Source organism: Melitaea cinxia, chromosome 7 (assembly GCF_905220565.1).
Source record: "Melitaea cinxia chromosome 7, ilMelCinx1.1, whole genome shotgun sequence".
In the NCBI taxonomy this organism is placed as follows: domain Eukaryota; kingdom Metazoa; phylum Arthropoda; class Insecta; order Lepidoptera; family Nymphalidae; genus Melitaea; species Melitaea cinxia.
The window spans coordinates 13,930,492-14,074,670 of NC_059400.1; the positions used below are offsets into that span (position 1 = coordinate 13,930,492).

The 144,179-nt window shown below is 34.2% G+C and overlaps 8 protein-coding genes, 1 long non-coding RNA gene, 2 other non-coding genes and 1 pseudogene across 12 annotated transcripts in view; 7 read left to right on the plus strand and 5 right to left on the minus strand.

The window, feature by feature from the left end:
- Nucleotides 1-13,271: 13,271 nt before the first annotated feature.
- LOC123655023 lies at nt 13,272-14,406 on the minus strand. The gene is made up of 2 exons (XR_006743306.1): nt 14,071-14,406; nt 13,272-13,396 (listed from the first exon to the last, which is right to left on the minus strand). It is a non-coding gene; the product is annotated as an uncharacterized LOC123655023 (long non-coding RNA).
- Nucleotides 14,407-29,450: 15,044 nt separating this feature from the next.
- Nucleotides 29,451-29,523, minus strand: Trnar-ucu. The gene has a single exon. It is a non-coding gene; the product is annotated as a tRNA-Arg (tRNA).
- Nucleotides 29,524-29,650: 127 nt separating this feature from the next.
- Nucleotides 29,651-29,723, minus strand: Trnar-ucu. Its single transcript has one exon. It is a non-coding gene; the product is annotated as a tRNA-Arg (tRNA).
- A 32,376-nt stretch (nt 29,724-62,099) lies between these two features.
- Nucleotides 62,100-63,300, plus strand: LOC123654881 (craniofacial development protein 2-like). The gene is made up of 3 exons (XM_045590741.1): nt 62,100-62,180; nt 62,354-63,097; nt 63,238-63,300. The coding sequence occupies exons 1-3, from the start codon at nt 62,100-62,102 to the stop codon at nt 63,298-63,300; spliced, it is 888 nt and encodes a 295-aa protein (XP_045446697.1).
- A 28-nt stretch (nt 63,301-63,328) lies between these two features.
- LOC123654882 (craniofacial development protein 2-like) lies at nt 63,329-64,592 on the minus strand. The gene is made up of 3 exons (XM_045590742.1): nt 64,512-64,592; nt 63,595-64,338; nt 63,329-63,391 (listed from the first exon to the last, which is right to left on the minus strand). The coding sequence occupies exons 1-3, from the start codon at nt 64,590-64,592 to the stop codon at nt 63,329-63,331; spliced, it is 888 nt and encodes a 295-aa protein (XP_045446698.1).
- Nucleotides 64,593-84,729: 20,137 nt separating this feature from the next.
- LOC123655026 (peptidoglycan recognition protein-like) lies at nt 84,730-86,346 on the plus strand. 2 transcript variants are annotated; one of them, XM_045590873.1, is made up of 5 exons: nt 84,730-84,836; nt 85,003-85,204; nt 85,544-85,662; nt 86,004-86,242; nt 86,275-86,346. In XM_045590873.1, the coding sequence occupies exons 1-4, from the start codon at nt 84,782-84,784 to the stop codon at nt 86,219-86,221; spliced, it is 594 nt and encodes a 197-aa protein (XP_045446829.1). In that variant the 5' UTR covers nt 84,730-84,781; the 3' UTR covers nt 86,222-86,242; nt 86,275-86,346. The 2 variants fall into 2 exon arrangements, with proteins under 2 accessions (XP_045446829.1, XP_045446828.1); XM_045590872.1 differs by having other exon boundaries at nt 86,004-86,346.
- A 4,678-nt stretch (nt 86,347-91,024) lies between these two features.
- LOC123654883 lies at nt 91,025-92,116 on the plus strand (annotated as a pseudogene).
- Nucleotides 92,117-98,497: 6,381 nt separating this feature from the next.
- Nucleotides 98,498-101,140, plus strand: LOC123655027 (peptidoglycan recognition protein-like). The gene is made up of 4 exons (XM_045590874.1): nt 98,498-98,581; nt 99,458-99,659; nt 99,799-99,917; nt 100,819-101,140. The coding sequence occupies exons 1-4, from the start codon at nt 98,527-98,529 to the stop codon at nt 101,016-101,018; spliced, it is 576 nt and encodes a 191-aa protein (XP_045446830.1). The 5' UTR covers nt 98,498-98,526; the 3' UTR covers nt 101,019-101,140.
- Nucleotides 101,141-107,365: 6,225 nt separating this feature from the next.
- LOC123654884 (peptidoglycan recognition protein-like) lies at nt 107,366-109,995 on the plus strand. Its single transcript, XM_045590743.1, has 4 exons — nt 107,366-107,420; nt 107,802-108,003; nt 108,425-108,543; nt 109,436-109,995. Exons 1-4 carry the CDS (start codon nt 107,366-107,368, stop codon nt 109,633-109,635), a joined length of 576 nt encoding a protein of 191 aa, XP_045446699.1. The 3' UTR covers nt 109,636-109,995.
- Nucleotides 109,996-128,118: 18,123 nt separating this feature from the next.
- On the plus strand, nt 128,119-130,937 carry LOC123655397 (peptidoglycan recognition protein-like). Its single transcript, XM_045591211.1, has 4 exons — nt 128,119-128,231; nt 129,472-129,670; nt 129,852-129,970; nt 130,628-130,937. Exons 1-4 carry the CDS (start codon nt 128,165-128,167, stop codon nt 130,858-130,860), a joined length of 618 nt encoding a protein of 205 aa, XP_045447167.1. The 5' UTR covers nt 128,119-128,164; the 3' UTR covers nt 130,861-130,937.
- Nucleotides 130,938-133,801: 2,864 nt separating this feature from the next.
- LOC123655398 (peptidoglycan recognition protein-like) lies at nt 133,802-137,178 on the plus strand. Its single transcript, XM_045591212.1, has 4 exons — nt 133,802-133,945; nt 134,386-134,587; nt 135,457-135,575; nt 136,860-137,178. The coding sequence occupies exons 1-4, from the start codon at nt 133,876-133,878 to the stop codon at nt 137,060-137,062; spliced, it is 594 nt and encodes a 197-aa protein (XP_045447168.1). The 5' UTR covers nt 133,802-133,875; the 3' UTR covers nt 137,063-137,178.
- A 2,351-nt stretch (nt 137,179-139,529) lies between these two features.
- Nucleotides 139,530-144,179, minus strand: part of LOC123654885 — a 6,379-nt gene continuing 1,729 nt past the window's right edge. The window contains exons 3-4 of the mRNA XM_045590744.1: nt 142,081-142,233; nt 139,530-139,905 (exon numbers count right to left, since the gene is read on the minus strand). Of these exons, the coding sequence (XP_045446700.1) occupies nt 139,789-139,905; nt 142,081-142,233 (270 nt within the window). The 3' untranslated portion in view covers nt 139,530-139,788. The remainder of the gene's footprint in view (nt 139,906-142,080; nt 142,234-144,179) is intronic.

Below are 144,179 nucleotides of genomic sequence, written 5' to 3' on the forward strand. Positions count from 1 at the left end.
TGAGCTAAAAGTCCATCAATATCCAATTATAACTCAACTTTAATTATATAATAACAGTCGTGAAAACAATAAGCGGAGATATGACAATGGACTTGTTTTATTAAGGTAGAGAAAGTCGAATATTACTAATTAAGTTCAGGTCAGAGTTTTTATAACGATTCTGTCTTCATAATCAAACATAGACAAAGTCAACACCATTTCTCAAGATTATACTTTTATTTGCTTAAGACATATAAGTCTTTAAAGTTTTATGGTTATGACGAACTTCAACACTATGATTTATTTGTAAAACGAAATAAATTAAATAAATAAATTAAAGAATTAAATTAATTATAAAAATTAAATAATTTATAGGGGTAGTTACGGGTGCAGGGTATTGTCAAATAACATAATCGTGGCAAATTCGTAATGTCACAGTTTGAATGTTTATTTTCAAGATTTTTTTTTGCATAAATTTAATTGCTTGAATCAATATCTGTTTTATTAGAGACGGGAGTTGACCTCGTTGCTCACGTCTGTAGAAATTTACCACCTCGTTCTCGCCTACCCTACACATGTCCTCTGAGTGGAAGCTAAACGAGTGAAAACGCCGATGGCGGTGACAGGTAGCGGTTATGTAACCTATATTAGGATTGATACCACGAACCTATATATATCGTGCGCAAACACCGTGTAATTGTGTTTTGATTATTGTCGTCAGCTAATTAAGTATTATATATGTATGTATGTTAATGTATGTACGTTTGTATTTGTTTATATATGTAGGTATGTATGTATTAATGTATGTATGTATTTGTATAGTATGTATATGAATTTTTTTGTCGTGTATATAATATAACGATTGTCACTAACGTCACCTTTTTTTCCCTCCCTTTTTTTTAACCGATCTAATGCCACCAGGACCTGATAATGGAATCCCAGAGAAATCAAGGGAAACCCTTGAAAATCATAGTAACGTTTAGTGCGTTTGTTAATTTTTTTCGTCTAGTTACGTTGTATTACTTGTCGATATAATTGAAGTCGGTTTTTTTCGTTTGCGAGCAAACACAATTATTTCTTTTCTCCTTTTTTTGCTCTTAATGTAAATTTTACTAATACTAAATTCTGCTCCGTACTTGTCCGCTCTTGTACCTCATAAGGTTGACTGGTAGAGAATGCTTTTAACATTAAGCCCGCCCTTTGTACAATTCTTGTGTTGTGCAATAAAGTAGTAATAAATAAACAAATAAATAAAATAGCATTCATTTTTAATAATGGCTATTATATTTATTCAGAGAGATAGAAATCATATATTTATTTCACTTATAATATCTTATTACAAATTCTAAATCTAAAATAACTATATTTACTTTGAGAATAATTTTAAACTACTATGATAATATTGTTACGAGTATCAAAGGGTTTGCAAACATTAATTTTCAACTGTTATATAGTCAAGTACCCATAAAAATTATATATTCAGATAAATGTATATATCATAATAAACATCTCTAATATTTAATGACCCTATAAACGACTTATAAAAATTTATATATATATCATAAAATACATTTTTGAATAATAATAATTTGATACCGGTTTGCCTCGTTCGTGATATACTGAAAAAAATATTTTTAAATGTGTAAATAAAATCTGTTACATATACGATGTGGCTTTAAAAATACATTATAATAAAATATATAGCATAAAGAAAATAGTAATCGTATAAAAAAAGCAATCACGTGTTATTTATGAGAAAAAATCTCGATTTTCTTGACATCATTTCAACATATCCATTTCAAAGTGCTCACTTTGAATCTAATGTTATAAAATAATGATATCAATTAAATATTATAAAAATTTATTAAGAGACTTAGAGTATCATGCCCACATCGGCGTGAATGAGCGAGCCTCAACATAAACTATTTTTAATCGATGCGAAGTTATCAATATATTGATTCATCACAACAAATTCTTTTTCTTTTTCGAAGAGGTTAAAAACAGAGAGCTACTTTAATGAAGGTCAGCTTACCAACGAAGGAACATATATTTTAATCACACTACTAATACAGTATTTACATTTACATTGAATAAATTAAGTATATTTGCATTGGAATACGTATTTGCTCGCAAACGAAAAAAACCGACTTCAATTACATCGATAAGTAATACAACGTAGGTAGACAAAAAAATAGTCAAGTAAATACGCGTTATCAAAGATTACTCAAAAAGTTGTAATCAGATCTTGATGAAGTTTAAATGTGACCACATGATAAATATCAGCTTTCGATTTGTAAATCATCGAAATTGTAAATCATCAAAATCGGTACTCCCAGTAAAAAGTTATGCGCTAGGTCGACAGACATCTATGATTTGTTATGACATGTCCGTAATTTGTAATCTATAATATATATAAAAGCGAAAGGTCACTCACTCATCACGAAATCTCCGAAACTATAACACCTACAAACTTGAAATTTGGCAGGTAAGCTCCTTATAGGACCTAGACATCCGCTAAGAACGGATTTTACGAAACTCGACCCCTAAGGGGGTAAAACGGGGGTTGGAAGTTTGTATGAAAGTCCTATGTTTTTGAAGTAAGAGACTTGAAATTTAAAATGTATGCCTTATAGATGATGAGAAGGCGTCCAAATAGTGTATCTTTAGAAATCAACTCCCTTTTGGGGTTAAAACGGGGGATGGTAGGTTTACTCACTCATCACGAAATCTCCGAAGCTATAACACCTACAGACTTGAAATTTGGCAGATAGGCTCCTTATAGGACGTAAACATTCGCTAAGAACGGGTTTTACGAAATTCGACCCCTAAGGGGGTAAAATGTTGGTTGCAAGTTTGTATGAAAGTCCTATATTTTTGAAGTAAGAGACTTGAAATTTAAAATGTATGCTCTATAGATGATAAGAAGGCGTCCAAATAATGTATCTTTAGAAATCAACCCCCGTTCGGGGTTAAAACGGGGGATAGTAGGTTGACTCCCTCATCACGAAATCTCCGAAACTATAACAGCTACAAACTTGAAATTTGGCAGGTAGGTTCCTTATAGGGCGTAAACATCCACTAAGAGATGATTTTACGAAACTCGACCCCTAAAGGGATAAAACGGGGGTTGGAAGTTTGTATGAAAGTCCTATGTTTTTGAAGTAAGAGACTTGAAATAAAAAAACAGCTACAAACTTGAAATTTGGCAGGTAGGTTTCTTATAGGGCGTAAACATCCGCTAAGAGATGATTTTACGAAACTGGGGTTGAGTTTCAATCAACCCCCTTTTGGGGTTAAAACGGGGGATGGTAGGTTGACTCACTGATCACGAAATCTCCGAAACTATAACACCTACAAACTTGAAATTTGGCAGGAAGGCTCTTTATAGACGGGCGTAGACATCTGCTAATAACGGATTTTACGAAATTCGACCCCTAAGGGGGTAAAACGGGGGTTGGAAGTTTGTATGAAAGTCCTATGTTTTTGAAGTAAGAGACTTGAAATATAAAATGTACGCTCTTTAGATGGTGAGAAGGTGTCCAAATAATGCATCGTTATCTATATATATAAAAGAGAAAGGTAAATAACTCACGCATCACGAGAACTCAAAAACCGCTGGATGGTCTATCCATCCAGGTTGGACAAAGAAAAAATTTGGCAGGGAGGTAGATTATAGTTAGCAGACGTCCGCTAAGAACGGATTTTACAATATTCCACCGCTAAGGTGGTTTAATTAGGGTTGACAGTTTGTATGAAAGATATAGAGCCTGAAAACAAAACTAAAAATATGGTGTATAGAGAGGTTTTATAAAAATAACTATTAAATTATACTAAACTGTGCCTTTTAAAAAGTTACTCAGTTTGATAAGCATTTCAAGTGACTGAAATAAAAAAAATAATTTGCGTTCACCATCTTAATAGTAATGCATATTTTCATAACCACGTGGACTTAGTCGCGGACAACAGTTAGTGTACTATAAAACAAAGTCCCCAAAAGTGTGTGTGATCGATTCGCTCAAAATCTACAGAACGGATTTTCATGCGGTTTCACCATTGGAGAGAGGGCTCCACTACTGGCAAGAGGAAGGTTTACGGAACGGCTAAGCCGATTTTGATGAGAGTTTCACTGGAAATTTACCGGGAAAACTTTGTGACACACTAACTTCAACGCGGGCGAAGCCGCGGGCACAGCTAGTCTATAATATATATAAACGCGAAAGGTCACTCATCATGAAATCTCCGAAACTATAACACCTACAAACTTGAAATTTGGCAAGTAGGCTCCTTATAAGACGTAGACATCCGCTAAGAACGGATTTTACGAAACTCAACCCCTAAGGGGGTAAAATGGGGGTTGGAAGTTTGTATGAGAGTCCCATGTTTTTGACGTAAGAGACTTGAAATTTAAAATGTATACCTTATAGATGATGAGAAGGTGTCCAAATAATGAATCTTTAGAAATCAACTCCCTTTTGGGGTTAAAACGGGGGATGGTAGGTTTACTCACTCATCACGAAATCTCCGAAACTATAACACCTACAAACTTGAAATTTGGCAGGTAGGCTCTTTATAAGATGTAGGCATCCGCTGAGAACGGATTTTACGAAATTCGACCCCTAAAGGGGTAAAACGGGGGTTAGAAGTTTGTATGAAAGTCCTATGTTTTTGAAGTAAGAGACTTGAATTTTAAAACGTATGCTCTATAGATGGTGAGAAGGTGTCGAAATTATGTTGCTTTAGAAAGCAACTCCCTTTTGGGGTTAAAACGGGGGATGGTAGATTGACTCACTCATCACGAAATCTCCGAAACTATAACAGCTACAAACTTAAAATTTGGCAGGTAGGTTTCTTATAGGGCGTAGACATCCGCTAAGAACTAATTTTACGAAACTCGACCCTTAAGGGGATAAAACAGGGGTTGGAAGTTTGTATGAAAATCCTACGTTTTTGAAGTAAGAGACTTGAAATTTAAAATGTATGCTCTTTAGATGGTGAGAAGGTGACCAAATGATGTATCTTTAGAAATCAACTCTCTTTTGGAGTTAAAACGGGGGATGGTAGGTTGACTCACTCATCCCAAAACCTCCGAAACTATAAGAGCTACAAACTTGAAATTTGGCAGGTAGGTTCCTTATTATAGGGCTTAGACATCTGCTAAGGACTGATTTTATGAAAATCGACCCGTAAGGGGATAAAGCGGGGGTCGGAAGTTTGTATGAAAGTCTTATGTTTTTGAAGTAAGAGACTTGAAATTTAAAATATATGCTCTATAGATGGTGAGGAGGTGTCCAAAAAATGCATCGTAATCTATATATATATAAAAGAGAAAGGTCACTAACTCACTCATCACGAGAACTCAAAAACCGCTGGATGGTCTATCTATCCAGGTTGGACAAAGATAAAATTTGGCAGGGAGGTAGATTATAGTTAGTAGACGTCCGCTAAGAACGGATTTTACGATATTCCACCTCTAAGGGGGTTTAATTGGGGTTGATAGTTTGTATGAAACATATACAGCCTGAAAATAAAACTAAAAATGTGGTGTATACAGAGGTTTTATAAAAATAACTATTAAATTATACTAAATTGTGTCTTTTAAAAAGTTTCTCAGTTTGATAAGCATTTCAAGTGACTGAAATAAAAAAAATAATTTGCGTTAAACATCTTAATAGTAATGCATATCTTCATAACCACGCGGACGTAGTCGCGGGCAACAGTTAGTGTATTATAAAACAAAGTCCCCAAAAGTGTATGTGATCGGTTCGCTCAAAATTACTGAACGGATTTTCATGCGGTTTCACCATTGGAGAGAGGGCTCCACCATTGGCAAGAAGAAGGTTTACGGAACGGCTAAGCCGATTTTGATGAGAGTTTCACTGGAAGTTTGCCGGGAAAACTTTGTGACATACTAATTTCAACGCGGGCGAAGCCGCGGGCACAGCTAGTCTATAATATATATAAAAGCGAAAGGTCACTCACTCATCACGAAATCTCCAAAACTATAACACCTACAAACTTGAAATTTGGCAGGTAGGCTCCTTATAGGACGTAGACATCCGCTAAGAACGGATTTTACGAAACTCGACCCCTAAGGGGGTAAAACGGGGGTTGCAATTTTGTATGAAAGTCCTATGTTTTTGAAGTAAGAGACTTGAAATTTAAAATGTTCGCTCTTTACATGGCGAAAAGGTGTCCAAATAATGTAACTTTAGAAAGCAACTCCCTTTTGGGGTTAAAATGGGGGATGGTAGATTGATTCACTCATCACGAAATCTCCGAAACTATAATAGCCACAAACTTGAAATTTGGCAGATAGGCTCCTTATAAAGCGTAGACATTTGCTAAGAACGGGTTTTACGAAATTTGACCCCTAAAGGGGTAAAACAGGGGTTGAATGTTTGTATGAAAGTCTTATGTTTTTGAAGTAAGATACTTGAAATTTAAAATGTATGCCTTATAGATGATGAGAAGGCGTCCAAATAATGTATCTTTAGAAATCAACTCCTTTTTGGGGTTAAAACGGGAGATGATAGGTTGACTCCCTCATCACGAAACCTCCAAAACTACAACACCTACAAACTTGAAATTTGGCAGGTAGGCTCCTTATAGGACGTAGACATCCGCTAAGAACGAATTTTACGAAACTCGACCCCTAAGGGGGTAAAACGGGGGTTGCAAGTTTGTATGAAAGTCCTATGTTTTTGAAGTAAGACTTGAAATTTAAAATGTTCGCTCTTTACATGGCGAAAAGGTGTCCAAATAATGTAACTTTAGAAAGCAACTCCCTTTTGGGGTTAAAATGGGGGATGGTAGATTGATTCACTCATCACGAAATCTCCGAAACTATAATAGCCACAAACTTGAAATTTGGCAGATAGGCTCCTTATAAAGCGTAGACATTTGCTAAGAACGGGTTTTACGAAATTTGACCCCTAAAGGGGTAAAACGGGGGTTGAATGTTTGTATGAAAGTCTTATGTTTTTGAAGTAAGATACTTGAAATTTAAAATGTATGCCTTATAGATGATGAGAAGGCGTCCAAATAATGTATCTTTAGAAATCAACTCTCTTTTGGGGTTAAAGCGGGGGATGGTAGGTTGACTCCCTCATCACGAAATCTTCGAGACTATAACAGCTATAAGCTTAAAATTTGGCAGCTAGGTTCCTTATAGGGCGTAGACATTTGCTAAGAACAGATTTTACGAAAATCGACCCCTAAAAGGATAAAACGGGGGTCGGATGTTTGTATGAAAGTCTTATGTTTTTGAAGTAAGAGACTTGAAATTTAAAATATATGCTCTATAGATGGTGAGGAAGTGTCCAAATAATGCATCGTAATCTTTATATATAAAAGAGAAAGGTCACTGACTCACTCATCACGAGAACTCAAAAACCGCTGGATGGTCTATCCATCCAGGTTGGACAAAAATAAAATTTGGCAGGGAGGTAAATTATAGTTTTCAGACGTCCGCTAAGAAGGGATTACACGATATTCCTCCGCTAAGGGGGTTTAATTGGATTTGATAGGTTATATGAAACACATACAGCCTAAAAATAAAACTAAAAATGTGGTGTATAGAGAGGTTTTATAAAAATAACTATTAAATTATACCAAATTGTGCCTTTTAAAAAGTTACTCAGCGTGATAAGCATTTCAAGTGACTAAAATAAAAAAAAATATTTTGCGTTAAACATCTTAATAGTAATGCATATCTACATAACCACGCGAACGTAGTCGCGGGCAACAGTTAGTGTATTATAAAAGAAAGTCCCCAAAAGTGTATATGATCGATTCCCTCAAAATCTACTGAACGGATTTTCATGCGGTTTCACCAATGGAGAGAGGACTTCAAGAGGAAGGTTTACGGAATAGTTAAGCCGATTTTGATGAGAGTTTCACTGGAAGTTAGCCGGGAAAACTTTGTGACACACTGATTTCAACGCGGGCGAAGCCGCGGGCACAGCTAGTGAAATATAAAATTAATAAATAAAAAGACACATAATAAATGAAATATTGTTCACCACAGAAAAATACAATATATTAAGATTAGTCTTAGTTTTGTACAATATTAGGCGGCCTTATCGCTAAAACGCGGTCTCTACCAGGTGTGCGGTGTTGCGGAGGTTATTATGACCAGTGAACACAGCAGGCATAGGTGTACGTATAATATATAGAATAATATTATTGTATATTTATAAAATATATAAATCGATACAAATAAAAATGAATGTTGCTATGCGCATAACTCGAGAATGGCTCGACCAATTCGGAAGGTTTTACTAAGAAAAAAAAAATACAATTAACTTTTGACAGAACGAAGCCTGTCCGGGTAGCTAGTAAATAATAAAAATTCTTTGAGCGACTAACAAACTTCTAAATTGATAAACAGATACATTAACTAAGGTAATGTAGGCCTTAATAAGTGAAACAAATGGATGGGTTGTTAAATTTTATTATCATTAAACCAAAATTAAACAAATAATTTTGTAATTTTATTATTTGCGTTCAGAATGACAAGATAAGCTGGTGGTGTAAATGAACTCTATGTATAACTATAAAGTCTGTCTATAGCTATTGTATTTCCATCTATTGTGAGTAATTAAATTATGTTTAAAATATTTTAAACTCCGACACAAAGCGCAGACTATTTCAAGTTCAATTATACATTTATATTGTTGTCTGAGGCTTTGTAATTCATTAAAAAAAAGGTAAAAATATGATTTATGTCGATAAATATAATTGTTTGCGCGCAAACAATACAAAACCGACTTCAATTACATCGAAAAGTAAGACAACATATAGGGACACGAAAAAATAGTCATGTAAATACGCGTTTAAAAATAAATAAATGCATCGTACTCATACGCTCACAGTAGGATGTGAACTCAAGAGTCGGTGGTCAGGAAACACACAACACATTAGTACATAATTGTGTTTGCTCACAAACGAAAAAAAAACCGACATTAATTACATTGACAAGTAGTACAACGTAAGTAGACAAAAAATAGTCAAATACGCGCTATCAAAGATTACTCAAAAAGTAGTCATCATCGACATCGACATAGGCCTCCATATGTTTTGCCCATAGTCACTACGCTGGGCAGGCGGGTCGGTGACTGTAGGGCTGGCTTTGTCGCACTGAAGACGGTGCTGCGCCTCTTCGGCCTGTATATTTCAAAGCCAACAGGATGCCAGCAGCTAGTTGGATGATTATCCCGCCATCGGTCGGCATTTAAGTTCCAAGGTGGTAGTGGATCTGTGTTATCCCTTAGTCGCCTGTCACTATTTATACAATGCTTATTACGATTGTTATGAAGCTTCCGAAATTAGGTGACATTGAAATAAAATGTATACGTAAAAATTTATAGCTAAAATAAGTTATAAGCTATACAAATAAATAAAATTGGAGTGTCTGTTTGTATTATTAAAATACAACTTTTTACTAAACTTTTACTAAATGTATATATTCAATTTTTGTCTGTCTGTTTGTTTGTTTCGGCTAATCTCTGAAACGGCTGAACCGATTTAGACGGGACTTTCACTGGCAGATAGCTGATGTAATAAGGAGTTAGGCTAATTTTATTTAAGAAATTTATTTATTTTATAACTTTGCGATTTTTTTTTAAGATTTATATTAAATTCCACGCCGACGTAGTTGCAGGCAAAGCTAGTCAAAAAAATACTCATAAAGGTGTCATAGATTTCGGAAATAGCTTTTGTAACTAGTTTGCGTTTAATTTAAATCATTAATCTCTTTAAGCCAAGGTTATTAAAATAATATGAACGGAAATATCATACACATATATTAAATTACAGGGATGATTTATTTTACGAGATTTTTATTTTATTATTCGACATAATTTGATCCACCGATTTTATTTAAAAACGGAAAAACATTGTTGTCACTTGTTTCCAAATAATTCTATATTTATAACTATATTATATTACACGTATTTAACTTTTTTATACATAATTTATTTATTTTAGTATAGTGACAACCGTTCTGTACAGAGGTGTGAGAAAACTTGCCATGCGTTCGTGATTATGGTGTAATGATCGATTCACGCCCGTAGTAAATATTTGCATTTATACAATTTGTTAAGTGGATTTAAATCCATGTGAGTTTTGCCATCGTCTATGAGAGAGCACATAAAGCTTTCGGTATGGGTTGTTATTATGTTAGATGCCTACGTCTTGAAGCAATTAAAGCAAATTATCACCCAACCTAAGAAAAAAACAGACAACCAGGGTGGAAACAATTGTTTGTACAAATAAAAATTTTTGCTCTGAGCGGATATCGCACCTGTGATCAACGGCGCTAAGGTTTTTCGCACCTTTACACCAGATCACCTGTCATATAAAAATGAAATTATATTTCATAAACACTATGTTTTAAAAAAAGTAAAATAACAAGTGTGTGTGTGTGTGTGTGTGCAATTCAGACACAGCAGAAGTAAGCTTCTGAAAAGTCGTAGAAAGGTAGGCCGTTGCTATTTGCTCTATAGACGATTTTCACGGCCTCGTGAAAAAGGTCGTAAGCGTCATGCAAAACGCGTCACTTACGCGTTTTGAGCAGTAACTTATTCTGTCTTATTCTCTTTTATATATTTATGTGTTGGTTTTTTTATTACATTATATTAGTTACACTTCAAGAAGTTAAACTTACAGTAAAGTTTGGTTTAAATGTGTCTCCTATTCTTATCCTACTTCTGACATCTAGAAATTACCTTTATCTTGAAGGATTAAATTTTTTTCTATTTCTTTAATTCATCATCATCATCACAGCAGCTTTCGCAGTCCCCTACTGGACATAGGTCTCCACAAGATCACGCCAAAAATGGCGTGAACTCATGTGTTTTGCTCATAGTCACCACGCTGGGCAGGCGGGTTGGTGACCGCAGGGCTGGCTTTGTCGCACCGAAGACGCTGCTGCCCGTCTTCGGCCTGTGTATTTCATTGCCAGTAGTTGGACGGTTTTTCTTTTTAGAGTTTTTTTAATTACAGTTTATTATAGTACCCTTTGTTCACGACTACAGTTTCGCCTTTTTTTCATTTCACGATGACATTTTTTTTTGATAATGTATTTTTTAGAAATTCTCTCAATATATATTCTATTTTTTTGAAATCGACGTAAATATACAAATTGGTATTCTGAATAAAGCCTACAATTTGCTGTTTCACCAGAAATAAATCAAGTTCGGATATAAAGTAGAGCGTGTAAAGAGAATTGCGCTTTCTTTTCGTGACAAATGGTTTTTAATATATTTCTTGATCCGACTTTGTTTATGATTAGAAATGGGCAAGGGAATATTAATTTATAAAATGATGTCACTGGACCATCCAGATATATTGATTAATTTATTCAGGCATTAAAATCATACTGGACATGGACCTCTTTCTATGAGAATTTATGGAGAAGGATTAGAGCTTAATCGACCACGTTGCTTCACTACGGGTTGGCGGATGTATCCTCTACCTACTTCTAAGAACTATAGCTATGACATGTATATGATAACATCAGCTGGGGGCTCACGGTGGGGACTCCTACAAGGACAAACATCCAGAGCGAAAAGAAATATTTGTATAAATACAATTATCCACTCATCAGGACAAGATTTTTAAACAAGGAATTAAAAAAAATATATCGTAATGAAAACGAGGCGAGGAACGAGTTATTATACGTTACTTATTCTCTACTATGAGTAACGATCGCTATCAAGATACGTGTAGCGAGTACATGATAACAACCGGGACCGGCAGTTTAACGTGCTCTTCGAGGCACGGTGGGGAGACCCACAAGGAATGCATAAACACCCAGATCACGGCAAACATCTGTATGGCCAATACAAATGTTTGTCATATGCGGAGATTGAACCCGCAACAGCCACAAAACAGTGCTGTGACCGTTCCGCCATGTCTTAAGAATTTTAAATAAAGTTTAAAAAATAAATAAAACATTGAATATACATGGTGTTCTAGCGAATACATGTTCAGTATGAGCAGCAGCGTTTGTCGCTTAATTGCGCTAGAATTTGGTTTTCCGAAATCTATATAAATGTCTCCATAAAAATGGTTTTGCTCTTGGTTACTTTTTTTAACTAGAAGTCGGTTCACTTACACTTCGGGATTTACTTTGAAATTACTAAGTAGAAAACGGTCCGTGTAGAAGATCTTTTATTTATTTAGTTGTTTACACACGCGATTGTTTATAATAATAGCTATTGATTACTGGTAAATACTGTTTTAACATTATTTTTTTGTTTTGTATACACGTCTATCATAATAGAAATATCACGGGTTCAGATCCCGGTTTAGTGTTGAAGAAGGGCAAGGCATGTACAAATAAGTTTAATGTAATCCACCAAGCATTACTAGAGCGAATTAAGCTCAATATTATTCTCCTATATAACCATGTTTTTGTCTTGTTTATGTAATATTGAAGCAATTATACTAATTACTAGCCTTTACCCGCGGCTTCACTCGCATTAAATTCTACTTTTAGTAAAAAGTACGTTAGTATGTTACTTCTAATATCTCCAAGAATAAGTGTAAAAAGTTTCATGATGATCGGTTTAGTAGTTTTTGCGTTAAAGCGTAGCAAACAAACTTATATTCAAAATCAAAATGAAAATAAAAAACAGCTTTATTCAAATAGCAACAGCTCTATTCAAATAGCAACAGCTTTATTTACATTTATAGTATTAATTAGGGATATTCGATTCTAAATTAAAACATTGGTATTCGTTACTAAACGTCAGATAACATAATACTTCTTTTACACTTAAAGTATCCAAATATTGTCCTTTTTCTTATCTTTGTCATTCAAGTCTTGATGCTTAAATAATTCAGTCGATAGAGCAATTAAATTGGTGCTATTTAGTCACGGGTTCAAGCACGGACTAACACAGTTATGTTTATCAAGTCAGGTTTTTGATATTCAGCTTTCAATCGGAATAAAGGAAAACGCGTGGTTAGGAACTCTAAATGTTTCCGAAAACATTCTTAATCTGCACAAACCTGTCTTCACAAACTCGTATTAGAGTAACTTGGCTGATAATATTAACGATGAATGCCTCACTCTCAACGGCCCCCACTAGGGTTAACTCCTGAGGTGGAGATCCGGAAACACACACAATACACAAGCACAAACACTCAGACCACAGCAAACAAGGCTCTTAAACTTTTCTTTAATACGATCACTACGGCTGAATAGTATATATCAATATGTAATAAATTTATTGAGTATTAGTTAATGAAATAAAAGGGCTTAGATACATATAAAATAAAAAACATTTTTTTTTTATTTAAACTTTTTTATTGTTAGAATAATCAAGTCGCAAATATTTAACACCAACTAATGACAGTCATCCGGCTTTCTGACGTCAAGGAACCAGTTCCGAAATCGACTCCACTCAAACTGTAAGCAAAAAAAAAACAAAAACAAAATTAAGACCTCGTTTTATAGAACCTATTTTGAATGTATGAATTTTAAACAAAGGTAATTGGAATTTTAATATTACCTAATTTTTTATAAAAAAAAAACTTTATCCTAAATTTGTATTATTACTTAGGCGATAGATAAAAGAGCTTTTAAGCAAAGTTTATTTATAATAATTTTGCATACTCATAAAAACTCTTGTAGCACTAAAATTAATCAGTCTAAAACTTTTTCAAATAATGTTACTAGACAGAAAATTTACGTTATTTTTGTGCTCTGTATCGTATAAAATATATTTCAACTATATTTTTCGAGGTTGAGTCAAGATACAAGTTCAAAGCTCGTACGTAATAAAGATGCTTAAGGCAAACTATACAAAGGAAAATATAAAACAGATTAAATACTTTATATGCCATTATTATATATATATGTATATTTGAAGTTATTATTTTGACTTACAAATGTTTTATATAAAGGAGATCAAACGAAATAAGTAAAAGCTTTTTTATGACATTTTTCTGATAATAATTAAAGGTTAACAAAGACTTTGTTAAAAACTAAATTTGAGTAAATATTTAAAATTATTGTAGTATGTATAAACGTACTCAAATAAATTAGATACAGTAAAATAGAAAATAAAAAATTGTACCAACCTGTTAGTGAGTAAAATACGGCAAAACTGAACACAAAATTGTCACAACATTCCAGTTCATTTTTTTGAATTATGCTTTTGTACACTATATGTACTGCTAGAGGACACAGAAGAGTCAGAACTAGTCCTCTTTGAGAGGATGTTCTTCTTGAAGCTCAGCTTCGTCTCGCCCTTGATGAACCTATCAAGGGCCTGTCTTAACACCGAGTGCTTCCTTTCAAATGGGTTTGTATACATTATGGCGGATTGATTGATTTTAATAATTATAATGATGTGCTCGCGTTGAATGCTCGCTACGTTATGTTTGGGGCCGCTTTCAACCGCTGTTAATATAGATGACAAATGACGCGTGCACAGGTCAATAGTGTTGACTACTGACGTCATAGTTTTTTTTGTTCATATACATTTGTTTGTGTCGATCGTAAATCGGTGTCAATTTGTGAATGAGTTTTATTAAATAATGGAAATAAGGTTAAATGACACGGCAAGGAGTTTTACCGATATTTCGACGAAGGAATTTTTAATGAATCGGTCGAAGGTATGTAGCGTAGGTACTTTACCGTTTTTTTATGGTTTTATAGTGCGTAACTGATATATATCAGGTATGTAACAAAAAATTTAATCAATGATTTGTTTTGTTTATGCTTTAGTTAAGAAATGTAGATGTATAGGGAATGATCCGACAATAACAGGTTTTCCAGAGTTAGCTTTAATGTTTACTGCCCTGATTATAATTATTGTGCATCTCGATGTTTAGAAATGCAATCATTATTTTAATTACAACGGTAGGTGTTAGGTTTAAAGACTTTATTTCTCCCTAGCTGTGGCTCGCAGCTTCACCCGCGTTAAATGGAGAGAAAAATAGTCTATAGCTTACCTCGGTAAATGGGATATCCAAGACAAAATTTTTTTTTTTTAATTTGAACCAGTACTTTCTGAGATTAGCGCGGTTAAACGAACAAATTTTTCAGCTTTTTATTATTAGTATAGCTGTATAGATTTGAACGCATGGTCGTGTTTAATAGAAATCGTTTAGTTATTTGATATCTATCTGAAAGTGGGGTAGGTTAGGATAGCCCGGACGCGGTAAACACGGGTTTTCCCATAAATCCCGATTCCTGGGAATTGCGGGATAAAAAGTAGCCTATACGTTGCACCACGACTTCCTCTATCTTCTAGTTAAAGTCATATAAAAATCGGTTCAACCATTCTAAAGATTAGCCCCGACGAACAGAAATAAAGACAAAATTTTTAAAATCTTTTGTTTGTGTTTTAGTATCGTGTGAATAACTGTATGCACTTGGATAAACACAGTTGTTTTCCAATCACAGACAGAACCTTAAATTTTATTTATATGTATATATGTATAGATAAAAAAATAAAGTTCACTTGCAATGAGACAAAATATACTAGGATTTTTACCTCTCATCAATTTTTACCTCTGGAACGCTTAATCGAAACATTTACAATTACTTTGTATGTACGTGGTTCTTTGATTTTGATTTAAAATATTTATGATGCCCGAACTTTTAACATGGTAAATTACTATATAGCTGCACTCCCTCAAATAATATTGTTAAATTACTTGTACTCTGAGATTAGTATTAGATATTTTTTGTGATTGAGGACTTCATACCGTATTTTCTTGTTTATTTGCTGTACCAAGGTGCCAATTTCAAGAAAAATATGTTTATAGTCAGACAAAGATGAATCTATTATTGAAATGTTTACCGTCAACTCGGATCGATTGTGGTGAATTTAATAAAAAGATCGATTAGATCTTAGGAAGAGAAATATAGGTTACTTATTCATCGCGAAAAAGTCTTGAAGGGCTTGAAATAATCTCGTATTTAAGAAAGTTAATATCTGAGATAAAACAATGAAACTTTGTATTTAGACACATGATAAGAAGTACACATATTATTTGCTTATAAGTTCTTAAAATGTTAATGAAATATTGTTAATTTTGAAAAGTAATAATTCTGCATGGGCGAAGTCGGAGACAATAACTAGTTCACGTATAATGCAAGTCATGTAATAAGCAAACATATATCTAGAATAACTTGTACTTAAAAAAAAGGAAAAAAAATATAGTCGAAGTTACATAATCATAAAATGATATTATAATATCACTACATAGTAAAAAAAACCTCAATTTATACAATTATAATTTTAGGGTTATAAAAAATAAACTGTAATTATAATAACCGGTTTCGACAACATGCACCTTTTTTAGTTTTTATTTTAATACAAGTTTTTTTGCACGATGCGTGTGACTCTGCGTATATATATATTTAAACGCAGAGTATACGCAGAGTATACCGGAATGTGGAATGTAAACTCAACAAGAATTGTTCCTATTTTTGGGTCGGTAAATGGTCTATTGGTGAAGAGTTTCGACCAACACTTAAAAACACTTAAGAAACTCTTCGCTCGACTGTTGGATCAAGGCTCGGATTCCAAATGCAGTGTTGCTTGAGACTTTATATTTTTAAATATTTTTGTTTGTCTTTTCTTATAAATATATTAAAAAATCTAATAACATGGAAATATATTGTATAAAAGAACATCAACATATTAAGCTATGACTAATAAGTTGTTAACTCCGCGTGGATCCTTTAGTATTAGAACATAATGAATTTATTTGTTTTGGAATCATAAATTTAGGGCAGTGCTATAAAACTAGATTAAATTAATGACATAGCGCTTCGATTGTATATACGATACGTTAACTATTTATTTTAGTAATTTATACGTATACTAGCTGACCCGGCGAACTTCGTATCGCCTAACACAAACTTTATCGTATGGTATTAAAGTTCAAATTGACTTATAAGTATTATCACAAATCTTTTGTATGGGAGTATAGAAAAGTGTTGTTTTTAGACTTTTTTAGGAAATTTTAATTTTTTTTTTTTAGAATTTTTCTCTCCGTAAGAACCATCCTCGTACTTCAAGGAATATTTAAAAAAAAGAATTAGCGAAATCGGTCCAACCGTTCTCGAGTTTTGCGCTTAGCAACACATTTTGCGATTCATTTTTATATATAAGATTCTGTGTATTTGTTGCTATTGAGAAACTGTCGGTTAACATTTAAAATCATGTAAAAAACATTAGTATTTGAAAATAAATCGAACATTCTCGTTAGCATTATTGAATGTATTATAAATGAGATATATTTTTTAAATCTTTTACGATGCTTGATCTTTTTCATTGGTTCTATATAAATTTTGTGCGTCTCCCCACCGCGCCATGGAGAGCACGTTAAGCGGTCGGACCCGGTTGTTATTATGGGAAAGAGGCCTATACCCAGTAGTGGGATATTACAGGCTGAAGTGACCCCCTAATATAGTCACCTCCTTTCTTCCCGTGGGTGTCGTAAGAGGCGACTAAGGGATAACACAGTTCCACTACCACCTTGGAACTAAAAAGGCCGACTGATGGCGGGATAGCCACCCCAACTGCTGGCTATGAAATACACAGGCCGAAGACGGGCAGCTGCGTCTTTGGTGTAAAAGCCAGCTCCGCGGTTACCAACCCGCCTTCGCAGCGTGGTGACTATGGACAACACACATGAGCTCACGCCATTTTTGGTGCGAACTTGTGGAGGCCTATGTCCAGCAGTGGACCACGGTAGGTATGTGATGATACTGATGATGACCATTTATTTTTATTGTATACTAGCGACTACCTCCAGCTTTGCAAGGGTGCAATACCGATACTAAATATAAAATATAAAATAAATATTTGCAATGTAAGCGCAAAACAATGTGTTTATTTACGACATCACATTAAAAACCTCTAAAACTATCAGTGTTCCTCTATATTATACATATAAACCTTTCTCGGGACCTCACCCTATATACTAAAGAAAACCGCATCAAAATCCGTTGCGTAGTTTTAAAGATCTAAACATACAGACAACGGGAAGCGACTTTGTTTTATACTATGTAATAATGTGAATTTTTTTTGCAATAGTGAATAAAATTGTTTAATTTAAATGTTTAATATACATATTTAAAAGCAAAAGTGTTGAATTTACACACGAATCAGTATAATATATTTCATTACAAGTATGGAAAGGCTGTCATTGCAGAGAGTTCCGACAAATGTCTACCCGAGCCGAGGCGCAGCCGAAGGCAAGGGTTGACAGTCGGAACAAGTTGCAATGACAGTTCCGCACATGTACTGAACGACTATTTTTAATACAGTTGCGAAAAAATGAAGCGATTTAATAAAATTTCTGAAAAATGGCGCCAACCGTAGAATATAAGCAGAGTTTTTTCTTCTTCACCCATTCTGGTAGGCAAAGAGAACTAGGCCCATACAGCCAAGTCTTCAGTAGAAGTTTTTTATTAATATGAAATGAAAATGAAATTTAATGAGATGAAATGAAATGAAACCTAACCAAACTCATTCAATCAAATCATTAAATCTGATATTGAAACAAATTAGTAGCTTCTTTTTATAAATATACGTATTTGCATGAATCATAAAAACTTCTATGAATTTTTTTTAGTAAAAACTTCATGGTTGGTTTTTCTTTTTAATAGACATTATTTTGACAGTTGGGAAAGAGAATGCACGAGTTCGGGAAAGGTAAAAAAAAAGCACGAGTATGTAATAGCCCACATCCCGAACGCTATACGTCCCTGCAATACGCCACTTTTTGAGCAACTGTATTAAAAAACTATTTTTCATTAATTTCTTATTTATTGACGTTCAAACATGACAAACATTTTACGTCAATACGAGGTCAATATTAACTTTTAAATTTAGAAGAGTAGATTTAATACTACTTATATTTGTTACGTAAACGGATAGTAAAACTTTTCATTGTAAGTTTCACAGTTTTTCTGATATACGAGTAGACATTAATTCAAGTTTCGTTTCTTTACGTTTTTGAAATAGATTCTTATCTCTTTCTTTCTTATCTGATTCTTATCTTCTATGTGTGTACATAAATCAATAATACAAAATAAAAGTGTTTTGATATAAATCTTAAACTGTCTACATACTTAATTTCATACCAAACGACCATTTCATGTTTTTCACTTTAAAAAGTTATACCCTCAATAGTAACGGTTACGTTGCTCCTTTTGTTTTCAGCAGAATCTACAAACAAAAGCGGTGACACTCTTTAAAACTAACGAAATTGTCGACTTCGATTTTCATATTGGTTACATTTTTAAATTATTATATTCTTTATTTTTGATAATAACAAACTCGTACTTAGTAGTTAGTTACTAGAAGACTTAATATAATTCTTGGATGTACTAGAAACTTCGAGAGCTTTTTCTGCTTTATTTTTACAGTGTGTGTCCTCTGTATAAGCCTATATTAGGGTCACAGAATTCGAATCTACCTTATAACGTATAGAAGCAAGTCACAGAGAAAGAATGAGTGGATGCGGATGGGAATGTACAGGTTAATTACACAAAATTTAATAAAAATATATAGAAAAAAAATAATCCTGAAATATTACTACATTTTAATGATCACGTTTTGTGTTTTATACGTGCTTCAATACTACATATAATTATAATACTTACGTAATTACAACATCCTATATTTAAACGTTGAATTATAACCAATATCGTTGTCTAGTATGCGAATGCTGCACATTGCTCTCGTACAATTAAAAAATAACTTGTTATTAAAGAATGTATCTGTTCTAGTAAAAAACTTACGTAATATAATCGAGAAATAGATATAATATAAATAGATAATACTATTTGTTTTATTTATTATTGAAAAACATACAGCGTCTTGTATTTTTATGTCCAATTTGTTCATGTGAGCTCTTTCACTATGTGGTGTACAATAGAATATATTTTATTTAACTAAATATGGCTGAGCAGGTCTAGGCGAAAATCTTAAGTAAACAAAGCTATCATTTGAAACACAAAGAAAATGAAAAAAAAAGCAGGCAACAAATCTATTTAAATGGTACCAAATGCTATTTCAAAAGTACGTCATTTTGTTACAATAAAAATCAAAAGTAAAGGCATTGATTTCATTCAAAGAGATCTATTGTTAATTAAACTAAAACTTAATTTGATTGGTTGAAGATTTAGAGATCTACAGCTACTTTTTACTATTCCTGTGGACGAAAATTTTGAGAAAGATGTTCTCTGTTTTATATTTATTTACTTATTTTTTTTCTTACATATTTTTATGTTACATGTATTGTTTCTGGCTGTTCAATAAATAATATTTGTATTGTATTTTATTGTATTGTATTATTTTAAATTATTAAATTTGACAAAAAACTATCCATCCTATAGAAGTAGTGTAGTTTTATACTTACTCTTTAATTCCTTGCTAATAATTATTCTATTCTATGTGTATGTTATTAATTATAAATTATTTTTTAAAACACTAGGACGGTAAATAAGCGTACCGTTCGCTAAAACAATAAACAACCGCTAGATGCCGTCACCGGTAAGGCACAGAAGAAAATATTCTATTCAAAATCTGGAACAGTCCGCCGCGGGTAAGTACTTCGACCTTGCAAAAAAAAATACAGCTAAATAATATGAATCTCAAGTGGTGTTGTATTCCTGTGTTGAGTAAGTCCAGAGCTCCTGGAGAGCGCCGAAGGTAGGGTCGGCGACGCGTTTGCGATGTTTCTGATGTTGCAAGGGTCTATAAGCTACGGTAATCGCTTACCATCAACTGGGACGCATGCTTCTTTGCCGACCTAGTTATATAACAAAGAAAGTTTTCAGAGTTGGAAATCGTAATTAATTAAATATCGTCAGATAGTGTAACGATTATTTATTATTGTATTAAAAATTAAAGATTGAGTAATTATCACATTCAGTGAACTATTTTGAGTCTCTATTAAATTTTTTATCGAATCTTTAATACCTTTGGTACATAACATACCCCGGGCTACTAAAATAATGGCATAAGAAACGAAATTTCTAATTTTTTATGGTAATTGTAATCTATGTAAAATTTGTGTTTCAGTTATTATCATTCATTTATATAAATAGCATCGAGATATTCATAAAGTAATCTTGCAGATAAATGGAAAATGAAACTTAACTCTGCTTGCTTTTTAGAACGGAAATATCCATATTGCATCATAATTATACTTTTAACACCGGGTTTTGACATGTTTATTTTGGCTTATTATATTGTTAAAGAATCGTAATTTTTATTTTAGCAGCAGGAACAATATATTTCAAGAAGGAGTTCGACTAGCATCTGTAAACTTTTCGAGTAAGAAAATGGAAAGTGACGTTATCTACGAAATAAATGTTAATAAATAGTAGGAGGAATGTTTATCTGAACGACATGATGATAACAATTTTTTTTTTTATATTAAGCATACGTTATATTACGTTTATCATCAGCATCCGATACAGGAAAATAGCCATTTCATTACACAGTCAGAGCAAAGTTTTAAACGCAAATGATAATTCAGAATATTACAATACTGATTTATTTTATAAAATAATTGTGTTTGTTCGCAAACACAAAAAAAAAACCGACTTCAAGTACATCGACAAGTATTTTTTTTACATCAGAGTGTGTGAAGCTATCTTCTATAAACTTTTTAACCTTGCCAAGTTTGTTTGTTGTGCGTATGCAATGGGTATATATTTTTTTCTCGAAATAGGAAAGTTTTTCGGTTACTAAATGATTTTATGAGTTATAAAATATTACTGGATTACCAGCTTACCGTAAATAAAAATGTAATTAATTCTAAATATTAGCAAAAAACATATGGCATTACAAAGTTTCCTGGGTCAGCTTATCTTTAATGAAAATTTGGTCCAACGAAGTATTCTCAGATAAAGGACACTAGTCCTCAGAATAGAAACAAATATTTTTACTAATATAAATAGCATTGTTCAGGAATTATCAGGAATATTTATCTTTATATTTTAGTCCATCCAAATTGATTTAATTTAGAAAATACGTTACTTTTAATAATTATTCCTGATTGTTTGAACTTCTATGCATTTTTCCTAAAGAATCAATCATGTACGTTGTTCTGTCTTAACTATGAATATTGAATTCGATTTGGTATAAAAAGCATCTGTTTTATACGATATTCAGTTTTTTTTACATTCTCTTTTACGATATTTGCAGCACGCATACTATCAGTTCTGCGTCAAACGTCATAAGATTACATTAAAAAAGTTTATATTGTCCAATGCGCTAAGGTTAGATTAGAAATAATTTTATATTGTGCTTAAGTTTTCTTAAACTCCCTAAATTTCGCGCATTTTATTTTAATTTTTTTCTCTCATAAAAACCTTCTCCTGATAATAACAAACACAAGAAAAAAAGAATTAGCGAAATCGGTCTAACCGTTCACGCGTGATGGCGTGACCAAGGGAAATAGGGATTAAATTAATATATATAGATTTCACATAACTTACGTCTGCGTTAAGTGTGTAGGAAATTCTTAGTTATGCTACATATAGAATGTAAGAATTTATACTCGTAATTAATTCCCGTCGGTAATAATAATAATTATATTATTTACATAGTATTGCCTTCTTGCACAGAATTTAATAGATTCTTACAACTCAGAATGAACAATTTATGAAGTATAACAATAGTTTATTAAACATTATACATATTTACAATTAACAACTTAAGAACTAAATATTTATCGATAGTTTTGGTATAAATCATGTCCGCGTGGAATCGTGCCAAGAATGCTGGCAGCATTTCCCCGTTGAATCACTATGCCGAATCTCTGGGCAAAAAATTGCACCAGCCCTCTTGTTATTATATTAACAATTCATTAATTGTTGATTGTGAATGTTTTGGCTGGCCGATCGGCTGTAAGAATATCTACTGTATACGATTCCATAGTACACGATCGAGACTAATGCTTACTTATAACACAATAAATTAGTTCCTCATTTAACCTACAGCATCAAAGGTAATAAAGTTGCGGTTTGTATATACGAGGGACGGCTGAAAAGTTCTGAGCCTAGGTTACTTGCAGTCGTGCTATTTACTTATCCGGTGGGTCACTATTTGAACGACATCTACCCACTATATAAGCGAAGTTTCACGTCATTAGCTTCATTACGCTTTGAGTAATTGAACCGTAAACATCACCATGTCTGAGTCATTACTGCACTTAACGAAGTTTGAGCATCGCGCCGTCATCAAATTCCTCTTTAAAAAGGGGAAAACAGCAAAAGAAATTTTTAAAGAAACTTCTAGTGTATACGGAGAATCTGGACCGTCGTCAGCCACGGTTAAACGATGGAAACGGCTATTCCAACAAGGCAGAGAGACTCTGGAAGATGACCCCCGCTCGAGTCGGCCGAACACCGCAGTCACCGATGAAAACATCGAAAAAGTAAAAAAAAATTGTACTGGACGATCGCCGAATAAAATTGTGGCAGATAGCAGAAGAGCTTGGCTTTAGTAAGGAATGAGTTGGAGATATTATGCACAATCATTTGCATATGAATAAAGTCAGTGCGCGTTGAGTGCCAAAAATGCTCACGCCACTTGACAAGCAGCGGTGCGTTGAAACTTCTGAAGAGTTTTTAGACTTGTGCAAGGATAATTTGGAAGAAATTTGCACTCGTATTGTCACCGTTCATGAAACGTGGATCCGACAATATGACCCAGAATCAAAACAGGAGTCAGGAGGATGCAGTGGAGAAAGAAGGGGGAAAGACCGCCGAAAAAGTTCAAGGTGGAAAAATCGGCTTCCAAACTCATGGCCACCATTTTTTGGGATTGCGAAGGAGTTTTGCTCTTAGATTACCTTCCAAAAAAAACTACAATGAATGCAGAGTATTATGCTGGGCTTTTAAAAAAAGTTCGCGAAGCCATTGTCGAAAAAAGAAGAGGTAAAATCAGCAAAGGAATTTTGTTTTTGCAAGACAACGCGTCGGTTCACACGGCGCGCATTGCGAGGCAAGCCTTGCGAGAAACTGGCTTCGATGAAGTAAATCACCCTCCCTATAGTCCAGATCTGGCACCTAGCGATTATTTTTTATTAAAAAATTTGAAAAAAGACTTACGGGGACGAAGATTTGGGGATGATGAAGAGATGAAGGTTGCCGTTAATGAACATTTTCTAGCCAAAGACGCGGGTTACCTTTTATCAGGGATACAAGCCCTCTATAAAAGATGTCAAAGATGCATTGAAGTCCAGGGGGACTATATTGAAAAATAAATTTTATTTAGATTTTTATCTAGACTCTTAATGCCCTAGGCTCAGAACTTTTCAGCCGCCCCTCGTACTTCACATTTACAAAATTCTATATTTAAATTCCTTGGCAGAAACATTGAAGACTAAGCGACACACACTGTTTGATTTGGACTAACTGTAAACTATTCCTTAGATGCTTTGTAAGTTAACTCACGGACCTTGGAGTAGAAGCATAAAAGGTTTTTAAAAGTATTGATTCCACGCTTTTTTGCCTTCGTTAGTGACAAGACGGCTGGTGCATTTTTTTCTCAGAAAATTGCTATTGCGAAATGCCGCCAGCATCTTGTCTCCATACCACGAGGACATGATTTATACCGCTTATCAGTAAGTATTTAGCTCTTAAGTAGCGCATTGGAAATATGTACAATAATGTAAAATTTCGAAATAAACACATATTAAATAAAATATAGATGACAGATGAACATTTTTTTTAGAATTGCATGACAGCTTAATCTAACTATCTTTAACTATACTACTACAAAATGAGAAGAAAAATGTACCTTTGTCCTTCCTTTTCTATGTCGTACATCTACAAACCATTACTCGTGTATACTATGGTTGGCTTTTAGTGTTTTTTTAGCATTAAAATAACCTTTTATAGAATTACAAAAAGGAATTCAACGAAAAGTAGGCATTCCTATGACTTGAAAGACAATTATCAATTATATATATATATATATATATATATACCCTACCATATTTACAATATTTATGTTATTATTTTTTTATTTATTTCATATTTACACAACATATTCAAGTAAATAGTAATAAAAAAGGAACAATTCGTTTCTAGGTGTAATTAGAAAGTAATTACTAAGCATGATCTCTACTTCTCCTAGCTAAGATATTATACTTTTCGTAGGTTCTTGGTCTCGAAATAAAGACGAAATTGCGTATATAAAAACAAAAGCATTTAAAATACGTTTCTACGACGTTTAAACTTAGAACTATATTATCTTATGAATAAAATATTTACTCAACTATAAAAACAAAAGAACTAACATTTAAAGCCTTTACTTCAGGTGGGACAATTATGCAAAACAGAATTCCTTACAATCACAATATATCCTCTCAATTTTTCTAATCTCATCACCACAGAGTACATTATTATGTCCAAACCGTAGATTAGTAATTTGACATAACATTAACGTTAACCGGCCAAAAGTGTGTCGTTATAGTTAAATGTATTGTGTGTCAGATGGTGCAATGCATTTTTTTGTCTTAACTATCGATTTAAGGAAAAATATTACACATGAGATATATACCATTAACGCCAGTTGATGCAACTCACCCTAAGAGCACATCTGTAGCATACATTTGTTACCTCTGTGGATAATGCAGCAAGTTCAAACTTAAAAAAGATTACGAAACTAGCATACGAGTGTAGTGTTTATCTTTATTTATTTTATTTATAAAATCTTAAGCAATTTAAATCGTCCTTTGCAAATTTTAAGACTACTTCAATAAATTATTTATGGTTAATGTATAACCGATTTGGAATGTAGATTCTTCTAACGAGAATTGGAAAGACTATGCCGTTTTAAAAAAATCCATTAGTCATTATAAATAACCGTTAAGCCCACACATCATTAACTTATAATTTAAGTATAATTAACAAGGATACAGTCACGGTCGTATGTTTCTATGCATATTTAGTCACGTTGCCTATCCAAGGGCTGGATGGTCAGGGCGAAGCCCATAATTAAATGATAACCCACTTCTGCTTATCGCACACATTGTATACGTAGGTACATTACAAAATTCAGCCTCGTTCGAATTAAAATCTGCTATTATCTCTTGTTTATAAACATATATCCCACGTGACTCAGCTGTTTGAGTTTTGATATAGCTTAGGTATTCATTAGAGGTGTAATTCTGTTTTCTTTATGAAGCAGTGTCAGAATGGTGTTACCAGTGTCACATCCTATTGGTGGTCGTTGAGTTTGAGGAGTTTCTCTAAAGTTTCTTCACATCAATAGTAAAAAAATAATAACAGTTAAGCTTCCATACAGTTCATACAAAAGTAAATTTTGCAAAACTACAATAGAACAAAAAAAATGATCTGTCATGAGTGACTCGGAATCTATTCATGCATAATCAAAAATAGCGGAAGATTTTTTGCGATTTTGATATTTCAGCAAATTTCTCCGTATATTACAAAAATATTGTAACAAAACAACAAAATACAGTACAACAGAATTATAAATGTTGTATTGTTGTTACGAGACAAACGATTCAATAGCGTTGAAGAGTTCATTGTGTTAATTATAGTCGTTGAGAAAATATTCTTTAACGATTTTTTAATTTCATGAATCTTGATTGTAGAGATATACGTGATACACAATAAAAAATAGTAATCATATACAAAAAAACACATCAAAGGAGACAAACAAAAACAATTATTTTATTACTTGATGCAAAGGTTTTTTCAAATAATATATTGTTTTACGCATCCCTGATAGGAATCGACTCCACGACCTTTGGATTAGAAGTCCAACGCGCTGTCCCCTGCGCGACAGGGACTACAAACTTAGATACTGAATTTACAGAATAGGATAAAATCAAATAACAATAGCAGTTGTGCACTAAAGTATATGTTGAGTTCGCAATTTTTTTGAGTATGTTCCAATAAAATTTAATGTTATATCAATCATAGCTACGACACTTGGCTAATATTGTATATTTGTGTATGGTATAATAATTTACTTTTCATTTTATTACTACAAGAAGTATTGTATAGCAGAAAAGTAACAGTTAATAAAATTACACCCATGCGACGGTAGCGAAACATTTACGCCACATATTTTGGCTAATTTAACAGGTTGCTCGTAAAAATGACAAATGTTCATAAATATAATTTCGGGAAAGTATATTATCCGCTGTTCGATAACAGTTGGTAGCGCATTTACTTTTACAGCCTTTATTTATTCAGGGAGGCTTATGAAAATTGTTTCATAAAGAGGTTCTATTTTCGTCTGTTTTTACAAGGATTATATTTGTTTAAATAAAGCGCAGCCTCTGTAATCCATCCTACTCATGTAGCTATCTGTTACTGCCATTTTATAGTATATAAATATATATATGATAAAAATACAATTAATATATAAATAATATATGAGCCTTATATAGCTCATATACTTGAACTTGTATAACACTTTTACAAATAATACCAAGTTTATATGATGAAATAGCTCAATGTGGTGCTTTTTTTTTAAAAAATAACGTTACAATTGCTCATGTTCTCTTCATATTTACCACAGTGACACTAAATGATCAATACAAGTTTTCTTCAAGCCCTTTTATTATGTTTGAACGTGACAGCACTAACAGATAAGAGCAATGATTGCGATGAGAGCGAGCAAGAATAATTCATGCTACAACCCTTTACCGTTATTTATAACCAAATAGAAAGATGGTATACTGAGAACATATTTGATTTTAATCACAAAATATTGAATAAATTGAACTAAATGAGTTTTATCGTCGATAAATAAAATACTTCTCATATGCTTCTGAGGCTTAAAGATTATATCACGAATGCTAGTATCAATCGATCAAAGTTTGACTGAAAGTTGCCTTTGAGTACCGTCGTGCGGTCACACGGACCGCTGCGGTTTTCAAAACTGATAGGTTGCACTGTTTCTGGCCTCCCCCCATCCCTAGCCTCTCAGCCTTAGATTTCAGTAGCATCTACATCGAAACGGGTAGTAGTTGTGACGTAGCGTGTACTTTACCTAAGTAATTTGGGCTTAAAGTCGAACAGCGGTCACACAATAGCGAAACTATCAAAGAAGTTTGATTAATGCTAATAGAACCTTTTGCTACATAACTGGGACTGTGCAAATGTGGCGTTGACGAGGGTTCATCATCCTATATCCTTTTCAACTGTCCCAAGCTCCTTTATCCCTTATATGATGTCCTTTCCTCCAAAACCCCACGTCCTGTAAACACTGAATGTAAATATTGATATTGAAAATAATAAAATCAAATTGTAAATATATTTTGTGATTGTTCTAACATAATATTGATTTAAATAGATTACTAGCAATAGTTGTGCGTTTACATTGTAAATAATGTTTGTGTTGTTTTAGGTTATGGGCTAAAAAATACCTACTATTTCTACCGTTTTAAAATCCTATTGAGGTTGTAATTTTAACCGCACGTATCAATCGCCTTCGTATCTTTTCCATTCTACATGACATTGCCAAAATTAGTCGTCCGATCATAGCACCGTCGGAAGCCATTAATGTAATGAATGAATGTATTACGACTGAGAGCAACAGCTTAGAGTTCAAGTATGTAAGTAGAGCATACAATAATTTGATATTTATTTTATTTATTTAATTACAATTTGATTTTTTACAAATAAAATTAAAATTTTTAAATATTACGGTGATCACAGCTGACAAACACATGCTTTTTTATTATTTGCAATTCAAACACAAATTATTGAAACTACTTACACATACATACTTAACTACGTTATATCGAACTTTTTATTGATTGATAATTCCTAGAAATCACAAAATGTATCACAAAATAATATTAAACATATTCTATTAAAACACATATAAAATAAATCAAAATTAGATGGCCTTTTTATCTAATTTACAACGAAAATCCAGCTAAAACCACAGATATACAGATTTGAAGACAAAATTATTCACCGTATAACAAATATACTTTTGATAATGTTATTGAATCAAATGTAGGATTCAGTTATTTTCTATGTTTTTAATTTGTGTATTTTGTTATTGAAATAACGTTAAAAGTTTGAGTTTCTGATTACTGACCCAATAACAGATAATAAATCTCAAAGTCGAGTTTCCTATTAAATTTGTTTGAGGTAAACAAAGATATTACAAACATACGTTGTCAAACATCTCTAATTTCTGTGATGCTTGTATAATATATGTTTTTCTTTTAAATTTCTCCCTTCAATTTTTCATTCATTTCTTAGAAAAATAAAAAAACAAATTTTTGTACAATATACGAACATGATTTCTGACACCCATTTTTAATCAGATTTAAACTTCTTAAATTAAAACAAAAAAATATAGTTTTTCATTATATAAAAATTTGTCTACATAACATAAAGTTTTCAAAAAGAAAACAAACAAAACAATTATTTTACCACTTGGTAAAAAGATTTTTGACTAAGCTACAGTTTAGCGCATCCCTGGTGGGGATCGAACCCACGACCTTTGGATTAGAAGTCCAACGCGCTATCCTCTGCACCACAGGGACTATAATTCTTCATTAAATAAAAATGTGTCTACATAACAATAAATTTTGCAAGAAAGAAAAAAAAAACAAACAAAACAATTATTTTATCACTTAGTGCAAAGCTTTTTGACTAAGCTATTGTTTTACGCATCCCTGGTGGGGATCGAACCCACGACCTTTGGATTAGAAGTCCAACGCGCTATCCTCTGCGCCACAGGGACTTCTTTAAATAATGTAAATTAACAAACGGTTTCATAGATACGGGTTAGAGTCGGGTCGAAGACGGGCAGCAGCGTCTTCGGTGCGACAAAGCCAGCCCTGCTGTCACCAATCCGCTTGCCCAGCGTGGTGACTATAGGGAAAACTTGTGGAGGCCTATGTTCAGCAGTGGACTGTATTACGCTGAAGTGATTATGATGATGAACTGTGTCAAATTTCGAGGTAAGAAGTATCCTAATCCTATCTTAAAGTATAAGGAATAAATATAAAATATTAAAAATACAGTTACAGTTTAAATGTAAATACAATAACTTGAAACTCGGAATGCACATTTTGATGGCTTTTTTTTTAATCAAAAGCTCTTGCTTGTCACGTGGTGCCGTTTAAATTTGATCAAGATCTGATGAATAGTTTGTGAATTATCCCTAACAATACGTGTTTAATTCATTATTTTGTTGACTGCATACGTTTTATTACTTGTCGATGTAAATTGACGTCGTTTTTTTTTCGTATGTGAAGCGACACAATTATTTATATAAATTACACATATTTAATTGGAAAACAGGTCTAGGTAGTAAACAGAGACATACATAAAAGCGGTATGAGTATGTCCTAAAAAAGAACCGATTTAATCTCCGACACGACACACTTAATACCCGCCGTAACTCGTTTATTGACGTCAAAGCACTTTTTATGTAGGGAGTTATAATATATAATATGAAGCCTAGAAACCGTTTACTTTTTTGTACGCATAATTTCGAGAGTCTTCAGTTTCATGAAGCCTTGGGACTACGAAAAACTAGAGTATTATTTAAATTATTGTTCCATGCATAAGTGTGATTGCTCGCAAACGAAAAAAAAATTGACTTCAATTACATCGACAATTAATTAAAATAATTAAAAAAGAATAATAATAAAATATCTTCCAATATACCAGAAAAGTGTGACCATAAGACGAGGTGATTCTTCGAAATGTACGTCTAGCTTTCGATTCACGAAGTTTTAAGCTACACCTGTTACTTCAGTTCACCTAAAGATGTCCGTTTATTATTTGATAAATGAAATAGCTACAACGTTCAAATATTCAATAAGTGATTGTTATTTTTTGTATTGAGTCAGTTTATAAAATGTATCGATGACGTTTCCTTACTAGCTGTTAAATTTCTGGCAGAATAATAAAAAAGAAATCTTGACTTTAATAGGCGATACAAAAATAAATCTAAAACAATGCCATAGCACCCATTACATATTATTTACAAATTTTAAGCTACTCACGATCGTTTAAACTACGCCTTTCTTTTAAATACTAGCATCTTCTAATGTTATAAAATATGAACTACCTGTGTTAATAATAACGGCAGAACATAAATCACAACAAAAAAACATTTAACTTCAACATTGGCTATAAGGGCATAATAATAATTAATCAAAATCCAGTTTAAGCTAAGATCGTATTTCAAACATAATTCGTATAAAAAATAACCTTTTAAAATAATTAACTTGAGTGGAACTTAGACACGTGATATTTGCAGGAATTTAATAAATGGATATTACGTAGTTAGCATTTTTTTAGGATTTAAAAGTACCATTCGGAAATACCTTTTTAAAGTGACGTCAATGAAAAAAAATACTAGTTATTAGAATAATGATAATTAGCATGTTAGTCGCAGTATAAGTTTCCTATGTTCCACTACTATTGCAAACGACATGACCATAGTCGCCTGTTTTATGTTTTAAGTTAGTGATCATGAATTTTGCCTTCCTATGATTCTCTTGGACAAGGTTTCGATTTTATGTATTATTTTTATATGCACTAAGCTAGACTAAAGCCGTCTGTCCCTTGCTAACACTTAATTCGCCACGCTTCTTTTTGTTACTTGGGTGGATCATTTCCCTAGGCAATCTCTGAGGACCTAGCAGCATGGCAACATAGACCAGAGACAAATTGTTATAATATTATATTATTTATAGAACGAATACAAGAAACTGATCCGCTCGATCAAATCTAAAGCCGTTGACTTTACTCGATCTTTGGTTACCACTTCACTAGAATGGTTATGGTTATATCTTTAGTCTGTTAGACGGATTAAATAGAATACTCTCTAAACGATATAAGCCGATAGAATAAAATGAGAATTACTTAATGAGTATGTACTATGTAAGTATGGATACCCGGAGAAGATTAATCGGGATAGTCATTACAACAATCTATCAAATAACGTTACGGATACATATTGCAGGTAGTCGTCGGCGCAGATGTTGAGCGTTGACCTTCAATTTTACTACTTGCAAAAATTTATGGACGTACAGATATTTAATGAGTACAAAATATTTTTACATTGTATGTATTACAATTTTGTACTGAATAAACTATTCGCCGATACAAGTGGCCATGAACCTTGACTGTATGCGTGTTATCAGTATAGAATGATGATGAATGACTTTATTATGTTCTTGTATAATATGTATAGACATATTATATCATAACGTAATAAAATAAAGTTTTGAAAATAATAATAATATAATACCAACCATCATTATAATATATTTTAATTAACAACAACAAGTGTATAAATTTTAAGTAAAATAATTTTAACAATGAGAACGTACGATTAATTTCATGTATAATTTAGATTTAAATTTTTAACGAAATTTAAATTTAAAATATAAAACGATTATGTTAATAAAGTTTTTTTCAATTAAGAGCTTAAATTAATCAGTACATTTTATTAACAGTACTTTTTCGTACTTAATGTTATGTTTTTTTCTTGTAATAAATTTTTATTATCAGTAACGGATTATATTGTACTTCAGGATTTTTTTTTCATTAAACTATAAAGATAAATACTATTTTTACGATTAGTATTTTATCCGTGAGTCACTAGAGTGACAAAACATTAAGACAATGTACGGACTACTGGTCGAACTAATGTAATATATAATAGAATATAGATTGTGTTTAAGGATCTATATATTGGGCCATATACTAATATTTACTTATGATGACTTTTGGCTAATAATACATTACTTCCAGGCAACTCAAGTATAGGAAGTATAAACTTAACGTCAATACCGGGTAGATAGTGAAGTAGTTATATATTAAATAAATATCTAATAACATACGCACACGGTCGTCTGTCCCTATGGTATGCAACTCAATGCTTGTGTTATGGTAATAGCCGGCTGATATAGCTATTTTTTGATAAAGATACATAGAAATATAGCATATTTAAATATATAAATACAAATATTACACCCAGACTTAGGCGGGAATTGAACCTGCAACTCGCGGAGCAGAAAGCAGGGCCACTACAAACTGCGCCAACAAGCTAGTCAAACATTTTTCACAAATATACTAAACTTACACGTAAACATCTACATCTAATATTTATACATGCATATATAACATACAACCTTATTATAAAGTAACAAATATTAATTTGATATCTTCTCATTATAACTATAGGTAAAACAATTCCTCTTATAAGGCATAGTAAGTAAAATACAAATAAAATTATTGCGTATCAAACTGCAGTAAATATAAAAATACTTAATAAATACATAAGTATTCTACGTTATCTTGTTCATTTTAAATAACAACAAATATGTAAAGATTTGGCCAAAGCCAGTACAATATAAATATAGTGATCATTGGAAGTGAAGAAGTAATGCAATATAACCCAAGTGTATGTGTAAAAACCTTCGACATAAAAAAGAAAAAGTCTGAAAAGTATTTTTAACCCACTTCAAAGAAGGAGGCGGTTTCTCAATTCGACTGTATAAATATTTATGTGTGTGTTCGCGGATAACCTCGTCGTTTACGAATCGTTGTTTTTTTGTTGGAAATTTTGTTGATTCTTTTTTTTTGTTGGAAAGAAGATATCCTAAGGGTGGTATCTTGATAAGGAAACCAGGATCTGATGATGAAATCCCACAGAAATCGAGGGGAACCTTTGAAAATCGTAGAGGCAACCAGTGCGTTTGTTAATTTTTTTTGTCTAATCACGTTGCAGGTTTTACTTTTCGATGTAATTGAAGTCGATTTTATTCGTTTGCTAGCAAACACAATTATAAATTTATTAATAGAAAAACAAACATAAACAAAAGTCATAGCGTTCGGGAATCATTAAATGAACTATACATACGTCCTTGTATTTCATTTGCAACATCGCTTTTTTCGGTCAGAGGGTAAAAATAACAAGCAATTATAGGACTCATTCCTACATTTAACATTTTACGTCATACAAAAAATGTAAGAAGAATACATACATTCACTTTTTTTTCTTTCTTCTACTTTCAATATCTAATAGTACTTTATAAGCACAAACAAAGCAACAATTAGAATACACTGATCTAAGGAAGTAACGGAAATATTGTCATGATATTATTGGTCATGATATTATTTACTAGATTACATAGTTTCAACCATGTTAAGTTAATAATCATTAACCAACGTTCCATCTCTATGCCTAAGATTTGCTTGATACTTAACCTTCCATAGTAAAAAATAACTTTATCAAGCAAAATAATTTTTTATATTATAAATCTTGAATTAACTTAAATTATTAAACATTCGTGTCAATTTTATAACTTTAGTATTCATAGCAGAAATAAAAACAACTACAAAAACACATTTTGACGAGCTCGTTAGCGCAGTTTGTAGTAGCCCTACTTTCTGCTCCCCGGGTTGCGGGTTCGATTCCCACCTGAGTTTGGGTGTAATATTTGTATTTATTGCACACACACAGGCCGAAGACAGGTACTAGATCGTTCAATAAGTCCCGAGACTAACCTGGAAAGGGCGCATATATTAAAAACTCTTTTAATTTTTAAAAAGTACTGGCTATCGATACAAGAATATGTGTCAAATTTTTAAAAATGGAACAATAAAATAATTGATTTTGAAACATTTAAGTGACGCTACGGTTGTAATTTCGATACAATGGAAAAAAACGAGTTTCGCGTGTTGATAAAACTTTGTTTTTTAATGGGAAAAAATACCGTTGAAGCACAGCAATGGCTTATAAAATGTTATGCAGGATCAGCTCCCTCTAAAGCAACCATTTGTCGGTGGTATGCCGACTTCAAACGCGGTCGCATGGACACCAATGATGGGGAACGCTCAGGTCGTCCAAATGAAGCAGTGACTCAACAAAATATTAACCAAGTCCTCAAAATCGTATTGGAAGATCGGAAGGTAAAAGTGCGAGAGATAGCCGAGATAGTGAAGATTTCAGCTGGTAGTGTTTTCACTATTTTACATAAAAATTTGGCCATGAAAAAGCTTTTTTCTAAGTGGGTGCCGCGTTTGCTTACAACTAATCAAAAGGAACAACGTATCAATGATTCAGAGCGATGTTTGGCGCTGATGAATCATAATAAAAAGGATTTTTTACATCGATATGTAATAATGGATGAAACCTGGATATACCATTTCACTCCGGAATCCAATCGGCAGGCAGCGGAGTGGAGAGCGGCTGGTGAAAGCCGCCCGAAGCGTCCAAAGACTCAGAAATCGGCCGTTAAGGTTATGGCGTCTATATTTTGGGATGCGCATGGAATACTTTTCATCGACTACCTTGAAAAGGGGCAAAATATAAATAGTGACTATTACATGTGCTTATTGGAGCGATTGAAGTACGAAATTGCGGATAAACGGCCTCACATGAACAAAAAAAAGTGGTGTTTCACCAGGACAACGCGCCTTGTCACAAGTCCGTGAAAACGATGGCCAAAATTAACGAATTGGGCTTCGAATTGCTTCCTCATCCCCCTTATTCGCCAGACTTGGCCCCCAGCGATTACTGGCTGTTTGCAGACCTCAAAAAAATGCTTCAGGGTAAGAAATTTGACTCAAATAGTGAAGTTATCGCAGCAACGGAGGCTTATTTTGAAGCCAAAGACAAATCGTTCTAAACACATGGGATAGAAAAGTTAGAAAAGCGTTGGAGGGACTGTATCGCTCTTGGAGGAGACTATGTTGATGAATAAAAATTAATTTTATAAAAAAGACCTTATCTAAGATTTTTATTTTTGTGTTACCCACATTGGAGCGGTCAATTTTTGATATGATATTCAAAAATGTTTAAAAAAGCCCTTTTTTTAGTACTTAGTCTCGGGACTTATTGAACCACGTGTTAGCAACGTCTTCGGTGTGACAAAGCCAGCCCTGCGGTCACCAACCCGCCTGCCCAGAGTGTTGACTATGGGCAAAACACATGAGTTCCCTCCAGTTTTGGCGCGAACTTGTGGAGACCTATGTCCTATATATATGTATTATATTTATATGTTTATATATGTATGTAATATTTCTATGTACATTTATAAAAAAAAAAAGTATTCAACTATATCAGACGGCTGTTACCTATAACACAAGCATTGATTTGCTTAGCGCAGCAACAGACAACCGTAATTGTATGTTATAATATTAAAAAGAAAAAAAAGGATAACATTTTTAATATTTAATAGTGGAACGCATTTAAGCTAATTTATAGTAACAATGAAACAAAGAACGATATAGATAAGCAGACGTAATAGAAAGGCAGCTAACTAAAACGCAATACCAAGTTGTTCTTTAAATTTTAAATTTCCAGCAGATAAATAACTATGTGTTGAATAATATCTTGTGGGACAACGAAACGTAGATTAATTTAATGAATTACTAAACAACGTTCATTTATGACAACAAGAGAGTAATGCAATAATGTCGTCCTGAATGACGCACGCGCTGTTAATTGAAAATGTTTATCATTGTTGAAAGTATTCATGTGCGAGTTGATAATTAGCTTGTTTTATGTACCTACATATGACTTTGCGAGCACGGTAGCATGGTTTCCTCTTTTTTGCATCATTCTGTATTATTTTTTGGCCATTTTTTTGTTACCTACATATAAATCATCCATAACCGTGTTGATGGGATATGTACATAACATTTTGGTTTCTTTTTAAATAATTGTTTAATTCCTGTATTCGGGATTTAAGTAGTTCATATACAAAAAAAAAGTTCATATATAAATTCATAAATCTTTTACTTACTTTTTCATATTATATATCAAACTAGTTGATCCGGTGAACTTTTTACCATTTTTTTTTGTGAACAATTCATTTCTCAAAACTTTTCATTAATTTTCTTTTACAATAAAATATATTCAATTTGGCGCAGTCTTTCGCAACTTATAAAAATATTTTGACAATCATCAAATCATCAAAACATCATAACATCGGAAAATTCGAAGAGTGAAACTTAATTACCACCTAACTTTTAATTCAGTAATCAAATTTATAAATCGATTCTAAGAAAGTTATTGCCAACAGCTGTGAGTTGATTTAAGTAAATATTTAGGTTTAAATATTATTTATTCTCATAAACGCAATTACATCACTTACATGCGAATACAATTAAAATAAAATAAAAAACAATTAACAGACATTTGTTTTCGTATTTACATTTTTAATGGAGAAAATAACACACAAATTATTAAACATAAACCAACAAGATACCCCGGATCAATAAAAAAAAAAAACATCCCAACTATTTGAAAACCACTATTATTCCATTCCACATACTCAGGCAGATATTTTTGTAATAATATAATGAGACAGTCGCGTTATGAATATATCGATCTAGTCAATATTTTAGATGTCGGAGGGTATCTTGTTATAAAGACGCGCACCGTCATAATTATGTTATAGCGGTTTGATCGAACTTGGTACGAAAAACAATGACACTCGCGTGTTGAGTGCAAGGGCGCCCAAATTTTTTGCTGGTATTAAATTGTAGTTCGGTATGGACATTTTTATTTAAAGGTTCTACGTAACACTACTACTTAGTGCGACGATCCTTTCGGCTTGTATTACTGCTTCACATATGGGGCCTTGTCACGCCAGTTCCCTTGGGTTTACGGAATTGCCCACAGGATATGATGCATACTCTTTTGCAGAACTTTTATTATGGAGCCGATGTCGTTAGTGGGAAGTATCAACGTTGTAAGTTTGTCGATTATGTTTTTTCTCATTAATATTCTTGGAGCGAAACTTTTGAAAAATAATTGTTACAGTACGTAATTCCTTCTCAGTGTGTTTTGCAAGCCCTCTCACCTTAGGAACTAGTGACACTGTAGTAACGAGTAACTTTAATACTTTGTCTTTAGAGACAATAAAAACTACACAAGTCTCACCCTCTTATAGTTCTTATTGTGATTTATTAAATAAATTATTATTCTGAGCTAAGCGTGTTCAGTGTTTTTTTTTATATATTTCTATAATCAAAAATGAAATCACAGTCCGACATCCTTCTAAAACGAAATGGTTAAATTCTTTAAGGTTTAATATATATGCAATTGGCACTAAACATGCACTTCGTAATAACGCATTGTACTAGTATTAATCTTTCTTTAAGGAAATTTTGGCAGGTAATTATGTTCCTTATGTACAAAAAAAGTTAACCTACATCCTATTTCTATCAATCATACAGACAAAACTTTTCATAAGAACAAAAAGTTAGAAATTCGTATAATACATATACTGTGCACACAATATGGTATTATATCAAAAAATTCGTTGAAAAATAAAGATAAACACATTTCGATATTGAAAATTTCTTATAGTAAAAGAAGGAAATGGAAAAACTTTTAACCCTCCATGTTAAATAACGTTGACCTCAAGACTTTGAAGACCTTTTTTATCCCGAATAAATGAACTGAATAATGCTGATAAGTCTAAAGTTATAAACTTTAGATTCCATTTTATTGAAACTAACTTGTCATCGACTGTGCTGGTGTAAAAGTGACGTACGATCTAACAAAAGCAGGAGGTTCTCATTTCGAGTGTATTTTTTATGCTTGTTAATTAGCTGTGTGGCTACGGCATTAAAGAATATAGCCACTCCCTAAGGCGTAAGAGGCGAATAACTGATAACACAGTTCCACTACCACCGTGAAACTTATAAGGCCGACCGATGCCGATGGCGGGATAACTGTCCAACTGCTGGCTTTGAAATACACAGGCGATAATACTTCGGTACGACAAAGCCAGCCGCGCAGTTACCAACCCGCCTGCCCAGCGTGGCGACTATGGGCAACACACAATATGAGTTCACGCCATTTTTAACGCGATCTTGTGGAGGCCTATATCCAGCAGTGGACTGCAATAGGCTGAAATGATGAATGATGAGTTAGCTTCTTGCTGGGTTTAAAGATTATTGTTATTGAAGGCTGGTACTTGTCATGTGGTTTTCCATTTAAATTTGATCAAAATCTGGAAAGTACTTTTTGAGTTATCGCTAATGATGCGTATTTAACCGACTGTTTTATCGATTTCCGACGCTGTATTATTTGTCGATGTAATTAAAGTCAGCTTTTTTTCGTTTGCGAGCAAATAAAGTTATTTATACATACCCATGTACATTAAAGTTAATACAAATATTTGTCTTGAAATGTATTAATTTCTCACTTACCATTACGGTTTAAAACATTCATGTCATGTTAAATTATCTATTTCTAAGAAGGAAAAGTCAAAAAGTCACACCAACAAAACACTATACCTTGTACTAGTAATTACTATGATAATGGAAAAACAACCTTAGGATTTGTAACGATTCGGTCGATTGTGCGATTACTTTCAATATCAAACAAAGTGACAAGTTCCAAGGACCGTGGGTAAAAATTCAAACGATGCTATTATAGTTTGAATATTTTAAAGGCGTCCTAACGTCTAAGAATAAATCTTACTATAGGTGCTGTTTTTTACTTAGCCACAAACAAAGCGCAATAACCAATTACATTTTGGAGCTTACTCCATTTTCATATAGTGTCCGGTATGAAAAAAATATGAGTAGTAAAATGTACTGAATGAATGACCTGGATACGTTTTTATTAGCGCCGCCTGGAATCTAATAGAGTTCCGATAAATGGCGCTACGACGTTTTCTAATAACGCCGATAGATGGCGTTATTTGATTCGTCTATTGACCATTTGATATGGTATTAGTCTTTTTTTTTTAGATTGGGCTTACGACTATTTTTTAACCTATTTAGACAGTCGGACTGAAGGAGTAACCTCCAGTTCGGAGCTGACACTCACACTTTTTTTAAACTCTTTGATGAAAATATTTCCGAGAAAAATCTTAAAATATCCACAAATATTGTGATAGCAATCTCGGGTACAGGCTTACAATATTTTGATATGAATATATTATATGAAGCTTTTACGACTTATAAAATCAATTAAATAAATTTTCAAAAATGTAACCTCTCATATGAGTTGTACCGCCTGGAGCTTCAAATGTAATAATGCAATAATTATATCACGTCACACGATAAGGAATAAAATAAGATAAGATTTTTAAAATATGAAAGAAGAGATATGATTTTATTTATTTATACGAGTATTACTTAAAGTCCAGCCCTAGTAGATTTAAGACACTAGAATAGCTTATTATGCATAAAATAATTAATGACAATTTAATTCAACGTAAATTTATTCGATATTCAACGTGATAGGATGATAAATTAAACTATAATTTGTAATTAAACTTCTAAAGTCAATTCAAAGATTTCATATTTTAATATGCCATTGATACCGATTTCTTATCTGACGTCATTGAGATAAAATTCAATTTTGAATAATTCATTAACTGGCTCTTATTCAAACGTGAAATTAATCATTATTTAGAAATAAATATATTTTATTAGAAATTTTCGTTAACTTGATATCACTACATAGTTTAAAACCAAGTCGCTTTCTCTGTCCCTATGTATGCTTAAATCTTTAAAACTACACAGCGAATTTTGATGCGGTAGATAGAGTGATTAAAGAGAAAGGTTTATATGTATTCTACATGCATAATATAGTAGAGGAATACTGGTAGTTTTTGCAACCGTGCGAAGCCGGGGCGGGTCGCTAATTTTACAATAGAAATTATGATTGTACAGCAAACGTCTCCCAAAAAGCGAAAGGAACTTTGTTCCGACCGGGGGTCAATAGTCACGCCTTTTTTTATACACTAAAGGTCTAGTCAACCGCTTACTTGCCTGATGAATAGCGGAGAAGCGGTCTAGCAGGGTACTAGCTTTGAAAAGATTTTTTTCACCATACACACGCGGATGTTTGTTCTTAACGGCAGTGTTGAAGCGCCCGGCTGAAATAGATTTTTTTACATAATATATAAATAACAAATAGATTAATAAATGTGTATTCTAAGAAGGAAAAGTCAAAAAGTCACACCAACAAAACACTATACCTTGTACTAGTAATTACTATGATAATGGAAAAACAACTTTAGGATTTGTAACGATTCGATCGATTGTGCGATTTCTTTCAATATCAAACAAAGTGACAAGTTCCAAGGACCGTGGGTAAAAATTCAAAGGATGCTATTGTTTGAATATTTTAAGTGCGTCCTAACGTCTAAGAATATCTTACTATAGGTGCTGTTCTATACTTAGCCACAAACAAAGCGCAATAACCAATTACATTTTGGAGCTTAATCCATTTTCATATAGTGTCCGGTATGAAAAAAATATGACTAGTAAAATGTACTGAACGAATGACCTGGATATGTTTTCATTAGCGCCACCTGGAACCTAATAGAGTTCCGATAGATGGCGTTACGACGTTTTCTAATAACGCCGATAGATGGCGCTACGACGTTTTCTAATAACGCCGATAGATGGCGGTATTTGATTCGTTTATTTACTATTTGATATGGTATTAATCTTTTTTTTAGATTGGGCTTACGACTTTTTACCTATTTAGACAGTCGGTCTGAAGGAATAAACTCCAGTTCGGAGCTGACACTCACACTTTTTTTAAGCTCTTTGTTGAAAATATTTCCGAGAAAAATGTTAAAATATACACAAATATTGTGATAGCAATCTCGGGCACAGGCTTACTATATTTTGATATGAATATATTGTATGTATGTATATTTAACCGAGGTAGGGCACAGCAGGAATTTCCTGCTCAAAATATGGAGCAGCCCGACTGGGGTAGTACCTCGACCTTATAGAAGATCACAGCAAAATAATACTGTTTTTAAGCAGTATTGTGTTCCTGTTGGTGAGTAAGGTGACCAGAGCTCCTGGGGGGATTGGGGATTGGGTCGGCAACGCGCTTGCGATGCTTCTGGTGTTGCAGGTGTCTATAAGCTACGGTACTCGCTTACCATCAGGTGAGCCGTACGTTTGTTTGCCGACCTAGTGACATAAAAAAAAAAAAAAATGAATCTTTTACGCCTTATAAAATCAATTAAATAAATTTTCAAAAATGTAACCTCTCATATGAGTTGTACCGCCTGGAGCTTCAAAAGTATTAATGCAATAATTATATCACGTCACACGATAAGGAAAAAAATAAGAGAAGATTTTTAAAAGATGAAAGAACAGATATGATTTTTTTTTTTTTTGAATATCATATCAAAAATGTTTAGAATTCCTAATGTGTGGGTACACAAAAATAAAATCGTGCAGATATGATTTTATTTATTTATACGAGTATTACTTAAAGTCCAGCCCTAGTAGATTTAAGACACTAGAATAGCTTATTATGCATAAAATAATTAATGACAATTTAATTCAACGTAAATTTATTCGATATTAACGTGATAGGATGATAAATTAAACTATAATTTGTAATTAAACTTCTAAAGTCAATTCAAAGATTTCATATTTTAATATGCCATTGATACCGGTTTCTTATCTGACGTCATTGAGATAAAATTCAATTTTGAATAATCCATTAACTGTCTCTTATTCAAACGTGAAATTAATCATTATTTAGAAATAAATATATTTTATTAGAAATTTTTGTTAACTTGATATCACTAAATAGTAAAATTCAAAGTCGCTTTCTCTGTCTCCTGTATGCTCAAATCTTTAAAACTACACAACGGATTTTGATGCGGTAGATAGAGTGATTGAAGAGGAAGGTTTATATGTATTCTACATGGATAATATAGTAAAGGAATACTGTTAGTTTTTGCAACCGTGCGAAGCTGGGGCGGGTCGCTAGTTTTACAATAGAAATTATGATTGTACAGCAAACGTCTACCAAAAAGCGAAAGGAACTTTGTTCCGACCGGGGGTCAATAGTCACGCCGTTTTTTTTTTTATACACTAAAGGTCTAGTCAACCGCTTACTTGCCCGATGAAAAGCGGAGAAGCGGTCTAGGAGTGTACTAGCTTTGAAAAGATTTTTTTTCACCATACACACGCGGTCGTTTGTTCTTAATGCCAGTGTTGAAGCGCCCGGCTGAAATAAATTTTTGACATAATATATAAATAACAAATAGATTAATAAATGTATATTACTTACTTAATATTATATATTGTATTTACTTATACTTATATTAGTCGTACTACGCTGCTACCATTGGAGCGAGACGTGAAGACTACGAAGTTATTCCATAGCACTGGTATATCATGAATGTGCTGTTCTAATTGTCAGGCAGTTGTCCATCATGCACTCAATAGTTCGGAAGTACAAAGGTTTGATATATAATCCACCTCAAAGACGCAACAAAAGTAGAGTATGTATAATTCGGCCACATAATACATCTCTTGATAAACAGCAATTTTATATCATTTAGTACTCACCTCTACAAAAATGCAAATAAAGCAAAAAACATTTTCCGCCTTAAAACAATGGAATGTAAAAAAGTTATTCGCAGCTGGCTTCTGCCATTTGATTTTGTTGAGACTGAAAATTTACTTCATTGTAATATTATTAAAATTACCGATTCTACTAACACACACACACGCGCACACACACACACACACACACATAGATATTAATGATAATGAGCACACGCGCACACATTCTATTTATTTCCCCCTTAAAGAAAGACAATATCGTTTAAATACGGTTTTATAATATTTCTCAAATAGATTTACACCTGTTCTGTACATAGATGTATGCTATGTTTTCTATGGCTTGTATTGTTCCGTGGAAGTAAATCTAAGGAATAATATTATAGTGTTAAAGATGATATTTCCTTGAAGCGCTAATCTCAAAAACCACTGGTTCAGGTTGTTGGATAGTTCATTATCAAAGGAAGGCTATAAGTCATACAATGTTTCAGTACATTATTTTTCTCAAATTAACGCGAGTGAAACCGTGGGGAGCAGCTACTCTGAGAAATAATATGGTTACGAAGTTATTAAGCATAATGTCTTTATTCCATTCAAATTTTTATGTTTCAAATAAACGCTTCACACTCAACTGTCCCTGAAGGATTTGCTCTTGTATCAGGGGTCCGAAAATACATACACAATTACAAACGCCCTGATCACGGCAAACGTCTGTATGCCATGTGCGGGGATCGAACCCGCAACCACCAGCGCAATAGCCATAAACCAGTACTGTGTACTTGTATTACTGTTTTATATTACTGCTTTATATAGAGCAATATTACTCGTATTATCAATTGCTATTCGATAATTTTGTGAAAAAAGCGAACAAACGAATGTATTGTATCGATAACTTGTTCAACAGATTTTTCCGAACTTATGAGTGACTTACTTGGAAAAGACGGATTCAAGGTAAAATGTGACTTAATTAGCATATAATAAGATATATAATATATGTCTTCATAGTTTTCAACTGCAAAACGTCGAATCAATAATCAGTCAAATATTTTAGTTACCACAAAATCAACAATAACTATAATTGTATTGATAAAGATTAAAATGGCCTTGAAATTATATTATACAAATGAATCTCCCCTCGTGCGCAACTTCTGCTACCCTGCCACCATTATTATTCTAAAGTTAAAACGAAATTTCAACTTTTCTTGCATCAAATACTAACTAAACCGCTAGTTTTCATACTCTGCATACATTTCATATTTAAATATGGAAAAAACCTATATCTACTCTTTGCTCATGTGTCACATATAACCTCACCAATTATGGTAAGTAATATTTTAAAATAATACTGTTTTATGAGACTGTATTTTTAAAGGCGATAAAATAAACCATGGATGTTTTTGTAGCTAACCTAAACTGAATCAGCGTGTAAGCATGCTATTGTCGGGAAAAACTTTCCTCTCCACTTATGAAAAGGATTGAATCCATCACGCTGCTGAAGTTAGAAAAGTAATTGCTCTAACTCGAGTAACGGAGTAACGATCACTACCTATTATGTTTCTACACGTCGGTTATATCAACCGGTTCTGAAAGCTAACGTATGTATTCTTTTAGACCCGCTGAGTAGGTAGGTAAGGACGAACAAATATTTGTACAAAGTGGCCTTGAATGGGTATCGAACCGTCAAGGGAACCGTCGCCGTTAAGACCTTACATTACATCTTCTAAAGTTTAGAAGACAACTAGTCTATAATCTAGATCTAGAATCTAGACTAGTTGTCACTGTTAGTTACGCACTCATTTTGCTAATAAAATTTTCTGTTCATTAATTTTTGCTTTGATTGAAATCACTTAACACACTACATTGTTTATTAAAAACTTGACGTTTGTGAGATCAGCAAGGTCGTGTCGCGACATCTCTCTCATTGTTTTCCAATTAATAAAAAAATATGAATTATAATATGTATAAATTAAATCCACTCCGTTAGTTTTATTTTCATATTTGAATAGAATTATTATGATTATTTTGTTAGAATATAAATCTATTGAAAAACGTAGAATTACATAATCTATAATCTATAATCTATAATAATATATATAAACGCGAAAGGTCATTCATCACGAAATCTCCGAAACTATAACACCTACAAACTTGAAATTTGGCAAGTAGGCTCCTTATAGGACGTAGACATCCGCTAAGAACGGATTTTACGAAACTCAACCCCTAAGGGGGTAAAATGGGGGTTGGAAGTTTGTATGAAAGTCCCATGTTTTTGACGTAAGAGACTTGAAATTTAAAATGTAAGCTCTATAGATAGATGGTGAAAAGGTGTCCAAATAATGAATCTTTAGAAATCAACTCCCTTTTGGGATTAAAACGGGGGATGGTAGGTTTACTCACTCATCACGAAATCTCCGAAACTATAACACCTACAAACTTGAAATTTAGCAGATAGGCTTCTTATAGGGCGTAGACATTCGCTAAGAACGGGTTTTACAAAACTCGACCCCTAAGGGGGTAAAACGGGGTTCGGAAGTTTGTATGAACGTCCTATGTTTTTGAAGTAAGAGACTTGAAATTTAAAATGTATGCTCTATAGATGGTGAGAAGGTGTCCAAATAATGTATATTTAGAAATCAACTCCCTTTTGGGGTTAAAACGGGGGATGGTAGGTTGATTCACTCATCACGAAATCTCCGAAACTATAATACCTACAAACTTGAAATTTGGCAGGTACGTTTCTTATAGGGCGTATACATTTGCTAAGAACGAATTTTATGAAACTCTACCCCTAAGGGGATAAAACGGGGGTTGGAAGTTTGTATGAAAGTCCTATGTTTTTGGAGGAAGAGACTTGAAATTTAAAATGTATGCTCTATAGATAGTGAGAAGGTGTTCAAATAATGTATCTTTAGAAATCAACCCCCTTTTGGGGTTAAAATGGGGTATGGTAGGTTGACTCACTCATCACGAAATCTCTGAAACTATAACAGCTACAAACTTGAAATTTTGCAGATAGGTTCCTTATAGGGCGTAAACATTCACTGAGAACGGATTTTACGAAACTCGATCCATAAGGGGATAAAACGGGGGTTGGAAGTTTATATGAAAGTCATATGTTATTAAGGTAAGAGACTAGAAATTTAAAATGTATGTTCTATAGATGGCGAGGAAGTGTCCAAATAATACATCGTAATCTATATATATAAAAGAGAAAGGTCACTGATTGACATCACGAGAACTCAAAAACCGTTGGATGGTCCATCTATCCAAGATGGACAAAGATGAAATTTGGCAGGGAGGTAGATTATAGTTAGTAGACGTCTGCTAAGAACGGATTTTGCGATATTCCATCGCTAAGGGGGTTTAATTGGGGTTGATAGTTTGTATGAAACATATACAGTAGCAACAAGTTCGCTTGATAGGTTATTCATACTGCAGCATGAAAATAAAACTAAAAATGTGGTGTATAGAGAGGTTTTATAAAAATAACTATTTAATTATACTAAATTGTGCCTTTGAAAAAGTTACTCAGAGTGATAAGCATTTCAAGTGACTGAAATAAAAAAATAATTTGCGTTAAGCATCTTAATAGTAATGCATATCTTCATAACCACGCGGACGTAGTCGCGGGCAAAAGTTAGTGTATTATAAAACAAAGTTCCCAAAAGCGTATGTGACCGATTCCCTCAAAATCTACTTAACGGATTTTCATGCGGTTTCACAAACGGAGAAAGGGCTCCAAGAGGAAGGTTTACGGAACGGCAAAGCCGATTTTGATGAGAGTTTCACTGGAAGTTTGCCGGGAAAACTTTGTGACAAACTGATTTCAACGCGGGCGAAGCCGCGGGCACAGCTAGTAATATATATAAAAGCGAAAGGTCATTCATCACGAAATCTCCGAAACTATAACACCTAGAAACTTGAAATTTGGCAGGTAGGTTCCTTATAGAGCGTCGGCATCCGCTAAGAACGGATTTTACGAAACTCGACCCCTAAGGGGGTAAAACGGGGGTTGGAAGTTTGTACGAAAGTACTATGTTTTAGAAGTAAGAGACTTGAAACTTAAAATGTATACTCTATAGATGGTGAGAAGGCGTTCAAATAATGTATCTTTAGAAATCAACTCCCTTTTGGGGTTAAAACCGGGGGATGGTAGGTTGACTCCCTCATCACGATATCTCCGAAACTATAAGAGCTACAACTTTGCTATTTGGCAGGTTGGTTCTTTTTGGGTGTAGACATCCGCTAAGAAAGGATTTTACGAAATCTGACCCCTAGGGGGGTAAAACGGGGGTTGGAAATTTGTATGAAAGTCCTATGTTTTTGAAGTAAGCTACTTGAAATTTAAAATGTATACTCTATAGATGGTGAAGAGGTATCCAAATAATGTACCTTTAGAAATAAATTCTCTTTTGGGGTTAAAACGGGGGGTGGTAGATTGACTCATTCATCACGAAATCTCCGAAACTATAACAGCTACAAATTTGATATTTGACAGGTAGGTTCCTTATAAGGCGTAGACATCTACTAAGAACTGATTTTACGAAACTCGACCCTTAAAGGGGTAAACGGGGGTTGGAAGTTTGTATGAAAGTCCTATGTTTTTGAAGTAAGAGACTTGAAATTTAAAATGTATGCTCTATAGATAGTGAGGAGGTGTCCAAACAATGTATCTTTAGAAATCAACTCCCTTTTGGGGTTAAAACGGGGGATGGTAGATTGACTCATTCATCACGAAATCTCCGAAACTATAATAGCTACAAATTTGACATTTGATAGGTAGGTTCCTTATAGAGCGTAAACATCCGCTAAGAACAAATTTTACGAAACTCGACCCCTAAGGGGATAAAACGGGGTTGGAAGTTTGTATAAAAGTCCTATGTTTTTGAAGTAAGAGACTTGAAATTTAAAGTGTATGCTCTATAGATGGTGAGGAGGTGTCCAAATAATGTATATTTAGAAATCAATTCCTTTTTGGGGTTAAAACGGGGGTTCGTAGGTTGACTCACTGATCACGAAATCTCCAAAACTATAACACCTACAAACTTGAAATTTAGCAGGTAGGCTCCTTATAGGTCGTAGACATCCGCTAAGAACGGATTTTACGAAACTCGACCCCTAAGGAGATAAAACGGGGTTTGGAAATTTGTATGAAAGTTCTATGTTTTTGAAGTAAGAGACTTGAAATTTAAAATATATGATCTATAGATGGTGAGGAGGTGTCCAAATAATGCATCGTAATCTATATATATATATATAAAAGAGAAAGGTCACTGACTCACTCATCACGAGAACCCAAAAACAGCTGGAGGGTCCATCCATCTAGGATGGATAAAGATGAAATTTGGCAGGGAGGTAGATTATAGTAAGTAGATAATAGTAGTAGAGTAGAGAGATTTTGCGATATTCCACCGCTAAGGGGGTTTAATTGGGGTTGATAGTTTGTATGAAATATATACAGCAGATATATAATTACGTCGATAGGTTATTTATACTGCAGCCTGAAAATAAAACTAAAAATGTGGTGTATAGAGAGGTTTTATAAAAACAAGTATTAAATTATACTAAATTGTGCCTTTTAAAAAGTTACTCAGTGTGATAAGCATTTCAAGTGACTGAAATAAAAAAAATGCGTTAAAAATCTTAATAGTAATGCATATCTTCATAACCACGCGGATGTAGTCGCGGGCAACAGTTAGTGTATTATAAAACAAAGTCCCCAAATGTGTATATGATCGATTTCCTCAAAATCTACTGAACGGATTTTCATGCGGTTCACGAGGAAGGTTTACGGAACGGCTAAGCCGATTATAATGAGAGTTTAAATAGAGGTAGAGTGGAAATAGAGGTGACGTAACGTATGTTTGGGTCAGTAATAATTGTTTTGCTCGCAAACGAAGAAAAAAAAACTGATTTCAATGACATCGACAAATAATACGACGTAGGTAGAAAAATAGTCATGTTATCAAATATTACTCAAAAAGTATTCATCATAATATCTCGACCAAAAAAAAGATCACGTAACAAGCATCAGCTTTCAAATAAAATAAGAATTATCAAAATCGGCACACCCAGTAAAAAGTTATCGAGTATAATATATTGAAGGTCGACGAAAAATGGTCAAGTAAATACGCATTTTTAGACATAATTCAAAAAGACTGGTCAGATCTTGACTAAATTTAAATCGACGCAACAAGCACCCACCTTTCAGATTTCCTCCTTTCCACCTCCACCTTTCATTAAAAAAAAAGTAAAAAGTTCTGAGGTAACATACATAAAAAATACAGTCGAATTGAGAACCTTGCTGTCTCTCAGGGAAAACTTTGTCAAACTGTAGTACATTTTAAATTGTGAAATCTATATATTAATACGTGAAGCAAAAACTTTGTACCCCATTTTACGAAAATTGCACGGATGGAGGAGTATGAAATTTCGCACACTCATATCATCATCATAGTTTATATAGAGGAGTGCAGAAAGGTATTTTATTTAAATTATGCATAAAAAATACATTAAATTAACAAATACGAAAAATACATTAATAAATCTTTATTACTCTAATGTTTATTATTATAGAAGTATAGTCTTTAATAACAAAACTTTAATAATGTTCAAATTTATAATTTAAATTAAATATGGTCGAATTTTGACCACCGGGCGACCACTACTGTGTATAAATAAATATTTGCTGTAATTAAAACTTACGAAACAGCTATAACGATTGTGGATATTTCTATAGACTTTCTGAATCTTCCATCTTTTAGTACCTAAATTATTTTTATAGAATTTTCTAAATATTTTTTATTGATTAAAAAAAAGTAAAATTGTTTTTGTTACTAATTTGTGTTTATAAAAACACCAGTGATTTTTTTAATAAGTAACAAGAAAAATCTAATCAAAAATGGTTTCATAATTATTGAAAAAACAAAAGTGTTATACCAATCCCCAGTCAATTCTATGCCAAATGTTAAAGGTTATATTAAAAGAGTTTATATTGTCCAAAGCGCTAAGGTTAGATTTATAATTTTATATGGTGGTTAAGTATACTTAAATTTTCTAATTTTCCGCGCGATTTTCTAAGATAAGCCTTTGTACTTTGTCAAAATCTTCTTTCTTTGAATTATTTCTGTTTTTTGTGTACAATAAAGTGTATTATTATAACGTACTCTTTTAACTCTCGCAAGAACGTAAGGATATAAACAATACTTTAGTACGCATTAATTCCAAGTTAGAAAAACTCACGTGTTCGCACGTGTGCATTCTGTGTCTCCTTTTTAACCTCCGACGATGACCTGTTGGTCATTGGTATCATACTTATTTTCTTTGATAAAATTATAAATTATTTTAGTTTAAAAAAATTTGCAATAACTCTTTATCAATTTATAATGTTCATTAAAATGTTAAGATTTACTGTTTTCCTTTGTTATTTAATATCATCATCATCTGGATGGTGATGATGGTGATGATGGTGATGATGGTGATGATGGTGATGATGGTAATGATGGTGATTATGATGATGATGATGATGATAATGGTGATGATGGTGATGATGGTAATGATGGTGATTATGATGATGATGATGATGATGATGATAATGATGATGATGATGATGATGATGATGATGACGTATGCTATAGGCAGGTACGTTTCATGTTCACGTCCTTACCACATCCTAATGGATTTGTGTATGCTAACATTCTACTAAAACTTCCTTAGCTTTCTATAATAATGTAATGAAAAGACAAATAATGCGTGTTTTGTTGCATACCTACTACAACTATGTTATTTATATATAATGATATGATCTTCAATTATTTCACATATAACTAAATGTAGATATATAATTCTGTTTATAATAGTTTGAAATAGATTCGAAATATATTTCGAGATCATTTTCTAAAGAGGGAACTCCTTGATAGTGTTGGGGACTTAATGAATAGTACAAGGAAATTCGTACACAAAACGGAAATAATAATATTCTGTCTCTTACTATATTTTCTTTATTATCAAATACATAGTATGTATGTATGTCTAAACAATTTAAACTTACTTATCTCATATTCTTTTGTATTTTTGACACTTCCAGAAATACAACCTGTTCTTGGTTTTGAAAATTGAATAAGACTGATAAGAAAAAAACATAGACTGCCGTCTGAAGCATTTTTAACGTTATATTAGGCCGTCATAGTAGGCAACCACTTAAGACAAATCGGCTATAATAGAAGATTAAATGACCTATGTTTTGGTACTTGTTTGGACCTAAGTTTTTTTTTTTTGTAATGGCGCAACTATCCGGATTTCACCCTAGTGTATAGTAAACGTTTACAATTTTTCATTAATTAGATTTGATTTAACGTTCTATTAATAACAAAATGTAATAATCGCATTATTATAACTCGAAATGACTCAGAAATGTTTGAAATATTTATGGTGAATATTCTGTAGAAATCAAGATAATATTTTCAAAGACTTAGTTTAGAAACATAACGTTTATTTTTGCGGATTATATTTTAAAACTCAGGATTCCTCCTTACGATTTCTTAATACTTTGTATTTAAAATTAAAAATTAAGTTACGATTATACATATATCGAGTATCGAAACTGAAAATTTTCTATTTTTTTATTGCATGAAAAAACTAGTTTTTATGTATATTTTCAAAAAGAAAAAAAAAGAGAAAATGCTATAAAATACACATAAAATCACATTTTTCATGAGTTTATAGTCATTATGGATATTTAACAAATCATTCAGCGTAAAAAATGTAAAGTGCCTTTTTCAATTTCGATATTATGCGTAGGGACAGTCGATATTATACAGGATACGTTTTAATTTGTTCGTATTTTCATATTACCTATAATTCTAATTCATGTTTTTGAATATGTAAAAAAAAAAAAACGTTTGGATCAAAATATACTACCGATGTAGTAAATGTTCTCTCTCATTACGCTTAACAAAAAACAGCGTAAGTTAACATTACGTATTGTTTATTATTTTATTTACACGATTAAGGAAAACCGACATAATATGCTCGAATACGTTACGTAAATTTATGATCATCTTAGCTTCTATTTAAAATGTTTCATAAACTATATTCTTGTTACGTTTGTCGGCGATCTCGTCATCTCCGGGAATTATTAACCCGGGACGATCGGGGGTGTACCCTATCCCATTTTCCTATAAAATACAAAGCAAGCTCGTAACTCGCTTATCATTCATTTGAAGCACACATGTTAGCACATTTGTTCTGTTGTTCACAATTGTATTTTAAATTCGTTTAAAACATGTATGTAGTAAGTTTTGTCTTAATGTTCGTTTTAATAAATTCACTGCGAGCTACACCAGGTAAGGTTTTTGCTTATATTGTTCTATATATCTAAATAGTGGTAAATGCGCCATGTAGGCCTAAACACCGGCAGTCGCGATTTCATATATCAATAAAACAAAAAAAATAACTTTTATTGGAATTTTTGAATCTTTTTCGAACTCTACTCGGTGACCACGGATGATCGTCCGGACGTTAGTCACATTAACTTCCAAATGACATTAGCGAATTATACTTTCTCTTGGGGCTATATATTTATTTCTAGGTATTTATCTAGGACGTAGCAATGACATATTTTAAACGTACGAAATTAATAAAATAACTAAAATAAATAAATAAATATCTACTCAATACACACACGGTCGTCTGTTCCTAAAGTAAGCAACTCAATGCTTGTGTTATAGGTAAGAGCCGACTGGTAAAGCTACATTTTTTTTTTCGATAAACATACTTATAAATAATACATATATAAATATATAAATAAATATTTATGTTACACCCATTACAAAATATCTTTGATTTTCTTTAATATTATTAGTATAATTATAATATCCAAATAAATACTATTATTTAGCATGATTTGCGTTTGAAGGTTATATATATAATACATAATATTCTGTATTAAATATGAATTTTATTAGGAACTAGCTGTGCCTCGCGTTTCATCCGCGTTAATGTGACGACAAACTTTCCAAGCCAAACTTTATAATGCAACTTACACGGGCGCAATACGGCGTCGTTTCATTTGATTTAACATTATCTCCTAAATTATGCAACTAAATTAAATTCTATAAAAGATAAAATTTATCTTCGTAAAATTGCCTAGTTGACTAAATATTTTTTATTTGTAAAGATTCATATACCTGGCTAATAACAATGCAATAAAATTATCTTTTATTTTTTGTGATTATTAATTCGTTGCAGTTTATTGAAAGTAAGTATGATATCTTTTAAGATTACCATTCAAATAAAGAACAACTTTGTTTCAAAAGAAATACTTGTGATGAATAACTTACTTATTTGACTAAGGATTTATATCATGTCGATGAAACCACCTTCGCAAATATTGCAATATTTTATAACACACTAGCTGATCTGACGAACTTCGTATCACCTTATTTTTTTCTGAAATATAATAATAACATAATATATCAAAATAAAATATAGCCTATCTTTTAAGTTGGATCAAATTGCACACGGTGTGCAAATTTGACTAAAATCGGTTAAGTAGTTTAGGAGTCCATTGTGGACAAACATTGTGACACGAGATTTATATATATTAAGATATGATGACAGTCAAAAGGTAATAATGAACATTAAAAATAGACATATGCAATCGCGCACATTTTTTAGAGCTTTTAATTGCAACCAACATTGTCATAAGTGCATCATTTTTAACCGACTTCCACAAAAGGAGGAGGTTCTCAATTCGACTGTATTTTTTTTTTTTATGTATGTTAGATCAGAACTTTTGACTGGGTGGAGCGATTTCGATAAATTTTCTTTTAATCGAAAGGTGGTGTGTGCCAATTGGTCCCATTTAAATTTATTTGAGATCTAACAACTACTTTTTGAGCTATATCTAATAATGCGTTTTTACTTGACGCTTTTTTCGTCAACCTACGTTGTATTATACCGCATAACTTTCTACTGGATGTACCGATTTTGATAATTCTTTTTTTGTTGGAAAGAAGATATCCCAAGATTAGTATCATGATAAGGAAACCAGGATCTGATGATGGGATCCCAGAGAAATTAATGGAAATTCTTGAAAATCCGCAATAACTTTTTACTGGGTGTACCGATTTTGATAATTCTTTTTTTGTTGGAAAGAAGGATATCCTTAGTTTAGTACCATGATAAGGAAACTAGGATCTGATGATGGGATCCCAGAGAAATCGAGGGAACTTCGTGAAAATCCGCAATAACTTTTTACTGGGTGTACCGATTTCAATAATTTTTAATTTAATCGAAAGCTGATGTTTGTCGTGTGGTCACATATAAATTTTATTGAGATCTGATAACTATTTTTTGAGTAATCTTTGATAACGCGCAGTTACTTGACTATTTTTTCGTCGATCTACGTTATATTACTCGTCGATGTAATTGAAGTCGGTTTTTTTTTTCGTTTGCGAGCAAACACAATTATTAGGTTTACGCAGCTCCCGCAACGGACGCTCGTTAGGAAGCTTCAGTACTTTTTTGATTTCTGATAATAAAAAATATAAATAAGATATATAAATACTTTAATTAATTTAAAACATTATGAAATGTTTATAGAAGTGATATTTTACAGTACAGTAGAGAGATATTATATAAAAGAAACGTCAACTTATGCTGGGGTTGGTAGGAATTATGAAAAGTAGTCACATACATTTAATAACTCCAACGCCACAAAATTCATTTAATGATAATAGTCACTAGTTGACAGAGGTCGTCCTGTACAATTTCCGTAGATAGTAATTTAAAGAATTTTACAACTGTCGAGAAAACTCGTCCAATATACCTTAACGTTGGATAACCTTTTTCTATTGGTTATGCAATAAAAACACCTTGAACTACAATACGATACGAGAAGATAATAGTGATAAAATACGAATCAGAAATCCGTTGAAGCATTGACAGTTTTACTTCTTGTAATTTATTTTAGATTATTTTGCAAATCATTATAATCACTTCAGCCTATGGTATTCCACTGCTGTATGGAAACATAACAATAGCTTTAAATCTTTTATTTATATATTATAATGTAATAACATAGCAGACACACATATATATATTTATATATTAATCAAATTCACGAGTGTCATCTTATGTCTACAGTTTCAGAATGTGACGTAGTGGCATTTACACTATGGAGCGGTTCAGCATCAAAACGTAACATAGAACTGAACCAACCCGTGAATCAAGTTGTTGTTCAGCACACAGTCACAAACGAATGTTTCTCTGATGCTGATTGTGAGAGAATCGCAAAAGGAATCAGAGCATACCAAATGAAGGAACTTAAATATGATGACATCGGGCTATCGTAAGTGTGATAATGTTATACTAACTTCTGCTCGTCTGTATACAAATCTTCTCTGCATACTAAAACTTACTGCAATATAATTTATTTATGAATACGAGTATTATATACTAATTTAGAAAGAGTTGCATTTTGTCTACCATTTTACTTCTTGAATAAGTAAATAATAATTTTTTTTGAGGTTCTCAATTCGATTGTATTTTTTTGTGTATGTTACTTCAGATCTTTTGAAAGATTGTGCGTGTCATTTTGTCCCATTTAAATTTATTACAGATCTAATCTACTTTTCAGTTACTTTTGATAATGCGACGTTACGACGTTTTTAATAAAGCGACGAATCGAAACTCGCCCAAGACCCGAATCCACGAACATTCTAGAAAAATGACGTCATGGACCAAATTGTCGAGAAACGAGAGGTGCCCGGCCGAGTATAATTGGTATAGTTTGTTTATAAACATACACTTTGAGTCAGCTCGGTTGGCACGTAGGCGCCGACTCGTGCCGATTTGTGTCCGCGTGTCAAACGCCGCAGGTCGCATACCGAGCCCGCTAGTTCGGCACGTAGCCCCCGGCCCCAATCGAGTCATTCGTTGATCGGATTGCGAATGCTCAGCGGCACAGGACGGTCTGGCGGCTGCCGGCCCGGCGGTATAGTAAGCAGTATATAAAAAAATATTTCATATTTATGCGCGTTAGTTTTCTGCTCTCTATTTTACTTCTGAACAAGCATAAATATGCTAGTAAAATGAGCTCGCGCGCGAGGAAACATCGCAATATATACCCGCAAAGCTCATCTCCATACAAAATGCCGAAAAGTGGTGGGGATGGCGGTTTTTCGGCCAGTCGTTCTGCGCCCTCCGACCTGAGTACAAGTGAAGAAAAATGCAAAACTGAGAAACGACTCGCGCTTGACCATTCGAGTGTATGACGTAATGACAAAGGCATCACTAATGCTGCTCTACGACCTCGCTCTATTGAGCACAAGTTTGATTCACGACGAAACGTAAGGGCTCTCGCTCGCGTCCGTTCTTCGGATCTGTACCCGAACGCTGGATATATACAGCGTTCGTATTCAAACGATATAAAAATGGGACCCCAACAAAATTATCCAACTCGATTGATACTCGGACTCGAAATCGAATCATTATTCATTGAGCGCATCGCAAACGCATAGCGGTCCGTTCCTCGGATCTCGAACATTCTAGAAAAATGACGTCATAGGGCAAATTGTCGAGAAACGAGAGGTGCCCGACCGAGTGTAATCATTATCGGTGTCTTTTTTAACCTACAAACCGAGCTCGCAAGACATTGATGCCAAAGTGAGCTATTCATTGATCTCATCGTAAACGTCAGGTGGCCCAGAGCGGCCGACCAAGTATTTTTACCAAAATGAGCCATTCATTGATCTCATCGCAAACGCCAGGTGGCCCAGGCCGGCCGACCAAGTAACGAGTATAAATTACAAGTATATATATAATATATACAGGGTTATTTGTAAAACACCAGCATCCTTGCAGGACAAGATAGCTAACATCATAAGTAACAACATTTGTTCTACGACTTTTGATAATTTATTAGATTTTATTTTCATACAAAAAAAAATATTAATTTAATTTTCCGTTTGAATGTTATAAACTCTACGCGCATCCCAAATATTAGGTAAACAGTTACTACTTGCGGGTGTGAATGCGAGGGGGGAAGGAAGGGCCGGAGCGGCGCTAGCGCCCTTGAACTTGAACTATTTCGCTAGCCGAAGCAGTCGGCGCGGCGACTTTGATGCGCCCGCGTCATATGATTTTGTGTGCCACTCGTATTTCTTTTACTCGTATCGATCGATGTATTGTATCTGTACTAAAGTTATTTTATAACCATGGCGTACCGCTATTCTAATGTCGAACACGGAAATGGTGAGGATGCTGGCTAGGTGTGATGACAATGTATCGGAAGCCTGTCGGCAATATGCAGCTAGGTATCTGAACTTACCTACACCGAGCCGTAAGACAATGTTACCGGTCGATGGATTGGATATTACACCAATGGACTTTTATTTATGGGGACACATTAAAACAATGGTGTGATCGCGAAATTACGAGCGGTGACATGCTCATTGACAAAATAATTTGTGCGTTCAATCAAATTAAAACTAATTCGGAAGTGTTAGTACGTGTTAGTGAACAGCTGATTTTTAGGTGTGGTCTGTGTGTTGGTTGTGATGGTGACTATTTTGAACGCTATCTATGCGATGTAGAGGTAATAGGAATTTATTTTGTAAATATTATTTTATTGACAATTATTTTTTATATTTGAATTATTGTAAACACGCTAATTCCACTTTTTAAATACGCCTGCATTACACAATGAAAAGTGAATTATACCTAGCTACCAATATTGAATATTAAATTGGTTTAATTAAACTTAGTAAACGTTAAAGAATAATAATTAGCTACGTTAATAATTTTCACATATTTTGGATTTTCAGAATTCAGATAGCTAATCTACATACACATCCGTGTTGCTCTTTGTACATACACATTTACCTAGTCACTGCGACATACATACTGTGATACTGCCTACAAACCCACCAAGCAATTTATATTATTAACTAGAATTATTTTATTAACTAGAATTATCGGGCAGAGTAAGTGTTATTTATTATTATTATTAGCAGTGCAAGCGCGCGCGAGCGTCGCGTCGTCCTTTCGACAATGAATGAATCAATGAAACATAGACTTACAAATGTCAGGACAGTACAATAAAAACTTGAAAAATCATTTTAAATTAATGTATTGAGTTATGTCAAAAGTCGTAGAACAAATGTTGTTGTACATAATATAAGCTATCTTGTCCTGCGAGGATGCTGGTGTTTTACAAGTAACCCTGTATATATAAAAAAAAAATCATATTTATGCGCGTTGTTCCGAAGCTCTTCATTTTACTTCTGAACAAGCATAAATATGCTAGTAAAATGAGCTCGCGCGCGAGGAAACATCGCAATATATACCCGCCGAGCTCATCTCCATATAAAACGCTGAAAAGTGGTAGGGATTTTGTTTTTTTACTCAGTCGTTCTGCGACCTTCGACTCGGTTACAAGTGAAGAAAAATTCAATACTGAGAAACGACTCGCGATCGACCATTCGATCCTATGACGTACCGGCGCTAGGTGAAGCGGCCGCGGCGTACTCGCGACGCTGGGTGAAGCGGGCGGCGGGGTAGGTGATAATGAGACTCTAGGTGAAGCGGGCGGCGGGGTAATACTACATTTCAAGTTGTAAGCGATAATGCGGCGCCGGATGAAACGGGCGGCGGGGTACGATGACAAATTTGGTAAATAAATAACGTCTATAATGGTCAATAAAAAACTAGACCACAAGTGGCCACGCGTCGTAATTACCGACCCCATCGTCCCGCTTCATCGACCGTCTCGTTTCTTATCTCGAATACTCATCCTTTTCTTATCTCGAGCGCATTTCTAAGCGTACAGGTAATCTTATTGTATTAGGTAAACGAATTAATTTCATTTCAAAGACAATGATAATTTAAACGTCTCGCAGATTAGTTGCAAGAGTTGCAAAAATTGATCCCTCACCACCGAATCCATTATGCAGTCGAGTCAAGTGTGCGCCTTGGTAGAAGCGTACAAGCGTAACGCTGCATGTTATTAGTCTCATCATCTGTGAACTGACGGTGGGCAAACTAGTATATGGCTCGATGACAGCCATCGATCTGCCGCTCGGAGACGTCGATCCCAAGTACATGTTCAAGAAGACAAAACGCCAATACCTCACGACGATCGTGTTTAACATCCTCGAATCTCTGCTGCAGAACCTCGAAATGTTGTTTGGCCTGGTGCCCGATGAACGCGCCGTGCTCGGGTGGAAACTGGAAGGGGTCGTGTACAAAAGGAATATGACGCCACTCTCTTCACAGTCAGACGACTTATGCTGCGTCGAATACCACAAAAAGTTTAGCCCTCCTCAAGGAGTAGCGTCACGAGTCGCGCCAACGTCCTGGCCACGTTCAACGAGGGGTTCGCCGCGAACCAATTCGAGGGCGTTCCGCTAATGTGGTCGTACAGTCTGAAGAACAATGTTTTGATGACGGCGCAACGTGTGTACGACCACACCTGCATTGAATGGTTCTGCGTTCTGCTACTACGAGGAATGGATCCAAGATTACGAACCCTTTTTGCGGTGATGGTATTATTATATAAAAATATAGTTTTATTGTTTGATTACGTGGTTAATTTTTCCCATGTGCATGCATTTACAGAAAAAAATACTATATAGTGCCATCTAGCAGAAAAGTGGAAAAACTAAATCAATCGGCCCGCCAAACCATTAGCTACATAGCTAGTCCAGTCGCGCCATCTAGTGCTGCGCCATTTAACGGAACGAGTGTCAAATCGATTGCTGTTCGAACTCACACCTTTGGGAGCCGCCGCGGCGCTACCGACTACGATTCGCCCTTTTCTTTATAAATAACTTATATAAATAAAAAAATATCTACAAGATTACAAAAAATAAACATTTTCGCCCTGTCCCACCACACTCTACTTTGTTCTCGTAAAAAGCAAACTAAAACTCGACATATTCCTAGTGTTTTTTTAAAAGTATTACAATCGTGGTTGTTTGTGGTTTAAACCACCGCGCCGTTTCAATGCAAGTTGGCCTGGCGGGTATAACTAGCAAGATTATTTCCTAAAAGACGTGGGGAATCGAACCCGCTACCGTCGTCGGCGCGCCTGGCTACTAATCGTATTTGTTACCGCTGCGCCTACGCGGTCCGTCGTGACCTCGTGATAATAGATTAGGCGCCGCTGTCACGTCATCCGTTGTTTATATTAAGAGAAGGAGCTAATAATTACCGCTCTATCTGAGCGTAATTAGCGAACTGCAGATAGCCTCGTAGTCTCTTATCGCTTCAATTTTATTGTACATTTGAATTACATAATAAAACGAGGTTTATTGTTATTATATATTTATTATCAAATTATACAAGTTAACAGTCATTTGTAAGGCTATATAAATATAATTATGTAGAATAAATAAAAACTTTATTAATGTAAAACGTTACTGGTACTTTGCAAGTAAGAGTTTCGTAGTAAGAAATAAGAGGTCGTAGCCCGTTGGCTACATTACATTTGGAGCAGAGACTCGGTGACGGTTTCGTCAAAGACGGTCGACTTGCGAAGTAATGCAAATCGTTCCTTTTCGAATAGCTCGCCGTAGCCGGGGTGCCTCAGGTTACACTTGCTCCTCCTAGTCTGCACGTTTACGATATTCTTGAGCAGGACACGGACGAGAGTGTACCGCCCCACAATCGCGACGACCTCGTGCTCCGAAACGGGAGGCAAGGCGAGAGGGGCGGAGGCGGCGGTGGAGAACGGAACGCGTCTGAAGAGTCGAACCGAGGGTACGAAGCGATGGCGATGCGCTCGCATGTCGTACCACTCTGGGCCGTAAATCTGCTTCAGAGTGTACAGGGTGAAACGCAGATGCGGGTCCAGATGGGACCGTAGTTTGTTTCTCAAAAAGTGATAGAAGCAATAAAAGAAATGCTCGTAGTAGACGCGATGGGTCGTGTGCGACAGAGTGCGATGAATGTCGCGGATGCGAATTTCGGTAGTCGGTGACCCGGTGCGGTACGGAAGCAGATCGCGAAGCTCGGCGTAGTAACCAATCAGTCCGAGGGGTCTCCTCAGTTGATCATCCGTGACGTCAATAGGTAGCGCGGGGTCGACGTCGTTGCGACCTCGGAGAGGGTACATGCGCAGTCCTGGGCAGATGCGCACAGAATCGCGGCAAAAGTGGCATTGGATTTGTTCTTTTTCTCTGAATAAATGTATACCTACTCGCAAGCAATACTTGCATTTCATCCTACAAGATTTACGTCTAGAAAATAATTCTGCGTCGCGGGCAGAAAACTAACGCGCATAAAAATGAAATATTTTTTTTTATATATTACTTACTATGCCACCGGTGCGGGGGTCGGCCGTCCTTGGTCGCCTGGTGGTTGCGATGCAACCAATACATGGCTCAGTTTGGATTTAATGTAACAATCGGGCGGACCCAGGCGTGCCGGTTTGAAAAAAAACACCAACAAGACAAATTATACTCGGCCGGGCACCTCTCGTTTCTCGACAATTTGCCCTATGGCGTCATTTTTCTAGAATGTGCGATATACCACGTCGTTTGCTCGTCGCGAGCGCACCATGTCACCGAGCTTTGGCCCGCGAGTCTGCAAGAGTTGGCGAGTCCGTGCCAGTTTTGTCCTCTTTCGTCCCCCTTTCCTCTGACTCCCTGTCCTCCTTCTTTCGCTACCTTTACTCCCGAGTCCTAGCCACTCCGGTTTTCCTGCTAAATGTGGTTTTTGAAGTCAGATGGCAATTGATCAATGTAAAAATCACTCTCAGCGGTTCTCTATAAGTAAGAGACAAAAAAAGATGAATGCGGAAAGTGTTTCATCGTTAAACATAAGTGAGCAAGAGCTACCGTGTCAAGTACGAGCATGGCTAAGAACGCTAGTACCCAGATGGAAATTCCGCTTTGCAACGTGGAATATTGGCTCTCTAACTAGACGATGTAGCGAACTCGCAGACGTACTATATAAGTAAGAGAAAACAAAATGATGAATACGGCTAGAGCGTTGTCGTTAACCGACGCACAGGCACATCGCCCTACGCATGTGATAAGTGAGCTAGTTCCCAGACGGAAACTCCGCTTTGCAACGTGGAATATTGGCTCTCTAACTAGACGATGTATGGAACTCGCAGACGTACTCATGAGACGTCGGATCCAATGCGCTTTCCTTCAGGAAACACGCTGGAAGGGCGACGAGTCATATGACATCGGGCAGGGCTACCAGCTTGTATACACCGGGTCATCCACAGGGAGAAACGGTGTCGCGGTAGTACTTTGTGAAGAGCTTCGGAAGAATTTACTAGAAGTTGATCATCGCTGTGACCGATTAATGCGGGTTCGAGTACAAATTGAGGGAGTTACTACCAACCTGATCTGTGCTTATGCGCCTCAAGCTGGCTGTAGTGCGGCCGAAAAGAAATCCTTCTGGGAGCAGTTTGAAGACTTATTACGCGCTGTACCGACGACTGAAGGGATAATTGTTGGAGGGGACTTCAACGGTCACGTGGGCAGGTCGGCTGAGATATACAAGGGTGTTCATGGTGGCTTTGGTTATGGTCGTCGCAATGTGGAGGGCCAAAAGATCCTAAGAACCTGTAGTTCGTTTGATCTGGCCATCGTGAACACTTTCTTCGCAAAGAATACTCAACAACTTATCACGTATAAAAGTGGATCCCACTCAACTCAAATTGACTATCTGCTGATCAGAAGGTGTCATATCGGCAAGGTAACAAACTGTAAAGTCATTCCAGGAGAAAGCCTGACGCCCCAACATCGTCTTCTTGTCATGGACTTAACGGACGTAGGGCACAGCATAATATTTCCTGCTCAAAATGTGGAGCAGCCCGACTGGAAAAGTACCTCGACCATACAGGAAGGAGGTCACAGCTAAATAAAACTGATGGGGTCGACAACGCTCTTGCGATGGTTTTGATGTTGCAGACGTCTATAAGATACAGTAATCGCTTTCCATCAGGCAAGCCATACACTTGTTTCCCGATGTAGTTGAAAAAAAAATTTTTTTAATATATATCTAGGTCGACAAACAAGCGTACGGGTCACCTGCTAGTGAACGATTCTTATAGCCTTTAGAAGTCTGCAACACAAGAAGCATCGCAAGTGCGTTACCGACCATATTCCCAATCCCCTCCCCCCCCCAGGAGCCTTACTCACCATCAGGAACACAACACTCCTTGAAATCAGTTTTATTTAGCTGTGACCTCCTTCCTGTATGGTCGAGGTACTTTTCCAGTCGGGCTGCTCCACATTTTGAGCAGGAAATATTCTGCTGTGCCCTACGTCCGTTAAGTCCATGACAAGAAGACGATGTTGGGGCGTCAGGCTTTCTCCTAGAATGACTTTACAGTTTGTTACCTTGCCGATATGACACCTTCTGATCAGCAGATAGTCAATTTGAGTTGAGTGGGATCCACTTTTATACGTGATAAGTTGTTGAGTATTCTTTGCGAAGAAAGTGTTCACGATGGCCAGATCAAACGAACTACAGGTTCTTAGGATCTTTTGGCCCCCCACATTGCGACGACCATAACCAAAGCCACCATGAACACCCTTGTATATCTCAGCCGACCTGCCCACGTGACCGTTGAAGTCCCCTCCAACAATTATCCCTTCAGTCGTCGGTACAGCGCGTAATAAGTCTTCAAACTGCTCCCAGAAGGATTTCTTTTCGGCCGCACTACAGCCAGCTTGAGGCGCATAAGCACAGATCAGGTTGGTAGTAACTCCCTCAATTAGTACTCGTACCCGCATTAATCGGTCACAGCGATGATCAACTTCTAGTAAATTCTTCCGAAGCTCTTCACAAAGTACTACCGCGACACCGTTTCTCCCTGTGGATGACCCGGTGTATACAAGCTGGTAGCCCTGCCCGATGTCATATGACTCGTTGCCCTTCCAGCGTGTTTCCTGAAGGAAAGCGCATTGGATCCGACGTCTCATGAGTACGTCTGCGAGTTCCATACATCGTCTAGTTAGAGAGCCAATATTCCACGTTGCAAAGCGGAGTTTCCGTCTGGGAACTAGCTCACTTATCACATGCGTAGGGCGATGTGCCTGTGCGTCGGTTAACGATAACGCCCTAGCCGTATTCATCATTTTGTTTTCTCTTACTTATATAGTACGTCTGCGAGTTCGCTACATCGTCTAGTTAGAGAGCCAATATTCCACGTTGCAAAGCGGAATTTCCATCTGGGTACTAGCGTTCTTAGCCATGCTCGTACTTGACACGGTAGCTCTTGCTCACTTATGTTTAACGATGAAACACTTTCCGCATTCATCTTTTTTTGTCTTTTACTTATAGAGAACCGCTGATAGTGATTTTTACATTGATCAATTGCCATCTGACTTCAAAAACCACATTTAGCAGGAAAACCGGAGTGGCTAGGACTCGGGAGTAAAGCTAGCGAAAGAAGGAGGACAGGGAGTCAGAGGAAAGGGGGACGAAAGAGGACAAAACTGGCACGGACTCGCCAACTCTTGCAGACTCGCGGGCCAAAGCTCGGTGACATGGTGCGCTCGCGACGAGCAAACGACGTGGTATATCGCACATTCTAGAAAAATGATGCCATAGGGCAAACTGTCGAGAAACGAGAGGTGCCCGGCCGAGTATAATTTGTCTTGTTGGTGTTTTTTTTCAAACCGGCACGCCTGGGTCCGCCCGATTGTTACATTGAATCCAAACTGAGCCATGTATTGGTTGCTTCGCAACCACCAGGCGACCGAGGACGGCCGACCCCCGTGCCATTGGTATAGTAAGTAGTATATAACAAAAATAATTCATGTTTATGCTGAGACAACGAGAGGGTCGATGAAACGGGACGATGGGGTCGGTAATTACGACGCGTGGCCACTTGTGGTCTAGTTTTTTATTGACCATTATAGACGTTATTAATTTACCAAATTTGTCATCGTACCCCGCCGCCCGTTTCATCCGGCGCCGCATTATCGCTTACAACGTGCAATGTAGTATTACCCCGCTGCCCGCTTCACCTAGAGTCTCATTATCACCTACCCCGCCGCCCGCTTCACCCAGCGTCGCGAGTACGCCGCGACCGCTTCACCTAGCGCCGGTTACGTCATAGGATCGAATGGTCAATCGCGAGTCGTTTCTCAGTATTGAATTTTTCTTCACTTGTAACCGAGTCGAAGGTCGCAGAACGACTGAGTAAAAAAACAAAATCCCTACCACTTTTCAGCGTTTTATATGGAGATGAGCTCGGCGGGTATATATTGCGATATTTCCTCGCGCGCGAGCTCATTTTACTAGCATATTTATGCTTGTTCAGAAGTAAAATGAAGAGCTTCGGAACAACGCGCATAAATATGTTTTTTTTTTTAATATATATATATTATACAGGATGGCCGATCACTTGACGTCATAAAAAAAAATTTAGGTCCGGTATGTTGTGGGGTATCCGAATCACCCCCATGTATGTTACGCGATTTTTTGTAGTTTAGGAGTTATGAATTTTTTTCGATTTTATGAGAAATTTCGACTTGACCATCTTAAAAAATTTCTAAAAAAAAAAGCAAAAATTGTTTTAGAGTTTTATTTTTTGCAACTGAATTCGCATAAGTTATACTTTTATGCATAAAATAATCAGCTTCGTCGCTTTGATGAAAGTTATGAAAATGTTGGTCTAAAGTCAAAAATCTACGTTCCGTGAATTAGGACTTAAATTTTCAACTTTAAATTAAAAATCTAAACAGGTGACCTTATGATTTCTTAGTTAGTCTTAAAAATGCGCCAGACTCTCAGCTTTTATAATAATAAAAAAAAAGCCGTACTTAATATGGAAAATTTGGCTAAAATCGGTCTTCAAAGACAGCAAGATGGAGAATTCTTAAAATTAGCCTATTGATTAAAAATTTTTTTTATCATTCCTAAGGCTAATTAATGATTAGAAAATGCTGAAAACCTATTTTGTTGGTTGGATAAGAAAAGTTTTAGGCTTTTAAGTAAGAACGAGATCATAATGTTAAAATCATTTAATATTCTTAAAATTTATAATTAATGTTCAACGTGCCAGTTCCAGAAACAATACACATTCTACACCGTCGTAAAAAACGGCAAATTTTACCTGCAATAACAATGGGCTGAAAGAATAAGAAACTATATTGCTATCTCCCTCACTCTCGGTGGCAAAGAGGCCGATCGCAACCGATCAAAGCTAGTTCGTTAGTTACTGATTTCAGTTGTGCTCACATTGTGTTTACTGCTACTTGTGTCACCATTCGTTATTTCATTGCTGCTGAAGGTGGCCACGTTGAACATTTATTATAAATTTTAAAAATATTAAATGATTTTAACATTATGATCTCGTTCTTACTTAAAAGCCTAAAACTTTTCCTATCTAACCAACAAAATAGGTTTCCAGCATTTTCTAATCATTAATTAGCCTTAGGAATGATAAAAAAATTTTTTCAATCAATAGGCTAATTTTAAGAATTCTCCACCTTGCTGTCTTTGAAGACCGATTTGAGCCAAATTTTCCATATTAAGTACGGCTTTTTTATTATTATTATGAAAGCTGAGAGTCTGGCGCATTTTTAAGACTAACTAAGAAATCATAAAGTCACATGTTTAGATTTTTAATTTAAAGTTGAAAATTTAAGTCCTAATTCACGGAACGTAGATTTTTGACTTTAGACCAACATTTTCATTACTTTCATCAAAGCGACGAAGCTGATTATTTTATGCATAAAAGTATAACTTATGCGAATTAAGTTGCAAAAAATAAAACTCTAAAAAAATTTTTGCTTTTTCTTTTAGAAATTTTTTAAGATGGTCAAGTCGAAATTTCTCATAAAATCGAAAAAAATTCATAACTCCTAAACTACAAAAAATCGCGTAACATACATGGGGGTGATTCGGATACCCCACAACATACCGGACCTAAATTTTTTTTTATGACGTCAAGTGATCGGCCACCCTGTATATATACTTGTAATTTATACTCGTTACTTGGTCGGCCGGCCTGGGCCACCTGGCGTTTGCGATGAGATCAATGAATGGCTCATTTTGGTAAAAATACTTGGTCGGCCGCTCTGGGCCACCTGACGTTTACGATGAGATCAATGAATAGCTCACTTTGGCATCAATATCTTGCGAGCTCAGTTTGTAGGTTAAAAAAGACATCGATAATGATTACACTCGGTCGGGCACCTCTCGTTTCTCGACAATTTGCCCTATGACGTCATTTTTCTAGAATGTTCGTGGATTCGGGTCTTGGGCTAGTTTCGATTCGTCGCTGTATCAAAAACGTCGTAACGTCGCATTATTAAAAATAACTCGAAAGGTAGGTTAGATCTGTACTTAATAAATTGAAATAGGACCAAATGACACGCACAATCTTTCAAACCTCCTCTTTTTTGGAAGTCGGTTAAAAAATTATTTGTTATCTATTATATATACATTATATATATGTATATAATGTATTATATATATATATATATATATATAATGTATTTTTTTTGACATTCGTAAAGTGTGTAGTCCACTTTGTGGTGAAATAAATATTTTCATTTTAATTTTCATAACAGTTCATTTACTTATTTCGGAAGTAGCGGTAAAGTTGTGTGATCTTTTTATCCACAATAATTATCACAACCGTTAATCGTTTTAATAACACTTTATTAACCGACTTCCAAAAAAGGAGGAGGTTCTCAATTCGACTGTATTTTTTTTAATGTATGTAAATCAGAACTTTTGACCGTGTGGACCGATTTCGACAAATTTCTTTTTAATCGACAGGTGATGTGTGTCAATTGGTCCAGTTTAAATTTATTTGAGATGTAACAACTACTTTTCGAGCTACATCTAATAATGCGTTTTTACTTGACGCTTTTTTCGTCGACCTACGTTGTATTATACCGCATAACTTTCTACTGGATGTACCGATTTTGATAATTCTTTTTTTGTTGGAAAGGGGATATCCTTAGTTTGGTACCGTGATAAGGAAACCAGGATCTGATGATGGAATCCCAGAGAAATCGAGGGAAACTCTTGAAAATCCGCAATAACTTTTTATTGGGTGTACCGATTTTAATAATTTTTAATTTAATCGAAAGCTGATGTTTGTCATGTGGTCACATATAAATTTTATTGAGATCTGATAAATACTTTTTGAGTAATCTTTGATACCGCGTAATTACTTGACTATTTTTTCGTCCATCTACGTTGTATTACTCGTCGATATAATTGAAGTCGTTTTTTTTTTCGTTTGCGAGCAAACACAATTATTCATTGATGGTAGTCAGAATCGTTACAAATAAGTTTATGAATCCAGTCATAAATTTATAGCCTATCTCCATTAGTAAAAAGAAACCCGGACATATTTTTATATTCTTATCGCTAAGATATCGCTTCTTAGCAATAATACTGCTTGGCGCTACTACTTCATGATAGGTATTTGTCACTCTTATATTTTGTTTGGTTTACAATCATATCACATTATATCATATCATATTAAACAATTTGTTATTACTGTGGCAATGATATAAAATAATAATTAATCATCGATAAAAATAATCGTTTAATTATTTAATTACTCGAAAATAAAAATATACATTGATTCCAATTTTTTATTAACGAGATAAGGGGAAAAACATTTTTTGTTTACGATATTAATGTTTAATACTTAATAAAAATGTTAACGACTTTATAAATAGTTCGATTGACAGTATTACGATAAGATATTATATACATTTGTTTTAGAATATCGATAAAACTCTACATTAGTTCCTGTTCTATTTCTAGCAGTTATCTAATCGCTGCTTTAAGCTAAAGATCTTGCAATGAATGGTTTCTTATCACACAATCTATTTATATTACTATTATGTAAAAACTATATGATTAATAAATGGATGTAAAATTAACTTATATTCGAGACTACATTGATTTGATTGTTTAGCGATAAAGCCCAATATTTACGAGTACGTTTGCTAAATTATAATGAGTTCATTCGGACGTGCCTTTCACTAAATTGCCGACTTGTAAAAGATATACAGTTGCACTGTGCAAGTGTCTGTACAGTAAAAAAATGTTGACATAAAATTGTTGTATTCAAACGAATTTCTTCTAAAATGTTCTTCTTAAATAAACTTAAAAAGTCACTAACTGAATAGCTTTCAAAACTAAATCATGAAGAGAACATACACACATAGACGAACACATACACACACACACACACGTTTTTTCTCTCTTGTGATTGAATTAAGTTAAGTTTTAATCCAACAACGGTTTCATATTATGTAAACGTTTTTCTAAATAAATTATTTTTATTTTATTTTTTTATTACTTTATAAAACTTGCGCGGTTTACCTTTCACCCAGAAAGAGACAAAGCATAGGAAAAAATATTTATCATAATACATCAATCGTTATTATTGATTACATTTTATAACTAAGGTTTTATAGCAGTAAAGCCGCAGCTAATCATTTGATTGCTATCACATTAACGCCGAGTTGCACGAAACAAAATTAAAATTTAAGTAGAAATTAAACTAATTTAATCACAACAATTTCATACAATTCTTGCGATTAAATTAGTTTAATCACTACTTAAATTTTAATTTCTTTTCGTGCAACTCGGCGTAAGCTCCTTATTGTTGTACAGTTTAATTTGATTTTAATCATTACTCGCTTCAGGTACTTTACTTTTTGTATCATTTTGTTTACAATTTTAACTTGTCATAACAATATGTTCGTATGTGTTATCATTTACAGCTAATCGTACCCTACGGTTTCATTTTTACAATTCAGCGGCTCAGGCCAATCCAGTTTATCGCCTCATAAATAAAGGAAAATTGGCAAAAGAAGCGTATGTATTAGGGATGTGAAATTTCCGAAAAAACGATTACTTAATACATAATCAATTATTTTATTTGACAATTTTCATATAATATTCTATAACACCAACAATACACATTTCGGCTGACCTTTTTTTTTAAAGTATAAATCTATTTTTTTATATTCCTATTACGTATGCTCGGCTTGCGCTGCTTCTTATGCTCGACTTAAGCTGCCCTTCGCAGAAGGCAGAAAAACTTTGGGCCTAGGGTTAAGACGCCTATGAATATATGTGCAGGTTAAGCTTTAAGGCCAACTAATGAAACAGACTTACTCGTGTAGATGAAAAGCGCAGCCTGTAATTGATACATTAAACTTTTTGGATACATGATAGGATAGTTATCCTATCAAGTATCCTGTTATAACTAACTTTTACCTAGCATTATATTGCAAGTTTTGAAAACTTTGCTTAACGTAATATGTATTTCAAACCGCTTGCCTTACGGACAATAGCAGGATAACACGTTAATATAAAATTTCGATTCAAAATGTATGTAAGCTTCCTCAAACGAAGTGTGAAATCATTTTTTATTTAATTTTCAGACAAAGTACCGACACCTCAAGCGTTACAAAACGCTCAAGACTTCCTAAATTGTGCTGTCTACAAGAAACATCTACATATGAATTATAGTCTAGTTGGTCACCAACAACTTTCTTCAACTTTGAGCCCAGGCGCTTCTTTACAGAACATCATCAAAAGCTGGCCTCATTGGATAAGCGATGTCAGTAAACTTTAAAATATTTACACAACGTGCATGGTGAAGCGACGAGGTTTCAATTAGGTTAATATTACTAATGTGTAAAGATTTTAAAACGTTAAAAATTGTTTACCATACAGTAAAAACGGTACTCAGCACTTATTTCTTCTTAGCTCACTAATATTGAAAAAAAAAATAACCTGTTTATATCTAAGATTAAATAAAATAAAAAATATTTCTGATTGTTTCATTGATTCATACTGACGGATTTCATATGTTCGAGAGAGGCAAATCAAAAAAACAATTATTTTCAAAAATGAATGTGTTCTTAAAAATATAGTCAACGATACTTTTTAATGAAACGTTTCAATTAAAATTGAGTATAGTACTATTTATTTATTTATTAATATAAAAATGTTTGTTTCCAATAAATTACAAAAATAAAGCTTCTAGTTTTAAAATATATGTATGTATATGCTCTGATCCTTCTCCTACATGGGGAAAGAGGCCTATGCCCAGTAGTGGCATATTACAGGCTGAAGCGTAAAACTATATGTTTCTCACTCTTATGTAACGTAGTGTGAATTTTTAACCAACTTCAAAAGGCTTTCAATTCTGTTGATATTTTTTTAAAAGTAGCCATTACGCTGATTACGTTAAAATTTCTAATTCAATTTATGTGATTCTTTATTTGGTCGATGTGGAATAGTTGCCATTTGGTCAAAATTATTGATTTATTTTGGCTCAGAAGTTTTTATTTTATGAGCATTTTTGTTGACTTGGACGATGTAATTTTTCTGTGTATTACCGCATAATTTTTTACTGGGTAACTTTTTACCGATTGTCTTAATTTCTTTTTTTAATTGAAAACTGGTCACATTTAAATTTAATCGAGATTCTAAAATATTGCATAGGTATTTACTTGAAATAAATTTGACAATTTTTTCGTCTACCAACGTTGTAATTAAAGTCGAGTTTTTTTCGTTTGCGAGCAAACACAGTTTTAGTATGCTAGAACTTTCCACTGTAGTAATATATATGTATCTTATAAAAACAATATTTGAAATTAATTACCATTTATTCTAATATTGTATACAAGTCTTAATTAGTCTAAAAAAACAAGCAAACGGACTGCAATTTATCTATGTATACAAGTAACTAAGTTATGTGTACTACATAAATAAAAATTTAAAAATAAATCCGACTAGGTATGCGTTTACGTGTGTGATCTGAATTTTTCATAATCATGTCGCAATATTATGTGAAAAAAATTTTTTGGACTGTATGGCATTATATTTGTCATTGTTTGAATGTTTGCGATTTTGTTATATATTTCCGACCTTCTTATAAATGAAGTTTTAAAAATAAATAAATAAAATAACTTTATTTTTATAACAAATTCAAAAGAATCTTAAACAGTACATTTACGTGTATTATTATTATTATTTCAACTGACTAAAACGTTATTTGACTTCTTATCCACTTTTGGTTATTAATTATCATTACAAAAGAAAAAAAAAAATAACAAATAATAAAACCAAAAAAATATATTTTGATTATCAATCAAATTGTAGTGATGCTGTTCTACAAGAAAGTCAACGAGTCTCTCTTGAAGAATTACAGACCGATCTCATTTACACACAGTTACTACAGTACAAAAATCATTTAACAAAAAAAAAATATAGCCTTATTCTTTGTTAAATATCCTCCTCCCAGTTATGACCCCTTTCCCTCCTTGCATTGCAATGACAATATATTACAACTACCCATCTCCGGAAGTACAACGGAAATCTATAAGAAATATTTCTGCCTTAACGCAAACTCAAGACTAAGTGTTTATGTTAAAATATTTAAAACGAATTTCTTGTTTGGTGTTCATTTGAAAATAAATATAACCGACACATAGAGACAATGTTTTATTATTAGAAATATGTAAAAAAATACAGAAACTTGTTATTTTTTTGTTTAGTTTAAATTCTTCCGCTTGAATAATGTAGACATAACAAGTGTTCAAAGTTGGTTTAAATATCGAGGCATTTTTTGTGTCCTTAAATTATTCTCAAATACAGGTTCTGTATAAGTTACTAAGATAACATATCATTATTATTATTATTATATAAGCCTTTTTTTCATATCCATGACTTCATGTATATATATAGAAACTATGTCTGTAACTGTCATGGCCCCTTTCGGGTATAGGCCTCCTCCAATTGTCCCCATTTTTGCCTGTCGTTAGCTGTTTTCATCCAGTCCCTTCCTGCCAATCGAATTATGTCGTCTATCCAGCGGGCTTTTGGTCTGCCTCTTTGTCTTATGCCTCCCGGGCCTGTCCATTTTGTTACCCATTTAGGCCATCTTTCTTCAGAAAAACGAGCGATGTGTCCTGCCCATTTCCACTTCAAGCGCTGCGCGTGTTCTGATGCGTCTATCACTTTGGTTTTTAGTCTGATTTTTTTACAGTTGACTTTGTCGATGGTCTTGATGCCAAGGATGCTCCTCTCCATAGCCCGTTGGCAGGTACGTATTTTCGACAGGGTACTTTTGTTAAAGATCCACCATATCATTACATATTATAAAAAAGTTTTTCCAGCTGTTTGTATGCTTAGAGATTATTATTATTAGTAATTGAAGAATCGCACGTTTTACTGAAATTAAGTAAAATTGTTTTGTAATATCCGCCAACCTGTATTGGAGCAGCGTGGTGGATTAAGCTCTGATTCTTCTACCTAGCTATAAATATTTGCTTGTTTTAGACTTATCCTTGTAAATTCATGATAAAAAATCTAAAACAATGTTTATATAACTAATAAAGTCTACTGACCGATTTTTTTTTAAATAATTTCTGACCTAATTAGTAATAGTTAGATAGGCTATTATACTTTTATTTCGGAATAAGGACCAAAACTTTAAAAAAATATTGTAACCGACTTTAAAAAACGAAACTGTTCTCAATTCGACCGTATTTTTTATGTGCTATTATTATCTCGTAACTTTTTACTGGGTGTACCAATTTTATTGATTCTTTTTTTTTTAATCGAAATCTGTGGTCTATATTATGTAGTGGTATCTTTAATGATGCGTATTTACTTAACTATATTTTCGTCTACCTCCGTTGTAATACTCGTTCATAAAATTAAAGTTATTTAATTATTTATATTTTAAATTTAAATAAAAATGTTTTTAATATCTTTTATATAATTTAAGGATTTTTTTATTAAGTCATTTACCCATGTCTACGAGCATATATGGTATGGCGCAGACGACTGGCTACTCGCAATTAACCAACATTAATTTTATATCATAACACCGAATTAAAATAAAATTCATATTCAAAAATATTTAATTTTTATACAAATCGTATTTTCGATTTATTTAAATAATTAACTATTAAAAGGTAATAATAACAAAGGCTCGAGAAATTTTGTGCGAAGTAGAATTCCTTTCCGAGAAAAACAATTTACGAAAATTTTATTTAACACAACAAGCTTTTGAAGTTCAAACCAATTATAAACGACACAAAAGATGTATTATGCAATTACTTGTAAATAAATTATATATATATATATAAAACTATATTCATAGTCATTCCTAGACTTTGTTACTTTTGATGATATAAACCAGCTGCTCTCTGCTGTAATTACGTATGAAATTAGACAAAACTTATTAAATAAGCTACAACTTCGCCACAAGGAATGGTTTGAAACATTTTTATAATAATAATAAAAACAAATATTATATTATACGTATCTGTTATATATTAAACTGGTGGAATGATAACCACGTGTGTGTATAATTTTACAAAAATAAATTAATTTTAAACACATTGTTGCACGATTAATTATTATCAAGGGTATTCGTTTCATAGCTATACGTGTATTGATAAATGTGCCTCTATATAACTTGGTGTTATGAGTAACTTTGGTAACACAAAGTTCGTTTATTATTATAAGATCCAAGGAGCTCGTTTGTTGGAAGATAGTCTGAACAATACATAGTAGAGAAGATACTATCTTATATTACATATTTTGTAGACACATATACATGTATATGTTGTATTAATAAAGTTAAATGTAACATATTGTTTTGTCAAAGGCATCACATTCTTCACATTCTTCCATGCCACATTCCAAGCCATCGAGAAACTCCCAAAACAACTTCAAGAACTTACTGGTTCTTATGGCTTTTAAAAATGTAACACGTATGTTTACTTAGCTCGTATGTTTAAACTTTTACTCACATAATTATTTAAGTACCTGGGTGACCGAGCTAAGCTCGGTATTTTTAGTAAATCGTGAAGGATTAGTAGTAGAAGAGAGAGTTAAAATGATTCGCTGCCGGTTTGGATGAAGTCTTTTTTAACCGACTTCAAAAAAGGAGGAGGTTACTCAATTCGGCTAAAGGAAACTCAATATATATATATCGCACCTTCGGTGCAACAAAGTCACAATTCAGGACACTTTTTTGTTATGTCTAATAATAAGACTTTTTGATAATCTATACATAAAATGGTAGGTAAGTCAAAACTGTACATTGAATATTTTTTTAAAAGAATACTTGGGGTGTGATCTACAATCGATACCGAAGCCAAAAATATAGTTTTTATAATTTTTGTCAGTTTGTCTGTTTGTCTGTCTGTATGTCCGGATCAACTCAAAAAGTACTGCATGGATTTACTTCAAATTTGGCACGAATATTATTAAGAAGTCGGGTCAACATATAGACTACAAATTATCACGCTATCACCTACGGGAACGAGCAGTGATCTAACGACGCATATTTGAATGTTATTATTATGTTAATAACCATGTCATAAGCTAGCTTCATACTATAAATAAAGACATTCTGTAGTATATTTAGTATCAGCATTGCACCCGTGCGAAGCCGGGGCGGGTCGCTAGTTTAATATAAGATTTTTAAAGTATAGCAAAAAAAGTAAACTATTAATTTTATAAAGATTTCAAACCTACCATAAATAGTAATCCAGAAATGAGGAAGTAAAAGCGAAAAAAAAAAATTGAAAGTCCTCTCCTGTTGCACCGAAGGTGCGATATATATCACTACATAGTTTTAAACAAAGTCGCTTTCTCTGTCCCTATGTCCCTATGTCCCTATGTATGATTAAATCTTTAAAACTACGCAACGGATTTTGATGCGGTTTTTTTAAATAGATAGAGTGATTAAAGAGGAAGGTTTATATGTATAATAACATCCATTAAATAGTGGAGAAATACTGTTATTTTTGAGGTTTCTAATGTGATGTCGTAAATAATTACATTTTTTCTGCTTACATTGGAAACGCAGCCTGAACCCTACGAGATTTATCAAAATAATGTACTAAGTACACATTGAGAAGTACAGAAAACTCCGCTATGGTATATGTCTATCTCTTATGGATATCCCACAATAACATTTTTTGTCATTTACTTTTTACGACAAATAATGGCTAATTTTTAATGCGATTTTAACCATACAGCATTAATCTTAATCTAATTAAATACTTTAAATACATTGTTGATTTAATATAGATCTATATGGCCCTTTATAGCATATGATTTAAATGAATATTTTTGAAGATGTTATAGATTTAAAAATTAATAATAATACTAATAATACGTAGCGTTTGCGGCAGTTCCGGCTGGCTTTTACTCTAAAGTTAACGCGTGCGGGCCACGGGCAGTAATGAATAAATCAAAACTACTGGATCGATTTTAATCATTTTTCAGTGAATGACATAGGCTATAATTATATTTTATACCCGTGCAAAGCCGGAGGGGGTCGCTAGTATATATATATATTTTAATGTATGTTCAGGGATAACTTCGTCGTTTATGAAAAGATTTTGATAATTCTTTTTTTGGTGGAAAGGAGATATCCCTGGTGTGGTAGCATGATAAGGAAACCAGGATCTGATGATGGGATCCTAGAGAAATCGAGAGAAACTCTCAAAAATCCGCATAACTTTACATTAACTACATAATACTTAACATGCTACTGGGTGTACTGATTTTGATGATTTTTAACTTAATCGAAAGCCGATGTTTATCATGTGGTCATATTTCATCGAGATCTGATTACAACTTTTGGAGTAATCTTTGATAATGTGTATTTCTTGACTATTTTTTCGTATACCTACGTTGTATTATTTGTCGATATAATTGAAGTTGGTTTTTTTTTCGTTTGCCTGCAAACACAATTATTAATAGCTAATTAACGCAAAATAAAAATAAAAAATAACGATAAATTAAAAATTGATACAAAATACACAATTACAACGCTTCAGCCTGTAATATCCCACTACTGGGCATAGGCCTCTTTCCCCATGTAGGAGAAGGATCAGAGCTTAATCCACCACGCTGCTCCAATGCGGGTTGGCGGATATATTCCCTACTAAGCGAGTAACGATCGCTATCAGGTGTACATGATAACAACCGGGGCCGACGGTTTAACGTGCTCTCCGAGGCACGGTGGGGAGACCCACAAGGACTACACAAACACCCAGACCACGGCAAACACCTATATGGCCAATACAAATGTTTGTCACGTGCGGGGATCGAACCCGCAACCGCCAACGCAACAGGTACAATCCATGGCGTAACCGTTGCCCCAACGCGTGTCAACCACAATTACAAGATTGAGAGTAATTGCGTCTCAAAAACTGACAGGCGCTCCAACAAATCGTGTTTTTCTTAAAATCACATTTAAATACGAATTACTTATTTATAAAATATGAATAATATTTTTTTTACCGACAATAATAAAAAATATACATAAATATAAAAAATCAAAAATAAAAAATAATTAAAAAATAATAATGATAAAATATGAATAATATTTTTCGATTTTACCGACATAATAATAAAAAATAAGAACAGCCTATTTAAATAAAAAATAACGAATGCAATTAGAAAAAGAAAAAGAAAAAATAATTGATCAGGGACATGGGGATTTGAACCATGATCTTCTCGGTTGATCCCGCCCGACCGATTTCCCACCGAGCTATTGCAACTAAATTGACAAACGCAAAATTTCCCTTCGCATTCTAACGATATTTTTTTCACTCCCTAAAAACAGGGATAAAACGACATTTTCTGAAAATGAATCCTAGCTAGATAGATTTATCTCCCCCGAAACTCCCTATATACTAAATTTTATGAAAATCGTTGGAGCCGTTTCCGAGATCCAGATTCTATATATATATATATATATACAAGAATTGCTCGTTTAATAGTATAAGATATCACAATAGAAATATTAACAGAAATCTGTTTAATATGACTGTGAAATAATCTTGACAGCGCGATTCAACAGACGGCATAACGCCATTTATTAGTAAACTAGCTGACCCGGCGAACTTCGTATCGCCTAACACAAACTTTATCGTATGGTATTAAAGTTCAAATTGACTTTTAAGTATTATCACAAATCTTTTGTATGGGAGTATAGAAAAGTGTTGTTTTTAGACTTTTTCAGGAAATTTAATTTTTTTTGTTTTTTAGAATTTTTCTCTCCGTAAGAACCATCCTCGTACTTCAAGGAACATTTTAAAAAAAGAATTAGCGAAATCGGTCCAACCGTTCTCGAGTTTTGCGCTTAGCAACACATTTTGCGATTCATTTTTATATATAAAGAAAGATGAAGGAACTAAATACATTAGCCTTAAACTTGGACGCACAACGCCATCTATAAGTAGATAGTAAATTAAGGAACTGAATACATTAGTCTTTATATCAAATCAATAATAATCTTTTATTCAATGGCAACGTATAATATTTTTTTAAATATTAATTCGATACAATGTAATGTTGTAATGATATAGGTGTTAAAACAGTTTTATGTTTAAACAATAGATAGTATAATAACATAATTATTATATTATTTACCATATACAGCAGCTTTATAAAACTATCATACACTATCAAAATTATTATCAAGTAACTGCTAGACAAAATTAATTTAAAAGTATCATTTCGAGTTCTATTGTTATTCCGTAGTTGTAATCATATTTGCAAAACTAAACTCCATGAAGACACAAATAAAAGTTTTTTTTTTTCTATGAATCTATGTTACACAGGTACCTACTTATTTATTTACTTCCAATTTAGAAGACAATGGCGTGTATGTATTTTCAAAATCAGAGGTGTTGATAAAAACTTCTAGCGTAATCGCTTATTGTATGTTAATACTAAAAATTTCTATGCTAAACTGTAGCGTACATTACTTATTTTCTTAACCGACTTCCAAAAAAGAAGAACGATCTCAATTCGACTGTATTTTTTACCTCAGAACTGGGTGGACCGATTTTGATGATTTTTTTTAATCAAAAGGTGGCGCACGTCACTTTGTCCTATTTAAATTTAATTAAGGTTTAACAAGTACGTTTCAAGTTACATCTAATGATACGTATTTTCTTATATAATATACTTAACTATTTATTCGTCGCCCTACGTTGTATTATAACGTAACCTTTCACTGAGTATACCGATTATGATGATTCTTATTTTAATCGAAAGCTAATGCTTGTTTTGTAGTCCTATTGAAAGGTAATCGAGATCTGATTACTAATTTTTGAGTAATCTTTGATAAAGCGTATTTCATTAACTATTTTTTTTCTACTTATTTACGTTGTATTAATTGTCGATGTAATTGAAATCGGTTTTTTTTCTTTTGCGAACACAATTAAATTTGGTCGATATATTCTCCGCATTATCCGATTAACATAAAAAGTAAACGTCCGTCTTCACCCTCGCGGTTTAGCATTTTTCAATCGACTTCCAAGAAAGGAGGAGGTTCCTAATTCGACTGGATTTTTTTTCATGTATGTTACTTCAGAACCTTTGACTGGGTGGGCCGATTTCGACAATTTTTTTTTTAAATCAAAAGGTGGTGTGTGTAATATGGTCCCACTTAAATTTATTTGAGATCTAACAACTACTTTACGAGCTACGACTATTTTTTAGGTAGACACCTACGTTTTATTACTTGATGTAATTGAAGTCGGTTTTTTTCATTTGCTATCAAATACATAATAAATATATAACATTCTCAATTTATGATGTTCTTACATTATAACGCCTGATCATTTTTTAACGAATAGTTTTAGATTCTTAAAATTGCCAATAATATTTAAAAGGTAGGTTGTAAACATATAAATTACTACTTTTTTTTTTTAATTATGTGATATATCCACAGGCTTATTATGCCCGTGATTTTGTTATACCATATATTGTTATTATTATTTTTTAACATGCATCGGTACTTCACCGCAACTTAGAATCCAGAAGCCTTAATAACTAGTCTTAAAATTTCAAATTTCTAAAAGTCGACGCGAGTCCACTGACCAAGACTATTCTACATATTGCTTATTTTATATTATTATATACTAATTATTTTTATTATATTTACACTTATTTGCTAACTACAATATATGTACACTTATTTTCTACCTACAATATATGTACACTTATTTGCTACTTACAATGTACACTTAACCTATGTTATTGTTAGTAGTTAGGTACTTTTTTTTGTGGTTAGGAATTCGCGCGTCTTAACCATTCATGAGGCGCAGGGCCAGACCTATGAGGACGTCATCGTCCTCCAGACAAATACAAGGAGGCTCAAGATCCACGACAGCGTTTCGCACGCTGTAGTCGCGGTGACTAGACATACCAACACCTGTGTCTATTACACCGACGACCGTGACGACGCAATTGGTCGCTTTGTGGCGAGGGCAGCGGAGATGACGGACAAGAAAATCCTTGAGCATAGTCTCAAGATGGCCATTCACCATAGAGATGCTGCCGTCATTGAGAATGTGCTCAAAATGTTGAAAAATGTAGAGGTGTGAAGACATCATTGTATTGTAAGTATAAATTATGCGTAGATAAAAGTGTAAAGTAAGTAATATAAATAATAAAATTGAATGTAATAGTATAGGAATAGAATAATGTAATTGTAATGATAAGGCTTTATATATTTACTTAATAAGATAGGATTAGTCATATAGTATATTAATAAAAATTAAAAAAAAGAAAATTACTACTTTTTAACATCGTCAATCTAGATTTTATATTATACGATTTCTTTAATTTTTATGTTTCTACATTAAGTTTATTTGTTTTACAAGTGTGTCACTACCGTATTAATATTATCATATCAAATTAAATGCACTTATCGCAATTAGATTAATAACGATTAACTATGCTTTGATTATAATTTTTATTTTTTATAACGGGAATGAAATTGCAAAATACAATAATTGACAGTTATTATTTGTTTCAATTTGATGAAAAAATCAAATTAAATCTTTTTCTTACCGGCAGCTGTATATCATCATATATATAGATAGGTATTTAAAAAAAAAACTTTAGTTTGATATAAAAAAAAAAAACAGGAATATACGTCATGAAGGTGATAATAAATAAATTATAACTTGTTTACACCTGGCTTCTAAGTAGTTGCGGCCGAATAGCTTCAGCACTTGCAGTATGGATGTGATGCGAATAATATTTCATTCAAACAAGAAGTGAATAGCATTTTTTTTGACAATTAATTAAATCATTTTAATTAAAGGTATTTGCGGGCAATTTTTGACTGCCACCCTGTGTCAATGTATTTGCCTATTCATAAAGTTTTGTATAAATTAGAATAGTATAGCTAAAGCAAACACATGCCAAAAATTAAAATTTTTAGAACCAAAATTACCATATAGCCGGGAAAGAAACTTATTTTCATATTAAAATATTATACACGTATTAAAATAATAAAATGGTAACCATAAAAATAATACTAATCATTACATTCCGCACATTCACATTTTCATTTACATTTCGCTTCCCGCTGTCTATATGCTTAGATCTTTAAAACTTCGCTACGGATTTTGATGCTGTTTTCTTTAGTAAATAGAGCGATTCTAGAGGAAGATTTATATAATACTATTAAACGAGCAATTTTTGTATATATATAATCTGAATCTCGGAAACGGCTTCAACAATTTTCATGAAATTTAGTATGCAGAGGATTTCGGGGACGAAAAATCGATCTATCTAGGATTCATTTATAGAAAATGTCCTTTTATCCCTGTTTTTAAGCAATGAAAAAATGGCTACAATATCGTTAGAATATGAAGGTAAATTTTGCACATGTCAATAAAGTTGTAATAGCTCAGGTGGGAAATCAGCTGGTCGGAAAGACTGAAAAGACCACGGTTCAAATCGTCATGTCTTCAGATCGATTTTTTTTCCTTTGTTTTCTAATTGCAGAATTGCGTTTTTATCTAATTCTAGTTCATATTTTTCATTATTATGTCGGTAAAATCGAAAAATATTATTCATATTTTATCAATATGTAATTCGTATTTAAATATGATTTCTAAAAAACACGATTTATTTAAAAATACCGAGCTAAACTCGGTCACCCAGGTACTATGTATAATACATGCATAATATATTAGAGGAGGTAATTATATAATTAAAAAAATATAAGAATATATTACTTGTTGTTTTTATTATTACTTAGCTTACTAAAAACTTTTATAGTGTCTTATTTTCAATATATTAAAATTTGTATTTATTATTGTATTCTGGACCTAAGTCCTATATTACAAACGGGTAATTTATTAATATAGGTAGAGATAAGAATTGCCTTTTCCAGCATTGGTTATCAACCCCACAGTGCATACAGTGTCATATAATAAATTTATTGGTATTTTTCTGCTTCCAAGCAAATCTTTAAAAACTTCGTAACAGTATCTATTTATTTATTTATTTGTACAAAAATCCACAGCTACATTTTATGTTTCTTAAAGCAATACAGATCATCCAAACAAAAGCCAATTTCGGATTTTACATTATTTAAGTTACACAGTTAAGGTAGACAAAGTTGAGTTGAGGTAGTAAAACAAAGTTACAATAAAAATTAGAAATATATAAAATGTAAAATATCCATGGTCAATAATGCGTAGATGTGTATGTGTAATTTTGTGAGTGTGTATGCCTGTGTATTTGTATTTGTATCGTATAGAAAAATGTCACCAGATTATTACAGCCTCTATACAAATAAATAAAACTGGAGTGTCTGTTCTTAATATTAAAATAAGCGCTTTTTACTAAATGCATGTGGATGAATACACGGTACATATACCATAATAACATTTTTTACAATTTTTGTCTGTCTGTCTTTCTGTTTGAATCTTTGTTCCGGCTAGTCTCTAAAACGGCTGAACTGATTTTGACGGAACTTTCACTGACAGATAGCTGATATAATAAGGAGCAACTTAGATTAATTTTATTTTAAAAATGTATTTATTTTATAACTCTGCGAACTAACAATAACTTTTTTCCTCATTATTGTAATCAAATTAAAAAAAGTACCGCAAGTAGATAATTTGTTTTTTAGATAAAAGGTAATTTGAATTTAGTTTCGACGACCTTTATCGATACCAGGGGACTTTTGATAAATTATATCTATAACATATAGCTGCCCATAAACCTTTTGAATTTAGATTAATTTTTTTATTAGGTTTGTGTACATAATTAAAAAAAAAACATTTAAGATACATGGGCTTCCCCTATTTATCTTTCGATAAAGCCTCTTAATCTGTTGATATGTCAATATGTGCATAGACTTGTTATAAATAATTATATTAACGACATATCATAACTAACTATTGCCCTCGATTTCACTCGCGCAGAAATTATATCTATTTGTAAATATCTAATTGATATATAACAATAATTTAGGACCTCTTTATTTTTAAACTACAGTTATCGACACAGAGTTAACGTGTGCTAGAATTATGTGAGATGTGAATGAGACTGTTCGCTGAGCTTAATTCCAATCGTGCTTCATAGAACAGTCATGCTAGAAACATGTGATAACACACAACTTCGTTGTGTCTATTCCACTCATTTTTCGTTAATTTCAGTAATACGATTTTGACTCTTATTTTAAAATCAAGAAATGCCCTAAACGCTAGAATACTTATTTATTTAATGTGCAATAAAAATTTCACGCTTCCAAAATTTCTATTTTGGATGTGACAGGAAAAATTTTAAGATATATTGATGTGAAATTTCCGTTAAGACTGGCACATCTACTTAATTATTATTTATAATCAGTATTTATTATTTCAAAATCATTCGAAAAATAATGGTTTATTACAAAGAGACGCATTTTCAAATAAATATTTATGTATATCTGATTAAAAGCCTTACGATAAAGTTTCATGCCTCTACATCCAGAAATTACGTACTTCCACAATAACTTGTATAGGACTTGTCAACCTCTCTTACATCTCAGATGTAAAATTTCAAGAAGTTCTGAAACAGGTTTATTACAGCATATAATTTTATTAAGAAAATTCTCATTTAGAAGTACTTTTTAAAAATACGAAAATAATCGCAGAACTATTTTAAGTATATTAGCGTTTTTTTCTTAATTATTGTTACACGCTTCAGCCAGTAATATCCCAAAGAAGGATCAGAGATTAATCAACCAAGCTGCTCCAATAAGTGTTGGCGGATATATTTCCTACTATGAATAACGATCCCTATAAGGTGTACCTACATGATAACAACCGGGACCAACGGCTTAACGTGCTCACCGAGGCACTGTGGGGAGACCCACAAGGACGGCACAAACGGTCACGGTGTTACACATTTGGTGTATATTACTTTTTTAGGAATTATCATCATGATTACATATTTATAAAATACGCTATCTATCTATGTCTTTTAGAGCAAGCTTTCTTTAAGTTATCAAAATTAATATTGTAATGAGAGCTAAGATAACATGAGCTATCTTTGTATTACTGATAGCATTTGATAAGGTAAGGGTTTATATTGTAGCAGATTCTGTTATAAATATCAATAACAAAGTACTCACGACACAGCAACCAGTTCTTTAAGAAAGATTTGAGCACTATGATTTCAAAATTAATATTCGTGTGTCTCGCGGTACAGTTAGCTTTTGTAACCGGTAAGTACATTTATAATACCTATTGTAATAACAGCCGTGGCTAATCAAACATAATTTTGTATGTTCGGTTAACTATCCCACCCATGCCATAGAAAAATTGTTATATATTGGTTGAAATTATTGAATTTTAGTAGTTTATAATTAAAAGTTTTTTTTATATTTTCAGCCTGTCCTCCCATTGTTAGTAGAGATGATTGGGGTGGATATGATCCGTTTCAGGACCAGAAGTTCCCAGGTCCAGTAAACATAGTAATAATTCAACACACGGCCACTTCAAGATGTACCACGGACTCGGCATGTAGAATTATGATACGTAGTATCGAAGACTATCACGTCGATGTCTTAAACTACAATAGCATTGGAATGAAGTAAGTGTCTTGTTGTTTGATAGTTGATGCATTACATGTGCATATCCGGAAAATAACTGACCTATAAAAAATAATAAAGTAACTCGGTAAACATTAATTTTTATAAATTAAAATCTCTAAATGTGTTGTTGAGCGCAAAATTTGAGCACGGCTGGAAAGTTTGGCCATTTTTTGGCCAAGTTTTCTAATACGTGTATAACGTTATTTCAACTACGCAAGGTGGACAGCTCGCTATATACTATAATGTTTTACTTTATAATAAATAATTATTATATGTATTTGTTAATGATAGTTCATTAGCTTCGTATGAGTTAACATACTCGTATTTATTATTTTCAGTTTCATGATTGGTGGAAATGGTAAAATTTACGAAGGTGCTGGCTGGGAACAAATAGGGACCCACACCCATGGATTTAACGATAGATCGATCAGTATATCATTCATCGGAAACTACGAGCGTAAGTTAAACTAGTTATTTTTTTTTCTTTCGTGTTTTTATTAACAGAAATGTTTTCTATATCGACTTGAGATAAAACTAAGAATGTCCCTTAAGTTTATTTTCTTTTGAATATAACTAAGGCCTTCCACTAATTCATTATTATTTGTGTAACCATTGCTCAAGTATAAGTGTATCACGTGTCTGTAATATAGGTATTTTTATGTTAGTTTTTTAAAGTTATTACAGATATTTTTAAAACTCAAGTGACAATTCATGTCAGTTTTATATTCGTCAAAGAAATACAATGATCTAATGCAATAGAGAAGATTTTGTTTTACCTTTGTCTATATATATTTTTAGATGACCAGCCAACTGATGCTCAGCTCAAAGCAGCGCAGGAACTAATTAAATGCGGAGTACAACAAAACCGTCTTACGTCCAACTATCATCTAGTTGGCCACAGACAACTCATTGCAACTGCCAGCCCCGGCAGAAACCTCTACAGAATAATACGCGGATGGCCCAATTTTTTAGCCAATCCTTCGATTATTAAGAATTTTGAATTTATGCAACTCTAGATGTCACGATCATTCAGTATGAGATTTTGTAGTTTATCTTTTGTAATTAATACTCGTATTATGATTTCTAAAACCTCTACTTACTTCAATAAGAATCCAAATATATTTTATTCCAAAAAACTATATTTTCCGTTTATTATTTTCAACCTTATAACAAATGTAAACCATGTTTTTGATTTTATTTCACATGCGCAAATTTAACGCAAATTAAGAAAAAAAAGTTTGTAGTCCAAAATTTCGTTTTTTCTTTTCTTAATAGCCTCAGAAACTCATCATCTTTAACGTTACTACTCAATCTTACGACAATTTGAAGAATTCTATAAGTGAATAATTTTTTGAATATCATATCAAAAATTGACCGCTCCAGCGGGATTCGAACCCGCGTCTCCGACTGACCGTGTCGGCGCTCTAGCCAATTAAGCTATGGAACGATGTAACGAATCCCGCTGGAGCGGTCAATTTTTGATATGATATTCAAAAAATGTTTAGAATCCCTAATGTGTGGGTAAAACAAAAATAAAATCGTACATATTAGTGAATAATTTGTAATTAATTTACTGTTTGTTTATTTGAAATCACCAATGGAAAATACAAATGAGATTAAAGTTGCATTTAATAATTGGCTACTTTGTGAGGGAGAAAATATCTTTTGTATTGATAAAGCCAATAAATCTAGAAAATAAACATCTTTCGAAGTAATTCAGAAGAAGAGTTTATTATTTTAGTTAAATGTTTAGTGAAAACTTTAATTTTTAATTAAAATTTTTTTATACTTCATAATATTTTTGTATTAATTTTCTTGGATGACGTTACAGCGGTTTTGAGTTCTGCTTTTAATGAAATGTTTGTCGTTTTGTTTGTATCATCGACAGCTCGTATCGCACTTGATGTGGCGAGTAGAACTGTGTAAAATCACAAATCTATGTGTGTATAACATGATGTGTGGTTACGGCAGTAAATAATGCAGTCTCTTCCCGTGAGTGTCATAAGAGGCGACTAAGAAATACAATTCCATTACTCGCTTCAGCCTGTAATATCCCACTACTGGGCATAGGCTTATTTCCCCATGCAGGAGAAGGATCAGAGCTTAATCCACCACGCTGCTCCAATGCGGGTTGGTGGATATATCCCTACTATGAGTAACGATCGCTATTAGGTTTACATGATAACAACCTGAACCGACAGTTCAACGTGCTCTCCGGGGTACGATGGGGAGACCTACAAGGACTAACAACCAGACTGGAAATAAATATTTGTATAAACACAAATATCCGCTCCTAGTGGAAATCGAACCCACGACAGGAGGAGCATCAGAAGCATTTGTCTTGTCCTTCTTTTGCTTGGAATTATTAATCTCAGCATTTATTACCAGGGTCTGCCTTTCAATTAAAGCTTCTCTACCTTGCGCGATCTTTACCATTGTTCTGGGTTAGGCCATTGGCTCATATCTCTTGCTTCACGACATGTAGCTATCGCTTTCGGACGTCCAGGAGGTCTAGTTCCAGGGATAGATACGTTAAGCAAAGTTCGTCCTACGTAATCTTTAGACCGAAGCAACATATGGACATACCACCCCAGGCACTGCTTTTGGAGTTTTTCAGATATGTCACGGACCCTGAAACTGCCTCGGATAAAGGAGTTGTATATGCGGTAGGCACGCGTTATGCTACACATCCATCGTAGCATTTTCATTTATGTGACATGAAGCTTTTGAGTATGAGTATGAGATAGTGCTGGCCAGCATTCGCTTATAAGAGGATCAGTCGAGTGATGTTCTTGTATATCTGTCCATTGAGCTTGATCGGTATTCAACCTATGACCTCTCGCCATTTAGCCGATACTTCCTTCCTTTTAGACTTATGGTACGCCTCAAGGTAGCGTACTTGGACCTTCTCTATTTCTTATTTACATCAACGACCTGAGTATGCTCACCCTCCCTGGTTGCAAAATAGTCAGCTTTGCCGACGACACTGCTCTCTTATTCACTGCAGATACATGGGCCGAAACATACAGGTATGCTCAGTCGGGTTTCAATACTATCTCAAAGTGGTTACGAGGAAACCTATTGACTTTAAATAGCGCGAAAACCACTTACATCACTTTCTCCTTTAAAGGCATTGTACCACAGTCTACTACTCACGCCATACAAGTTCACTCGTGTTCTGAACCACAAAACGCTACATGCGACTGCACACGCTTGCAGAAAAAAGAGACTGTAAAATCTTGGGAGTAGTGATTGATAATAATCTTAGATTTGACGAACATATAGATGCGATTAATAACAGGTTACGAAAACTTATATACGTCTTTAAAACAATAAGAAATGTCTTGGATGCTAACCGATTGAAATCTGTCTATTTTGCCCTCGCTCAATCGGTGCTAACTTCTTGCATCACGTCCTGGGGTGGTGCACCAAAAACCAGACTGATTGACCTGGAGAGAGCACAAAGAGCTATACTGAAGGTATCATTATTTAAACCGTATCGTTACCCCACTGTATTGTTATAAAAAGAGTGCCAGGTCTTAACGGTGCACCAATTGTTTATACTTGACACCCTACTAAGACAACACACACTTCTTGAATATCACCCGTCAGTGTCAGACGCCAAAAGGCGGTACAATCCTGTACAGTGTAGCAAGTTTTCCACAAGGTTCTCAAAGCGATTCTTTTGCAGCTTGGGTGGCTTTTTGTACAACAAAATCAATGGATTTCTGCCTATATATAACCTCACTAAAAATAGGTGTAAACGGAAAATAATTTGTTAATGCCCGTATGATGATAATTGAAATGTACTTGTTTAAGGGGTGGAGACCTGATGTCCTGAAACACAAGCCTCGAGCCTATCTTAGGCACCAGTCTCCCACAATATTAGTGCTCATGTTATTATGTACCTATCTAATGACCTGTTAGCAATATTGTGGTGAGAAAATAAATAAATCTTATTATTATTACTTCCAGACTCATGCAAGATGGATCCAAGGTACATGAATTTCTCTGACTGAATGGCTGTTTCAGCCTCTATTTGAATCGTGAAAGATTTCGGACTTCCGCAGGCCATGTACTCGGTCTTCGCCACATTTAGCTTGAGACCACTGTTTTCAAGCGTATCCTTCAACAGGTTCAGGTTGCACACTCTACGCTCAAGCTCCAATCTGCTCTCTTCAATAAGCACTATGTTATTGGCATACATAATTAGCTATGGAGGCTGATCTGTATGCCTTCATTAAAGTTTTGAGAGCAAAAAGTCTATAGTGTCCAAGCCTGGCTAGAACCCACTACTGATAGTCAGAGATCGCACATTCCTGACGAAGTCTGAGGTAGATAACACGTTCGAAGAACGTCATAGTGTGACACATAATCTTAATTTCTTTATAATTACCGCAATCTTGGACCCTGCCTTTGTAAATAGGGATGATGACACTAAGGCGCCACTGGCTATCGTTCTAGTATTCAAGATGCAGTTGAAGAGATCAGTGAGTATCCGCACCCTAAGAGAGCCCAACGACTTCTATGTCTCAAGCGGTATGTCGTCATACCAGCAAAATTTCTCTACAATTTTCTGAAAGACCTTGGCCTGTCGAAAACTGCAGTAAATTCTATTTTAGAACGAGTGTTTAAGGCTGCACTAACCTGTTCCTACCAAATTTGGCTAGGCAGGGCGGGAAACTCGAACAGTGAAGGTGAGCGTTGATGCGCATCTCAAAGGGGGCCTCCTTAAACCTACACCCAGGTCGCAAGTCCTGGTAACTGCTCTGAGTTTCTCCTTCTGCCACAGGATGGACCCGGCGCCCGCACGGTGAATCCATGGAATGCTAAGAAGTTTCAGCTCTCATGTTCTGTAAAGAACTCACTATAGGTGGCGCCGCGGTCGCTTAAGACCAATTAAATCTAATATATAAAATTCTCGTCTCGCGGTGTTTGTAGTGAAACTCCTCCGAAACGGCTTGACCAATTCTCATGAAATTTTGTGCGCATATCGGGTAGGTCTGAGAATCGAACAACATCTATTTTTCATACCCCTAAGTTGTAGGGGGGTGGATTAAGAGGGTTAATAAGATATATGGCAAAACAACGTTTGCGGGGTCAGCTAGTATCATTATATCCAAAATTTCAACCGTTCAGATAAATCGTTGCATAGCTTTATTGGCTAGAGCGCCGACCAACACGAGTGAGTCGGAGATGCTGGTTCGATCCTCGCTGGAACGATTAGTATTTTTGAAATGATATTTAAAATGTTTACCAACAATTTAATGAATGCGAACGTTACATAATAATAGGAATAATTAACGTTAAAATAAAAAGCGTTTTAATACACATAATACGTTGCTTTGGATATTTTTACAAATTACTAAATAATAAGAATGGCCATGAAGAAGAAATGGAAAAATCCACGTTACTAGCCATTTACTTAACTTTGTATAAAAACTTGTGATTTAGTTATTAACCTAGTGGATCTCTTTAGAGTAAAACTCGATCGCCTATTGTTGAAAAAAATATGTATTATGTCAACAGAATGCTTGTGATTCCTAGAAACACGACAAGCATCTGTCCGATACTTGTTTCAGGGCATACGGGTACGCGACCTCGGGTCCTCGAGCCGCCACAAGCATGCCCCGATCGAGTCCGTGCTAGTTGTGTCCTTTCGTCCCTCTTTCCTCTGACTCCCCTGTCCTCCTTCTTTCGCTACCTTTACTCCTGAATCCTCGCCACTTCCTATTAAATGTGGATTTTGAAGTCAGATGGCAATTGATCAATGTAAAAATCACTCTCAGCGGTTCTCTATAAGTAAGAGACAAAAAAAGATGAATGGGGATAGGGTTTCACCGTTAAACAGAAGTGAGCAAGGGCTACCGTGTCAAGTACGAGCATTGCTAAAAACGCTAGTACCCAAACGGAAACGCCGCTTTGCAACGTGGAATATTGGCTCTTTAACTAAACGATGGAAGAAACTCGCAGTCGTACTCACGAGACGTCGGATCCAATGCGCTTTCCTTCAGAAAACACGTTGGAAGGGCAACGGGTCACGTGATATCGGACAAGGCTACCAGCTTGTATACACCGGGTCACCCACAGGGAGAAACGGTGTAGCGGTAGTACTTTGTGAAGAGCTTCGGAAGAATTTACTAGAAGTTGATCATCGCTGTGACCGATTAATGCAGGTATGAGTACTAACTGAGGGAGTTAGTACCAACCTGATCAGTGCTCACGCACTTCAAGCTGGCTGTAGTGCGGCCAAAAAGAGATCCTTCTGGGAGCAGTTTGAAGACTTATTACGCGCTGTACCGACAACTGAAGGGATATTTGCTGTGGGGGACTTAAACGGTCACGTGGGTAGGTCGGCTGAGGTATACAAGCGTATTCATGGTGGCTTTGGTTATGGTCGTCGCAATGTGGGAGGCAAAAAGATTCTAAGAACCTGTTGTTTGTTTGATCTGGCCACCGTGAACACTTTCTTCGCAAAGAATACTTAACAAATTATTACGTATAAATGTGGGTCCCACTCATCTCATATTGACTATCTGTTGATCAGAAGGTGTCATATCGGCAAGGTAACAAACTGTAAAGTCATTCCAGGAGAAAACCTGACGCCCCAACATCGTCTTCTTGTCATGGTCTTAACAGACGTAGGGCACAGCAGAATATTCCCTGCTCAAAATGTGGAGCAGCTCGACTGGGGAAGTACCTTGATTTTACAGAATATCACAGCTCAATAATACTACTTTCAAGTAGTGTTGTGTTCCTGTTGGTAAATAAGGTGAACAGAGCTCCTGGGGGGAATTGGGGATGGGGTCGGCAACGCTCTTGCGATTCTTTTGGTATTGCAGACGTCTATAAGATACGGTAATCGCTTGCCATTAGGCAAGACGTACACTTGTTTTCCGATCTAGGTGTAAAAAAAAAATTTTTTTTTTACATATATCTAGGTCTACAAACAAGCGTACGGGTCACCTGATAGTAAGCGATTACCATAGCCTATAGACGTCTGAAACACAAGAAGCATCGCAAGTGCGTTATCGACCATATTCTCAATCCCCCCGGGGCCTCTGGTATCCTTACTCTCCAACAGAAACACAACACTCCTTGAAATCAGTTTTATTTAGCTGTGACCTCCTGTATGGTCGAGGTACTTCCCCAGTCGGGCTGCTCCACAGTTTGAGTAGGAAATATTCTGCTGTGGCCAACTTCTGTTAAGTCCATGACAAGAAGACGATGTTGGGGCGTCAGGCTTTCTCCTGGAATAACTTTACAGTTTGTTACCTTGCCGATATGGCACCTTCTGATCAGCAGATAGTCAATTTGAGTTGAGTGGGACCCACTTTTATATGTAATAAGTTGTTGAGTATCCTTTGCGAAGAAAGTGTTTACAATGGCCAGACCAAACAAGCTACAGGTTCTTAGAATCTTTTCGCCCCCCACATTGCGACGACCATAACCAAAGCCACCATGAACACGCTTGTATATCTCAGCCGACCTGCCCACGTGACCGTTGAAGTCCCCTCCAACAATTATCCCTTCAGTTGTCGGTACAGCGCGTAATAAGTCTTCAAACTGCTCCCAGAAGGATTTCTTTTCGGCCGCACTACAGCCAGCTTGAGGTGCGTAAGCACAGATCAGGTTGATAGTAACTCCCTCAATTAGCACTCGTACCCGCATTAATCGGTCACAGCGATGATCAACTTCTAGTAAATTCTTCCGAAGTTCTTCACAAAGTACTACCGCGACACCGTTTCTCCCTGTGGATGACCCGGTGTATACAAGCTGGTAACCCTGCCCGATGTTACGTGACTCGTTGCCCTTCCAGCGTGTTTCCTGAAGGAAAGCGCATTGGATCCGACGTCTCATGAGTACGGCTGCGAGTTTCTTCCATCGTTTAGTTAAAGAGCCAATATTCCACGTTGCAAAGCGGAGTTTCCGTCTGGGTACTAGCTCACTTATCACATGTGTAGGGTGATTTGCCTGCGCGTCAGTTAACGATAACGTCGTAGCCGCATTCATCTTTTTTTTTCTCTTACTTATATATATAGTTCGTCCGCGAGTTCGCTACATCGTCTAATTAGAGAGCCAATATTCCACGTTGCAAAGTGGAGCTTCCATCTTGGTACTCGCATTTTTAGCCGTACTCGTACTTGACACGGTAGCCCTTGCTCACTTATATTTAACGATGAAACACTATCCGCATTCATCTTTTTTTTGTCTCTTATAGAATCACTCTCAAGCGACCGAGTTTTACTCTATAGAGATCAACTGATTTAATTACTGAAATACACAAGCTCTTATACAAAGTTACGAAATGGCTACTAACGTGGATTTTTCCATTTCTTCTTGATAGCCATTCTTATTCTTTAGTAATTTGTACAAATATCCAAAGCAATGTATTATGTGTATTAAAACGCTTTTTATTTCAATATTAATTATTCCTATTATTATGTAACGTTTGTATTCATTAAATTATTCGTAAACATTTTAAATATCATAATCAAAAATACTAATCGTTCCAGCGGGGATCGAACCTGCATCTTCGGCTCACTCGTGTCGATCGGCGCTCTAGCCAATAAAGCTATGGAACGATTTATCTGTTCGGTCGAAATTTTTGATATAATGATATTTTAATTGGTCCTAAGCGACCGCGGCACCGCCTATAGTGAGTTCTTTAGAGAACATCGTCATATTGCTATGAAATCTTTGACAAAAGACGACACCGTGCGACTTTAAATTTGTTTTTATTGTTTTTTGTAGAATCTATTAACTTACAACAGTTTTGTTTGGACTTACAATCTCAGTTTGACTATTAAAAGATGCTTACAAAAGTTTTAAAAACACATAACAGTGCCGATTAAATAAAAAGTGTAAAAGAAAATATCGATGACTTGCAGATTCCTATCCTGTTTACTCATCAATATCGCACAGCGCCATCTGTACAACTAGAGGCATACTAACAACACAACTAACATTATCGAGCAACCCGCGTTCCACAATCCATACCTCGACAACGAACAGAACGTTGCATTAATAGAGCGCACTTCCGATTATTTATCAAAAAATGTCCTTATCGACAAACGACTTTATCGTAAAGCGATATCTGTTAAAGTAGGTACGTACTAAGTACGAAATCAACAACAACGAGCAATATGTGCTCCACTATTTATATCACAACAACATTACACCAATAGAGGGAACCTCCTGTAGCAAAACAAAATATTTAATTTATTTTTTACCAAAAAATCATGGAGAAAGTTCTAAACGCGCTTAAAACAATAAAAATGGATCTGGATAAACAAAGACTGGAAATCTGGGAAACCGGGTCAAGTCACTCAAAATATTAATAATATTTTGTAGGAAAAAAGAGTATATTTTCTCGAAAAACGAGAAAGGGAAAGAAGCTTGGTGTTTTTTGGCATTGAGAAGACTGGAACGTCATACGCTAGTCTAGAAAGAAATATAATTAAATGGATAGAATAATACTTCTCCATCAAACCAATTTACATCGACATACAAGAGGTTAATAGAATAGGGATGAAGTCTGACAGACCTCGCTCATTAGTGCTAATTTTCTCCACACTTGGCGCATAAATTAAAATAATAAAATAAAAACAGTTACTTAAATATACAAACTACTATTTTAAGGAAGGCTACCCAAAACAAATACTGGAAAAAAGAAAAGTATTGCAGAAGCATGATACGAACACTAAATTTAGCTAGCAAGAAGATAGGATTGGAGGTGAACGTATCTAAAACAATGATAATGACAAACGCCACCGATAAATATTTGTTAACAGTGTACGATTAAATTACACGAGTAAATATGTATACGTGAAGGCATGAAAGGCGTATAATGTGTATATGGGAAGGCATGAAATACTGCTTCACCCTATTGAGCTACTGGTGATTGAATTCGATGTTATATAATACTTACCGGAAGTTGGCATGGTAACTCTCTCTTCACACATGGATTTCTTAGTTATAACTCATTTAAAACTCAAAACAACAAGAAACTTAGGTAAACAAATAAGCTTCAATCAGGATAATAACTGCTCAGAAATTGAAAGGCGTATTCAGCATACTGGCAAAAATACTGGAACTTAAAAGAAATTTACAAAAGCAATATGCCAGTCAAACTTAAAACCAAAGTCATGTCGAGCTGTTTTATACCGTGTCTAACGTATGCTTGCCAGACTTGAAAATACACAGAGAAAACAAAAATAAAAATTAGAACTTGTTAATGTGGCCTAGAACGTAGCATACTCGAGATTAGAAAAATTGATAAAATAAGACACAAGAAGTATACTAAAGCTAGCGATGGACTAGAACATGCTCTAAATCAAAAATGGAAATGGTGATGTGGAAAGACTGTCAGATGAGCGTTGGACCTTAAGGGTGACACGGTGGGGAGGCCAAAGTGGCAAATGATATAGAAGAAGACCGCTCACTAGATGTACTGACGACATCACATAAGTAGCTGGCTCAGGATGGTTGCAAAGCCAGGTGAAGTTACTGGATCTCCTACTGGGTGCGACTCCCGGGAGGCGGATGGGCCCCCAGGGGTCGCCACTTGCTTGTCCTGCTTGCGAGTTGTAGGGATCCTAGTTTTGGACCCCCTTGGACCAAAAACCAGCAGAGGGACGGAGCGGGTGGTTCAGTCGCCCGTCCTGTAGCGCAAAAACGCGGTGGCCCAGCTGGGTTGTACTGGCTCCCTGGAGCTTTGCTCGGTTGCTGGTGCAATCTGGCAGACCTGATGCGTGAGGGCCGGACTGTGCTGGCTCCCTGGAGCTTTGCTCAATTATTGGTGCAGCCCGGCGGGTATCCATGAGGATTTTCCCCACGTAAAAAAAGGATGGTTGCCTTGTAGCTTAGGGCAGGAAATCTGGAATTTTTGGAGGAAGTCTTCACCCGCGAAGGGGTTTTTACTAACTAGTATGTTGTATAGTTTTAGGATTAAGTTTGATATATACATATTACATTAAGATTTTTTTTTAGAAATAATAAAAGGATTTTTTATTTATTATCTATTAAAAATGTTTATAATTTCCTCATGTGTGGATATAACACAAAAAATAATACAAACAATTTAATTTATTGGTCTCCAGTATAATTAAACTAGGTTCATAATAGGTGTGTATTCGGCAATATCTAAAATTAAATCTATATCACATTGAAAAAATAATTTCACAGTATTTCTTACAAATTATACACTTAAAATAACGTTTAAGGTACAGGGGTCCCCCCGATTTGTCAACTCTATAATTTATTGATATAGTGACACCAGATAACCTCGATTTGTTATTAGTGATTAAATAAACAACGTCATAATTATTATTAATCACTAGTTATGCCCCGCCGTTCCAACCGCGTTTATTTTATTAAATTTATTATTTTAATAGCTATATGCTATGAAAGCCTTACCATTATTAGTCAGTTAGACTAAGCATTTTTGAATATCATATCAAAAATTGACCAGACTAAGACATTGATTAGACTAAGGTTTTGATGAAGTATTCACGATCTGAAATAGTGAGTTGCTTGCTGTTGGTTAAATCAATGTTTGTTTCTGGAGCAATCTTTTGTGTATTCAATTTTATATTCTTCTTTCATTTCTCTTTTAAATAAAATGCCTGTTTAGGAATATTTACTAATAAAGTTATCGTGATCATCATCATCACTCATCATCACTTAAGCCTATCGAAGTCCACTGCTCAACATAGGTCTCCAGATGGGTTGGTGTCCACATGGCTGGTTTTGTCACACCGGAGACGCTGCTGCCCGTCTTCGGCCTGTGTATTCCAAAGTCAGCAGTTGGATGGTTGTCCCGCCATTGGTCGGCTTTTTAAATTCCAAGGTGGTAGTGAAACTCTGTTATCCCTTAGTCGCCTCTAACAACACCCACCGGAAGAAAGGGTGTGGCTATATTCTTTACTGACAGTACAACATAGTATTTTAATACATATATTCAATAAATAGCTGCTGCCTGCGACGTCGTCTGCGTGAACGCTATACAGCACCAAAAATACCTACGGTTATACCTTTTAAAATAACATTCATTTACCCGTTTCTTCTTTACATTTCATATCTACAGAAAGGGCAGTAACTAACAGAGGGAGACTGTCAGATCATGTCACCACTATCATACCTCTTCGTTTTTTCAAGCGTTCCAAATACACCCGATATATGCAGATGACTGGTGAATTACTATCAATATTTAAGGAGGATACTCGTTATGTGATTCTCATTCGAATTGTGTAAAGAAAATAGGTACTTAATTATTTACCAAATTCCCATACATTTCAATTTAAATAAATGAAATGTAGACACAATAATTTCCAGCCATAACGGCGCGTGCGGCTTTGGTCTTGTACTGACAACTATAAATTAACCTCGCCAACATGATCAAATTTAAATTATTTATATCCAAAAAGGGATTGATGATGATGTTTTTAAAATCTCATAGATGGCGATGCTTTAAAATTGTCTTGATACTAATTATATTCATTTAATTATGTTTATCGGCCTAAGTTACTTATGATTTTTATGGTTTGAAGCTAGCTTATAGCATGGTTATTAACATAATAATAACAACATTCAAATATGCGTTGTTAGATTACACGTTGTTACAGAATGCGTTTAAGAAATAAAGGTTCCCTGCTCGTTCCCCGTAGGCGATAGCGTGATAATACGAGTATGTAGCCTTTATGTTGATACGACTTTTTAATAATATTCGTGCCAAATTTGAAGTAAATCCATGCAGTACTTTTTGAGTTTATCCCGAACATACATACAGACAAACAGAAAAACAGACAAACAGACAAAAATTCTAAAAACTATCTTTTTGGCCTCAGTGTCGATTGTAGATCACACCCCAAATATTCTTTTAAAAAAATATTCAATGTACAGTTTTGACTTTCCTACCATTTTATTATATGTATAGATAATAATTAATATAATAATACAAATAAATAGTAATTCAATTTGGGAAAAAAAGGATTTCTCTGTAAACTATATAAAAACGTAACTTTACTATTTATCATTATAATATTTATTTAATTTGTTTCAATTATGTTATAAACCTTGGTTTCCCATAAGACTTACATATTTTTAAGAGTCACAATGTGTGCAAAACCGGCTTTAATAGAATATGAGTCATCGTAAGTTAAGTAGTAAGACCTAAGATAGCATGAACTGTCCTGGTATCATTTATAGATTAAGATAATATAGGTTTTGTGCAGCTATATTGCGGTGGGTGCTAATATAAATAGCAAGAATGACACGTTAAGAACATAATTATCCGTTTTGTAAGAGCGACACATACATCATGTTTTTTAAATCAATTTTATTAAGCATCGCATTGCAGTTAGCTTGTGTGACTGGTACGTACTCGTATATGTAATGTACTTAGACACCTATTGAAATTCTGCACTTATGAGTGACTCTGCCATCTGAACTATACAATCTAGTTTTGTCAAAAATTTCATATGCTTATTATCTTAAATATTTGAAACTAGTGTACTTTTTTCAATGTTGGTAATTATTAGTTTCACAAATAGTAGAAATATTGTGAAAATTCCATAATAATCCAGAATATGAAGTCCTGAGTCAAAGTCTACAAGATTTGTTAGTTATATTTATAATGTAAATTATCTACTCATTTTTACATGTCTGTAACCAATTCCTTTGGGTTCGAGGACTAATGACAATACACTAATTTGATAAGATTATTCTATTTTAACCGACTTCAAAAAAGGAGGAGGTGACTCAATTCGACCGTATATATCTATGTATACTCGGGGATCACTTTGTTGTTTATGAACCGATTTTGATAATCCTTTTTTTGTTGGAAAGCAAATATCCTAAGTGTGGTACCATGATAAGAAAACTAGGATCTGATGATGGGATCCCAGAGAAATCGAGGGAAACTCTGGGAAATCCACATAACCTTTCTACTGGGCGTACCGATTTTGATGATTTTTAATTTAATCGAAGGCCGATGTTTATCATGTGGTCACATTTAAATTTCATCATGATCTGATTACAACTTATCTTTGATAATGCGTATTTACTTGACTATTTTTTCGCGTACCTACGTTGTATTAATTGTCGATGTAATTGAAGTCGGTTTTTATTTCGTTTGCGAGCAAACACAATTATTAATTTGGTTTATTTATTAAAGCGTGTTTTTTTGTTGATTTTAAATTAATATTTTTATATAGGTATCCAAGTATATAAGCTATTTTGTATGTTTTCAGCCTGCCCTACCATTGTCAGTAGAAGAGAATGGGGTGGATATGATCCATTCCAAATAATAAGGTTCCCTGGGCCAAGAGATATTGTTATTATTCAGCACACCGTCACAGCCAGATGTACTACAGACTCGGCATGCAGAACTATGATACGGAGCATCGAAGACTACCACGTGGATACTTTGAACTACAACAGCATAGGAATGAAGTATGTGATTATGGGATTATTAACCAACAAAGCTGACGAGATTTGTTTAGTTATCATAGTTATGCTGAAATTAGGAATTACACATAAATTAATAAAAAAAACCTAATAAGTATTAAATTAATTTATTTCTAATTTCTAGCTTCTTGATTGGTGGAAATGGAAAAATTTACGAAGGTGCCGGCTGGCAACAACAAGGATCTCATACTCGCGGATATAACCATAGATCTATTGGAATATCGTTTATTGGAAACTATAATCGTAAGTTAATCTAGTTTATTTGTCCAACTTTTGATCCACGTCTTGATCACTTTCATATTATTAACTTCTATATAAGTTTATAGTTGATCGTCCACATAAAAAAATTGTATTAAATATTGTATTCTTTATATATTACTACTAATAAGATGAAACTGTCTAATTACTTCATTCTGAGTAGTAATTGATAGTATAGGGATTTTGTAAATTGTTTAGATCGCTTGTTGTATTATTAAATTTAATTGAAATATTTGAGGCTTTAATTGATGTAAGAAAAAATGGAAATGATTTCGTACTTTAAATTTTTAGTACCTGGGTGACCAAGCTTAGCTCGGTATTTTTTAGTAAATCGTTTTTTTTTTTTGAAAATTATACTTAAATACGAATTTTATATTGATAAAATATGAATAATATTTTTTAGTCTTACCGACATAATAATAAAAAAATATTAACTGGTTATTTAAATAAAAAATCACGAGTGCAATTAGGAAAAAAGGGAAAAATACGATCTAGACATGAGGGTTTGAACCGGGGTCTTCTAGTCGGTCTCGACCGGCCGATTTTTTACGTGAACTATTAAAACTCAGTAGACCTCCGCGAAATTTACCTTCGTATTCTAATGATATTGTAGCCATTTTTTCATTCCCTAAAAACAGGTATAAAACGATTTTTTTTAAATGAGTCCTAGCTATATCAATTTATCGGCCTCGAAATTCCCTGCATACTAAATTTCATGAAAATCGTTGGAGCCCTTTACGAGATTCAGATTCTATATATATATATATATACAAGAATTGCTCGTTTAAAGATATTTGATAATCTATTCAACTGTCGCTTAGTAAAGAAGAAAGATGTAAATATGTATTTTAAATTTTCTCTTGACAAAGGCTATACATATTTTTAGATGACCAGCCATCTGCTGCCCAACTGAAAGCAGCGCAGGACCTCATTCGTTGTGGAGTACAACAAAGGCATCTCAGTTCTACCTATCACCTTGTGGGCCACAGACAACTCATGGCGACTGAGAGTCCCGGCAGAAACCTCTACAGAATTATTCGCGGTTGGCCCCGTTTCTTAGCCGACGTCTCATCTATAAGAAATTAAAAAATTGTACTCTTCGTGATCACCCAAACTGGATTTCTTCCCATAGTGAAACTAACAAAAGAGTCACTTCAATATATGAATGAATAAAGTTTTTTTATTAAAATCAATCTTGTGTGTTTACAGTTTCGTTTACTTTTTTCACTCTATGTAGTGGGTTATTACCTTAATATTTCAAATATACTCGTATTTATGTTAATCATACAACTAATTTATCAATAATTTATGAATATACAACTAATTTTATCTATGTACCCTATTGCTTTTCTATGAGCGACTTATTTTGTTTTAATGTCCTATGTTTTGGAAACTCCCACCATTCGATTTTTATTGTTTCAATGTACTTTATAGACTGAGGCCGATAATTTATAATTTTATATATTTATAATATCTTAAAAAAAAAAAAAAATTGGTAAAATAATTAAATTTTTTGAATCTTTTACAACTTTGGTGTTTAACTTGTTTCGATAGAACTCGTAGGTTTGCGGGAAATCATAAGCCGTTTTCAACCTTAAAATCTCCTCTCTCCACTTTCCGGCCTCAAATCGCTCCTTTTCTAACAGTTTGATCGTGTTATTATTTGTTTTGTTCTCAAAAATTATCTATCCGAGCCTATTATCACATTGAAAGTAGTTTTCATAAAATGTATCCTAGCACAGTGACGCAGTTGAGATGTCCGCTATTAATAATTCATCATTACAGCCTATACAGTCCACTGCTGGACATAGGCCTCCACAAGTTTACGCCAAAAATAACGTGAACTCATGTGTTTTGCCCATAGTCACCACGCTGGGCAGGCGGGTTGGTGACCGCAGTACTGGCTTTGTCGCACCGAAGACGCTGCTGCCCGTCTTCGGCCTGACTTTATTAATAATTACATTTAACATATATACATAGCTCAGAAAAGAGAACTTGTCATTGGACGCAAGTCGTCCTTGGTCCTACCTAATCGCATAGTATTTGTGTTAACAACCACCAGAAATCAAAAAACCTTTTCTATCATTCTTAAATTTAGTTTTTTACGGTCGCAGACAGATTTTTTCAAAATTCTCACTTGAATTTTGTTTGTTTTTCAAGTAAGTATACGGCCTTATAGCTCAACGACACGTTGGGGCAGCGGTCACAGTACTGGTATAGGGCTGTTGCCTTGGAGGTTACGGGTTCAATAGCACATGGCATACATTTATATTGGCCATACAAATATTTGCCGTGGTATGTGTGCTTGTGCCTGTGTTTTGTGTGTTTCCGGACCCCCGACATAGAAGTTAATCCTAGTTTTTTTTTTTTATACAATGATAGGCTTGCGTTTGACCACTATTTCACCTGATGATAAGTGAAAATGCGGTCTAAGATGGAGCACGCTTACCTAGAAGTAACCTATTCACTTGCGACTTAAAGATCCCCAGGTTATAATTTTCTGGAAACACAGACGCTGGTAGAGAGTTCCATTCTTTTCAGTCTAGTGGAAGCAATTGAGTGTGTCGCGTTTATTTATTTATTATTACAAGACAGTATTGGATAAATGACCCTGCTAAAGAGTGATATAACATGATTTTAGTTTTAAAAAGAAGATATGTAATATAATAATCTGTAATTTATGTACGCTCCAATCCTTCTTCTACACGAAGAAAGAGGCATTAAGCTGAATCAATCAAAATGAAGATTATTTGAGTAAATAACGATTGAAAGGATTATAATTGCTTCATTTTTTTTTCTACTGACTATAGGATGGTTGTGTAAAGACACACAATATTTTTATTTGTAACTAATCTTATGATAATGAGATAATTAGGTTACTAGTTAGAAAATGGTTTTGGTTCCACCATCACCATTCTACCACCGAACCGCAAGGCATCGCTTAAGTGTGCACCGCTACGTGGTTGAAATCCCACGATCTCGCACTAAGCGTTTTGCTTCCTCTTTCTTAATACGCACCGCAAAAATTTGGAATGCCCTTCCAGCTTCTGTTTTTCCAAATAATTATAACTAGGGTATTTTCAAATCAAGAGTGAATAGGCATCTTCTAGGCAAGCGCGCACTATCTTAGGCTGCATCTTCACTTACCATCAGGTGAGATCGCAGTCAAGCGCTAGTCTATATAATTTAAAAAACAAACGTAATATTAACATATTATGTATCATCAATTTAATAAAAAGAAATACTATCTTGATTATATATGACTGATAAGATATCATAATAATTATTATGACACCTCTATATAATTAACAACAAGCCAAGGACTTAATTATCATATCATTAAATTGCAAGGGCATCGATAAATTAATCGGGGAACCCCTGTGCCATGAGCTTCTTTATTTCTTTATGATAAAATATTTGATATAGCTTTATTATATTTATAATACTGTACCTAATACTTGTAATATTAATTCCCAATATTACTAACTTTCGATTTAGATAGATTTCACCAAAGATGAAATACCGGTATGTTTACCTATTATGTTGATGGAGTGATAAAATTGTGATAGTCAAATTGAATGGATAGAATTTTTTTTATATCACTAGGTCGGCAAACAAGTATACGACTAACCTGATGGCAAGCCGTAGCTTATACACGCCTGTAACACCAAAAGCATCTCAAACTCATTGCCGACTCTACTCCTAATCCTCCTAGGACCTCGGTCACCATACTCACTACATAATCACAACAATTTCTCTCGCTCGAAAGGAAGCTGTGACCCTCTGTAAAGTTGAGGTACTTCCCCAGCCGGGCTGCTTCAGATTTTGAGGAGCATATTTTCTGCTGCTCCCTACCTCACTTGTTAGTTAAATTGTTAGTTTCATATTAAATATACAAACAGCCTACAAGTGATGGCTTTATGCCTATAAATATTTTATAATAAAACCTTGTCCAACTATTTGGTTCATGGTTATTGGAAAACAGTGCTTCGCCCACGATTAAGACGATTACAATAAACGTTTCATAGTAAACGTAACTTTCCCTTGAATAATATTTTAAACAGATTTTTAACCAGCTTGTCCGTGATATAAACTTATGAAGAAATGATAAAATAATTTCAGATTTCGAAAAATACTCCCTTATTTTTTATGCAAAAGTTTTTATTTTTACATACAATAAATAACTGTTAATTTTTGTTTCTTTAAGTTAATACGTCGTTCATGGAATACAAAAAAAAAAAGAAACGATTAAAAAGATTTACTGCTAACTGAAATTTGGTCGCCTCATCGCTTCAGCCTGTAAATCCCACTAGCCATAGGTCTCTTTCCCTATGTAGGAGAGGGATCAGAGCGTAATCCACCACGGTGCACCACGGTGCTCAGTGTGTTGGCGGACCGATGGCTTAACGTGCTCTTCGAGGCACCGTGGGGAGACCCATAAGGACTGCACAAATACACATACCATGGCGAACATCTGTATGAAAAAAATAAAAATGTTTGTCATGTGCGGGGATCGAACCCGCAACCGTCAGCGCAACAGGCACAAACCTGCTGTGACCGTTGCGCCAACGCGACGAGAAATTTGATATTAAAATTATTTAATTAAAAGGAATATTAAATTGTGTAAATTTTATACAATAAAAAAAAATTAAAATTGATACGTGTTGAAATTTTATTGTATTATTTATTACGATTAGATTCAAACTTTGTAATAAATAATTTTTATATATATCGCTTTTATTCAACAGATTTTATAGCGGTAGTTTTATCTGGAAAAATGTAGATTTAAACGTACTTGCGTTTATTTAAATAACCTATAATCTGAGTTTGAATTGATATTTACTGTAAATGTATTGAATCTATCTCATGCCGTAAGTAGAATGGTTTTAGCCAAAGACAATAGAGTTAATTGTTATCTAATTGCTTTCACTCGATACGTAACATTACATATTATTTTCGTCACACTTATATTATTTTAATTAATGAGTTTGATTTGTATTGTTCCTTATTTTTGTGTAATTCCCGTGTCTTGTTTTCTTGTTTTCTCAAATTTTTAAAGTAAACCGGATATCTTAAAGAAAATAAAGTAAGCGCAATAACATCGATATTTTTAATATTATTTATTGTTAAGTCATCAACAATAACATGATGGCGATAAATATATTATCTTCTATGATAATTCTGATTCTTAACAACGCACTTGCAATCCATTGGATACATAATACGTAGTACAATAATTAGTGAACGAATCATATTATGACGTAATGACTTTGAAAATAAATGTTGTACATAATTTGTTAAAAAAAATGTTAAAATATAAATTATATTATTGTTGTGTTATTAGCACCGTTTGCTTTTATGTTAACAATGCTTCCTATAAAGACAAGGATTGCCTGTTGATGTGAAAAAAAGAGTAACACGATACACGATTGCATCTACTAAATAAAAATACTCGATTGAATAGACTATCAATTATACTTATCCGTATCATAATATTAGATAAGGTACAAAGGATTTATCGGAATTAAAAGTAATGTAATTATTTATAACTCAAAAGAGATATCCGTATAAATATATTTTTCAGTTCCGGCTATCGGCCTCCGAGGGATTCCCCCGTTGTGCCTTGAAGGTCTGGAAAAGTCGATTTTTCATGTTACCATAAATAAGTGTTCATTTCAGCAAGGGAAACAATCGTGTATTTAAAAAAAAAGTGTGCCTGAAATTCAAACACGGCTGAGGTGAAACTTCTAAAAAGTTGTAGGAAGCTAGGCCGTTGAGATTTTTTCTATTGACGATGATAACCGTCTCGCGAAAATGGTCACCTTGCAAAACGCATCGCTTACGCGTTTTGTGTAGTAATATAGGTATTGTATCTCATTTTCTTCTACACATATACTGTCTTTCTTTCTTCATCGTGACGCATTTTCGTTTCATCGATTTTCAAATTGCAATGAGTCTAAAAAAGGTTTTCAAAACCAAACATAAAAAGGCGTTGTATACACATGAGTATGTTTTTATTATAAATTTAATCAGAAAATCTATCGGAATTTATTGCAAAGATTATAAAATTTAACATTACAGGTAAGAAAATGAAAGAAATAAAATAGATGAAATGATGATGAAAGAAAAATAATGTATCTGCTTATAAATTATTACAAGAATTATAAAGACTAAGAAATTTAAATATTTTAACGCATAAGCTACCGTTTCATTTGTCATAAAAATTTTGTTACTAATATACAATACGTGACAATAATATGAAGTAGCTTTATAAGAGTACCTGTGAACTTAAAAATATCAAAAGATAATTGTGTCGCGAAATTAAAATTCTAGAAAATAAATTATACATGATATAATTATATGATGATACAATCGATTCTAGAATTATTACAATTCATGATGATAACGAATTAAGCAAGTGCTAATTACGCAGTAAAAAATACAGAAATATCGATTCTATTTTGGCTTGTCCTCATGTAAGATTTTTTTAATCGTTCTAAATTTAAAATAAATCATATTTTTGTATATTTTATTTACTATTATTTACTACTACTTATTAAAACTTATCCAAAAAATAGACTTCAAAATTTGAAATATTACTATAATAACCAGTTAATTCTAGTTACAATGCTACAACAATATTTCTTTAATACATTAAAAGGAAAAAATTAAAAGTATCTTAAATTAAAAAAAAAAAATACTTAAAATCAAAAATCAAAACCAAAAACAACTTTATTCAAATAACCCCATGAGCACTTTCAAATCATCATTTTACAAATTAATACTTTAAAGCGATTATTATTTTTGTAAAAATAAAGCTACCAGTGATTCGGAATGTAAATTCTGCAGAGAAGAATCGGCAAGAAATTGTGAAGTTACTATTTTGAAAATAATATATAAACTGTGTTTTAGTACAAAATTAGTAATGTCTTGCATGAAATACAGCGTCACATCCACATATCGTTATCACCGGATCAAAGGATTTTAATTATACATGCGAATATCATAATCCAGAAAGGAGACGTTTACTTTGCGCAGAAGAAAACTTGGAGTTACAATTTTGTTATTCCTTCTCGTGTTTACACGCGATTATTACTATTTATTTCAAAACAATAAATGTTCTGGTGAATAAACATAATATTGTTATAAATATATTGCGACGCAATCGTTAATATTGCTTTTTACCTTTGGAAAAACATTCCGTAGGGAGACTCGAGCTCCAAGATCGTAAATGACGCATAAAGCCGCTATAGTAGCTTATCATAAATGATCGTTAATCGGTCGTGAGACTTAAGATAATATAAGCTATCATTACAATATTTAAAGATTCAGATAAAATAAAGGTTTATATATCTTGCGGCTAATTCTGTTGCACATTAGCAACAAAACATTACTAACAGACTTGTCAATCCTGTAAGAGCGATTTGGGCATCATGTTTTTCAAATTAATTTTATTTAGCGTCGCAGTACATTTAGTTTATGTTACTGGTAAGTAGGTATTTTAATTTAGACATATAAAAATCTCTTGAATATGGCTAACTATTGTGCCATACAATTAATGGTCTTTACTTATATAGCTTTGTAAACTATTTTGTTATATATAAAATACATCTTAAAATATTTAAAAATAATACAGAGTTTTTCAGTTGTTATTTTTCAACTAAGCTACAATTCGAGCTTAGTCAACTAAGGCAAATAAAATGTTACATAAAGTTTTAATTGATAAAAGGGGTTGTGAAAGAGGGAAAAGGAAATAAAAAAAACTCCGTAACATTCTGATTATTGAGCTGATTCCGGAAATCCGTACTTGTTTGTTTAAAATATTTAATTTAAGTTGTTTTTAAGTTAAACTGTTTCATCTATTTACAGCCTGCCCTACTATCGTCAGTAGGGATGAATGGGGTGGATACGATCCAATTCGCGATATAAGGTTCCCTGGGCCTGTAGATATAGTTGTTATTCAACACACCGCTACTTCTAAATGTAGCAGAGATTCGACATGTAAAGCCATGATACAGGGCATTGAAGATTATCACGTCGATACTTTATTCTACAACAGCATAGGGATGAAGTATGTTTTTCTTACTAATTATATAACTACTGCTAATAAGATTATTATTTCGGTCACCAACACGCCTGCCCAGCGTGGTGTTTATGGGCAAAACACATGAGTTCGAGCCATAACGTCTGGCGTGAACTTGTGAAGGCTTATGTCTAGCAGTGGACTGCGATAGGTTAAAGTGAGTGAGTCAGTAAGTGAATAAGATTATTTTTATTGTTATCAATTATGTGTCGTGTATGTGTGTCGGTTTTTTGTGACGGTGTGCGCGCGCATCGTAAAAATTTACCCTATCATTTTTAAGAAAGCCTTATCGATATAATATTCCGATTCACATTTACAAACATACCATCATTCGTTAGCGTAGCATTATAATGTGGGATATTTTAATTGTTAGTATTTAATCCTGATTTAATAAGTTTTTTCATAATAGCTTCCTGATTGGTGGAAATGGAAAAGTTTACGAAGGTGCTGGCTGGGAACAAATAGGGACCCACACTGCAGGATATAATCACAGATCTATTGCCATATCGTTTATTGGAAACTATGAACGTAAGGAATACAAACTTTATACTTTCATTAACCAGTTACAATTATAATATGCATGTGAATAGTAATGGAAAAAATATCACATTACATTTAAATTCTTATCAAAAATTTAATAATAATAATAATATATATTTTTTATTGTACAACAAAGAAAATACATTATATTTGTATTAGTCTTAGCTTTGTACAATAGGCGGCCTTATCGCTAAAAAGCGATATTTAGTTTACCTTGTTGTTGCTGTTGCTGTATTTTTGGCGTGAACTTGTGGAAACCTATGTCCAGTAGTGGACTGCAAAAGGCTACTGTGATGATGATGATGTGATGATAGATGACTCTCAGATAGACGACGACGACGGTGTTACGAGAAACGTAACAACGTCAGTCTTTCTGGTCCTATATGAAAATCGATTCTCAAGAGGAAAGGATACCGGCTCTTTCTCTAAAACGTAGTCGACTGTTTTCTTCTTGGATAATGACACAAGATCAAATATAATAGTAATATTACCTATTTTTTATACATTGTTAGACACTCATTAAAGAAAATTACGCATATTTACAAAAAAAAAAAACGACAATATATAGCATAGCTGAAGGTTTTTTTAGTTACATTAAAAAAAATAGCATGTTTTGGAGAGAAAATAGTCGATTACGAACTGCTATGTTGGTCAAAAATTATCTATCTAAAACGGTCTGAGCTGCAGTTGTTCCTTTCTTGTCTCGGGGCGCGGCGGCAGCATACAGCGTGATAGGAACATTTTATTCAAATACTTATTTTTCAAAAGTCTATCAGGTACCCTTTCCTCTTAACGAGTAAACTCCAAAAATGCTTTTTGTATTTTAATATAAGTTTAAAAACTGTTTGAGCTCATTTAATAATTAAATAATAATTTTTAGATGACAACCCTACCGATGCACAGCTTAAAATAGCGCAAGAGCTCATAAGGTGCGGAGTGGAAAAGAAATATCTTGCTCCCAACTATCATCTAGTTGGCCACAGACAACTCATTGCAACAGTGAGTCCCGGCAGGAACCTTTACAGAATAATACGCGGCTGGCCTAATTTCTTAGCTGACGTCTCATCTATAAGAAATTAATGCATTCTAGTTTTCACTGATCACACAAAATGAAAATATTGTTTTTTTTTTTACATTTTAGGTACATACGTTTTTAATATGAAAGCTTAAAACTCTTGCTTATCAAAGATGCCTCTATCAATGTTAGCCTTGAAGACGAGTGTATTTTTTGCAATTTGGCTAAACGTAAATTTCTTTTTAATTAATTTTTTGATGTACTCTTTATACCTAAAATTAGACATTAAGTTTTCTGTTAAATTTAATTACTAGTTAGAGAGTTTGTGTTAAATGTAAGTAGGGGAGCGAGGGGCTTGTTGTAACATTTTTCATGAAAACTAATATATCTTGAAATCTATTGATTATATTGCTACTAAATAAAGACGAGTAGATGCTGTAACTCTTCCTCTACCCAATAAAGTAAAAATAATACCATAACTATTAGTCATTATTTTACAATCAATTATTTTCTAGAAGAAGTGCGGTGTTACAACTTACCTCATGCTTGGGGCAAGTTGTAACATCTACCGGGGCAAGTAGTAACGACAAAAAAAACGACACTAATACCTGTAATTATTTATTCTTTGTTTATTTTTAACAAAATTGACACCTTTTTAAAGTAGGTATTATGTAATTCTTATCAAAAATCAACTCAAATAGATTTTCAAGTAATCAACGCCTAAAAATTAAATAATTAACTGTTTTATGTACTTAAACACTACTTATAATCATCATTGCACTTTTATATCACAGTAAGTAATTAAATTATTTATATGTAAAGTATGCTTCGTAATTATCTCTTTTTAATATCTATCTAACAAAGTATTGTACTTACATAAGAATCAACATTTGGTAGGTTTCATTATAATTAAATTCAGTCTTCATCTGAGCAACAATTAATACAAATAAAATAAATAGTGTCTCCTGTAACACATCCTACATGTGCCCACATCTTACAAATGATACACTCTAACCAATCTTCTTTATTTGAATCTGTGTAAGCTTCACCACATACCAGACAATCTGTATCTATAAAAAGATACGTGGCATAATCCGAAAGTCTGACTAGCTTTCCGAATAATGCATTTTTTTTCTAAAACTTTAGCTGCCGCTAACTCGTACACTTCTTGGCTTTGTGTTGAAGAACATAACTTGGGGCATATTGTAACACGTTAACATTATAGACTCCTACCAAACTGCATGTCCCTTATCATTGCCACCGGAGAACAAAGTAATCTGGTGGGGGCCTGAACTGGAAAGACTCAGGAAAAAGGTGAGGCGACTTCTAAACAGAGCAATGAATACATGCGCCGATCTGGACTGGGACAGGTATAAGAAAGCCAAGTCCAGATACAAGAAACGACTAAGGTACAGAAGCACCGACTCGTGGCGCAAATTCTGCAGCAGCGTGGAAACCTGCGAACAGGCCAATAGGGTAAGGAAGGTCTTAGCAAACCAATCCAGCCAGCTGAAGGGCTCCCTAAGAAAGCCTGACAACACCTTCACGAGCACGCCGGAAGAAGCAGAGTGCATCCTGGTTGAGACACATTTCCCAGGGTGCCACATCATGCAGTCGGTGGACTGGCCCGAGGAGGACGTAGCCCCAACAGAGGAGCATTGGGAATATGCACTCAAGGTAGTAAGCCCATCAAAAGTCAGATGGGCTATCAACAGCTTTGACTCCTTCAAATCCCCAGGGTTGGACGGGGTCTTCCCGGCACTTCTAAAGTGGGGAAGTAACCGACTGATCCAGAGGCTTACCACTGTTTTGGCGGCCTGTTTAGCTCACAGCTACGTGCCGAGGCAGTGGAGGGAGGTAAAGGTAATCTTCATCCCCAAACCGGGAAAAAGTGACTACTCTGAACCCAAATCCCACAGACCTATAAGTCTTACATCTTTTCTACTGAAGACTCTGGAAAGGCTGTGCGACCGGGATCTGAGAGAAAACGCCCTAGCTACAGTACGCCTACATCCAAACCAACACGCGTACAGCCAAGGTAAATCAACAGAGTCAGCTCTACATGCAGTGGTCAGTAAAATAGAAGAGGCCATTGAAAACAAGGCTATGTGTCTTGGCACCTTCATCGACATAGAAGGAGCCTTTGACAAGACTAACTTCAACAGCATCTCGTCGGCCCTAGTTAAGCACGGGGTACACCCGATGATGATTGACTGGATAGGTAACATGCTCAGAAAAAGAGTCATCAAACTTACATCAACTGAGGCACAACATGCACTGGTAGCCAGAGGATGTCCACAAGGAGGGGTGCTTTCCCCACTACTGTGGAACCTAGTGGTAAACGACCTTATAACCAGACTGAACCAGCACAACTACTTCACGATCGGGTACGCTGATGATATCGCCATTCTAATCAGCGGCAGAGTCAGCAGTACCGTGTGCAGTGTCACACAGCAGGCGCTACGAATTATGGAGAGATGGTGCATAGATAACGAACTCACCGTCAATCCTGGAAAGACGGAACAGGTAATGTTCACTAACAAACGGCAATTGGGGAGCTACAAACCCCCTAGACTGTTCGGTACAGAGCTACAGTTCAGCTCGGAGGTAAAGTATCTAGGAATTATTCTAGATAGCAAACTGAACTGGAGCAAGCATCTCAACAGCAAAATTGACAAGGCTACAATAGCCTTCTGGCAGTGCCGCAGAATGATAGGTAAGAAATGGGGTCTATCCCCAAAAGTCACTCTGTGGCTGTACCAGTCCGTCATCAGGCCAATTATCAGCTACGGTGCTGTGGTTTGGTGGCCGAGAACCAGACTAATCACCGGTGAAGCAAAACTACAACGACTTCAAAGGCTAGCTTGCATGGCGACTACGGGCTGCATGAGGACTACTCCGACAGCCACCCTGGAAGCCCTACTGAACCTGCCGCCGCTGCACCTGTTTATCCAACAGGAGGCGGGAGCGGCTGCGGTAAGACTCAGGAAGCTAAACCTTTGGAGGAACGTAAAGGTAGCACATACAGGAATACTTGGCGAACTGGCAAACAGGGAACCGCTCGTCGAAGCGGTTACCGACAGGATACCCAAACAGTACGTATTCGACAAAAGATACAGAATACAATTACACGAAGACCCAGGTGAAGGCCTCAACCCTAGGGAGTTAAGAATCTTCACAGACGGGTCGAAAACATCAACAGGTACAGGTTCTGGGGTCTACTCAGAAGACCTGAATATCCACATCTCATCGCCATTAGGAATCCACAACACCGTCTTCCAGGCGGAATGTATGGGAATCATAATGGCAGCAACAGCGATCAAGTCTAGGGAGGTACAGGGTTTTCCAATCCGAATACTTTCCGATAGCAGATCGGTCCTGCAAGCCCTACAGAGCGACATTATGACATCAGGGCTAATATACGAGTGCCATCGAGCTCTGACGAAGGTAAGTGAAACGAACACCATTACCCTTCAATGGATAAAGGGACACAGTGGATCGCGAGGCAATGACGCGGCCGACCGACTGGCGAGGAATGGATCGGAGATGAGGGTCCACGGACCCGAACCCATTCTGACTCTGCCATTCGGATGGCTGCGCAGCCAGCTGCGACACAACACCAAGGTAATGCACCAAGAATATTGGACAAACCTAACTACCTGCAGGCAGACCAAGGAAGCTCTTCCGACGATCAACCCAGGATTGTCCCGCAAACTTCGCGGTTATGGAAGAGCCCAGCTCCGACTACTGGTCGGGGCGCTTACGGGACATGCCTTGCTTAACAAGCACTTACACAATCTAGGTGTTACAGACAGCCCCCTGTGCAGAGCGTGCCTGGAGGCAGAGGAAACGGCCTCACATATCCTGCTGGAATGCGGTGGTGTGGCGAACTACAGGGCACTACACCTTGGGACACCGTGGTTGCTCCAGGAAGTCGTCGGCAACGTGAAGGGTCTGCTAGGCTTCCTCAAGGAGCTTGGCTGGCACGAATAGTGCCCACCAGCCGATCACGCAAAAAAGGCGCATCAAGACGTCGAGTTGCGGAAAATAGCCCGTGTACAACATACAACATACATACATACATACAACACGTTATATCAAGCCTGGAATTTTGTTACAACTAGCCCCGGGTTTTTGTTACAACTAACCCCATTGTATGATTTTTAACATTTATCAACATAACTATTTAAACAATTTAGCGACCTTAAAAACTGTTACACATTATCAAAGATAGATAAATTTGTATGTAAATAAGTTATAGAAAGTCTGAAATTAGTCGATATTAATAATGCAAACCAAAATTTTACGACAGTACAATTTTATATTACCTGGCAAAAATGATGCGCGTGCACAATTTCGCTCATTGCGCCGGCTGGCGGGACACTGGCTATGGCAACATGATGCAGCGCGGTTTATAGGTTAAATTGAGTCAAAGAAATGCGTTGATAAAGTTTAAAATCCTAGTGAAAAGAGCCTGTTACTACTTACCCCTGTTACAACAAGCCCCTCTCTCCCCTACTATAACAAAATTAAAATCGTTATTTTTAACTGCGGACGTAATGGCATGTATTTTTTTTTTAATATTCTAAATTAATCTGTACGTAAATTACTTATGTAAATTCACTAGTAATTTTACAATACACTTGTTTTTTTTTAATTTTTTTTATTTATTTATCACTTTCAACTATTTCAACAATCAATAAAAGTGTGTCCACTCTATATCCGCAACCATCGTTCGTAGTGACAATTTCCAGTTTTTCACACAAAAAATTGCACTGCGATTACCAATGTTATTAATTTTTCATTGTCTTTCTATCGCTGTAGTAGAAAGCAGTAATCCTATAAGTTCCTTAAGCTTCTGCTCAACTCAATATCCTCCCGTTCACCTCTGGATTCTCCAAAGTTACCGACCATTTCCGGAAAAGTTCGGCGCAAGCCGTTCTTCTCCATTGCACGCCCTCTTGCGGAAGACTTTGGCTTCGAATACCCACGGCGTGGTGCTGGCGAGCTGGCACGATGCAGTGTAGGACACAGTGCGATACGCTCGTGCGCAGAGCAATAAATGAAATGAAATTAGTTAAGGGTATATAAGGTGATACACAAACTTAACGTCGATCACTACGACTAACAAATGAATGACTATTTTTCCGTATGTACGTTATAGTTTCATAAATATACTGCGATGCAAAGGTCAGAATGTTGATCTCTTTAAACTTCTCTTTTAGAGATTATTTACACCCCATTTTGTAAATATAAAGCTAACTAAAAAAACGAAAAAAAAAACCGACTACAATTACATCGACAAGTAAATACAACGTAGATCGACGAAAAAATAGTCAAGCAACTACGCGTTATCAAAGATTACTCAAAAAGTAGTTATCAGACCTCGATAAAATTTATATGTGACCACATGATAAACATCAGCTTTCGATTAAATTAAAAATTATCAAAATCGGTACACCCAGTAAAAAGTTATTACGGATTTTCGAGAGTTTCCCTCGATTTCTCTGGGATCCCATCATTAGATCCTGGTTTTCTTATCGCGGTACCAAACTAGGGATATCTCCTTTCCAACAAAAAAAGAACTATCAAAATCGGTACATCCAGTAGAAAGTTATGCGGTATAATACAACGTAGGTCGACGAAAAAAGCGTCAAGTAAAAACGCATTATTAGATATAACTCGAAAAGTAGTTGTTAGATCTTAAATAAATTTAAATGGGACCAATTGGCACACACCACCTTTCGATTAAAACAAAATTTGTCGAAATCGGTCTACCCGGTCAAAAGTTCAGATGTAACATACATAAAAAAAAAAAAAATACAGTCGAATTGAGAACCTCCTCCTTTTTTGGAAGTCGGTTAATAATAACTAGCTGTGCCCGCGACTTCGTCCACGTGGAATTTAACAAAAAAGTTATCGTTCATTTCGCAGAGTTATAAAATAAGTAAATTTCTAAAATAAAAGTAGCCTAAGTTACTCCTTACTACACCAGATATCTGCCAGTGAAAGTCCCTTCAAAAGCGATCCAGCCTTTTCAGAAATTAGCCGGAACAAACAGACAGACAGACAGACAGACAAAAATTGTAAAAAATGTTTTTTTGGTATATGTACCGTGTATACATCCATATGTATTTAGTTAAAAGCGGTTATTTTAATATTACAAACAGACACTCCAATTTTAGTTATTTCTATCGAGATCATTTATAATAATTACTATATAGAGTCAAATAAGTATACTGGATTTTTTCTGATCTTCTGGTTCTAATAAATAGATTATTTCGTAACTGAATATAGTATTTAAATATTAAGTCCGTTAAGAAAAAGTTAATACGTTGTTCTTGGGATACAAAAAATACGATTAAAATGATTTACTCCTAACTGATATCTATCTAATATTATAAAGAGGTAAAGTTTCTAGCTTTGTTTTTTTTTGTAGGGGGTAATCTTCGCAAATACTGATTCGATCACGAAGATTCTTTCACTAACAGAAAGCTACACTTTTCAGGAGTGACAGGTTATATTTTATTGTGATTGAAGAAAATATTCAGTGAAAAATCTTTTATAAAAAAATTCTCGTGTCACAATGTTAGTTACAATACTTCTCCGAAACGGCTGGACTGATTTTTATGAAATTTTGTGAGCATATCGGTCTGAGAATTCAACATGTATTTTTCATACAGCTAAGTTATAGGAGGGGGGGGATTATGGGGGTTAATAACATAACATGGCAAAACAACGTTTGCGAGGTCAGCTAGTCTGATATAAATAAAAACATAAATACATCTAAATACAATACATCTGAAAGTATGCAAGTTTCAATAAAAGAAAATGTAACTGACAGTATGTATGACAAAATGTAACTGAGGTAGGGCACATCAGGAATTTCCTGCCCAAAATATGGAGCAGCCCGACTGGGGTAGTACCTCGACCTTACAGAAGATCACAGCAAAATAATACTGTTTTCAAGCAGTATTGTGTTCTTGTTGGTGAGTAAGGTGACCAGAGCTCCTGGGGGGATTGGGTCGGCAACGCGCTTGCGATGCTTCTGGTGTTGCAGGCGTCTATAAGCTACGGTACGCTTACCATCAGGTGAGCCGTACGCTTGTTTGCCGACCTAGTGACATAAAAAAAAATACATTTTAAAATTGATACTTACGTGCTGAAATTAGATTCAAATCTTTGACATAAATAATTTATATACGCATCTGTTGGGTTTTTGGTTAACTTTCGCTAACTTAAAAAAAGTATAATATGAGTTTGAATTTATACAGGCTGGCCCGTTTACAGTAGTTCAAAAAATTTTTTAAGCTTGAGAGCATCATGAGTGATCATTTAAAACAAACTTTAGCTAAGCGAAAACTTATGGTTTACAAATTATGAATTTTTTTAAAAATAATCTGAAGTTTCATTTCGACACAAAACCACTCTGTTATGAAAACTACTGGACCGAATTGAATGAAATTTGGTATAGGTATAGCGTAATAACCTAGCTATCGTAATCTTATTCTGAAGATGTTACAATCGAAGTACAATTATAATTTTTTGGTTAAGGTACTTTTTAGCAGTACCAGCAAAACCTTGGCGGTACATTTTTTTCACAGGATTTTTTCGAAAATCAATATTTTGCCGAAAAGTTAAAAAAAAAAAACTACAGAAAAAGTGAAATAAAAAAATGCAGTCTATATATTTACACTACATGAGCCTATAGCGCGATAGGTAGGTTATATATTTTTGTTTATATTCAGTCCAGTAGTTTTCATAACAGAGTGGTTTTGTGTCAAAAATATTGAAATTTCGGATTATTTAAAAAAAAAAAATCATAATTTCTAAACCATAAGTTTTCGCTTGACTAAAGTTTATTTTAAATGATCACTCATGATGCTCTCAAGCTTAAAAACATTTTTGGCCACTAAACGGGCCATCCTGTATTTACTGTAAATGTATAAAATCTATCTCAAATATAACGGTTTTAGCTAATTAGCTAAAGAAGAAATGGTTTTAGCTAATTAGCCAAAAAAGAAATTAATTGTTATCTAAATGCTTTCACTCGATACGTAATATTGCGTATTATTTTCATCACACTTATATTATTTTAAGTAAAGAGTTTGATTTGTATTGTTTCTTATTTTTGTGTACTTCCCGTGTGTTGCATGTAAAATATTTAAGTACGTCAATCTTGTTTTCTCAAATCTTTCAAGTGAAATTTTAAAGAAAAAAAAGTAAGCGTAATAACATTGATAATTATAATATTATTTATTGTTAAGTCGTCAACAATAACATGATGGCGATTAATATATTATCTTCTACGATAATTCTGATTCTTAACAACGCACTTGCAATGCATTGGATACATAATATTATGTAGTACAATAATTAGTGAACGAACCTTATTATATGTGATGATTTTTAAAACAAATAAAGAATCCACCAATTTATATGATTTTTTACACATTTTAAATGTAAAAAAATATATATAAGAAATTGCAGAAAGTAAAATGTTAAAATATAAATTATATTATTGTTGTGTCATTAGCACCGTTTGCCTTTATGTTAACAATGCTTTCTATAATGACAAGGATTGTCTGTTGTTGTGAGAACAGAGTAACATTGACACGACTGCCTTCGCACTTTATTAATATGTCTTTTTTATTTAATGTGAGAATAAGGTGTGTTAGTATGCATTAAATTATTAAATAAACAAATCTATTTTTCAAATACTATAAGAATTTTAACGCGTCCGAATGATGACGTACGTGTAATTTTACTTATCAGCGGATATTCGAGAGAACACGAAACTGCATCCCTCAAATAAAAATACTCAATTAGAACGACAATCGTACGTAGTTACCCGTATCGTAATATTAGATAAGATACAAAGGATTTATCGGAATTAAAAGTAATGTAATAATTTATAATTCGAAGAAGGTATCTATATAAATATTTATTTTAGTTCAGGCTATCGGCCTCTGAGGGATTTCCCCGTTGAGCCTTGAAGGTCTGGAAAAGTCGATTTTGAATGTTACCATAAACAGGTGTTCATTTCAGCTAGGAAAACAATCATGTATTTAAAAAAAAGTGTGTATATGCAATAGAGATGGTGATTTGTAAGCTTGTAATGGTTACAAATCTCCTTTAATATCCATGACTTCCATGGACGACATCGCTCGCTGGAGGAACCTCGCCGACGCGAGGTTTCTCCAGCTTTCCTCCAGCTCCAGCAGGTTCGGACGAAAGTTCGAAGCACCCGGAGGCGCCACCAGCTGTTCGAACAAGGGCCGATATGGGGCAAGTAACACCACCAAGACTTCGACCAGCGTCCACACCGTCTGAACACGCGCAAAATGCCCTTACCGAGTTCCTGGCCATAACAAAGGCAAACCGAGAGGTGTGCCTGGCCACATGCAATAAGATCATGCAGACCTACCAGTACAACAACCTAAAGTTACTGGAGGTGGAACTCGAAGAAGCCGAAGCAGCCATTTACAACAACGACACTCGACAGATACTCAAAGGAAATATGTCGGGGAGGTATATGGCTGCATATAACATCACAGCAGGCTTCGTGAGCGCAGTCGAGTCTGATGGGCAGGAACAAGAGCCTCAGATCTTCAATACACCACCAGGGGACCCGGTGGTGGTAGTGGCCAGATGCACGAGAGTAATGCTGGATGATCGGATACTCCGGATGGCTCAAACCATCACGGGGAACCGTGACGCCGATGATTCTTCCGTGGTCTGGGGGCTACCATCACTGGAATGGATAAATGGGGTTCCAGGATGTGGCAAGACAACTCGCATAGTCGGGGAATTCGATGAGGACGAGGAAGTCGTCATCACGACCACAGTCGAGGCTGCTAAAGAACTTAAGGAGAAGCTGGCGCACCGCTATGGCGTTAAAGCCAAATCTAAGGTGCGCACTATGGCCTCCGTACTGGTCAATGGTTTTCGAGAGGGCGCAAAAATCAGCCGTCTTACGGTAGATGAAGCCCTCATGAACCACTTCGGGGCCATAGTGATGGCAGCCCGACTATCAGGGGCCAAGAAGGTGGTCCTCATCGGAGATATTAACCAGCTGCCGTACATCGACAGGGAAAACCTGTTCAAGATGCGGTACAGCAGACCAACCCTGATAACAGGCATATCGTGGGAGCTGTCTTGTACGCACCGAAACCCCAAGGATGTCGCCTTCGCCATCAGCGAGGTCTACAATGATATTTATAGCTCAAGCCCAATAATCCGTTCCCTGCGCGTGGAAAGCTTCACGGGCGCGCAAATCTCTGCAAGACAGAACTGGACCCTATACCTGGTCTTCACGCAGGAAGAGAAGAAGTTGCTGGTGGACCGGGGATACGGGAAAGGGGAGGGGTCGCGTGTCTTGACTATCCACGAGGCGCAGGGCCAAACGAGTGAGGGTGTCATCGTCATCCAGACGAGGAGTGGGAGGCTGCGAATACATGACAGCGTTTCGCACGCGATAGTCGCGGTGACTAGACACATCAAGGCCTGTGTCTACTACACCGACTACAGAGATGACGCGATCTGTCGTTTCGTCGGGAGGGCGGCGGAGGCTACGGAAAAAGACATCCTCGAGCATAGTCTCAAGATGGCGATTCATAATAGAGACACCGCCGTCGTTGAGAGTATTCTCGAGATGTCAAAATAAAATTCGAATAGGTTGCTTTGCTTGGGAGGAGTAAGTTGGTAATAATATAGATAATATTAAAAAATATATTTTTAAGAAAACGATTATTACGCATGTGAAAAAAAAAAATAAAAAATAAAAATTATGATTAAGCTAGATATAAGTATAGTATTATATATAAGGAATATATATATAAGGAAATAATAAAAAAAAAAAAAAAAGAAGAAAAAAAAAAAATTGTACCATACATTAGATTAAGAACCGGTCGGTGGACTCACGTCTCTTTTGGAGACATTAAAAACATAGTCTGACTTGAACAGCGATGTTGCTGAGCAACGCCTACCTTGAAATAGAAAAAATAAAAATAAAAATTGCATGTTTTTGAAAATAAAAAAGGACATGGGTTCATAAGCCCGTGGATGTATATCACATGTAAAAAAAAAAAAAAAAAACCTCGCCGACGCGGCGATTTCTCAGGGTAAGTTCGATGTTCGGTGGAAGTTCGATGAATAATTCCGGCGGCTAGCCCTGAAACTGCTGGCCACGGCCGTATACTCTGGGGACTGCTACCAACCTCGGGGGTCCCAGATATAAGTACCGACGCCACTTTACCAGCGTCTTGCGCTCTATGGTGCACCGATTTGGACGAATGCACTGTGCGCCTGAAATGTGCCATTGCTGCGACGGCCGCAGCGTGCTGTCGCTCTGCAAGCCACACGAGTGTACCCCACGGTGTCCTACACCGCATTGTGCCTGCTCGCCAGCACCACTCCGTGGAAACTTGAAGCCGAAATCCTCGCTTCGGTCTTCCGGGGCACGATAGAGGCGCACCTGAGGGAGCAACCACTTCTTCCGTAAGAGTTTATGCGATGGAGGAGAGCGGCTCGCGACGAACTTTTCCAAAAGTTGTTGGCCAGCCTGGAGAGCCAAGAGATGACCCGGGAATTGGTGATGGCGATTCGGCTCTGCCTGCTGGGCTGGGTTGAAAGGAGATACGGTGCGGTGTCGTCCACTTGACACAGATTTTAACAAAAAATGGAAAATGGAATGCAGTTTCTTCCTTCTGCAAACAAATAATACTGCAGAAGGAAGTGGCAGAACCGTCCGATCCGTCGCGGAAGGAGCGGCCGGCGACGTAGGGCCTACCTGACAAATCTGCCACCATATCGCTGGACCAGCGGATCGGGGATATATCATCCGCATTGCACGGTCCTGAAAAGGGGAGTAACCTTTGTGTTCGAGGGAGCTTCTTAGGAATTACTAATCGCGACGGGCCCTTAAGGCAACTGCTAGTGTGGGTCAAAGGAACAATCCTGGTGTTTTGGTCCGTGTGAGTCGGACATAACTTACGGCTCCCTCGGGCCGTGGGTCCATAATCCATGAGGATAATAATATAATAAGATATGATATAATAAGGGATTTCCCCTGGTACAAATTTGAAAAAAAAAACAAAAAGATACAAACGCTAATAAAGTATACTTATCATTAATGATCTTTTATCGGTCGTGAGACTTAAGATAATAATTATAAGCTATCATTACAACTTTTATAGATTCAGATAAAATAAGGGTTTATATATTGCAGCTAATTCTGTTGTATATTAGCAACAAAGCATTATTAACAGGCATAATGTTTTTCAAATTAATTTCATTTAGCGTCGCAGTACATTTAGTCTATGTAACTGGTAAGTAGGTATTATAATTTTGCCACAAAATCTTTCGAATATGGCAACCTATTGTGTATACGATTAGCGGTCTTTACTTATATAGCTTTGTGAACTATTCTGCTATATATAATCTTATTTTTTATTAATTAGTATAAAACTTTTCAAATTCGTTACTTTTCACCTAAGCTAGTAAATAGTAAGGTAAATAAAATGTTACATAAAATTTTAACCGATAAAAGGGGTTTTGAAAGAGGGAAAAAGGGAACACAGAAAACTGTAACACTTTGTAGATTTTAATATATCACGTTTTTTTAACATTTGTACATGTTTGTTGAAAATGTTTAATTTTAGATATTTTTAACTAAAACTGCTTCGTCTATTTACAGCCTGCTGCCCTTCTATTGTCAGTAGGGATGATTGGGGTGGATTCGATCCAATTCGCGATCTAAGGTTCCCTGGACCTGTAGATATAGTTGTTATTCAACACACCGATACTCCTAAATGTAGTAGGGATTCGACATGTAAAGCAATGATACAGGGCATTGAAGACTATCACGTAGATACTTTATTCTACAACAGCATAGGAATGAAGTATGTTTTTTATTTATTGATTAAGATTATTTATTTATTGTTATCGCTTATCCCAAGGTTCATTAGCCCGGTTTAAAAAAATGTGTGAACTTATTCTTCATTGGCTAGCTAATTTTACGTTGCTAACTTCTTAGTTGACTATCTAAATTCAGGTTGTTGGTTTTTTTTTGTGACGGTGTGCCCGCGCATCGTAAAAATTTACTCCCATCATTTTTCCCTAACGCGCGAAAACAAGTATAACTTCAAAAATGTAACAAATCATTTATAATTAAAAAGTCTCGACGATATAATACTCGGGTTTAAATTTACAAACTTTCGTCCATCATTCGTTAGGGTAACATTATAATGTGTTTCTTCTTATCAGCTTCCTGATTGGTGGAAATGGTAAAGTTTACGAAGGTGCTGGCTGGGAACAAATAGGGACCCACACCGCAGGATATAATCACAGATCTATTGCCATATCGTTTATTGGAAACTATGAACGTAAGGAAAACAAAATTTTTAATTTTTACCCGTTAAAATTATAATATTTATGTGAATAGTAATGGAAAAAAATATTACATTTAAGGAATTATCAAATATTAATTCTTTTAAACGTTAGTAATTTTTTTTTTGTAGAGTTATGAAAAAGGATTTAAAGAAAGATGTACATAAAATGATTTTTGTATTTTAATATAAGTTTTACAATTGTTTGAACTCATGAAATAATTAATTAACAATTTTTAGATGACAACCCTACCGATGAACAGCTTAAAATAGCGCAGGAGCTCATAAGGTGCGGAGTGGAAAAGAAATATCTTGCTCCCAACTATCATCTAGTTGGCCACAGACAACTCATTGCAACAGTGAGTCCCGGCAGGAACCTTTACAGAATAATACGCGGCTGGCCTAATTTCTTAGCTGACGTCTCATCTATAAGAAATTAATGCATTCTCGTTTTAACTGATCACCAAAAATGGAACTATTGTTTTCTTTTTTTTATTTTTATTTTATGCACATAAGTTTTTAATATGAATGTTAAAAACTTTTGCTTATCAAGACTGGCCTTAAAACATGTATTTTTTCACGGTATTCGGCTAAACGTAAATTTCTTTTATCAACCAAGGGTGATAAGATTTTGTCAATTAATTCGGCTGCCCAATTTCAAAAAACAATAAAGGACAAATTTTTCGAAATCGATTTTTATCATTTTTCGTTCCAATTGAGTCGTGTGAATGTGATTCGATTGATATATTCCGATAATTTGATTTTTGTCACTTAATGTGTTTTGAAATTGGGCAGCCGACTGTTTCATGTACTTTTTTATACATTAAATTAATCAATAATTTTTTGTGTTCAATTTAAGACTATAATAAAATTAAAATCGTTATTTTTAACTGCGGACGTTAATGGAAGATGGTTTTTTTTCCTAATTTTTTTTATATCATAAATTGATCTGTATGAAAATAATTTTAAAATATATATTTTTACAATATTTTTTTTTATTTATCTCTTTCAAGTATTTCAACAATCAATGTATAAAAATTATTATAAACAAAGTATGAAAATTTTTTTTAACTTTTATAGGGTGATCTTGTTAATTGTGTATATAAGGCTCTACAAAGCGAAAATTTTTAACGACAATTAATTAATATTTTTTTTGTCATTTACAATTGAGACGGAAGTTCGAGAAAATTTTGTTAGTTAACAATCTTTAACTTGTTGAAAAATTAACTTTAAGTTAAACCAACAGTAATTAAGTATTTTTGGTATTCAGAATACACCATAATTATTTCAAATAAAAAATAATATTTAATATTTTAATTAAATTAATCAATGTATCGTACTCGCTTTTAACGCTGCGCGCGCAACTTAAAAATTTCAAGCGGAAACCCATTTTTAGCATTAAATTAAAGTTATAAATAATGGAGATAGAGTTCTGGGAGTCAAAAGTATTGGAAATAGTATTGGTATAGTATTGGAAAATTCTCTCGTTTCAGAAACTTTTTTTGAAATTTTTATAATCATTCCGGATCCAATGATCTATCAGACCTAATTTTAAGAGCAGTATCTCTATTTTCGACCATTTTCAACTTGTCGACTAGACTAAGTACGCTAGTGCGGCTCGCAGGGTAATAGCTCGCACCGGTCCTCGCAGCTGTAGCGCTTTCCTAGCGGTCACTACGTCCGTCCAAATTGATGCGACATAGAGCGCCATCGTGGCGCTGGAACTAATATCTGGACCCCCGATGCGGGTAGCAGTCCCGAGAGTACCCCGGTAGTGGCCTAAAGTTTTCTGGCTAGGTGCTGGATGTATTCATGAATTTCCATCGACTGTCGAGAACGATGCCTTGGTACTTCATCGTCGACCCGACGGAAATTGAAGTACGTCCGACGACAATCGACGTCCCGGGTGGAGGAGCGCCCCTGGGCCTGTGAAACGCCAGGACCTCGACCAATCCACTGCTAACTCAACCTTTAAATAATAGCATACACATATCCATACATTTTTTAATCAAGTCGTTTCGAAAGGCATAATACTTTCTTTTCCATTTTTTCTTCTCTTGTTTATCATAGCTGATAGTGATAATAGTCTTATCTGTTCTGTTACGTAAACAAGAACAATTAAAAATTTGTACGAAGTAATTAACAGGCGATAATAGTATAAATATTGTCTGGGTTGTCTGGAAGAAATGGCTAATTAGCCATAAGTCATCTTTATGCTTTGTTTGTAATATATTTGTGGTGTACAATGTAGTATGAAATAAATAATAAAATTAATAGTAAATAAAAATTATAAGAAAAAAAAACACATGTTCAATTATTATAATGAAAACAATTGAGAAACCGCACTAACAAAATGTATACCCGTTTTATTAATTGACACATAACTAACGCCAGTTTTGTCGCTACGTGGTCGTAATTCAAACATGATAATATTATAGTAATTTGTAGCACTAAACTATGAAGACTTATGTAGGAAATTTGACTATGTAACTTTATCTGTTTTTACTTTCTAGTTTCGTACACTAATAAAGATAAAAAAATGTGTGTTAGCTTCAACGCACGAATGGAGTTAACTCATTCAGATCGACTGTTTAAATAGGCACAAAAAAGGCTTACTAGTCTAAGAAAAAGAATACCATATTAAATGGTAAATAAACTAATCAAATAACGCCATCTATCTATCTAGGATTGCAATATAAGATCTTACGCAATAAATTGTAGCCCTATTGGGTTTCGATAGATGGCGTTACAAGCAACATAACAAGGTCATTCGTTCAATAGATTTTTTCCTCAAATTTTTTCATACCAGAGTCCTTATATGAAAATCGATTCTTTAGGAGTAAAACTCCAATAAATATTGATATAATACGAGTATCATTCTGTATCACTATGTATACTATAAATGATAATTTAACTTTGGAGTTTGTTGAATCCTACGTGTTTGTTTTAGAAAAGTCTTATTCTTACTTTATAACTATGAAAATGAAATGTTATAAAAATTAATCGTGCTATGAAAATCATTCTACTCAGAAAAAATATAAAACGGTTTAAGTATTTAAAAAATAAACGTTTGGTTCGTGGATAGCCTTAAATTTCTTATGTATATGAGTACGATTGTTTTTAAGATTCGTAATTGCAGATGATAGATTGTATCGAGATGTGATTTAAATGTTAGGTGCTTAGTCCATAAGATATAATAGATTCACCTAAAGATATATAAAATATTAATAGTATTGTGAATGGAATTTTGGGTTTAATCATGGTTATTTTGGCTAAAAGGGCACGTAATTTGTCGCAAACATTGTTTATATGTTCCTTCCAATTGAGGTTAGTATCTATAGTAATACCAAGGTAATGCTGAGTTTTAACAAAGTCAATGTGGTTACAGTTGCAGGTACTAGTATATGAATTATGAAAACATTGGATTTGCATGTCCCCAGAGAATCTATTTTGCGTTGAGCTTATATAGATGGCTTTTGTTTTTTCTCTATTTAATACTAGGTCAACATCATGGGACCATTTTGAAAGTTAGTCAAAATTATATTGAAGTTTTTTAATTGCTTGTTTTATATCATGATGGGCCGACAGAAGACATGTATCATCCACATATTGATACATTTCACAGGTTTTTACAACGTTTTTAAGATCATTAACATATGAGAGGTAATGAAGGGGTTCTAAAACTGAACCCTGTGCAGTTCCTTCTGTTATTGCTATTTGTCACTGAGGGTGTCAGTATATATATAATCTAAATCTCGGAAACGGCTCCAACGATTTACATAATATTTAGTATGCAGAGGATTTCGGAAATCGGCCAGTCGGGATCGACCGATAAAACCACGGTTCAAATCCTCATGTCTCCAGATCGATTGTTTTTTTCTAATTGCACTCATAATTTTTTATTTAAATAACCAGTTCATATTTTTTTATTATCATTTCGGTAAAATCGGAAAATATTATTCATATTTTATCAATATGTAATTCATATCTAAATACGATTTCCTCAAAAACACGATTTACTAAAAATACCGAGCTAGGCTCGGTCACCCAGGTACTAAATATTGTAGTGCATCATAAATGTAACAACTGCTAGCAAACCTCAATAAATAAATTTGAGGAAATAAAGCATGCATTAGTATAGATAATTAAGTAAAAACCTGAATTTAAAAAATAAATATATGTTTCTAGGTAGGTACTGCGATTTCTAAGAACGCGGTATGTTTTTTGTAAGCCTGCAACAAAACATAAAGGAATAAACCTGTGTTTCGATAAGACAAGATAAGTAAATACATATGCGCTGAAAAAATTAATAATATCTGTCTTTTAAAGACAGATATAAAATATATTTTCAAAATAATTGTATTTGCCAGCAAACGAAAAAAAAAATCGACTTCAATTATATTGACAAGTAATACAACGTAGGTAGACAAAAAAATAGTCAAGTAAATACGCATTATCAAAAATTACTACAAAAGTTGTAAGTCGATGAAATTTAAATGTGACCACGTGATTAGTGATCGGCTTTCGATTAAACCGAAATCATCAAAATCGGTACACCAGTATAAAGTTATGCGGATTATCGATGGTTTCCCTCAATTCCATCATCAGATCCTGGTTTCCTTATCATGGTACCACACCTAAGATATCTCCTTTCCAACAAAAAAAGAATTATCAAAACCGGTTCATAAACGACGAAGTTATCCTCGAACATACATAAATATATATATATATATATATATATATATATGTGTGTGTGTGTGTGTGTGTATGTATACGGCCGAATCGAGTAACCTCCTCCTTTTTTGAATTTTGTTAATGTTTAATAGGCATTTTTGGCATTTTCCCCATTCGATTATTATTATTATTAATTCGATTTAACTAGAATAATGGCTAGGGTGTAAAATTTATCAAAAAATCAAATATTCAAGATTTCTAATTTAAGCAGGCTATTTTAAGTGATAGCGCTAATGTATATTAATATACATTAGCGCAATAGTTTGCAACTTCTGCAACACACTATGTGTCATACAAATACCACAATAATTAAAATAGGTCTTACACTAGTCATTATCAATTAAGCATCTTACAATCTTCATAATATTGATAGCACAAGATAAAATATGTATTTATAAAGGTGTGTCTCGTATAATAACGCTATTAGTCTCAATAATATAATAGAGAACACTATTTTCAACCACTGCGTAAAATGTTCAACATAATTTTAAAGTCGGTTATTTTAATGTGCGTTATACTACAGATATCTTGTATGAATGGTACGTATACAGAATTTCTATCATCGCTATTGTTGATTTTATATTGAATACATTGCTCAACTATATTTTAACAATTTTAATAATAAGGTTACTTATATATATACTAGCTGACCCCACAATCGTTGTTTTGCCATATATGTTATTTTGTTGTATATTAAGTATGACAAATAGATGTTGGCCGATTCTCAGATTTATCCGATATGCAGACAAAATTTCATAAAAATCGGTCTGCCGTTTCGGAGGAGTATCTATTGTAACTAACATTGTGTCACGAGAACTTTATATATAAGATATAAATTACAGAATGATTTCTGAGAAAGATTAAGGTCTATTATTTGTCAAGGTTTCGTGAAAATTTTTAAAATTATAAGGACAATTGTTAAAGAAATTGGAATAAATTAAGCTGTCTAGGACCATTTATCGAAAACGCTGAAAGCGCAGCGTATAATTTTAACGAATATCTTACGGCGGCTCTCGCAGAGTAAAAAAATGCGCTTGAAAATATCATTTAATCGTGGGCTTAACAACGTTGACGGTATTATTGAATATGAGGCTTTTTAACCGACTTCCAAAAAAGGAGGAGGTTCTCAATTCGATTGTACTATTTAAATGTCATACTTTTGACATCATAACTTTTGACTGGGTAGATCGATTTCCACGATTTTTGTTCAATCGAAAGTGTTGCTTGTCATGTAGTGGTATTTAAATTTAATTAAGATCTGACAAGCACCTGATTTATATCTGATAATGCGTATTTACTTGACTACTTTTTCGTCGACCTATATTGTATATGTATGTATGTATGTTTACAAATTTTGATAATTTTTACTTTAATCGAAAGTTCTGATGACTACTTTTTGAGTTTTCTTTGATATCGCGTATTTACTTGACTATTTTTTCGTCTACCTACGTTGTATTACTTATCGATGTAATTGAAGTCGGTTTTTTTTAGTACATATTTATTCATACAAATTTCGGCTTTCCACTAAGGTAAGGATAGCGGGACATATCCTGCTCAAAATTTGGATCAGCCCGGTTTCTGAAAGGTGAGATAGTGTGGTGAGATAAATATTACTGTCAATAAGTAATGAATTTTTGCGGTGAGTAAAGTAGCTAGAAACTACACGCGGGAGTAGGGTCAGTAAGGAACTTCAGTTTTATATAATGGATTTGTACACATCTACTTTATATAAATCATATTAGCACATATTAAATTTTTAATTTTTCTTTTTGCTTTTAGAATGCCCTTCTGTTGTCACTTTCAAAGAATGGCGTGGTTCCGAACAAGCATATGAGCAAAAATTACACCGACCAGTAAAGTGGGTGATAATTCAGCACACTGTTACAGAAACTTGTAATTCGGATGAGACCTGTGAAAGTATTGTGCAACAAATGGACAACTTCTTTATGAATCAGTTCGAAAGACATATAAGTTATAAGTAGGTTGTACGTTCAACTAGATCCTTGAATACGAATTCGCCATTTTGTATTGTGATAAATATATGATCCATACAAGTCATAACTGCATCTTACGTAGCCTCACGACCGACTTTTTTTTCTTTTTCTTTTTTTTTTCTTTTTTGTTTTTCTCTTTTGTATGTATTTATATTGTTCTTTCAGTTTCTTGATTGGCGGAAACGGAAAAGTTTACGAAGGTGCTGGCTGGAAATATGAAGGGTTTCACACATTGCGTTATAATAGTTTATCCGTTGGTATATCATTTATTGGAAATTATAATAGTGAGTATTAGTTGTACAAATTAAACTAATACCATAATTTTGTTTACGAATTTATATAAATGCTAATAATTTAAATGATATATCTATATCCATTCATCTATACATACATATTATATATATATTCATCACATATATTATATTCATCTATGTTTGTTTTTTGTATATTAAAATAAGCGCTTTTTGCTTAATGCATATAGATGTAAACACGGTACATATACCAAACTAACATTCTTTACAATTTTTGTCTGTTTGTCTGTCTATCTGTCCGCTTGTTTCGGCAAATTTCTGAAACGGCTAGACCGATTTTGACGAGACTTTCACTGGCAAATAGCTGATATAGTAAAGAGTAACTTAGGCTACTTTTATTTTAGACGTTTTTTATTTTATAACTCTGCCCACTAAACAATAACTCTTTTGTTGTGTTTTTATTTATTTATTATTATTTATTTTGTTGAATTCCACCCGCACGAAGTCGCGGGCACAGCTAGTGTACGATGAAGTTGGTCGCGTGTCTAAATATCCATGTTTTAATGTAAAAATACATAAGTTGTATACACCTATGTAAACGATAAAAGTTAACTCTGATAAAACCATAGACGCGAGAACTCCACCTCTTAACCAATCATTTTAGAATTGTTCTTTAACTTTATGTTTTAGTTGACGAGCCGACAGAGGAACAATTGAAAGTAGCACAGAATCTCATTAGATGCGGAGTTAGCGAAGAACATTTGGTTTCTGATTATCATCTCGTGGGCCACAGACAGCTCGTTCAGACGATAAGTCCAGGCGATAACCTTTACAGAGAAATACAGTCATGGCCAAATTTTTTGGCTTCTAAGGATCCCTACAACCTTTTCCTTTCTATTGACCCTAAGATAAATAGGAGCTAGAATATCAGTATTTATCAAATCAGAAATAATTAATTATATATACGAAGTACATAATAAAGTCTTATTACACACTTAAACGTCTGTTATTACTTAAATTAGTTAATCTTCGTACATTTGAACTGGAGGTACATTGACTGCGAAGAAATAACACCCACGTCGAACGAGGTGTGAATGTGGGTGGATATGAACAGTTAAAAAGCACACTGAAAAGATAATACAAGCCAAAAAAGCGCATTTTGAACCTTTGACTAGACCTACCTCAGTTTATGTAATTTGATGCGCTGAATTCGAATTTGAAGTCTGATTGGCTCGTAAACCCCTTAATTTTGACTAAATTCCAAAAACCGCCAAAAATGGGTAAAAATATAAAAAAATGGATCCATGCAAATGTTTTTTTAAGTAAGTTAGGTATGTTTTATATGTATTTCAGTGCGCTGAACGAAAATCCGAATTTCGTTACACTCGTCAGCCCTCTAATTTTAGAGTAAATTGCAAAAAGCCTCTAAAAATCTGTAAAAATTGTAAAAAATTATTTGGGAAAAAAATTCTCGTATTAGGTTAAGTATATTTTAATGTGCTGAATCTGAATTTCAAGTTGATTTAGCCGGAAGATCTTCCAAATTGGAGTTAATAGGTTAATAAATAATGGTTATTCCTCACATTTTCGCGAGTAAATTCGCGGGGCACAGGTAGTTTATAAACAGTTTGTGCTTTTTACACGACTCGTTATGCAAACATAGATTAGTGTCGATATAATAGTTGAAAGGTTATCATTGTAAGGAAATATTATTATATAGTAACAGCTGCCGATAAATTTTAATACAGTTCTAGATTTTACTTATTTTCTTAAACACGGGAGATTAGTCAGACGGAAAACCAATTGTGTACAATTAAGAAAAATATTTTTTATCAATCACGTTTCACAGTCGTGCAAGAAATGTTAGAAAACCCTCATATTTGTTAAGCCATTTTTAGGTAATTTCAGTGATACAAACTAATCTCCTATCTTACCGTACAGAATTTCTGTAAACGCTGCGATACCTTTTTTTTCATGATTCTAATTTTCATTTCATGCTTCTAAAATTTCTATTTTCGATTCCGTAAAAATTGGTTAAAACTGGACTAATTATTTATTTATTTATATTTAATCAATACCTAACCGGGTGTAAAAATAAAGGGTACTTTAAATAATACTTATGCAAAAATAAGACGCTCTTTTATACGAAACTTCATTGATTTCTATGTAAGTGATTTGTGGTTTCTGATCCCAATTTTTGTAATTATTTCAAATTTATCTGATTGATATTTATTTTTTAATGTTTAAAAATAAGTACGAGTACTTAAATCTAACGACAAGTTTTTATATAATACTAGCGAGCCGCCCCGGCTTCGCATGGGTGCAATGCTGATATAATGTTAAATATAATATATAAAATGTTATTTTTATTTATTTATTAATTAATTTATTTATAGACACACCAACAGCATTACAAACATTACAATACAATGCTCTATAATCCACAATATTAAGATAGTATGCATGCCAATTACAGGTATGTACATCACTCATAAAATAAATATAATGTATAATATGTGTGCAAAAAATGTGTTAATTTACGATATCACATTAGAAACCCCTAAAACTGTAAGTGTTTCTATACTATATAATGCATGTATTATACATATTCCTCTTGAATCACTCTTTCTATAATGAAAAACAGCGGATCAAAATCCGTTGCGTAGTTTTAAAGATCTAAGAATACGATAGCGGGAAGCGAATTTGTTTTTTAATATGTGATAAATTGTGTAATGACGTTATACGAGAAAGTTGATAATAAAAGTTTTAAAGGAAAATATTATTTTATTCTTTTTAGCGCAGAAACGCTCTGATCCTTATCCTACACAGATAACTGTTTCTCTATGTAGGAGCCTATGTGTTGGTACAAGCTAAATCGTGATCATGAAACTTTTATTTCATAACTTGATCAGCCATCATCAGTTCAGCCTATTGCAGTCCACTGCTGGACATAGGCCTCCCCAAGTTCGCACCAGACATCTCGGTTTTTCACAATCCTCATCCAGCCTACACCGGCAATCTTACGTAGATCGTCGGTCCAACGGGCCGGAGGACGTCTCACACTGCGTTTGCCAAGACGCGGTCTCCACTCCAGGACCCATCTACTCCAACAACCATCGGTCCTGCGACACAGATGACCAGCCCACTGCCCCTTCAACTTGCCAATTCTGTGGGCTATATCGGTAATAGGTACATAACTTGAAGACACAGTCGTCGTCGACGACTCAAAAAGGGAATCCCCTTTTATTATGTATGACGTAAAACTTTAACTGCAAAAAAATTTCTTGTAACTAAAGTATAAAAATGTAAACTATAATGTTGAGATAACGTATTATGTACAACATGTTGAGTACAAATATATATTGTCAATATTTTTATCTGAGTTTCATAATAAATAAATAATAACAAAGAATAATTAATATAAACGATATCAAGTATTTTTAAATCATAGCGATAAAATACAAACAACATGATTGTAATGCAAGACAATAAAAATATAAAGTTTTTTTTTTAAACAAATGTATTTTTTCTGTTCGTTTTAGCAAAAGCTGATTGTGCTAAATTATTTTCGGGACAAATTTTTGGTTTATGTTTTATGTTTGTAAATTTAATTGTATTTTGTTTATTTCAACTGTTTGTGTTACTTAACTATAAAAAAAAGTGTGATTTATATAGAACTAATTGCGAGTCACATGCTGTACATTACTAACCTTTAATACGAATAAATAAATCGACACACGCAAACTTCGCTAATAAAGTATGGCTTCATTAGTGAGCGTTATCATTGCTATTTGCTGTCTTTGTTTTTACTATATAAAAAGAAAGAGGCAAACTGAGGATTTTTAAAGTTGTCTTGACACTGATGATATTATAAAGGTCAATAACACATCCCAGATCTTTATTCAGTTTTGCATAGCACTAGACGCTGCAAGAGTACAATGTGTAAAATGATTTTAAACTTAAGTGTTCTAGTGGTTATCGTAATACAATTAACGCGTGTGAACGCTGGTACGTACGACTTCAATTTATTATTTTAATTATTAAAACTAAATAACTACCTATATGATGAAAGTTAAAAGTAATAACGTCCATATTTATTTTAGCTTTATTGTTAAATCTATACGACAATGAACAAAATCGTGAGATGAAACAAGTCATATTTATAAGCTAGTTGTAAATCAAGTCATGTCAACATTATTATTTCGTTCTAAGTTTTTAACACTATGGATTGTAGCCAATTGATTATTATTGACATTCTGCTATTTATAGAATCGAATAAGCACTCAGATTTGTTTTTAATACTTTCGGACACCAAACAAAATTGTAAAAATACGAGGACATGAATGCAGGAAAATTTAATTACAGACAACCGACAAAAACCACAAACGGACAAATGTTCTAACAATAATTTTTTATATATAATTTGCTAATAATATGTTTCTTTCCAGTATGCCCTGGTCTTGTGACTAAAAAACAATGGGGAGGCCTGAGTCCACTACATGTCCAGTACCTGCCACGGCCAGTTAATTTAGTTATAATTCAGCACACAGCCACTCCTACATGCAGCACTGATGAAGAGTGTCAAGATATTGTACAGAGCATCCAAAACAATCACATGGAAGCCTTAAATTTTTGGGATATAGGAATGAAGTATGTTTTTATTTCTTTTATTTTGACGAAGACTCATGGTATTAAAAAAATATGAGAAGTGAAATCGCGCGAAATAACTGAAGTTGACGTTTAACGAAGCTAACGCTTAGTGACGCTGAGAGTAAAACTTTAGAGCGCTTTATCCCTTCATATAATCACTACACAGTATATAATTGTGTTTGCAGGCAAACGAAGAAAAACAGACTTAAAATTATATCGACAAGTAATACAACGTAGGTAGCTAAAAAAATAGTCAAGTAAATACGCATTATCAAAGATTACTCCAAAAGTTGTAATTAGATCTCAATGAAATTTAAATGTGACTACATGATAAACGTTGGCTTTCGATTAAATGAAAAATCATCAAAATCGGTACACCCAGTAAAAAGTTATGCGGATTTTCGGGAGTTTCCCTCGATTTCTCTGGGATCCCATCATCAGATCCTGGTTTCCTTATCATGGTACCAAACTAGGGATATCTCCTTTCCAACAAATTTTTTTCAAATCGGACCAGTAGTTTCTGAGATTAGCGCGTTCAAACAAACAAACAAACAAACAAACTCTTCAGCTTTATAATATTAGTATAGATTAATACAAGATGATTTGACTTAAAGTAGGATCTGAAGATTGGAGCAGTATATAGATATTGCTCCATCTTCTGTAGTTTTAATTGCTTTTATGTTAAGTTTTTCAATTAGTGTTTATTTTGTATTAAATGGCATCTCTCTCCACAACCTAAAAGATGATGATGATAAAGATGCTAATATTGAAATGCTCATTTTTTTACATTGTTGTAAGATGGTTTTTCGTTTGCGTTATAATGTCTTTCCGGGGTCATTCTATTTAAAGTTAAATTAATATATTTCTAGTTTTTTGATTGGCGGAAATGGAAAAGCTTACGAAGGCTCCGGCTGGTTACGCGTAGGAGCTCATACCTATGGCTACAATAGTAAATCCATAGGCATATCGTTTATTGGAAACTATAATAGTAAGTACTTCAACACATTATTTTAGATATATCTCACTAATAGAAAATGTAATCGTAAGCTTAGAGTATTATTTTTGGTTTTCAAAGTGACGTGTTTTATTATTTTTTATTCGTGTAACTGATTTGTGCAAAGTAAATTTAATGTATGTATTTTATGTGCAATCATTACTTTAGCTACAAATTTATACATATTTGTGCGTCACACTAATTTTAATAATCGTAATCGTATTTGTAAACGAAAAAAACCGACTCAGATACATCGGCAAGTAATACAACGTAAGCAGACGAAAAAAATTAACAAACGCACTAGTCGTCACTACGATTTTCGAGGGTTCCCCCTCGATTTCTCTGGGATTCCATCACCAGATCCTCCTTTCTTCCTGATATTTCCTTTTCAAAAAAAAAAAAAAAAAGATATATCAAAATCGGTTAATAAACGAAGTTATCCCAGAACATACATTATATTTATATATATATAATGATATTGAGAATTGAGTAACCTCCTGCTTTTTTACGTCGGTTAAAAAGGGACAGATTTTTTTTATTCTCTGTAACTTTTTCATAAACTACTGATCTCGTGGGTTGAATACAAATGGAATGTAAGTTATCATTTTTTTTGCATACATGGTATAAGGTTTTCTAAAAACCTGAGACGTGATTGTAAAAATATTCTTACATGGGAAATAAATATGATGTATAAATGATGTTACATGTTTTGAACGTTGTTATATACAAATATGAGGAATAAATTCCAGATAAAATATATGAACACTAAAATAGCTCAGTAAATAAATCTATAAATCAAAACCTATTTGTTGTGGAGTCTCAAGAACGCTGACTGTATTATGGAGCCTCAAGACCACTTATTATACTGTATTTACTTTAAGTTTTGGAGTTAAGAATCGATTTTCATATTAGGCCCCCGGTATGAAAAAAAATATGAGCAGTCAAATCCACTGAACGAATCACCTCGTTACGTTTTTCTTATTTGCCATCTATCATAAAAATTAATCAAATAAAGCTATCAATGGTATTACGACGTTTACTAATAACGCCATCTATCGGAAGAAGCCACCCATTGGGTTCCGATAGATGGCGTTATTTTGGTTCGTTTATTTATCATTTGATATGGTGTTGATTTTTTTCTTAGAATAGTAAGTTTTTTGACAATTTAGACAGACGATCTAAAAGAGTAAACTTCAGTTGTGAGTCGGAGCTGACACATACAATTTTATTTAATGTGTTGGTGTAAAATAAAAAGTAAAATTAATAATTTCCTTTTAGCCGACGTGCCTCTACAAGCACAGATTGAGGCAGCGCAGAATCTTATTCAATGTGGTGTCGAAGAAGGCCACTTGACTCCTGACTATAACTTGGTGGCCCATAAAAAACTCATTGCGACGGAGAGTCCGGGTAGAAAGCTTTACGCAGAAATAAGAAGTTGGCCCCATTACTTGGATAACGTTTCATCTATTAAGAATCATTAAATACGTTGTTTTATAGAAAATCAAATGTGTATTGTCATGTAAACTAATGTAAATGTGTATTCTCACTATCTTTGTGTTAAGACAATATAATAAAGTTAAAAAATTATTTTACTACATTTTTCGTATCTTTAATTGGCTATAGAATTTACCTTTTGATTCGGTAAGAAATAGAAAAGTTATTTTGAATACGAAGTGAGGAAAAGTTACATTTTCGGCAAATAATTTACTAAATTTTGCAAGGCATAATTATGTCAACCTTCTTTTAATGTACAGATAGATATTTTACTACAAGTAACGTTGTTGTCAAATCTTCAAACCGACTCTTGAAGTTTTTGTAAAGTTTTCATAAATTGTTATTCAATTAATATTTGTAATTCGGTTTTTACGTGCATAAATATAACTTTACAATCTAAATAATTTTCTATGGTTATCTTTATACAGTGAGTTTGTATTTCTACGAACTACTTTTTAATTAATTTATCTGATATATACTACGAAATCAGATAATACCGTGAAAGATTTCTGACATTTTGTAAAGATTTATTTTTTTAATAGAACCATGTATTTATATGTAAGTTATTGTATTGCTAAATTATAATTCAGTACTATTTATAATTAACTATTTTTCAAAATTTAAGTAACATAACGTTCTGAGAGGTATGTTCAGACTTTGAGACCTAACAGTTCTGCGCTGAGGTAGTTTATACAGTTATACAACATAAAATAGTATATTAATACAAACATACAAATATAAATAATAAAAAGATACATTAAAAAAGTATCCGTGTAAATAAATAAACATTTATCTTTAGCATATATACACGTGTCGTCTGTTCTTAGAGCAACTTTATGTAATAGGTTACAGCCGCAGCTAGATTTTTTCATTCTCTGATACTCTTTATGACTCATTAAAAATATTTTATTATTTATTAATTGTCTATCATATAAATTTTTTACTTGTCGTCCCACTGAGTTGCATCCGTCGTAATTATGAGCAGGCAATCGCAGTTATAATTAATTTATTATAAGTAATACTTAGTAACTTTTAACAACCACTCTGGTGTAGTGGTACGTATACCATGTACGCGACTAAACACCGGCTGTTTGTGGGATCGATTTCCGCTCGGGATGAATATTTGTTTGTACAAATATTTGTTTCCGGTTTAGATATCTGCCCTTGTGGGTTCTCCCACAGTGCCTTAGAAAGCATGCTATCGTCCAGGCTTTTATTATTAGTATACACTAGCGCATCAATAGCGATCGTTACTCATAGTATCCACCAACTCGCAGTGGAGCAGCGTGGTGGAATAAGCTCTGATCCTTCTCCTACACGGAGAGAGAGCCAGTGAGCTTTTACAGTCTAAATTAATTACTAATTTTTTTGTTCATTAAATGAAATAAAAATCAATATGTAATATGTCTGAGCATGTTTCAGGCTTATGCTAATGAAAGTTCTGCAGTCGTTAATAGTTCATATGTCAGAATTTGTTTAAAAACAATATCTCAAGTATTTTTTTCAGTAGTGGGCTATGTTTAAATGCGCTTAATCTAAATACATTAATATATTGATCACATAAATATAATCAACATACAATTGATAATTAACAACACAAATTATTTAAGATTCTCCTCACTAAAGCTAACGCAATTTATGCTTTGACACGTTTTAAATTTTTCGTACATCGAAAATGTCGTATAACTGTATCTATTTTCACCGCTCAAAATTAATTTTGAAAAGTGCTTTATCGGTTCTTTTTAAATGAAAAATCGAATAAAAGTGGATTCTCAAAGGCTTTGTTTTGCCTGTTTGACGAAATGGTAACAAAATTGTTTTGACTAACGCCATTTTGGATCCTGGTGTTTTTATTATAGTAACCATTTTTTAAATTGGGACTGTTAATAAAAATGATTTGATAAGATGTAATTTAAATCTAGCTGTGCCTGCGACTCCATCCGCGTTTTGGGTATTTACATGTTCAACGTGATTCCTTAAATAGGCATAACTTTTTTATTTATGAACCGATTGACATGACACAAACACTAAATATTCAGTGAAGCTTACCGCAATATACTAATGAAAACCTCATCTAAATAGGATAAGCCTTTTCTGAGATTAGCGTGCACAAACGCTCAGACAAACAGACCAAAATTCTAATAATCATTGTTTTAGGTGCTATTTGCGTTGATAAAGGTCCCAATAACATTCTTTCTCACATATATTCCATGTACAGACAACGATCTGTTACATTTTTATTATATGTATTGATGATTTGTTTTATTTCTGCAATTTGTTTATATATGAGACCCAAACCGGTAAGAAATATTTGTGCAAATAAAAATATCCATCCTGAGCGAGAAACGGACCCACCATCGCCATATTGTGTGAGCGCCCACACGCACCATTACACCAGAGCGATGTCCACATGTCATTAATTAAGTATTAAAAATATTATTAAAACAATCAAAATTAAATTGAATTTTTTTTATTTTACTTAAATTTCGTACATTACCCGGAAATAAATTTGAGGATTGGAGAGTTCGTATGTTTTTTTCATAAAAATGAATCACTGCAATGCATTATGAGTTTTTAATTTTTTCATAATTTTCACTTGTCTTCATATGGTATAGGATAGGAGATAATTATTCTTAAAATGTTTTAACACAGTAAATGTGACGTAAATGACTACGATTCGCTTTGGATTTTTCGTTTCATTTAGTTACGTTGTTCATTCTTCGTTTTCTTGTCGCAACTGCAGTCTCACTTCGTAATGGGATCGATACCAAATCCACCATCCGAGTGCATGACGAGTCAGAGCTGATACCACCCAGCAGTAATAGCATACCTGAAAAATCAGTTATAAAAAAGTCTATTTAAGGATTATTTTATTTTATTTTATTAGGATAGCTTACAGCTTATTATAACTATAACTAATACAGAATATGAATAAAAAAAAGCTAATAACAAGCTACCACATATATTATTCACGTACAAGTTTAAGTCTGTTATTATGTTATATTTTTTACTAGCTATGCCCGCGACTTCGTCCGCGTGGAATTCAACAAAATAGGTATTGTTTAGTTCGCAGCTATAATAAATAAAATTCTAAAATACTCCTCCTAGCCTAAGTTACTCCTTATTAAACCAGCTCTGCCAGTGAAGTCCCATCAAAATCGTCTAGCCGTTTCAGAGATTAACCGGAACAAACAGACAGACAGACAAAAATTATAAAAAATGTTGTTTTGGTATACCTACCGTGTGTAAATATATATGAATTTAGTAAAACGCGGTTATTTTAATATTACATACAGACACGCCATCTATCGGAACTCAATAGGGTTCCGATTTATGGAGTAATGACGTTTTCTAATAACCCTATAATGTTCCGGTAGATGCCGCTATTTATATACCATTTAATATGGTATAAATCTTTTATTTAGACTAGTAAACCTTTTTTGTGCCTACAGTACAACTCTGCTACTCTAAAGCTCAAGCTAAGCTCTACAGACAATCTGAAGAAGTAAACTCCAGTCGTGCGTCGGAGATGACACACACACACTTTTTTAAATTTGCTTTTAATCATCTTATTAGTATTATATGGTATGAGGCGATGATTTTGAAAGCATAGTAATAGTACATATAAAGTAAGGAAATACGTATAAATTTTAAACTTCACATGACCAACATAAATATTAATATTATGACACATATTTATGACAGAGAGATTAAACAGAAATATCAATTGATTGAATCACTCCATAGTATAAAACAAAGTCGCTTTCTCTGTCCCTATGTATGCTTAAATCTTTAAAACTACGCAACGGATTTTGATGCGGTTTTTTTAATAGATAGAGTGATTGAAGAGGAAGGTTTATATGTATAATACATGCATAATATAATAGAGGAACACTGATAGTTTTTGCAACCGTGCGAAGCCGGGGCGGTTCGCTAGTATATAGTAAAATATTAATTCTTCAGACTGATGACTATTACTACAGTTAGAGGCTAATACAGTTTGGCTTATAAATTCCTAACATATGTGTCTAAGCGAGCGTTGGTGAAATGATAAGCGTTTCCGTAGTTAGAACTTTATTCATTTCGAATTTCAGTCATCATTTTCATTTCGCGTATTTGCCACGCGCCACTGTACTTTATATTTGGTTATGTAAGTGTAACAGTTTACTGACCAATCATATATATTAATACGCTGAGGTTAAGATGTTTGCCTACCTTTTTAGAAAAACAACTCATAATTACTCCTCAAAAATTATTATATATTATTTTACAGATAATTGCTTGCTCTACCCACATCAACAACTAAAAAATGTATTATTTCTTTTATTTTTGTAAATTAAGTACCTAGTTATTAAAATTATATATATAGATATACATTGAGACAAAATACATCAATGCTGCCATATAATGACTTTAATTTTGAAACAACGTCAACATGATGATCGGTAATTTTTTTTTGTTCAATTTTAAATCAACTCACGTATAATTGTGCAAATTACTCGCACGGGTATAGCTGATTAAAAAATTAATATATATATTTAGCAGCAGCATATATTATGTTCACATAACATAAAGCAGACAAAATTGTTATAGAAGCAGTTGGAGTTGTTTATTCAAAGAATTATATATTACTTTATTTGTTGTTCTTCTGTGTTCTAAGTAATAATATTTTTATATGATGAGATAATTATTTTCACGGTTCCCAAAGCAACGGATTTTCTGACTCTTACGCTGACGATCACCTAAGCTCCGTAGCGTAAATGGCTTAACTTGAAGAGATATATATCAAAATACAAAATAATATTCTTAGATATTGTATGAAAACGAGAAAGAAAAATTAGCCAAGAAAAAATTCTATAATGGCTTGTCTATCTTTTAAAAGTTAGCTTACAATTTTTTTATTAATTCATTTGCATTAATAACTATTGACACTAAGTTAACTACTTTTAAAATACTATTTGACTAGTAAAAAGTCGTATTAAAGAATAATTATAAAATGACTTACGAGAGTCATACACGCAAGAACAAATGTAGAAGCTAATGGCCATGGCGTCAAATGATCCTGCGCCATCAGACCGGCAAACGTCCTTCCCGTTAAGCCAGCTGCGACCAAGGCGATCGGTGTCATTATCATTATTCCAAGGAAGTCGACGATCATCTGAAAATATAAATACTGTGTAAGAACGAATTATTTTCATTCATTACGTTTTACTTTTTAAAAATAAAATTTTAATCAAACGATATTTATTTTTATCATTATAAAAATTTATTGTGTCGTCAGAATTTGAATGAATATTTTTTATATGTTTTCATAATTACTGTTAAACCAATAATAATGCTATTATTTTCATCTCAAAATCTTTACTTTTGTCACAAAGTTAATCAGATAGTTATATCATAATTGGTTACATATTTATCTAATCACTGAAAATTTTGACTTTCTTTCGTTATGATAAGCGTGATAATACGAATAAACTCAGTAACTCACGGTATGTTACTTCAGAGCGCGATTAATTGTAATCACAAAAAAAAAATCAGTTTAAAGATATCTTTATCATCATCATCATCACTTCGGCCTATCGCAGTCCATTGCTGGACATAAGCCTCCACAAGTTCGCGTCGAAAATGGCGTGAACTCATGTGCGTTAATATTAGTCATAGTCACCACTCTGGGCAGGCGGGTTTGTGACCGCAGAACTGGCTTTGTCGCACCGAAGACGCTGCCGCCCGTCTTCGGCCTGCCAAAGCCAGCAGTAACAAAATATAATGAAAGGTTAATTTTAAAAGTCTTCAGACATAAATACTCTATATTATATAATACTTAAGTCACGATAATTATTACGCTATACATTTAATGAATAGAGTAAATTGAAAATAAAAATAAATTCAAACGTGGAACTCTGTATTGTACACACTCGTTTAACAAGAAGAATAAAATTAAAACGATTTTTTAAGAATACAATTTTTTGTATGGGATTCTTTTGCTGATGACAACATCCACGTTTGCCAATATTACATAAGAAGCCATTTAAACACCTCAATGAAAAGTTCCGTCAAACTAATATTATTCTCCATTTATGGTATTCATGAATTTCCATATTGAATTATCCGAAACCTTATGTAAGGAGTTTTGCGTAGTCCTTTTTTGCTGAATACGAAATATAGAGCATGGTAGTATTAACTTTTGGAGTGAAAGATTTCCAAACTTTTGTTTGTTTCAACACAAAAAACAATATACATATAACAATAATTTTAGCTTTCAGTAAACGACGAACTGAATTTTTTACAGCATAACGGATTTATACTGTGAAATTCTTATTCTAAATTAAAACACGTATCTTGATAAACAGGTAAACTAATAACTACATTATTGTAAATTTTATTATATATTATTTATTATTTAATTATTATATATTATGTATGTTCGGGGATGATTTCGTCGTTTATGAACCAATTTTGATAATTCTTTTTTTTGTTGGAAAGGAGATATCACTGGTGTGGTACAATGATAAGGAAACTAGGATCTGATGATAGGATCTCAGAGAAATCGAGGGAAACTCTCAAAATCCACATCACTTTTTACTGGGTGTACCGACTTTGATGATTTTTAATTTAATCGAAAGCCGATGTTTATCATATGGTCACATTTAAATTTCATCGAGTTCTGATTACAACTTTTGGAGTAAGCTTTGATAATGCGTATTTACTTGACTATTTTTTTGTCTACATACGTTGTATTACTTGTCGATATAATTGATGTCATTATCTTTAAGAAATAAAAGAGTATAATATTCATTTACGAAATTTATCACATGATTTGGATAGTAAACAATCGTCGATCTCAAGTATGCAGATTATTTGACACGGAGAGAGGCAGATGAGTTTATTTTGTATTAGCATGAAGCAAATATTATAGACTCCGCGTTGGCGTAACGGTCACAGCACTGGTTTGTGGCTGTTGCACTGGCGGTTGCGGGTTTGCTAACCGCACATGACAAACATTTGTATTGGACATACAGATGTTGGCCTTGGTATGGGTATTTGCGTAGTTCTTGTGAGTGGTCCACCGTGCCTTAGAGAGCACGTTAAACTGTCGGTACCAGT

What these genes read in the sequence shown, in the direction of transcription:
- LOC123655026 (XM_045590872.1), top strand. Translation starts at nt 84,782, where the DNA reads ATGATTTCAAAATTAATATTCGTGTGTCTCGCGGTACAGTTAGCTTTT. An exon ending in ACAGTTAGCTTTTGTAACCG is followed by an intron (nt 84,837 to 85,002) that starts GTAAGTACATTT and finishes TTATATTTTCAG; the next exon opens with CCTGTCCTCCCATTGTTAGT. An exon ending in TACAATAGCATTGGAATGAA is followed by an intron (nt 85,205 to 85,543) that starts GTAAGTGTCTTG and finishes TATTATTTTCAG; the next exon opens with TTTCATGATTGGTGGAAATG.
- LOC123654884 (XM_045590743.1), top strand. Translation starts at nt 107,366, where the DNA reads ATGTTTTTCAAATTAATTTTATTTAGCGTCGCAGTACATTTAGTTTAT. An exon ending in ACATTTAGTTTATGTTACTG is followed by an intron (nt 107,421 to 107,801) that starts GTAAGTAGGTAT and finishes ATCTATTTACAG; the next exon opens with CCTGCCCTACTATCGTCAGT. An exon ending in TACAACAGCATAGGGATGAA is followed by an intron (nt 108,004 to 108,424) that starts GTATGTTTTTCT and finishes TTTTCATAATAG; the next exon opens with CTTCCTGATTGGTGGAAATG.
- LOC123655027 (XM_045590874.1), top strand. Translation starts at nt 98,527, where the DNA reads ATGTTTTTTAAATCAATTTTATTAAGCATCGCATTGCAGTTAGCTTGT. An exon ending in GCAGTTAGCTTGTGTGACTG is followed by an intron (nt 98,582 to 99,457) that starts GTACGTACTCGT and finishes GTATGTTTTCAG; the next exon opens with CCTGCCCTACCATTGTCAGT. An exon ending in GTTTATTGGAAACTATAATC is followed by an intron (nt 99,918 to 100,818) that starts GTAAGTTAATCT and finishes ACATATTTTTAG; the next exon opens with ATGACCAGCCATCTGCTGCC.
- LOC123654881 (XM_045590741.1), top strand. Translation starts at nt 62,100, where the DNA reads ATGAATGCGGAAAGTGTTTCATCGTTAAACATAAGTGAGCAAGAGCTA. An exon ending in GAGCATGGCTAAGAACGCTA is followed by an intron (nt 62,181 to 62,353) that starts GTACCCAGATGG and finishes GTGATAAGTGAG; the next exon opens with CTAGTTCCCAGACGGAAACT. An exon ending in TTGTCATGGACTTAACGGAC is followed by an intron (nt 63,098 to 63,237) that starts GTAGGGCACAGC and finishes TTGATGTTGCAG; the next exon opens with ACGTCTATAAGATACAGTAA.
- LOC123654882 (XM_045590742.1), bottom strand. Translation starts at nt 64,592, where the DNA reads ATGAATGCGGAAAGTGTTTCATCGTTAAACATAAGTGAGCAAGAGCTA. An exon ending in GAGCATGGCTAAGAACGCTA is followed by an intron (nt 64,339 to 64,511) that starts GTACCCAGATGG and finishes GTGATAAGTGAG; the next exon opens with CTAGTTCCCAGACGGAAACT. An exon ending in TTGTCATGGACTTAACGGAC is followed by an intron (nt 63,392 to 63,594) that starts GTAGGGCACAGC and finishes CTTGTGTTGCAG; the next exon opens with ACTTCTAAAGGCTATAAGAA.
- LOC123655398 (XM_045591212.1), top strand. Translation starts at nt 133,876, where the DNA reads ATGTGTAAAATGATTTTAAACTTAAGTGTTCTAGTGGTTATCGTAATA. An exon ending in ATTAACGCGTGTGAACGCTG is followed by an intron (nt 133,946 to 134,385) that starts GTACGTACGACT and finishes GTTTCTTTCCAG; the next exon opens with TATGCCCTGGTCTTGTGACT. An exon ending in GTTTATTGGAAACTATAATA is followed by an intron (nt 135,576 to 136,859) that starts GTAAGTACTTCA and finishes ATTTCCTTTTAG; the next exon opens with CCGACGTGCCTCTACAAGCA.
- LOC123655397 (XM_045591211.1), top strand. Translation starts at nt 128,165, where the DNA reads ATGTTCAACATAATTTTAAAGTCGGTTATTTTAATGTGCGTTATACTA. An exon ending in ACAGATATCTTGTATGAATG is followed by an intron (nt 128,232 to 129,471) that starts GTACGTATACAG and finishes TTTTGCTTTTAG; the next exon opens with AATGCCCTTCTGTTGTCACT. An exon ending in ATTTATTGGAAATTATAATA is followed by an intron (nt 129,971 to 130,627) that starts GTGAGTATTAGT and finishes TTTATGTTTTAG; the next exon opens with TTGACGAGCCGACAGAGGAA.